The sequence below is a fragment of the Serinus canaria genome, chromosome 4A (genome assembly GCF_022539315.1).
Source record: "Serinus canaria isolate serCan28SL12 chromosome 4A, serCan2020, whole genome shotgun sequence".
Lineage (NCBI taxonomy): Eukaryota > Metazoa > Chordata > Aves > Passeriformes > Fringillidae > Serinus > Serinus canaria.
Window position 1 is genome coordinate 10,938,855 of NC_066318.1, and position 119,842 is coordinate 11,058,696.

General features: G+C 45.1%; 4 protein-coding genes across 10 annotated transcripts; 2 read left to right on the forward strand and 2 right to left on the reverse strand.

Annotated features, from left to right (window-relative positions):
- The first annotated feature begins 16,052 nt into the window (after positions 1–16,052).
- On the forward strand, positions 16,053–44,203 carry LOC103816381 (phosphatidylinositol-binding clathrin assembly protein). 3 transcript variants are annotated; one of them, XM_009090347.4, is made up of 21 exons: positions 16,057–16,575; positions 24,043–24,185; positions 25,377–25,452; positions 26,280–26,382; positions 26,574–26,667; positions 26,772–26,883; positions 27,919–28,025; positions 28,630–28,671; positions 32,123–32,208; positions 33,264–33,387; positions 34,040–34,176; positions 34,471–34,574; positions 35,433–35,579; positions 36,024–36,083; positions 36,204–36,314; positions 36,995–37,111; positions 37,228–37,258; positions 37,750–37,870; positions 39,916–39,972; positions 40,313–40,420; positions 40,976–44,203. In XM_009090347.4, exons 1-21 carry the CDS (start codon positions 16,443–16,445, stop codon positions 40,988–40,990), a joined length of 2,028 nt encoding a protein of 675 aa, XP_009088595.1. In that variant the 5' UTR covers positions 16,057–16,442; the 3' UTR covers positions 40,991–44,203. The 3 variants fall into 3 exon arrangements, with proteins under 3 accessions (XP_030084613.1, XP_009088595.1, XP_018769883.1); XM_030228753.2 differs by lacking the exon at positions 36,024–36,083 and having other exon boundaries at positions 16,053–16,575; XM_018914338.3 differs by lacking the exons at positions 35,433–35,579; positions 36,024–36,083 and having other exon boundaries at positions 16,060–16,575.
- A 1,991-nt stretch (positions 44,204–46,194) lies between these two features.
- Positions 46,195–55,652, forward strand: VBP1 (VHL binding protein 1). 3 transcript variants are annotated; one of them, XM_030228978.2, is made up of 6 exons: positions 46,195–46,353; positions 50,372–50,496; positions 51,063–51,129; positions 51,590–51,688; positions 53,405–53,543; positions 54,483–55,652. In XM_030228978.2, the coding sequence occupies exons 1-6, from the start codon at positions 46,228–46,230 to the stop codon at positions 54,551–54,553; spliced, it is 627 nt and encodes a 208-aa protein (XP_030084838.2). In that variant the 5' UTR covers positions 46,195–46,227; the 3' UTR covers positions 54,554–55,652. The 3 variants fall into 3 exon arrangements, with proteins under 3 accessions (XP_030084838.2, XP_018769884.1, XP_009088594.3); XM_018914339.3 differs by lacking the exon at positions 46,195–46,353 and adding an exon at positions 46,570–46,591; XM_009090346.4 differs by lacking the exon at positions 46,195–46,353 and adding an exon at positions 48,367–48,387.
- Positions 55,653–56,809: 1,157 nt separating this feature from the next.
- Positions 56,810–65,141, reverse strand: RAB39B (RAB39B, member RAS oncogene family). The gene is made up of 2 exons (XM_030228982.2): positions 64,448–65,141; positions 56,810–60,374 (listed from the first exon to the last, which is right to left on the reverse strand). Exons 1-2 carry the CDS (start codon positions 64,660–64,662, stop codon positions 59,948–59,950), a joined length of 642 nt encoding a protein of 213 aa, XP_030084842.1. The 5' UTR covers positions 64,663–65,141; the 3' UTR covers positions 56,810–59,947.
- An 8,553-nt stretch (positions 65,142–73,694) lies between these two features.
- LOC103816379 (synaptotagmin-like protein 2) lies at positions 73,695–107,942 on the reverse strand. Of its 3 annotated transcripts, XM_030228851.2 has the most exons (17): positions 107,831–107,942; positions 95,210–95,771; positions 92,757–92,908; positions 89,351–89,444; positions 88,198–88,288; positions 87,929–88,022; positions 86,202–87,299; positions 84,695–84,793; positions 82,688–82,779; positions 81,536–81,637; positions 79,525–79,694; positions 79,342–79,444; positions 78,542–78,703; positions 77,731–77,809; positions 77,097–77,196; positions 76,636–76,841; positions 73,706–75,581 (listed from the first exon to the last, which is right to left on the reverse strand). In XM_030228851.2, the coding sequence occupies exons 2-17, from the start codon at positions 95,308–95,310 to the stop codon at positions 75,436–75,438; spliced, it is 2,889 nt and encodes a 962-aa protein (XP_030084711.2). In that variant the 5' UTR covers positions 95,311–95,771; positions 107,831–107,942; the 3' UTR covers positions 73,706–75,435. The 3 variants fall into 3 exon arrangements, with proteins under 3 accessions (XP_018769880.1, XP_030084711.2, XP_009088593.3); XM_009090345.4 differs by lacking the exon at positions 107,831–107,942 and having other exon boundaries at positions 95,210–97,726; XM_018914335.3 differs by lacking the exons at positions 84,695–84,793; positions 86,202–87,299; positions 87,929–88,022; ... (3 more) ...; positions 95,210–95,771; positions 107,831–107,942 and adding an exon at positions 84,009–84,306 and having other exon boundaries at positions 73,695–75,581.
- Positions 107,943–119,842: the final 11,900 nt, after the last annotated feature.

The following is a 119,842-nucleotide window of genomic DNA, read 5'->3' on the forward strand; positions in this document are numbered from 1 at the left end:
GTTTGGAAATAGTTTATTTATTTCTTCAGGCGAGTGGCACTTTTGGTTCTGTATGCTTTGTAATCTGGCTGGAGACACAGCGAGGGGATGGAGGGAGGTGTAGTGCTTGGAGAGCCACTGATGGAAAGCTGACTGCTCAGCTCAAGACACACAGACACGTGTGGCTTAGATAAGCCCTCGTCTGCAGGCTTGATAGAAGGGAACTCCGTGACATTTTGTGTTTGGTCTTCAAGGGAGGGCAGGTCAGACAGATAAAGTCTGACTGATGTTTCACAGCTCTTCCATGTGCTCTGCCCAGCAGAAAGGGCAACAGCCCTTTCACCAGGGAGCACTTCCCAGAAAAGAGACCTCCCTCAACTGCCCCTCCTCCCAGAGCCTCGATGGAAACAACTGCATCAAAGCCACCATCAGCCCTGCCGCCATGGGGTGAGCCAGGAAGCGCTCAGACTTCTCACACCTCTGTGCAAAGTACCTCACTGACTGGATAATAATAACAACAACAACAATAATAATAAAAATGATGTGAAAAAACTGACAGCAAAAATGTCTGGGTATGTGAGCACTTGGCTCTATAGAAGCTGGCCTCTCTAGTTACATCTGTATTTTCAAACCACATTAAATACTTCCCTGAAGCAAAAAGCCACAGAGCAGCCAGCTAGGTGGCAAAAACAGGTTGTCTTCATGGGGTGTGAAAAACAAACCTCTCTAAAAAGGCAGTAATTCCCCATCACAGCATCACAGAATATACCTTGAGTTGGAAAAGACCCACAACAAACACTGAAGTCCAGCTCCAGGTCCTGCACAGCACAGCCCCAAGGATCACATCATGGGCTTGAGAGCATTGTCCAAACTCTTCTTGAGCTCTGGCAGGCTGAGTGCTGTGACCACTTCCTTACAGAGGCTGTTCCAGTGGGGTGAGGAACCTTTTTCTCAGATTCAGCCTCTCAGCCCTGCCCTTTTTTGTCTCTTCAACTCTTCTGGTTAAAGTGCAATTGCTTTGGTCTTTTTTAGGTAGAGCTCAGTAGAGCTTTTTTAGGTAGAAGCTCAGTAGAGCTTAGAAACAGGCATTCTTTCATAGTCCTTGGGCTCTGTATCAACTCAACACAACAGTGATGATATCTCATTTCTCTCCAGGAGAATTCCATGAGTTTTGGCAACAGAGCCATACTTTACTTCCAATTATTCGTGTGGCTTTTGCAGGACAGTGACATCCCCCAGGCCAGTGGCAGTAGCAGAAACAACACTGAATTTGTGGGGTCTTAGTTCTGCACTTTTGCTAGCAACTTATGCAGGCTTCACACTGTGTTTTGACAGGTCTTAAGATCTGCATTTCCCCATCAAACAGTATCCAAAGCTCCTCTTCAGTTGTTTAGGGCAGAGAGTGCAGAGGGACTCAGCTATCAGGTTATACATATTTATGGGAGCACACTGGGAGCCAGGGGTACCACATCCAGCACAAACAAAGGATGCACTGGCAGAGGCTCAGCCCATTCCCACCTGGGGAGCTGATCCCAGGCCCTGTTGTAATGCAGGAGTGAGCAGGGAGCAACCCAACCTTTCATTCACTGTCCTGTTTTGTTCTCCTTTGATTTTCTTTTCACATCTGATTTTAGCATAAGCTTATTGTTAAACAGCCCCAACATCCTGCTCTGACAGCTTTGGGAATCTTGGCATATCCATCACTGTGTAAAAGCCTGAAAAGCCCTTGCTCTCTGGTGGGCTCACACTGAGGGCCTTAAAGCTTGGAGCATTTTGAGGGGGTGTTTCCATGGCATGTGTTTGGGGTGGTTGTTGCAGTTCAGTTTTGCTCCTTCATTCAAAAATTCCATTCTTTGTCAGGAGCTCAGCTTCTTGGAGTTGCCTCTGACTATGCTGCTATCTTCACAGGGCTGGCTTTGCCACTGCTGCTGTCACTTCTTAGCAGAAAGGAAAAACCACAGACCCCTCCCATGAAGAATCCTTTCTATCACCTGCTCCAGGAGACTGTCACTCTGCCAGCATCTTGGTTTTTTCTGGGAAGCCACAGAGTGTTTGTAGAGTTACACAACAGTGAAAGGACAAGACATCAAATAGAGGCAGCACTGGCAGGTGTCTGCAAGCACTTGAGGAGGTGCCAGAAGGGAAATAGAGCTTTTTCCTTTAAATTTCCAGATCAAAATTCAGGACAAGCTTTAAATGCAACCTTTTATACAGCCTGAAACTGAGAATTCCTCTACAGAAAGACATGGAGGATTGAGCAACACAAGAATTCATTAAATCCCAGAGATCTCCATAAGCCTTCCATGTCTCTGTTTAGCATTAATGTGGAAGGAAGCAGCCAGGCTTATCAGGCAAAGGGAGACAAAGTTTACAGGAGGAGTTCTAGCGGGGCTTGTGTGCCGCCACTGCAGTGGCATCCAGCTGAGATCCCTGCCACCAGCCCCAGACTGACACCAAGCTGTTCCCCTTCACACCTGAGCTGCCTGAGGACATGCCCAGCCAGCATGGTGGCAGGCTGTGCCCAGGTGCAGGCAGCCCCAGGAGGGCTACAGGGACAGACTGACCCTCTCCTGCCTCCTGCTGCTGCTGCTTCCTCTGATGAGCAGCTTCACACCCACAGGGCTGTGCCCAGGCCCCTTGGGGCCCCAAAAATCCAGACGGAGAGATTTGCCCTTGGCCATAGGAGCAGGTGACTCAGTCATACCTCAGGGTATGTTCATTTAGACTATGAAGAATTTATTTTAAAGCACTGAGCAAGCCCAGTGTACTGACCGTGGCAAATGAAGTTCCCCCAAAATGGTCAGGGCTTTCCAGAAGAAAATTTATCTGGCTTTTGGTGTAAATTTCATGCATGAAGATGAGGCAGGCAGCAGGACAGCAAGGCAGGCTGTTTACAGTTCAAAACAATAGATGTCTTTTTAAAAGTGTTTTTAAAATAAAAAATAGAAGATTCATCATTTCTTTGGTTTAACTTCCTCCACAGTTAGTCAGAAATCATCAGGAAATGGCACCGAAGGAAATCCGTCCTGTTCTGCCTGCTCAGCACAAGGAATGTGCTCACCCCAGGACAGGGGCGGGGGGGCTCTGCCCTTCAGAGCTGAGCAATGCACCAGAGACAGCTCAGGAGGGAACTTGCATGGCATGTTAAGACAAAATGACAGGGAGAAAAAATAAAGATGGATTTCCACAATCAGCACAGCCAGAATCTGAGTTTTGCACCAAAATAAAATTTGGAATAGCCAGAAATGTCTTGACAATTCTTTTTTCCATGTTTATATAAAAAACCCAAAAAACACACAAAAACCCAAACAAACAAAAAAAAAAAAAAAAACCAAAAAAAAAACAAACCCCAGACAACCACAAACCACACACTTTACCATCCATACACCTCTTCAGACTTTTCTCTAAACAGCTCTGACTGTAAAATGATAGCTCCAGCATGGAGCCCATGCCTGGCTGTGGGAACAGCTCTGTGTGCCCACCAGCCTCCAGCATGGGGAGCTGGCTTTCACAGTGTAGGAGCCCTGTGCAAGCTCCTTTTGCTCTGTGGATCTAGAGGAAAACACACCCAGCTGCTTCCACCCTGGGGAAAAGTCTCAGTCTTGTACCTGGGGGAGGGAAACCCGCAGCCTCAGGAGGAGGCAGAAAAAATCACATTCCACCAGAAGCCTTGCCTACAAGTACTGTGCCTTAGCAGCTGGTGGGATGGGCTTTTGCAACAACCTTTTAACTCTCAATGGTCAGAAAATACTTAAAAATCAGATTTCTCTGGTAACTCTGACACTCGCACTGCAGCCAAGCAGAGCCCTCTGCCTGGAAAACATTGACACAAAGGCTTCCTGGTGCTGCAGAGTCAGTGTGAGATGGGATCAGTAACTCCAGCCCAGATTGAGCAACCTGTTTGTAAAATTGTGATCTGGCCACTTGACTGGGGAGATGATTGCTTCCCCTCCCCACCAACCCCCCCCCCCCCAGTACAAAGGGCCAAGGGCAGGGCAGGCAGGGGAATCCCAGTGAGGAAAGCTGCAAGGCACAGGGTGAGATAGTGCTGAGCAAAATGCAAACCCTACCCTGCTGTGCCCAATGCCTGCCTGCTGCTTCCACTGGGGGATTACAGCCCAGGAGACTCCAGTGCATTCAATCCCACTTTGGTGAGGGGTTGGCAGCAGCTTTAGGGTGGGCACAAGGTGTCCAAAGATGGCTGTGGCTACATGGGTGGGAACTCAGGGGAACAAAACTTCCACATCCCCAACCATCACCTTTTATTTTGGCTTGGAAAGCATGTAAATATCTGTCCTTCAAAAGGTCTAGAGAGAATCCTTATCTGCTGTTCATATCATGAGTGGCCTGATGGCCGTCACCCCAACAGCAGAGGGGAGGAAAAAAGGAGAATACTTTGGTGAAAGAAAGCACTTGGTGCTGGCAAGGACTTTCAGTAGTCATGGAATATACTTTGTGCTGTGATTGCTTTTTTTTTAATAGCCAGCCATGGTGATGAGCTTCCCCACTTTCTGCTTAAGCAATAGCCACCAGTGGTGGCTGAGATGGTTTTGGACTGTGGGAAGACAAATAATGTCAATAGCTGAGGGCCATTCCTCTTGCTCAACAGCTGAGGGCTGCCTGGGCATGTGCCAACCAAAATACAGCTGGTATGTAAATATGACCATAAATCAGTCATCTTCCTCCATAAATAGTAGACAGCCCAATGCCTGTTGAGCTCTCCTGCATCAGAGCAGGCTGCAGGACTAGGGCTGCCCTTGAGGAAGAACACCTTCTCCTCAAGGCTGAGAGAATCCTTGTCCTATCAGATGAAGTGAATTAAGAATAAGTGTGCTGAAACTTTGAAATCTTAGCTAAGTGATACACAGAATTGCTTGGGCATGTACAGTCCTTCAGACCTAAACCACTGACCAAGTTTGTGTCTATGTCTGGATACAGCTGCACACAGACTCCCCTGAGAAAGGAGTTCAGAATGCAAGGGGGCCTCCTGGAACCTTGTGTCTCAACAGGAGAGTCCCTGACACTCCTGGCTGACCTGTCCTCTCTGCAGTAAGTAGTCAAGCATACCTTGCCATGTTGCTGCTTCTCTCTTGCAGGTGAAGTGTGTCACTCCATCCGTGACACAAATCTCAGGAAGCATCACAAGGCAAAGCCAGAGGGGACAGAGCACCAGTGGATTTCTTTTAGCCAGTATCTCTCGTCCTTGCAGCCAAGACCTGGGGGTGCAGGTGAGCCCAAATCCAGCCTCTGCTGCTACCAAGGCAGAGAAGAGGAGCAGCTTCCACTGCTACCTGAAATGCCAATCTTCCATCTTAACTTGTGAATCCTTTCAGGGGGAAGTAGTCGATCTCAAGATGATGTTTGGAGTCATTTTCATGGAAATCTCCAAATACATGTTTCGCCTCAGTGCTGAAGATAGCACTTCTTAGGAAAATAAATAAAATGGTGCTACCACAGACCACATTTTGCTGCTGATGATACTGAAGTGGATCAAGTTCAGCTGTATTCCTCCTGCTCCCTGCACACCCACATGTGTCCACAGCACAGGGAAACAAGTCCAGGAGTAACTCCTAGAGCCTTGGGCAAAGTTGAGGGGAAATCTAGGACTGAGGCCCTCAAGTTAAAGGAATTCACCTGGATTATTTCTCATAAAAGGGCATTTTTCATTGACTGCTTGGTAACAAAATCAGTCAACATGCTGTTTTGGCTGATGTTAAATTGGCTGTAGAATCACAGCTACCCTTGCCTGTTCCCAGCCCCACGGTGTCCACTGCCAAGGTCCATGATGTCCAGTCTGCTTCTACTAAGGCTGAGCAACCCAACTTGGATTTACCAAAGCCAGAATTTCTGGTATGGGTTGTTGTTTGTGCCACCAAGTTAGACACAAAGGACAGAGCTCAAGGACATCCTTCAGGCAGGGCTCACTTCCTCCTCCCCATGTCTCAGGCTGTCAGACACCTTCCTTATGTGCTTCTTCTCCATTTCACAACCCATCTGAAAGACTCCCAGCCCTGAGGGGCTGCCAGTGGAACAGTACATGCTGGAACTAAAAAGCAAGCAGTCCTCTATCTGTATAAAAAATTTTTATCTCTATAATGTGTATCTATATATAGCTTGAGGACACATCTATGCACATAGTCTCAAGAAGCAGAAGACATCTGCCTGTTACACTGAGACACAGAGGCATGTGGGAGCTGGCCTGGAGCTGCACTGCTCCTGAGGGAAGACCAGAGTTTCCATTTCTGTGTCTGCCTGGCTGCCCAGTGCCTGCTCTGCCATGCCTGTGCACACCAAAACCTTGGAGGCCATGCCCACTCCAGCAGCTCCCTGTGCTGCCTGGGAAAGGGACAGGGAAATGCCAGTTTTCCCTGTCACCTCCCCCATGCAGAGCTGCCCAGGGGCAGTGTGACCACCACCAGCAGCTTGGGCTGTGATCAGGATGGTGCAAAACTCCAGCCATGGTGACTTCAGCTTTCAACTGTATTTATTACTATGGGAAATGTGCTCTCTCATGCTCTCAGTGTCATGTGGGTCTGAGCCCATGCTGTGGATCCTGGGGTCAGGATTTTAAGGGTTGGTTAAGACAAATAAGGTGCAGCCACCTGTAACAACTCTGCTCCTGATCAGGTCAGTGAGGGATGGCTACAGCCAGGTTCACTCCATGCTGTCTGTGAGATCCATTGCAATATTGGTCATATAGAAGTGGCCTTTACTGCAGAACTCAGATGGGACTGGTGACACCAACTCTGCAGCTCCTCAACACCAGCAGCGCCAGTGCTGCTGTCACAGGGTTCTGGCACACAGCAAGACAGAGGTGTGAGCCCTGCGTGAGCTGGAAAGGCCTTGGTACAAACATCTCCCCTCCAGTGTCTTGGGCTCCTTGTCCCAGGGAGATAACCAGCAGTATCAGGCTATGCCCAGCAGAGCAGGGTGCACCAGCCACGGGGTGGGAACCTGCCAACACCCAGAGCTGTGGGTGGAGGGGCCCCAAGCTGCACCATGGCAGTTCACTCCATGACAGTTTTGACTGCAAGAATCGTTGCAGTCTCTGGTTTTGTAATTTTTGCCATGTTCTACCTTCTGAAGCAGGCAGAAAACTGTCCATGTTAATGTAGATGCCTTTACCCTCTGGCATGGACACTTGTGTGGTTGCTGGATGGTTCCCCAGACACCCCATGGTGGGTGGTGTTCCTAGGCCAGACTCAGAGATATCCAAGCCCCAGGAACACCCATCACAGTTAATCCTGGTCAGATGTTGGCCCATTGCCCCCCACTCCAAACCCATGGCCTCCAGGGGTGGGTGACACCCTGGTGAAGGATGGCCCAGCTGGTGGTGTTTGCAATGAACACCCTCTCTGGCTGCCTCTGCAGCCCTCACAGCCCCAGGCCCTTCTCAGTTGCTGCCTGAAGAAGAAAGTGATGCCATTTCCTTCATGAGCTCAATTCACAGGTAGCCCTGCTGTGGCCATGCTGCCACTATCAGTTCTCAAGTGGGGTTTTGCTGCTCCACTCAAGCAGGGACACAGAAACTACCATCACCTTCTCTGGTGCACTTTCTGCTGGGGCAGAAAAAGACTCTTTCCATGACACTGCAGAGCCCAGTGCCTGTGACTGCATTGCCCTGTAACACCAACCCCACCACTGTGTGAGGAATGGAAGGCTCATCCATCAGCAAGATGCTGTGTGTGCTTGCATACTAAACCCCACACTTGCATTCATCAGAGGAAAACCTGTCAGAAGTGGCGATTGGTGAGGGGTTGCCAGTACTCCCTTTCCATTTTTGCTGATTAATTTTATACACAGAAGAAGAATTCTTGCAAAAAGCAAGACTGGGGTTGTGCTGTGATGTTTAAGGGTGTAGGGATGATGAAACCCAGGGGAAGAGGGGATGTTGTTGAATAGGCATGATGGTGTAGTTGGAAACCAAGCAAATGGCTTTTCAGCAAACAAATGTCTCTGTCACTGCCGGCACACTCTCAGCCTGCACAACCTTAACACTTCAAAATACAATAGGAGCCAAAGCAACTGATTGTAATGCAAAGACCATTTCACAGCTGTGAAAATAATAACAACGGGCAGCTAATAAACATTTTCATTTTAGCTGATCACAAAGAAAGGTAAAATAAACCCATGCTTGCCAAGAGCAAAGCACATGCACAGGCTTGTGCTCTTAACATGTCTGTGTTCCACACTTTGGAAATGTGCATGAAATTTGGCCACAGGGCTTTCAGCAGCAGCCAGAGGATCCTTGTGCCAGCTGCCTATGGAGCACAGGGCACTGTCCTGTGCACAGCATTCTTGTGCCCTGAAACTTGTCCAGCCCCTGATGTTTTTTTCCCTCCCAGGCAATGTGGTGGATAACAAAACTTCACCTCTCTAGCTAGCAATGTTACCTCATGAAACCAGCTATTTTATAGCTGATACTTGGTACATCCATTCTCACCTCTGGGATGATGATGGCTTATGTAAAAAGAAGGGAAGAGCACAGAAAGGAACGTGGTACTCTCTGCTTGGCTGACTTTCTAAAAATACCATGCTCAGCTCTCATCTGCACGCTCAGCACAGCAGCTTCTCCTGGCCCTGCCCAGCTGATGGGATCTGATTTTCAGCATTTTCCTGTAAGATCACACTCCATCCATCCTCTCCCCAGTAATTCTTGAGCCCACCTTATTTTCAAAGAAGTAAATGTCTTGCTTGCAAATTTTGTGAGAGCAGCTAATCAGGCTGAAAAAAACCAAAAGAGGCAAGAGAATTAATTAAACCCTGGGAAAAAAAAAACTTGATCAGGAGTCAGTGGCTATTAGACACCAGAAAATCCACTCTTCACTTAAGGTTTCTCTCTCATGTGGATTCACTGGTGCTTAGTAAAGCATGAACTACCATTTGAGTTTTTCCTGTGGTTAGAACATTTGCAGTGTGTGGCTTCTCTGATGTCTTTTAAGCAACCGAGTTGTGCTGCAGCCTTGGAGAACTCAGTCTGCCAGTCCCCAGCATAAACCCATCGAAAATTATCCCTTCATTCATTTATTAGTTCTGTGGCACATGGGGCTGCTTGTTGGATGTAGCATTTCCCACAGCACAGGCAAAAGGACAAGTGGCAAAGGCAGGTTGTGTACAGTGGGAGCCACTCCATCTGACAGTACTTGCTGCAACACCAGCTCAGGCTCCTTCCTCCACTGTGACCAGCCACTCATCTGTCTCTAGAGCCTCTCAGTTACCTCTGTGAACACCCCATTTTTGGTTAAATTCTTAGTGCTTGTGCTAAATTCTAAATTCAAATATCTTTATTTGGTTTATTTCAGTTTGTATTAAAAACATTAATCCCACATTCCAAAAAAATCATCTCTTGGAGAATTTCAAAACCACCGTGTTTCAGTGTCATTGACTTGGTGCTTCTTCTATCAGCAAGGTATTGCAAACAAGCATTTCAATTTCAAAATACTTGTAATTCTACTGCTTGCATCTAATTCTGTGTCTCCCTTTCAGGATCAGCTTTTCAGAGGCTTGTGAGCACTTAGTAACACAGCAAGATACCTTGATGGCATCTCACAAGTGCCTAAGCTCATTTGTCCAAGCCTTTTTCTGGTTTGTTCAGGGGATTTTTTTTGCAACTCTAGATAAAAGGTATGTGCTGACCTTATCTTCCATTTCACTGACACACTTAAGGAACTGAAATTGAAGATTTTCCTTTATAAGCATCTGCAGCTTTGTCCTTCTTTATTCCTGCTTAGCCAAATGTCTCGTTTTTATTGTTATTTTTTGTTCCCATTTATTTATTTGGTATGAAACTAATGCCTGATGGGCTGTAATTTCAAGGAGTGCTTTAAACTGATTTTAATACAAGATTGATTTCCATTGGCAGTGTTATATTTTTCTGGAGGCTGTGCTGCTAGCTCCTGCCTCTGTTGCCATGGCACAGCCCCCCCACACACACACACACAGATCCTTTTCCCCCAAGCCAGGTATGCTCCTTTTCCTTGGCAGGGATGGAAACATTGGGAATCTGCTTTGGTCCACAATTTGTATAATTTTATTAGGCTGATGATTTTAGCTTTCTTGCTTCTGCAGGTTTTATTTGGTCTATAGTTAAAATAATAAGTGTAAGGGTGGGGAATAGCTCTCCTGGTCCTGACCAAGGTTTCTCCAAGCTGCAATCTCTGAGGTTGCCAAAAAAGCTCCAGCACCTGCCTCATACCCTGTCTTATCACCATGAGTCCCCTCTCACCGACAGGCACCTGGAATGAACCCCAAGGTGATGGAAACAATGAATAAATACACTGGTCACCTGTCAACCCAAGCCCTCTGAAATGTTTGGAGCAGGGCAGCCATGCCATTTCCTCAGGTGAGAATTACACCTCCTTAAGTGTCTGCTAACACCAGCAGTGACTTCTGTATCAGAATTTCTCAGTGGACACACACACACAGACACACAGACACACAGACACACACACACATATATGGTTCTGGAAAATAAACGGTGTTTGTCCTGGGACAGACCCAAAGTCAAAACTGAGCCCTCCCCCTTTAACCAAGACTGATCTTCCAAGCCTAAACCTCAATCCTAAATTTGTATGAGACACCATACTCAGGTCCTGCTTTTCAAAACCCTTCTCATAAACCTACTCAGGAAGTAACAGACCAAACCTGGAATAATTATATTACACCAATTGCATCAAATTGTAGTATTTCTTTTGTTTTCCCTTTAAAAAAACATGGAATTTTTTAAACAGAGAAGTCAGGCAAAGGAGACTTCCATGAACCTTGGTCAATTGCTCAGTAGATGGAACCACAACAGCTTCTTCACCAAATAGAAACTCTTTCACAGGGAAGTACTTCAGAAATAAATCAGAAATCTTCTCAAATCTGTTGTTATTGACAGCCATACACCTGCAAAGAACACGAGGAGCCTAAGGGCAGGAACAGCAACCAGCTGCTGCAATGGAAGCCACAGGAGTTCTGCCTTTCTGCCTCCCAGCAATTTTTGCAACTGTGGCATAACTCCAGATTAGTTTTTCCTTCCCTTTCTTTCTTTTCCTCTTTCCTTTCTCTCTTCTCTATACAAAGCCAGCAATTTAAAAGTTCAAACTTCACCAGCCGTCAAGTTTGAGAGGCAGAAGTTGGAGATGGCTGGGAAGAGGAGAGACAGCTCCCAGTGCCAAGTCCTGCCCCAGTCTCTGCCCCTTGTCAGGGGCTGAATGGGAGGGATAGAGGAAGTGAGACCTTCTTCCCTCATGTGACAGGAGAGGTGACAACCAGTGTGTGGCTTTAGCACTCCTACACTGTTCAGCATAAATATCATGTCTGCAGGGTGCTTGGAAAAGGGGCTTAAAGGCCAGGGATTGTGTACAATTTTTGCATCTTGTGGGCTCCAAAACCAGCCCGGAGACAAACTTAGTCACTAGTCAGGGTCTCTTGAAGTGAGGTCCTGGAGGAAGGGCCTCATGATCTGATTTTCTTACATTTTGCAGATTTGCAAGGTTTGAATGAATCCAGCTATAGAGGGTCCCAGTTTTGGAGCTCGGTTTCTTATCAACATTTTACAACTCAGAGAGAGGGAAACAAAGGTCTTTAAAAGAGACTGGCAGAATATGGTACCCATAAATCCAAGTTGGACAACAGTGTGTGGAGTTTTTCCTGCCATGTCTCTGTTTAGGTAAGAATTAATTAACTAACATTGAAACTCCTTCTGGTATGAGGCTTTATAAATGATGCTGATGCCTTGTTTCTCTCCCAGAAACCTCCTCATCCAATTTTAACCACGCCTGACAGCAGTCAAGATTCCCAAAGCACTCTGCTTCGGCAAAGCTCATGGAAAACTGGGAGTCAAGAAGAACTCTTGGTGCCCCTGTATAGAGAAAGGCTGGGACAAGGATTGACTCATTGCTCATGACTGGAGTGCTGGATCAGAAAATCAGCCTCAAGCCCCATCTCAGCCCCCAGGAATCCCATCTCTGCTGCTGCCACGGTTTGTTTCCTTCCCTTGCAGGCAGTGTGGAATCGAGGTGTTTCTCAGACCCTTCAGTGCCTGAACTGTGAAAGAAGCAGCCCTGTTTAGAGCTCACTCCTCCATGCAGATGTCTTACTGACCACCAGGAAAAATGCTAATGTCAACATTTTAACTCTCCTGGGTTTAAACTGGGATTGAACAAGCCTGAATACATTTAGTTTTATAATTTCAGATCACAATCAAAGTATTAAAAAAAATAATTGAGTTGTGATTTTTATCTCAACTCTATCAGCAAAATAACAGCCTCCAGTAAGGTAGGTTGTGCTCTATTTTGGATTCAGTGCTACTGAGCAGATGGTATTTATTGACAAACCTGCTGCTAAACTGTTTGCATTCCCAGGGCTGTAGGTAGAGTCAGCCTGTAGCATGCTCACTACTCATTGGTAAAATACTCATTTCCCTGGAAAACCATCTGAGTCATTCAGCCATGGCAGAAGCCCAGAACCATCCACTCCCTCCACTATCCCCAAGCACTATTTATATGCATCCAAGCCTGGACCACATTTCCTGTCTGATGTATTCATTACCTGCCCTATAGTAAACAGAAGGCAGCAAAATGAATGAGATGTAAATTGTACATATAATTTCCACTTCTCATCTTTACTAAAATGAACTAAAGCATAGGTGCAGGAGAGTGGCATGAGCAAGGCTTTTTGCATTAGCCTGGGCAGACATCAGAGCCTGAAGGGCAGTTTCTTCCTCCAAGTCACAAGGGACAGGACAAGAGGAAATAGCCTCAAGTTGTACCAGAGGAGGTTCAGGTTTGATATATGGAAAAATTTCTTTACCAAAAAGGTTGTCAAGCATTGGAACAGGTTGCCCAGGGCAGTGGTGGAGGCACCATTCCTGGAGATATTTAAAAGCTGTGTAGATGTGGTACTTGGAGATATGGTTTGGTGGTGGCTGTGGCAATACTGGGTTAATGGCTGGACTTAATGATCTTAAAGGTCATTTCCAACCTAAATGATTCTGTGATTCTACCTGCAGCCATCTAGGGTGTGCATAGGATGGCCTGAAGCCAGAGCAAGTCAGTGCACTGACTGAAGAGGGACATTTGAACTCAGATTTGGGCCTGACCAGCACATGGAGTAAAGACAGAACCATGGCTAAAGGAAACACTCAACTCAGGCACTTTTATGTGGAATTTAGGCTTCCTGAAACAGAATAAAATAAGTGAGTCCCTGCTGGGGAAGGAGGTAGTACAGAATGGCTGCTGTGCTTCAGCTCACACCCTCCTTTATTGCAAAAGAACTTCCCTGTTTAGACAGGCCCAAAGAGATGTAGACATTTGTAATGTGTATTTAATCTTTCCATCTCTTCTTTTCTCACTGTTTTGATGTTCCCTCAGGCTTTGAAGATTCAAAATCACTTTTTCCTCAGAAACTACAAGCCTTAAAACAAAAATAAGGCAGCTGGAAATTGCCTGTTGCCAGTGAGACTGAAGAGGTTGTAGCTTTTCCCAGCACAGGAAATGTTCAATAATTTAGTATCAGTGACCATGTATTAATGCATTTCTGCCCTTAGGTCTATAGAAATCCTTCATTCACGACATTACACATCCCAGTTCATTCGCTAATATTTGTTCAGTGTTGTTTTGCTTTTCAATGGTATCAAAAGAGACATCTCTGCTGCTGACCCTGCTCACTTTTGTTGTTCTCTTTACATTTATTGGGTCTGGCTGGAATGGAGTTGATCTTCCCCACAGCAGCCCTCATAGGGTTGTGCTGTGTACTGGCATTCAATTTTAATTTTTTCCCCATCCCTCCAGTTGCATATACAGAAGGCCTCATGGTCAAGGAGGGACCTGACCATGGAGGCCATCACAGTGGTCATTCATGAATGTAAAACGTGCTGCAGTCAAGTTAAATCCCCCTGGCAGAGAGGGTTATGGCTGGGTTTTGATATGGCAGGTCCTGGCAATGTTCTGGACTGTGCTGGACACAGCCATGAAGATGGCAAGGTGAGCACTACATACTCACCACATTGGGAGCAACCACCAGGAATGAACTGGGCTGAAAAAGAGGGAGTTTCACAAGGCATTGAGTGACTGCAATGATGACACAAACCAAGCTGGTGATGGTGCCCAAGAACTTCACATGCTGCTTCTCCTGCCCTGAGCACCCATCTTGAAAGATGGGCTCAAATTATAGCCTGTTCTTATGAACATTTGGAGGAGTAGAAGAAACCCACAGAATGGGAGTGTCTGTTAAAGGACAGGGGATATTAGTTAATAAGAATGTATAAACCTTTGTGCTGGGTACAAAAATGGTTTAAGCATGGAGCATTAGTTGGTAAGAAGATTTTTCAGTAGTCCTTGCTCCCTGTCATGATCAATAAGGAATATGCTGAAGCACCTAAGAAACACCTTCTATATCACACAAATGTTATGAAAAGACAAAAGTTTTATGTACTAGTGAAATACACAGTACTGTAAGTGCAAGTGTTTCCTGCTTTAGTGCTTTTATACGTGTACTGCAATAGCAAATAGTTGGTGTTGTGGCAGTCTACCCACATATTTATGGTGTATTTCAGTTTAGGGATAATTTAAGCAATACAGTTTTAATCAGCACCCTAAAATATGAGTTGACTGTCAGAAGCTGCTAGATTTTTGTTTATAACACTCAAATTCAACTGCCTACTTTTTACTCTCCTTACTTTTTGTATTTTTACTTCAAAGTAAAAATAACTATTGCTGTGTTCTATCTTCTGTTTGTATGAGTGTTCACACTTATATTAGTGTACTATAAATGCAGAAGATAAAAAAAAACATTCCTCCGTGGAATGGCCTGGGAAATGTTTGCTCTGACTGAGCAGTAGTGATGCTGCATTCTTTTGTCACAGCTCTGGGTCTGGCTGGGATGGATTTCCCTCATGGCAGCCCTCACAGGGTTGTGCTGGTATCAGTAGCTGGAAAGGTTTTGAGAACCCACCAGTGGTTTGTTGTACTGCTTGTGAGTAGTGCTCCATGGCATCCAGGCTGGGGCTTCTTCTCTTCTCCCAAGCCACAAGTGACAGGACAAGAGCAATTAGCCTCCAGTTGTGCCAGGGAGGTTTAGATTGGATAGTATGAAATATTTCTTCACCAAAAGCGTTGTCAAGCCCAGGAGCAGGCTCCGCAGGACAGTGGTGGAGTCACCAGCCCCGGACAGGTAAATGCAGCACCACTTGGTGACAGGTTTTAGTGGCGGATTGGCAGTGCCAGGTTAAGGGTTTGACTCGATGAGCTCAGAGGTCTTTTCCAACCTAAATTCTTCTACAGCCCCTTGAAACAGGCTCGGCATGGGAAGTTGGGCTCTTTTTTTTTTTTTTTTTTTTTTTTTTCCTCCCCAGACGTTGCTTCTGAAATTAAAGTCCAGAAGAGAAAAGAAAACTCATCACCACAATAACTAGTGTAACCGCTTCTAGCAGGTGTCCCCGCCCATGGCAGGTAGGTGGAACTAGTCTGTCCCAGAGGTCCTTTCCACCCCAAACCATTGTGATCTGTGATGAAAATCTCATCTCGACCATTCCCCTCGGTCCCCGCTCCGCGCCGGTGCTTGTCCGGCCGCCCCTCGCCGTGAGGGCCCGGCCGGTCCCGCCTGTCATTCCCACCCACCCACAAACAAAGAGCCGGCGGGCAATTCCCTCAAAGGAGGCTGGAGCCCGCTGGGGAGCGGCCTCGTCTCCCACGCAGATAGTGACAGAACGAGAGATCATAGTCTCCAGCTGTACCAGGGAAGGTTTAGGTTGGGCATTAGCAGGAATTTCTTCACAGAAAAGGTGATTAGACACTGGAATAGGCTGCTCAGGGAGGTGGGGGAGTGACCGACCCTGAGGTGTTTAAGACTCAGTGCCCTGGTGTGGTTCACACGGTGGTGCTCGGTCACAGCCTGGGATCAAAGATCGCACAGGTCAATTTCATCCAAGCTCATTCTGTGATTTTCGGTGCCGGGGGCGGCGAGTCACGGAGCGCCTCGGTGCTGCGGGGGTGGGTCCCACCGCCCGCGGACACCTAAGGCCCGGCGTGGGGGGGGCGGCCTCGGCTCCTGCCCCGCTCCCGGCCCCGTTCCGCTCCTGCTCCTCTCCCGGCCCCGACCCAGCCGGGCCCCGGCCCCGCTCGGCAGCGGCGGGGCGGGAGCGGGGCGGGCGCGCGGTCACCTGACGCCGCGACCGCCGCCATTTTGTCTGTGAGCGTAATGTGAAAGGGAAAGCCGGGCGCACCCGCGGGCGGAGGCGGCAGCGCCGAGCCGTGCCGGGAGCCGAGCGATCACCGCCGCCGCTCCGTGGAGCAGCGGGAAGAGCCCCGGCGGCGGCGGCGGCCGACAGGAGCCGCTGAGGCGGAGCCCGGCGAGCGCTCCTGTCGGAGGGAGCCGCCGGCGCCCTTCCTCCGGGAGGCTGCGCTCCCCCCCGGCCGCGGGGGAGCCGCCGTCCCGGCCTTGCGGGGGGACGCGGCGGAGCCGCCGCCCGGGCCGCGGCGATGATGTCGGGACAGTCGATCACCGACCGCATCACGGCGGCGCAGCACAGCGTGACCGGCTCGGCCGTCGCCAAGGCTGTGTGCAAGGCGACGACCCACGAGGTGATGGGCCCCAAGAAGAAGCACCTGGACTGTGAGTAGGAGCCGGCCGGGGTGGGCCCGGAGTTGGAGCTCCGAGCTCGGGGCAGCCCGATTGCCACGGGCGGGGGAGAGGGGAGAGCCGGCCGCTTGCACCTGGAGCGGGGGTGTCGGGTAAATCTGGGTGGACCTGACTGGTGTGATTTCCAGAAGTTATTTTTCACGTGGAGGGAGCCAGGTTTGTAACACCCGGTCGCGCCCGGGGAGCAAAAATATTCCAACCTCATGTGCTGTTCCCTGTGAGAGCTACTTAGCTCTTGTGCTCTGGATACAGTGGTGCTCATTAGTCTGACACCTGGGGAAAAGGTGTGTTTACTGTTGCAAGGCAGAATTTAATATTTTTTAAAACACTGTTTAGTTCTTCCGTGCGTCCTGTAGACTACAGCTGCTTAAACATTTCGAACATTTCCCGAAATATCATAGTTTTCTGTTTTACAAATCGCGAAACGAGGTAAAAGATTAAAAGGGAAGGGCGTAGGTTGATCAGTGTGTCTCGTCTGGATGAGAGTATGTTGCAGTTAATACGTTTAAACTAAGTATGTTAAAACCTCTTTCTCTATACCAAAAAATGCAGAGAGTTACCCCTGAAATCTACAGAAGTGTCAGTGGTGTTGCTTCGCTTAAGTAACAGAGTAGCAATTGGAGTTCCTTTCTGATTGCTCAAAAGTGCACAAACCTTGTACGTTCTGTAGCATACCCGCTCTCCAGCTTGTAAAAGCGAAATAAGTGTGTGTATTTCCATTAAAGAGAGGAAAAAAGGCTTGAAGCCTTTTGTTGGTTTGTTCAAAGACAGGCGGGGTAGTTTTGCAGGATTCATGCAAGTTGATGGTACTAAAGGTGCTGCTGGTTTAGGCTCTCGGCAGAAGCGTTCTGTGTTATATTGTTTGAGGATGGTTGGGATGTGTGACCCTTTGACACTGGTCTGCTCATACTGGCTTGTGTGAGAGCTTTCAGTGTGGATCAAACAGTTAAAACCAGCCGAATATATATTCCATTTGTTACTGATCTGAATGGGTGGCGTCCAGCTACAGTAGTGAACATTGCAGCTATTGTGTTGAAATGAAAAGCCTTAAAACTGGGTAACTGACAATTTGTTTTCTAAAGATACCTTTTTAAAGTTACCTTATTTCTTCTGGTCTTGTGTTCTGCCTGTGGTACAAGTTCAATGAGGTAACCTTTGAGTCCAGAAATGGCAACATAACAGGAAGCCCGAAAGTGGTGGCAGCTTGCTCAATAGTTTGAAAGGTTCTGAATCCTAAAAAAGGTACTGTGTTGTTTGAAAATACTATTGAAATAATGTCATCAGCTGTAAGTCACCCTTACAAAATAAGAAAATGGAAACATGGAACAATTCTTAACTTGAGAATACCGTAAACTGAGAGTGCCTTTTGACTAACAAGTTCCTTTTGATCCCAGGCAGTTTAGAGCTGTCAGTCAGTCTCCTTACAGTCCCCTTCTATGCCACGTGAGTTCTGTATTCTGGTGTAATTCGTTTGCTCAGACTTTGGTCTAAGACAGACAAAAATCTTGTTGTCACTTGGTATCTGAAATAGAGGAATGCTTTGGTGGGATAGGGAAAAAAAGATGTGAAATATGGTACCTTAAATATGTCTGAAAGGGTTTAAAAATTCCCAGTGAACATGCTCCTGTCTTCATTGAGCCTACCCAGGCACTGCTTCTCAAACATCTGCAACCGTTTGGGTAGCACTTTTATTTTTTCACTTGTCCACAAGACTTACTTGTTTTAAATGTGAACAGGTAGATACTAAATACTGCAATCTCTGGGGAAAAAAAATCATACAGTATGTTTTTCCAAGATACAGTGCAAGTACTTCCTATTTAAGTACATTATGAAGGAAAACATAGCTTGGATTTAATGTAAAACTCTGGTGGTTGTACTCTGGTCACTACTTGTGTGTGTCATTCAAAATGCTACACCATCTGGTATTATTTGTAATTGCTGCTCAGGAAAAAGCTTTACCAGGAACAGTTTTTTGAGAGTTGCTGCAGTTGTATCAGGGATTGTGGAAGAGTATCAGTTTGTGCCCTCTGTTCAGTTTAATTCTTAAAATCCCCTTATTGCCAAGTTTCCTCAGCAAGAAAAACTGTGGTATTACATTATAGGTTTTTACAGAAAGGTGTTACATATGCAGTGTCTGTGAGTATTTAAGAGTCTTGTGGTTTGTCGGACTACTAACTGCTGAGTAGTATAGTCATATTTTACTTCAAGAGTGAAAAAACACCCACAAAAATCCACCCCAAAAACCTAAGCAATGACAATGGCCATACTTGGGGATTTACCTTTTAAAGTAGGTCATGGTGTCCTAAATAAGTAAACAGATCTATTTCTGTGGTATTTTGTAATATTTTCGGATAATATAAAATGTTCTCTAGAGGCTGATAGTGGAGCACCTGAGGGTCTTGTTTCTTCTTTCCTGGTGACAGTTCTGTCACTCCCTCAGCCTTCAGAGTCTGGGTTACAGCAGAGTGGGGCTGTTACACCTTTGGAGACAAACATCCTCTTGTCTAACCACTGAAGAATCACAAGAAAAAAGAATAAATTAGAGCTGTAGCCAAGCTGGTAACTGGCTGAGTAGACTTGTGTGTAAACCAAAACTTGGAAAAAACAAACCCCGAAGTTAATTGCAGCTTAAACTTTTAAATTAACACAGTAATGAAAAAACAGCTTCTGTTTAACTTGTATACAGCCCACTAAAGAAGCACAGGGGAGGGGAAAGTAGTTAATGTTGTTAATCAAAACTTAAAACTCCCATATGGATACAAGCTTTGGAAACCCAAGAAGTGGTAATTCTGGTACTGCCCATTCTTTCTTTTGGCAACTTGAGCTTTTGACTGTTGAGTGAATGCTGATGCAGCGTGGTTCTTGCAGAGATGTGAAAGTTGTGATACAGGACAAAGGCATTTTCTTGAACCCTTTACAGACCAGTGGCTGTCATTCATTTGAAGTTCTTTAGCAATTTGTGAAGTTTTTCAGTACAATTGAGGAATTTAACTTGAACAAAAAAAAAAAAGAGTTAATATTGTGGGAATCTATAAATGGGGGTTGTATATAGCTTTTCTTAAAACATTATGAGCTATCTGTCCTGTGTCCTTGTTTAGTGGGGGAGTGAGACAGAACAGCAGAATTGCTTTGCTTGTGGTAAAGTAACTCAAAATTCAGATTTAGCTGTTATTATATAACTGAAATTTCAAAATTGCTCTCAGACTTGCACTATAAGCAAACATGGGCAAAACAATGTTTGAAACAGTTAAGTGCTGTCTTTTAAGTCTTCCAGCAAAAATTGTTGCATTCCTTGGCTACATTGAGGAAGTTGGCTGAAGTGGCTCATTTTTGTAATGTGCCATCTATGATGCAACTTTCTAGAAGAAAATGTATTTTTTTAAGACTGCTGGGACTGAGGAAAATGGTCGTAATTCTTATATATGTCTTAAAGCAGCTTCAGCCCTGTGACAAAATGGAGGAAATACATGAATATTAAACTATTATGGTTGCCTTTATCTTATGTATTTACAGCTCTCTTGAGAGAGATTCCTGACTCAAGAAAAATATGGCTTTTCCTATTACTTAAAAGTTGAAAAGTATGTCAGTTTTTTCCTGAGAATTTTCCAAAAACCTGATATATATATATATATATATTTTATTTTGTTTTTAATATCTCGATTTATGCTGTTCTCTGAAGAGCTGTATAGCTTCACAGATGATGTGCCAGTATTTCAGATGAGTTGTGGGAAAGAGATACTAAGTACTCTTCTAGGCACTAAGATTCTCACAGCTTTTCCAGGCTGCTTGAAAACCCCTATGGTACTCTTCTGGTTTAAAGCTGTTAGATTTTTTATTTTATTTTCTTTTTTCTTTTTTTTTTTCCCCTATGTGATGTTAACATGTCTCTAAATTCCATTCTAGAAATAGTGCTGCAGTTTCGCTTGCAGTTGAAATGATTCCTCTGGGTAATTGGCAAAATGCTTTGAGTTGTGAAGTGTTTATATAAGTACTGCGATAAGAAAATGAGCATCACTCACCCTGTGCATTTCATTCCAGTTTTTGCTGCCAACATCCATGTTACTGTTGCCCAGCTGTCAGTCTCTCAGGTGCATGTGTTCCTTTCTACTTCCAGCTGTATGGGGATAATAGTCTCTTCCTTCTGTGCCACCAGTTGTAATAGATCCCTACAGTTGTCTCTGTGTAGATACTCCCATAGCAGGCTTAGAAGAATCATGTTAGAGAAATGACACTTGCATTTCTTTTTATGTATCTCAGTTGTAGGATTAAAATGTAATGTCAGCTTTATTTTTATTACTAGTTGTAAAATTATATATTTTTTTTAATTACCCCAAGTAGCCTTATTGAAGCTGCCTTAGTTTTAAACCTGGTCTTTTGCAACATGCTCTTAAGAAAGTCCAGTTTTGGTCTATAAAATGCACTGAAATTTTTTGCTTAGTTTAGTTTCAGAGACATTTTGTTTGTCTAAGCATGTGTTCTCTGATATTGGTAACTGAGACTTACCTGCTTGGCTATTGACGGCGGTTTGGAATCAAAGACCAGGCTGTGCTGAGTACCCCTGTAAAAATTGTCTTCAGGGCAGCCAGTGAGTGTTGTCCCTCAGCATGTCTCGAGTGCATGGGGTGCATGCTCACTCAGCCACAGCTTGAATTAGACTCCTAGTGGCCCTGCCTATGTGAGGTATTTAATTTTGGTTGCCTTTTGAAATGGACAGACACGAATCTTACACAGAACTATCCACACTTGAGAAGGAAACAATAACAAAAGAGCTTCTCAAATAGAGCAGAGCTCTGTCAGCTTCACTCTGTTACTGACACTTGACAGAAGAGATCTGCATGGCTTCCTGTAGAAGTAAACCTTTATTCTGGCATGAAGCAAAACTTGTTTTATGGATGTGGGGCTTAAGGAGAGCTCTCCAGTTAAATCACTGCATGCAGGTGCTAACAGTAGGATTCCTGTCACATTGTGCCCGAGCAGCACTGTGAGAACACTCAGTAGCAGTCACAGACATTAGAATGTGCAAAGGATCTCCCAGTGTTAGCATCATCTTGGTATCTGCTGGGAGACCTTAGCTTGAGGGAAGGTGACAGGACAGAAATCTTTGGGGGGCACTGGCAAAATACAAATGAAAATACCTTGGCTGGCGTGACTGGAGAGCAGCAAGATTTTGGGTTTTAACCTGGATCTTCCTTCTAATTTCATCTGTTATTTAATAAGCACATTTAATATTGAAAAATCTTCAGTGAAAAATTTAACTTGCATACTAATTATGTGAAGCAAAAGGACTTTGTGCTGAATTAATATCTTCGATAAGCTGTGTGGTCTTTGACCCCAGCAGATCAATGGAATTTCTTTAACTGTTACCTAGTTTTATAGGTATTGCTCTTGAAAGAGTTTGTGAGATTTTTGTTGGTTGGGTCTTTGTTGGTTGGTTAGTTTTTATAAACTGAGAGTAGAACTTTTAATAGTCCTGTAACATTTCTATGTGGGGTACAGACACATCAGCTGCTGCTCTTAGATACTGCTCTGTATTTTCCACATATTTCTGTAATACCTGATTATAAACTGATTGGATTTAGGAAGACTTAGTGTGTTTTGAGATAACTACTTAGAAATGTCTCAACAAGACCCTCATTCAATTGATGAGGCTGTTGCTTCATTATATGGGGCAATAATTACCTATAGTTTAGACTTCCAGGTTAAAGTAGTTACTAATTTGACTGAGCATCTGATGGTGATATAACCATGAGTAGGGAGCAGTAGCTAACAAGTTACTTGGGTTTTGAGAAAGATCACATTTGTAAATATTGAACTATTTGAATACTACTCAGCAATAGGGTTTTGATGTATAGCTTGCTTAAAGCTGCTTTCTGGTGCTCTTCTTTTTGTGTAGCTATTTCATCATTTTTGTGTGTTGCTAATAAGAGGGAAAGTTTTCATCCCAACTTCCATGTTTTGTATGTACTTGGAAATCTCTGACATCTGAATGAAATTAGTAACTTATTATAACTTGCGTTTTATAGCTTTTTACCTTGATGAGATACTAAAATTCTTTACTCTATTAAAATTACTCTGGTTATTAAACTATTTTAAACAGCAATTCTTAATCAAAGGACTTTGTCTTAATAAACTAATCTTTAGTTAAAATCCATCTGTAATATACTCTAGAAAGATATAAATTTTAACTGCAGTATTTCTGTGAAATATTTTGTCCTAAATTACCAATGTGTGAGCTCTAAGTTGACATTTAAAGTGCTTCTGATGACACAGTCTGTGCTGCAGCTAAGGCAGAGCAGTTGGCTCTTTCAGTGGTGCCAACACCTCAGAACTCTCAGCTGCTGCCTGGCTGCCCAGGCACCTGCCCTCCTTCAGGTCCTCATCCAGACAAGCTGCACAAAGAGTAGTGGGCTCTGCTACCAGTGGGCTGCTCACAGGCTCAGCTTAAATGAGAGGCCACAAAGGAAGCTTTTCAAACCAAATGTTTGTTTTACTGGCCTTGCCCAGTCCTTAGGGTGTACTTTGATCACACCTGAGCCAAATTTAGCACAGAGAGAGAATAAATGTCTGATGTGCATGTCTTGAGGGGTTTAGAGTAGTCCTGGATTCAGTTCTCTGTTCTTTCTCAGCAAATGCCTTCTTTAGCCTTCTCAGGAAGGAAGTGTTCTTCCCATGTGTGTGCTGGAGCCTGTCCTGGTTTTGTGCTAAATCTCAGGCAAAGTCTTGAACCTCTCTGTCTCTGACCTTTCAACTTAATGTTCTAGTACTGAGTTTATTGTCAAAGACACAAAGAGCTTTTTCGTATGAAAGCCCGAGACCTACCATGATCCATCACAAAATACTCAGTAAGGCTTGTGATCAGGTGTTTTTAAACTAAGTGGGAGGGTGGATAGATGCAAATTCTTGCTCTTAATTCTTACAAAAAAGAGGCATATTTTAGAGATTTGTAGCATCTCATTGCCATCATGCGTGAGTACTCAGGCCTAGGTGGGATGGGAGTAGCAGGGTTGTGCTGCCTGTTGATCTCATGAGGTTGGGATATCTCAGCTTTTTGTTACTTCTCAGATTTTCAATTTTTGGTTAGATGGAGTGGTCTCGGGCATTGAGCATCCAGAAGGTCACACATCCAGCCAGCTCACACTGGCCTTCAGAGACTAATTTGGGCCCCATTTTAATGAACAGGTTATTTATTGATGAGATATTGGGACTCCATCAAATTATTGAAATGCCTTTGGAGTTCATACTTGGAGTGTTTCAGTAAAAGGTAGTGAATCTGAGCAGGGAGAGTAAAGAAGCTCAATTATTTCTTAAACTACTGAAGTTAATGATTCCAAGACTTTGCCTGAGTTAATGTATTCTCAATGTAAAACCCACAGAATAACATGTTGATCCTCTGAGCATGCAATTCATTGTAATGCTTTGATTTTTTTTCCTTTAATTTAGATCTAATACAGTGCACAAATGAAATGAATGTGAATATTCCACAGTTGGCAGATACACTCTTTGAAAGAACTGCAAACAGTAGCTGGGTTGTAGTGTTCAAAGCTCTAATTACAACACACCACCTCATGATGTATGGAAATGAGGTAAGACATGATTTGTTCTCTTAAAGCCTACTAAACAGCTGTTAAAAAATTGTCTCAATCTGTAAAGCATTAGATGTGTACTTCAGTTTTTCAAAGATTTTGTTTTTCCTCTGCTGGTAGCGCTCAAGTATTTGTCCAGATGGAAAAAAAATATTCCTTCATTATTTCAATACCAAAATATATCAGTGTTTGCAGTTTACCTGCAGGTATCTGGGTTGGTTTGTGAGGGAATAATGAGTGACCTTTCTAGAATAAAGTCTTGAAAGACTTCTGATGAGCTTTACTTCATTAGGGTAGTGCTTATCAGTAAGAGCACAGCAGAAGAGTCTTGTTAGCACTCTGTAAATGTGCAGCCAACCTAATAACAGATAAGAAAGAGTACTTGGTAAAGGGGAGAGGAATATGGTGACTAGCATATTTGATCTTGCAAGACATCATCTAATGGGCTGACTCTTCATATGTTGTTGCTTCTAACATTCCTCCGAAGCACCCTTCTACTGTTTAATTCACTTAAATTATTTCGTCACTATTCATTAAAAGCTTCCTAGACAATAAAACGGAGTTAGAAATGTAGCCTCTCTTGCACAAGCCTTATGTTAAAAGCTAAACTTTGGTCAGGTGGCAGTCCTGAACCTGAGTGTGGTCATTGACCTAAGAAATGATTGTTCACCACTGGTAACACTGAAGTGACAATTCTTAGAAGTGCTTTTCAGCCATTAACCTGCTGTGAAAGCTTGGTGTTCCTCCTCTCTGCCAAGCTCTGTGAACTTGATTGAAGTGACCTGTAAAACATAGTGTGCTCTTCACACTGCAGCAGCTGTGCTATTTCAAACTTCATGAGCCTAAGTTATGCAAGTAGTATTTTTGTTTTGTGTTTTCCAGCTTGTCTGTTTTGAAGTACAAAGTTAACTAGGAAGCTTCCTCTAGGATTATTTGTATTTTATTCATGAGCAGTGATGTCTCTTTGTTTAGTTTAAATTTATATTTCTGCCAAATCAAGTTTTGGATGTCAGAGGCTTTGCTAATGAATATTTTCAGGTTTTCCCTAATTTTTTTTTCCCTTTTAACTAATTTCTATTGTACATAGAGGTTATTAGAAACAGTTACAAGGTAAGTGTAGTTTGCTTGTAATATGCTTCTATGTTTTGACTCTCACGACAATTACATTCTCCATTTTTTCTTCACCAACAGCGCTTTATCCAGTATCTTGCATCCCGGAACACTTTGTTCAACCTAAATAATTACCTGGACAAAAGTGCCATGCAGGGTAAGGATCTTTCACTGAAGGAGATAGCTCTACTCCTTTTTCTCTGTGATGGTGCATGAATTGGTGCACACTAGGAGCTAAATTACATTTAAATGGAAGGGTGTTTTGATTTTTATTGCATGAGACACCAAAGAATGTCCAGCCAAGAGTGTAGACACAGGTAAAGTGACATTCTGAGTTACCTAGGTGAGTACTAGAAATCTTCCTATAATGTGGCATTGCAAACACAGCTGTAAATTTTACAAAGTGAGCTCTTGATGCTCATTAGGATAAGCCTGATTAATTATCAGTACAATAGTAATTTTCTTGTTCTATTTTAAAGACTAAGAAGTAAATATTTACTGTTAAGGTGCATGGAATGGTAACTAAGATGTGCTGTATAAACAGGGAGAACTTCTTCAAATCTGATAAGTCCTTCAATTACTTGCTCGTGGTAGAAAGCATTTTTAGGTTTTTATGTGGGGTTTGAGAGATGGCAGATAAGTTACCAAACTCTTCAACATTTTACTAGGAATACATTTTTATTCTAATTTCAAGTACATTTTAACAATAACTGCTTGGTGCTTGCCTAATCTTTCATGCTCAGTTCTTGTCTAATATTGTATAGTGTTTAGGTGTTTATTATCATAATTTCACCAAACGCTTTCCTGATCTTAGCTCCTTGGGAAGAAACTAATGTCGCATCTCAAGATTCTGGAAAGTGCCTAGGAAGGACTTTTTATGCAAGCTGATGTAACATAGGCTAGTAGGAGAACAGTTCTTGAAAAGAACTGAAAAACTTCAGTTTTTCCTTCAAAATGTCTAACTTACAAATGCTCAACTTCTAGGCTATGATATGTCTACCTTCATTAGGCGATACAGCAGATACTTGAATGAAAAAGCACTTTCATATAGACTCGTAGCAGTTGACTTCACCAAAATGAAAAGAGGGTAAGACTGCTCTGCTACTTGTGTTTGACCCTTCCTGTTGCGGGGGATGGGACAAGGAGGGCCACAGTTGTTCTTGAGCTTGCCATAGAATGGTGCTCTTTTGGCCCTTTAAAGCAATGTTGCATTGTTGAAACAATACAATGTGTGCTGAGATCTCTGTATCTTGTAAATGTGTGTCCTTTACTCTGTAGGATAGATGGAGTGATGAGAACTATGAATCCTGAAAAGCTTCTGAAAACCCTTCCAATCATACAGAATCAGCTTGATGCACTCCTTGATTTTGATGTAAGTACTTTAAGCTCAGTGTTAAGTAACATTCTCTCACTTTGAAGTGAGTGTTTCATTATTTTGTTAAATACTAATTTACTTTCTCATTGCTTTCTACACAGGCAAATCCAAATGAACTAACAAATGGTGTTATAAATGCTGCCTTTATGCTCCTCTTTAAAGATTCCATTAGACTTTTTGCAGCATACAATGAGGGGATTATTAATCTTTTAGGTATGTGAGAATTTTTTTAGCTTTTGAATTTTGTGAAAGACATTGAGAAAAGTAAAGAACATAGATAATTTATGACTTCAATTTCTTAATAAATTTTCTCTGCTTTGTTGCTGTTAAATGAAGCCCGTCTTAGTTTTAGTGACCAGGAGCATAGGCTTACACATTCACTTCTACCTGGAAGAATGCATATTGAAACAGAAAGTGAAACGAGAGGGTGATTGGTGAGACTGAAACAAAAATGCCATGAAAGTGCAATGGATAACCTTTGCAATTGGACTGTAAAGGTTTGGTGAGATATGTGGTGTTTTGAGTATTTAATAAATTCACAGTATGGCTGAATTCTGTTTTCCCATTCTTTCTTTAAAGCTTGACTGGTCACCTTTGACTGGTACCTGAATCTGCCTGAGCTGATGAGATGAAATATAGTGGTTTTTTTCAAAGGGGGATAAGCTCATAGCATAGCCTTTTCGTTACTATTTAAGCAAATTTATGAATGAAGCCATCAGTTTGTTCTGTTAATCCATTAATTTTTACTCAATGCCATATTTGTAATTATATAGGACAAAACCATAAAAAGTAAAAGATGTGGTTGGTACTCCTTTTGGTAGGTCAGTTCAGCATACATAGCCATTTCAGTACCAAAATGTATTGATACAGGATGTAAAAGGTAAATAAATACCAGGAATATTTTCAAATTATAAAATAATTTGTCTTATTGCCAGCTTTTTGAAATAAAGCTGACTTTCTGAAAATATTCACCCTAATACCTAATTTAATGATTTGCACTGATTCACATCTATGTTTAATAAATTGATGCATTATAGTCTAACACACTGAAACAGGAAAATCAGTGGTTTTGTATTGACTGACTTATTATAATAAGGTTTCAGGTATTCCTATAAGCTTGAATACCTGAATAGCTTTGAGTTACTGCTGTCCTCTTACTGAAGCTTGTGTCAAAGTAACTTCTCTAATACTGTGTCAGCTTTTTGCTGGGGGAGGATATTTTCTTACAAGTTTTATTTGCATCCTCAGAAAGATATTTTGATATGAAGAAGAACCAGTGCAAAGAAGGCTTGGATATTTACAAAAAATTTCTAGCCAGAATGACCAAATTGTCAGAGTTCCTCAAAGTAGCAGAGGTAAATAAATCTTTGTATATGGAAAGGATATAATTTAGCTGTCTGTATTGGTACAAAATTAATATTCACAGAAACACCTTGAAACAGATTGTTTGCCTAACTTCACTATACAAGGAAGTTTTCTAGAGATTAGGTATTTTAAAGATTGTATATGCTTGTTAACATGGAGTGGGATTCTTGGATATCCTTTTTATTAGCCAGACCACATAGTAAACTTTCTGAAATATCATGATAAATTTTATGAATGCTCCAGAATGTATAAACTGATTATTACAGTCTACTTAAACATATTTATAGGACTCTCCTTTACTGTAAGTACTTAACAATTGATAACTAGTTCCAGTAAACAATGTGGCTGTTTCTAATGCTTCTGGCAGGCTTTTCTGCTCGACAGTTAGACTGGATGGAAAGCTGAGTTTGCCTTGAGATGCAGTTTAATGCATTTTTGTTTTCTAAGTTGTGTTCCTAGTGAAACTTGTAGCAGTTCAGAAAACTATGAATATCCCTTTTTAATATGTTAATTTCTATATAACACTGCTGGTTTTTATGTTGGTTGGCACTACATGTAGTAATGTACTTTTTTTTCCTTGTTTTGTAAACCCAGCAAGTTGGAATTGATCAGGGTGACATTCCAGATCTTACTCAGGTCAGTATACATTGCATATTGATTAACCCAGTTATTTTGTTCTTTGTGTTTTTAAAGGTTGGTATGTAGTATAGTAATCTTTCTTCTTGAGGCTGTATTCTCTTTCATGTATTTATATGTGGGAAATATGTATAGTAGCTTCTCACATGGATTAAATGTATTCTTACACTTTGCAGTTCTTAATGAAATATTTTGATTGTTTAAAGCAATAAAACCTGCAGAAAATAATATTGTTCAAGAACTTCTGGTTTTTATCACAGAGGATTCCATGATAAGTAAGCAGAAGTAACTTGCCATACCTAGAGGAAAGCCTTCTATTTCACTCTAATGTCTTCCAACATACTTAAAGATGACAGTGACCTGGTTCAGTCGAAAGTTCTTTCTGTCCCCTTAAATCTGAAGAATAAATTGGATGTTTCTATGTCAGCTCTTAATCCTGGCTTCTATTTTACTCAGTAGTACGAGGGAAACGTGCCATGCAGGTTGTGTGCTGCAAAACTCAGTCTGAAAGGTGGAAATCAGGAAAACACCTTCCACTGAGGATAAACTGAGGGGCAGAAGGGAGGTGAGAAAATACTTTGACCAGGTGAACAGGAAACCCTGGTAGTGCACAGAGGTCAACAAGGTTATTCTTTGTGAGTCCCTTCAGTTTACACAGGGGTGTTTTATTTCTCACCTAGGGCCAACCCAACAGAGCAGAGTGTTTCTCATTATTTCTGTAGCACAGAGTAACCTGCAGGGTGCAATAAACAGCCTGAGGAGACACTGTAGAAACTGCAGTGCCTTAGAGCTCGAGTACTGGAACTGCAGTGCCTTAGAGCTCGAGTTCTGGAGCTGGTGGAGTGTAGTCAGTGACAAACAATCTAATGTGTAATGTGTGAACAGTCACATCTAATCCTACACTAGCTTCTTGAAATTAAATTTCAGGGGCTAATCATGAAAAATATATCTAGTGTGAAGATTTGCCTAACCTTAATCAGTGTCTTTTTAATATGCAAATCAAACCTAAGCCACAAACTTCCATTGTCAGTGGTGTTCATTACTGCCTACAGTATGATTTCCATCTGAAATCATGCATGCTTCAAAGCACAGATCTCTTATACTTGCTCCCAGCATTTAATATTAATCACTTTAAGAACTTGCCTATGTGGTATGAAGGAAATATGACCAAAACCATCAGGGTAAGGGTAGGTAATGATTGAAAACAGTAGTTTGAAGTTTTCTGTTGCTCTTTGATCTTAGCATCTTGCTTTGTCTTTTGATTAGTACTGCGGTATTCAGCTGGGCGGTATTGTGCTAATCACATTATACTGAAGTCTGAAGTTATTTATACCTCACTGGGTTAGTGTGCACTTGTCCACTTAATTGGATCATTAAAAAGCTCTTGAAAGCAAGTGGGGTTTTTTATTTACTGGGAGTAGGGGTATTTAACTTCATTTTGCTGCTTTTGGTATCTGAAACTTTCAGTGAGAAAATACTTAATATCAACTGTGCCCACAGCATTTTATTTCTAATAGCTCAGCTGTTTTGTTGTAAGAGCACTTAGATGAGAAAAGCAATTCTGAGCTGGTGGTAGACCTCAGCATCCTGTGCATTTTGGCAATTTCAGTGCCACTATTAAACATTCCACTTAGACAGAAAATTTCATGGCATTTAATATGAGTTGAATAATTGTACATCCATTTAGTGTGACTTCAAAAGGATTTGCTGTAATTTCTTAATACTGCCACTTTTGCCTGTTTCTGCAAAGAAAATATTTTCCTTTTTAGGTGCCCTGTTTCACAGTGATGTTGCTTTCTGTTAATAGCTGTTCTTGTATTTCATGAACATAACTGGGTTTTTTCCCTCTGTATGGATGTTAGTCTTTTTGGGGGGTGGGGGATGGAAGTGAATCATGAAATACAGCCTTTCTCAAGTCAGTGACTGGATCAGCCCAGGTATAATTTCTGATATAAAACTATGCTGTTCTCTCCAAGTCTGATGTTTTGTTGAAGATCTGCAGTAGTGAGAAAGTTCAGAAGAGGTTACTGGATTGTTTGGTTTAGTTCTTGTGGTTGTGGGGGTTGTTCAGAGGGTTTTAAAAAAAGTAAGTACAGAATATGCTTTTACATACATATAAGTTTGAGTGGATTTAACAGGTAAAAAATAGGAGAAGTTTTCTGGAATTAGGGCATGGTCTCATGTTACTAAGACTTCTAAGTAGCTGTGCCATGCAATGCCCTTTGCAAGCTATTGTGTCTCCTGAAAGGTAAAAGTATGGGGAGGTTTGGTCTGATTGGGTTTTTTTTGTTTTGGTTTTTTACTTGGTTTTGTTCGTTTGATTTGGGGTTTTTTGTCCCTGATACTTTTCCAAAAGGTTATTTCAAAATGTCTCCCTTGGGATTTAGCTGTCTGGGTCGAACGCTGAATTTATTCATGACCTGGGGTGAGGTAACTACACTGTCTTAGCTTACCTTGCTCTACTTAAGAAATATATAAGCTCAGGTCTTCATTTTAAGACAAGCAGTTTTACAGGATTATTCTGATTGTCTTTTTTTTTTTTTTTTTTCATCTCTTAAATGATCTAGCTTAAATTTGCCTTCAGTGAAAGTGGGAAGGTAGAATTGTGCTCAGTAGTTCAAAGGGGAGCTTGCCTGCCAAACCCTTGTGTGAATAATATTTTCCTCTTTCCAGGAAATGCCTTGTTCTAGCTTTTGGTACAGAAGGGCTAGCAAGGGCAAGTTTATTTTTCCTCCAAACAATGCCTGTTAAATCTGTTCTACCTCCTGAAAGTTGGCAAGTGGTAAGAGAGGCTTAATGTCTCTGAAACCCTGCCAAGTGAGGAGGACTGAGCTGGCAAATAGATTTACATTGTAGAGGTACATTCCCTTCATCTAAATCTGCAGTAGGATTTATTTCACTTAGAGAAATTGAGTTGGTTTATTGTACAGTTACATGTTGAATAGCTACTCAATATGCAGTAGTGTCCTTGGGATCAGATTGGATTTGCTTCCCTGTTTTATCAAACCTAACATCCTGCTGTTGTCAGGTGTTTCTGCTGCAAGCCTTTGTAAATATTTGAATGGAGAGTGACTGGGTTTCTGTTGTTACTTGGGAAAATATATAAAAAATGCCAGGTCTTTGTCTGGGGACTTGTGTGACTTTAAGGGAGTAGTTATTCAGTTAATTCTAACATGGCAAATACTGTTGCCAAAACCAAGAATCTGACTTGCATGCACAGAAGCAGAGCCATTCTGGGGAATCCTTCCCTCCTGCCTCTGTGATCCCACTCCTTTTAAGGAACCACTATTGAGTAGATGGAATTTGGATGTGTAGGATGGCAGCAAAACCCAAAGGCACCATTACTGATGTGTGAGATTTTGTTTGTTTTCAGTTGGTGAGAAAACCAATCTGTGTACTAAACAATGATGTGTTGATATAAGCAGTGTTTTATAAATACTTTTAATTTTAGGCACCCAGCAGCTTGCTTGAGGCACTGGAACAGCATTTGGCTTCTGTGGAGGGAAAGAAAACAAAAGAAGGCTCTGCTGCCAGCAGGTGAGCACCCAATGAATTACAACAGTGCCCGTACTTTAGATTTGCCATTGTCATTCTAACAATTTTCAGGATTCAGTCATGTGCTATTTTTGATTTTTATTCACTTCTGAATTTATCTTGCTATAAATATAAATGAAACATCTAGTAATAGTCTGATAGCTTAGCCACATTTGAAATGTAGGTATGTCTGCCTGTGTCTCAGACTTCTGATTATGCTGTAATAAACCACTGAGACCTTGTATATTATTCCTTTTAGCTTGTACTTTTTTAAAGTCCTTTGACTTGTAACATTTATAACGTGTTTGGATTTCGATACTATTCTTACCCAAGATAGGATGGTATTTATCTGAATTATTATTATTTATATATTCATGGCCTACCTCTCTGACCATGAATTTATCTTGACCTTCTCATAAAAGTTCTTGAGCCCCTTCTCAAAATAGCCAATTTTGCTTAGATGTGTTGTGCTGAAAGAAATTGTGTTATTCTTTCTGTCAAGTACAGTATCAGTATGTATGAAAATATTTCTGACTGAATAATGAGAGATCTCTTTTGGCATTGACATTCTCCCACAGAAACTCGGTAAATATTGATAAATGTATCAGGCTGAGCTTTGTTTCAAATTTGCTGTCTTTCCCCTCAGATTATATTTTCAAAAATCAAAGGATTCACTGCCACAATATTCTGTTCATATGTATAATGCTGTGCTTTCTTTGCTGTTATATAGTGTACAAACAAGCTTTCTGTGCCTCTGACATTTGAATAACATTCCAGTCTAGTCTAGATAACTTTAAAGAGGAAAGACAACTGCTATGTTCCACATTTTCCAGTTCCTACCCGCTGAAACTCGGGGGAGTCACTCTGTGCACTTGTGCCTCTTTGTCACCAAACTGTTTTGGGATGTCTGCTCTTATGTACCAGAGAGTAAGGGGAGAAGTGACTGGGAAGGAGGATGACACACAACTAGATAAGGCATTTGATGATGAAACTGTAAGTGATGTATACCCAACCGTGCGTTTTTTAATAATAATTTTTTTAAATCTTTCTCTTTTTAGAGCCAGTGCCCTATCCAGTGCTGTTTCCACACTTGCCAATACAGGAATGTCATTCAGCCGGATGGATGAGAAAGAAAAGCAGCAGGCATTGGAGGAGGAACAAGTTAGACTGCAGGCACTTAAGGTAGGATGTTTTTATCAAGTTTTGTATTCAGAGATTTTTTTGTAAACTGATAAAATAGTGAATGGTGATGAAGCTTGCAAGGTCACTCAGTGTTGTATGTGAAGAGTGTGAGCTGTGTAAAGCATACACCTGTGCTTTGACCAGTGCTGTAAAAATGCAGTGAACATATCTAGAAGTAGTGAGGGATGTAAACCTGAAATTAATTTAAACAAGGCTGTTACATTGCTACATTATGGTTGGGTTGCATGTTGTCATACTGATTTCTAAACATCTGAATTGAACCATGAAGAGAACCACAAAGAAGGGAGATGAGTCTTCCTGAACAAAGGTCCATTGAGGTGTTTCTCTGAGTGACTGTGGAGGGAGCCTGGGATGTATAGCTTGACTAGAGGTGACTTACTTCTAGGCAGATATGGATTAAAAAATAACTATTTAAAACATCAAGTCTCACCTTGATTTTTACATGCTTTGTTAAAAAAAATACTCTTATCACTTATTTCAGTTATTTTTCTGGTTTTAGGACTTGACATAAGAAAAAGTGTTTTATTTATTAAGACCATAATTAAAATTTTCTTCTTTGAAAAGGTCTCCAGGACTGAAATGTTGATAAATTATTAAGACTAAAATGCCAACTGTGTCTCTCACCTTTCAGGAGCAGCGATTAAGAGAAATCTCTGTAGTATCAAATTCCACTTCCACATCAGCATCCCCAAGCACTTTATCAGGAAAAAGTGTGAATACCACTGTAGCTGTTGACCTCTTTGCTGCACCAGCACCCACAACAAATAGGTGAGAGATATTCTGATTTCCTAAAGAAACAAATTACTGCACTGATCTACAGCTCCACAATCAACTGCAAAACTGTGATCCTGGTTACCTCTCAGGTACCTTTTGCTGATGTTTTCTTGGTGTACCCACAATAATTTTGTCAGTAAGTGCTTAATTACCAGTTTGTTGTATTACTGTTGTTGATGGACTGCTAGCCAATAAGAGAAAATGAGATTGGTACGAGTGTTCATAAAAGCAAGACTACAATGCCTGTTACATACCTTTATATTTCTCTCTCTCTCATTTCTTATTCAGCATGCCCAACCTTTCTAGTGATCTTTTTGATCTTCAGCCTGCATTTGTTCCAACTGTGCAAAGTACTCCAGCTATATCAACATCAGCAAGCAATGCTTGGGGAGGTGAGCTCATACCTTGATTTGACTGTCTAAATGATAAGGGAATTCCTAGAATACAAGGTTCATATTTAATTGAATCCACATCTTAAACCTTAACTATTTTGCATCCAAACGTTTATAACAAAATATGAAATAAATAATCTGAAAATTCTGAGCAACTTCCTTGAACACATAGCATTAATGTTGATGGAACAAAGGAGTGGAACCGTTCGATAAAGGGGCCAGGGAGAAAAAATATGACTCAAGATCTAAGTTAGAAAACACTGGGAAGTAAAACCTAAGGAGGTGTAACTGAGAAGATCCTGGACTAGTGTTTCCATTTAATTAAGTAATATTTAATATACTTCTCATTTTAAAAGGGTTGGTAATTTCAGAGTTTTTCTAAAAAAGCTGTGGACCCCAATTTCTTCACCCATCCTTCCAAAGAATGGTCAGGCTAGATGTCAGAGAAGTGGCTTAAATGCCCAAAGAAGGCAGTGATAACACCATGGTAAATGTTAGTATTTTAATAGGTAGAATTGATATTCTTATATGCTATTAAAAAGGTAGATTATTGAAGCCAAAAATGTAGCATCTAACTTCTTTGTATATATTCTGTCATTCTCCCCCTCCCACCTTATGTCAATACTAGAATTATTTTCCCTAAACAGAGAGCTGTTAATTTTTAGTTTCAGATAATCTTTGTATCTAAAATTTGTATTTAGATAATATCTATCTAAAATTTGTATCTAACTTTGATCATTAGGTGGAATATTTACAATTTGACTTAGTCTAGAGATTCTCATATTCAATCATTTCAGTCTGTTTTTCTTTTCCATTATTTGTACTCTGTATTCTTTCCTTCACTTCTGCATCTGAAAGGTCCTTTCTCGTCTTCAAATGGTTGTGTTGGTTCTCCACCTCATCTGGACATCTTTGACATGAAGCCTGTTGAAGAAGCTGTAAAATCTGCCACCCCTTTCATCAATTCTTCTTTTTCCTCCAAACAAACAGTGGAACTGTTTAGTGGTAAAAAAAACAAACCCCATGTAATTTATTTGCAGCTGGAGGTGATAATGTTAATAATGTGGGCCATGTAATCTTTTTGTGATATGGGCCAATCTTCACTTTTTATTAACAAGTGAAAATGGTGCATTAATTTCAGGTGTAGTAAATTATATGTTTCCTTAAATGTTTATTTCTGTAGTTGAAATAAACTGTTATTTTGTTCTGCTTGCCCAGTCTAGATATCCTAGGACCTGCAGCTGATTTCTTTTAAACTGCAGCCTCCTTTCTCTTTTGTAATGAGGAATGCAGGAGTTTCTTGGCTTTTGAAATCTGTAAAATAAAAAAAAAAAAAACCTTTTTATATTAGTAAAATTTCCTAATTTTTAACTGCAGACTTAATTGTTGGGTTCCATCTTCCTTTTTCTCTTTAAAGCTGATCTTATTTTCTTCTCTCTTTTTGCAAAGATGACTTTAGTGGTCATAAACCAACATATGCTTCTGTGTATCATCCTGTGACTGTTGATGGTAATTTGATTTTTTTTTCTTTTTTTTTAAACTTCAAGTTTGTTTTAAACTTTGTGGTTTCACTAGAATGAGTGATATTACTTCATGATTGTATTTCATTACTCAACTTTTTTTTTTCAGGTTTTCCTCTTCATTCAGCTTCTCCAAGTACCACCTCTTCAACAATTAATGTGGACTTTGATGCTGTTTTTGGAGGAAAATCTACAGCACCAGAGTACAGGACTGCAAGTGGTAAAAACTGCCTTATGACTAATTTATACCCTACAGGCAAAAATTGCTTAACAATTTAGCATAATTGCTATTGCAGTTGGAAATTTATTAATGTAATATATTTGCACGGTGATTATGGACTGATAAGAGGCAATCAGTTCAGTTGTTAGTTATTTACTTTAAAATTAGCTTGGACTGATTTCATTCTCTGTGTAATAACTGTTTCCTCTCTCTCTCTGGGGGAACAAACTTTGAATGTGGCCCACTGGATTGTCCTAATGGGTAAGCTCATGTTCATTTTTCTTCTATGCTTTCTCTTGATGCATGGTGGTGATTTCCCTCTGATTCCATTCAGAGGCACAGCTCTTGCAGAAGTGCAGAACTGGTTGTGTGTGTTTCTTGAAGAATACCTGAGTTAGACTCTTTCTCTTCTGTGTAGCAAAATATTGTTGAAGTACAGTTAAAGATTCTTTTACATTAGTAGGTACAACACAGTATTCCATGAAAAGTAAGAAGTTAAACTATGCTTCTATCAAAGTCTTAAATACTTCCATCATATTGAACCTTCACATATAAATACTCAAATTAGTGGTCTATAAAGAAAATACCTCCCTGGCCTATAGATGTCATTTATTAAATGTGATGTAACCATTTTGTTAACAGTTGCTTTTATTTTCTTTGTTTAGGTTTTAACTTTCTAGATGATGTATTGCAACCCACAGTACCACCACAGAGTCAAAGAGCCACTGTAGCCAGCCAGCAAAGTGGAAAAATTTTAGCAAATGACCTTGATTCTTCACTTGCAAATCTAGTAGGAAGTAAGTGTCAAGCTTTTAAAATTTACTTTCCCATTTTTTACTAAAAGCAAAACAAGCTTTTTTTCCCTCCTAAATTAAAATGCTTAAGGATTTTGTCTCCTTCTTTTCCCCCACAGATCTTGGCTTTGGAGGAACTCCATCCAAAAAGTAAGTGCATGTATGTACTCTAGAATATTCTCATGTGACTGTTTGAAAGTCTCTGGCACGAACATGGCAAGGATCTCATCTCTTGAAACAATCCAAAATAGCTGAGAAGTTCATTGGAACAGTGTGTTTGTGATCAGTCAGCACAACGTGGCCAACCCTAACTTTTAGAGAAACTCACTTTAATTCGTTTTGCAATTGCTGTATTTATATTGAAGTATTTTTTATTTTTATGAAACACTATAAAAGTTACATCAAACTCCAGTTAGTCATTATATGCACAGTGCAGCACTGATAGTTCACCTTTAACACAAACAGAAGCCCCAGACTTCACACTTACTGGAGAAAAGATACAAAAGTAATTACTGAAATTGAGTGTTTCTTCATAGATTTCAGCTGTGTGCATGCATTTATGGATGTTTGGGTTTCCTGTCATGTTGTTTTACTCTAGCTGTTGCCTCTCCATGAAAACTAACACCATGGCTTCATTTTAGATCAGATATGCAGTGGTCTCAGCCTACAGAGAAAAAACTTACTGGTGGAACAAACTGGCAAGCAAAAACAAGCACATCAACCACGTGGACCCCAACTCCCTTACCCACTATTCCACACATGGTAATTTCTGTACTGTGAAATCACACTTCATTCTAGCAAATGTTGCTTCTCTGCTTGTGTAAATTTATAAAGAGCAGCAAAGGGATTTGATACAAGACTGGGGGTAGCAGGGAGTGCTTACAGGATCATAGGATCTTACTGAATGAGGTAGAGATTTAAGCATGCTTTATTTCCCCTCACTGAAAAACTTGTCCATTAAGGGCTTACTGCTCAAGTGAAAGGCAGATTACCTGTCTCAGTTCATAAATCCTTTCAGGATTGAAACAAATTATCCCAGTCCAGAAAAATTGCTGATGTGCATATTTGAGATGCTCCCACTCCCCCTCACAGGCAAATATGCACACAAAAATTCACTTCTAAGAATCCAGAGAATGTGTTTTAAGGGCAAAACTGCTGTTCCTTCCAATATTTCCTCCTCTTTCAGTTTTATCATGAAACTCTGCTGCAACCTCTGTAAGGCTCCTTAATAATGAGGTCAAGGAGCACTTTGGACTTCTGATAATGATTAACAGCAACTTTATATTTTTAACACAGTACAAAATGTTAAGTGTATCTTTTATAATAAGTTATTTAAAGGAAGAATTTTCATTTCTAGGAGGGGTATTTGTAGGCAACTGACTTTTCTATGATTTTAAAAGAGATTTTTCAACTTGTAGTCATAATATATACATAGAAATATGAATCAATTCTAAAATATAGCTCTTAGAGGGAAGTAGATGTTCATCTCAGTTACATAGACAACTAGGATAATTACCACATTTCCTGTGAATTTTGGACTCCTGTCTGACTTAATTTTGCAATAACTATAGTTTTGCCTCAAATGCATATTTTCCTTGTCTTCTGACTATGCTCACTTAGAATTATAGAAGTTGAATACAGCATTTAATCCAGTATTGGACTCAAAAATTAAACTAAAAGTTTGAGAGGGCACAGTTGTGTTGCACTTTTATGTGAGATTTTTTGAGACCATACAATCTCTTTATCCCCTCTAGGTGCTCTAGAATCTGTTGTTAGAGTGCTGATGCATTTTTATTTATGGAACATAGAGGGTACCTTAGTACCCGTTGATCACTGTGGATTTGAAGTTATTTCATGTGTTCATCAGGTCTAAGCATTTGACTGTTTTATGCCAGGTGTCTGGTCATGCATTTTCCTGGAACTCCCAGCAATTACTGATGTGAAGATCTAGCTCAGCTATGAGCCCCTTTAAAATGTGTGCCCCAGAACTGCAAAGGTCTCAGTGTCCTGGCTGGCCTCTGAGCTAACCCTCCAATTCATGAACCACTGCATCTTATCCCATAGCCAAGTGTTTCATCCAGCACCTGGGATTCAGTGTAATTAGCACAGCTTAACAAAGCATGGCCTTAGGAAGCACATGCATTGCTGGGCCTGTGAATGTAACCTGATATAAGGCTTCCAATGTTCTTCATTTTTCTCTTGTGATGTTGTGGTACGTGCTGACATCAGATGTTAGTATGTGGGCAACACCAGCCTGACTAAACATCTGTTGCTATTCGATTCCTAAGCCAAATGGTCACTGGCTTTCTTGGCTTTTTTTCCATGCCCTTCTCCAGTAATGGGAAGGGAGAAGGAGCATTGCATGCCATGCCCTCTAAGAGCTTCTCACACACATGCCTGTGCAAGCAATATGCTCAAATCTGACTAGGTATAGTAAAATTTCTAATTTTGCTGTAAATTGTACTAGTGGTAGCTTTCTAAGCTTGTTAAATTATGTTACTGTCCTTGCACTTTTTTTCCTCACACTTTAATGGTTTTAATAAATGAGCATATTAAAAACTGTTATGGTACTGGACTTGAAACCATCCCTTAGTTAGAATTTCCAGTATGAATACCTATTAAATAATTTTCTATCTTATCCTTTTGCTATGCCAGAATGGAGTACACTATCCTGCATATGTAAGTCAATTTCTTGTAAATACATTGGTTATTTTTAGTATTGAAAAATATGTGGTTTTCAAAGTTCTGTATATCTATTACTAAGTATGCATGAGTTTCCCTGAAATTTAAAATTTTCTTGTTTAAAGGTACCTGCTCCTATCACATACCCATTGACCACACCTCAAGTGCCTGTATATGGAATGGTAAGAAGCTTGATTTGTTTTGTATTCCTGAAAACTGAGTTGTCTCTACCAGTGGGTTTCGTGTCATGAATTATGATGTTCAAACCATCCTGCAAATTAAATATATTGGCAGTAGCGTGTGAAATCTGGTATGTTTCTCACACTGCATTGAAAGAGATGATTCTGAGGTTGATATAGTAGTGGTTTTTAAAAGCTTTGACTTTATTCTCTGTGTGTGTCTATATTTTTTTCTACTGTAATTCAAATGCAAAAAGATGTATGTTGTGGAAGTTTATTTTGAATTTTAGTTTAGTTTGAATTTTATATATTTGGTTTTGTGGGGTTTTTGTTTTTCTCACAGGTACCTCCTCAGGTTGGAGCTGCTCCTTTGATGGCACCCCAGACAATGATGTACACACAGCCTGGTCTAAGGCCAACAAATCCTTTTGCACCCGTTTCTGAAACTCAGGTGAACAGTGCTCTTTAATCTTGTTGGCACTGAAACTTCAGCCTTGGCAAACACAACCAAATCCTTCATGAAAGGCTGAAGGTGTATTTCTGCATATGAAAGTGAGGGGTTCCTCAAGGGCAGCAATTTTTTATGGTGAGGAGGCAAATTCAGATGATGGAATTGCAGGAAGCAAGGAAGAAAGTCAAAATCAGATCTTGGCTTCTCACTGTTTCAATATTAAGTAGACAGGAGTCGTGAAGATGTGTAGGTTTTAGTCTCCCTATGACATTAGCTGGATACTTGGTTTAGTCATGCTGACCAGAGCAGTGTCGGAAGCTCCTTCAAGGATCAGATGATCTGGGAGGGGAAAAGGCATGGACAAGAGATCATTCAAGCTGGAGAAACTGTACTCTTGTCATCCAAATAGGTCTTAATATTTGGGGTTTTTTCAAGTGTCAAAGTCTATAGACTTAACTTAAAAGTAACAAAGCAGCCAAATAGATTCTTTATTCTAAAACACTGGGAAAGCATTTGTTATGTAAGTGGCATTAATACTTAATCTTTGTTTCACAGATACAGTTTATGTAAAACCACCAAAGCAACAAGATGTGACAACAACCAAATACTGGTAAAAAAGAAAAGACTGAATTTCAATCTTTCCATGATGTATTCCTGAACAGGGCAACTGCTTATTCCCTGTATAATACAATATTATTTTGAACTGCAATGCTTTAGAGATTCTTGTTTATAACAGTCACTGCAGTGTGAAGTCATATTTGTTTCCTGATTTATTTTTTTTTAACTGCTCAGCAGAAGACTGTATTTTTATTGAGGTTGACTCAGAAGGTGCAAGCTGGATTACCATGTTCAAAATCAAGGAGAAGGTTACATGATTGCTCTACAACCTTCATCATCAGTGGATTACCTTAGGAATTGACTGAGAATGTCAAAGTTATTTATTTTATTCATAAATTCTGTGGCTGCTGTAACCAAGACACAATACAAAATCAAGCTGAGCAATAAAATTTTTATGTGCTCTAATAAATACTCTTGATAGAGCAATGCTTGCATTATCATAAGGCCAACATTGTGTGAAATCAGACAGCTTTTTCACATTAGAATAACTTATAGTAATTTGCAAACTTTATAATGTGAGTTTGAAATGCTGTGAATCATCAAGACACATGTTACACAGACATAGTAAAAATAATAAATTGCTCCATTGGTGTGTCAGTATTACAGGGCTAAGTAAAAAGAGCCAGCAGCCACAAGGCTGCAGGTCTGTGATGGAGTAGGGGAAATGAGTGTGTTCCAGAACAGCTCATGCAGCTCCAGCAGGTGCCAGCAGCTGCACTTCCACAGGTACCCTCTCTGCAGGTGGCACCTCCCACCAGGGGCTCAGGGGAGAGCAGCCTTGGGAGCCAGGGTCTGTCAGTGCCCCAAGCACAGCACACTGGAGCACTCTGAGAGCCTTTTGAGAACTGCAGTGGAGGCAAGAGAGCCAACTCTTCTTTCTAAAGTCCATTAGGTCAAAAAGACTCAAACCTTGCAATCGTGCTGACACTCGTCAACTGGCAACTATTTTGAAATTTGAAATCCAGCTGTAGAGAATAGCTTGTGCTTCTTTTTTGAAATAAGAACCTAGTTGTAAACCATATAAAAATAATTATTTTTAAATGTGTAAATACATGTAAACTTTTAGATAGTTGTTTCTTTCATGCTGCAGTAATCTTTTTCTTCTGTAGTAATTTCCAGGTAAAAATGCTACATTAAAAAATCCAGACTCTTTTTGAGAGGAAAATCTTTAAAATCAACTAATTTATGAAACATTGCTGTTCACAGTGGGTCAGATGTGTACTGACTTCTGGATCATATTTTGTACTTAAGAATCTTCCTCCAGAACTGAAATTGGCTATGAAAATGCCTTATCTTGTATTTTTCACTGTCTGATAAAAAGTGATAGCATTAAAAAAACCCATTAGTTATAATTAAGTAGATAGAAGTGGGAACCTTTTCTCCAGAAGTTTTGTGGCAAAATGCAATGAAAAGCTCTTCTGTAAAATTACTTGTAATAATGATTAATATTAAAGCTGAGTTTTCTATTGTTACAATCGACCTCCAGCATAGTATGTCCTTTATCTTTTGGGAGAGTCTGTAATTGCAGAAATATCTCACTCTCACTATAAATGCAGATAGGCCTGAGAATCTCATCAAACTCTCCTGTAGAGAACTTCTAAATTAAGCACATTCCTCAGAGTGAGAACAATAATTTTTCAAATGCTTAATTCTGTCCAAAGAGTGCAAAAGTAGTATTTCTTAACTCTATGGTAAATATTTTGCCCAGTGAATCAATACAAAAGAAACAAAGTAAAACTCCTCAACCCTTGAAATCTGTAACTGCTAATTTCCTGGAAAATGAAACCTTGCAGAAATTTAAAACTCAGTGTTCCTTGATGTATATTGATTTTGAAAGAATTTGGACCCAGTATATGGTAGTTTAATGTTCAAGTTTGAATTACAAAGGGCTTCAAGCTTTAATCCACCTTTATTGGGTTGAACAATTGTACAATTTTAAGCCAATGAGTTCTTCAGTGCCTATAGTTGCCCTCCACATGCTGAGGGAATAGATGCCATTTAGAATGGGTCGTTGTGTTGAGGGGACTGTTTATTTAAGAAATAGTGAATTCCATAGATTCATTCAGCAATCAAAAGTCTTGTGTTCAAATTAGTCCAAGTAGTTATAAATGTCTGGGCATTAATGGCAGAAGTGAGAGTGCTACAAGCAGGCAGTTCCTAGCACTGTAAGCTGTTAGGTCTCTTTCTTATACTGAGTTGTATAAGTAATAACACATTATTTTAATAAAATATGCAAATAAATGCCTGGCAAGGAGTATATGTTATAATTTTATTTCAGAGCATTTTGAATATCTGGAATATACCTGGCTCAGAAATGGATTTAGTACTGGATAATAGCTTGCACTACTTCTGATTTGCTCTGGATCTTTTAATGGTTCTTTTGGTCTGCTTTCTTGTAGCAAAGCTGTCTGATACCAACTTATAAGTATTAAAAAAGGAGAAACAGCCACAAAGTATGTTTTAAGACCTTTGTAACCTACCTTCTTTTGTTGCTTTGAAATGCAGCTTACGGCTTGATCTTTGTGAAGCAAAGATTGCTTTGTACCTTCTCTCTGCACACAAGTGCACAGGACTGGGCTTTGCTCACCTCTTCCTTGTGCATGTATTGGAACAGAGTATGGCAGAGTATGTGTTTAAATAGCATACATGAGAATTGAAAACCAAGGACTTAGGATGCTGTCAAGGCTTTTATGGCTATTCTCCACAAAAAAAACCCACTTAGAACACCAGGGTTGTTCTTGAGGGTGACTGTACCAGCCTGCAGAAACTGCAAACAGTAGTTGTGAGGAGTGAAGAGAGATGTATATAAATGTGATTTTCCTTCCAACTCATTGGATCAGAATCATGTTCCGAAAACTTCAGGAAGCTGATGACTAAGATCTCTCTCCATGTTTGTCTGAACAAGGAGGAAGACTTTGATTTGTGCTGTACACTTTGCATTATTGTACTTTAGTGGGTCGCTTGAGCCTCACTGTTGGGACCTGGTGCTGCTACAGGCAGGCTGTCATGGAACATGCCATAGGATGGCTTCTGAGGGACTTTGGAAAGGTGGATTGTGTGAGGCCTCTTGGACTTGAACATGTACCTCTCTAAATAACTGGGGTTTCCTAATGTTCTCTAGATATAGTTTGACTTTGCCTCTAAGAAGTTACTGATTTTTTTTTTTTAATAAATTTTGGACATGTGTACTAGAAAAATCTGTTCTGTGCACAGTGGTGGAATATTTGTAGGTAAAATAACAAATGGACTTTTGTTTAAGAAAAAAACAAAACCAACAGCAAAAACCACACATACAAAAGTAACAACAGAACTTCTGACTACAAGATTGAATACAGGGTCTATCTATCCCCAGCCGGATATTTTGATGTGTGGCAGGGATGGGGGGGAGGTTACAATTTAGAATAGTATGCACTGTGGATCGGTGCTTAATTTGTACATAAAAAGGAGAACTTTGTTTGGGGTAGTTTGTATTATAAGGATAACATCTAAAGGCACTGTATCAGTCATTTATTTCCATTGAAAAGATTCTATTTTTGAGCAATGGAAACTGTACATGTTATCATTTATACATTACTGATAGCTAGGATTATAGAAAACCTGTTGCTATTACTCTGAAGATGTATCTGACTTGTCATTGATTTGTACATTGCTGCATCACTACTTTATGCAGATTCTCATGATCATCTATTTAAAGAGATTGTAGTAACTGGTACAGTTACAACAGGAATTGTAACGTCAAATCTTTCAGATGTGTATCCTTGTGATTAAGCTTAATCCTTTACCAAATGTTTGGCTGGAATCTCATCTTGGAGCAATGACAAAATAGGTGCTGGAACAGATTTCCCTCACCCCAACCCACATTTTATTTATTTAATAGGTCTTGTTTTGTATGTTATGTTTTCTCCCATAACAGGTTTGTGCCTTTTATTGGATATTTATTTAAAAGGAGCTATGATAATTTAGGTTGCTTCTTTTCAGATGTATTCTTGTACAGATGTTCCTTTCTGTGAGTTCCTTCATTTTATAAGAATACAGAATGTGTGGAAAATATACTAGCCACAAACTGGAAAAAAAAATCTAAGGATTTATGTTCTATGATTTTTTAAAAAAATAAGCCTAAGCACAAGACTGGCTGTGTTGATGTTTTAATTGTGGAACTTCACGATTTGTTAATATGCAAATTGTTCATTTTTTAAAAAACTGCTCATATCCACATATTTGATGAAACAGGTTTTGGAAAAAAATAAACTTTGGCATATGCAAGGCATGTGTATATGTAATCATTTTTTGTGTTCTCAGGCTTATGGCTTTCCAGAATGCCTGTAAGCCATGGCTGAATTAGGGTGTTTCATTGGTTTGTTCCATCTGTTTACATTGGAGAAGAGAAGGCTCCGGGGACACTGTCAGCCTTGGCTGAGTTTGCCTAGAGCTGGGTTCATTCCCCAGCCATCATCATTCCAGCAGTGTGGAGGGCCTGCGACAGGGTAAGGACAGGGGGGTGCTGCAGGTGCTCCTTCTTTCTACATCCAAACACTCTGTTTTTCATAGTATTTTGTTTCTTTAAGCTTCAGAGATCTGTTTTCGCTTGTGAGCTTGGACTACTTCGTAGTTGATTCGTGTTGGTCTCCGTCTCAGTGCTGAGGCGCCGGGCAGCAGCGATGAGCTGCGGGCTCCGGGGGCTCGGCCTGGCGCGGCCGGAGCGGCCGGGATGCAGCGAGCCGGCTGCGAGGGCACGGGCCGGGGAGCAGCCTGTGCGTGTGAATGCAGAGCAGGCATTACCGGTGGTCCTTTAGAAATGGTTATTGCAGACTGTTAAAGGCAGAGCAAACAGGAGCAATATGTGGCTTGTCATCTGCACTGTGGCAGAGGCAGAGCAGCCGCGTGTAGAAATAAGGGCGCTTCCGCCGCAGGCAGAAGCAGAGGGTGGGACAGGCGGCATCTCCGTCCCGTCCTTCCCGGGACACGGCAGGCAAGGCGCTCACAGTTCCGGCCACCCCAGGCAGGCCCCGCTGCCGGAACCTTCCCTTTCAGAGAGGAGCTGCCCCTTCCTGCCGGAGCCTTCCCTTTCACAGCGGAGCCGCCCCTTCCTGCCGGAGCCCTCCCTTCCTGTCCCGCCTCCTCCTCCTGGCCAATGGGCGGTGCCCGCGGCTGCCACTGCCCCGCCTGGCGCCCCGCTCGGCGCTGACGCGATGACGCCGTGTGGCGCACGCCGCGCATGCACCGTCCGTTCCCAAATGGCGGCGGCCGGAGGCAGCGAGGCGGCGGCGGCGGGCGGGAAGCGCGGCCCGCTCGGCATCCCCGAGGCGGCGTTCGTGGTAAGCGGGGCCAGCGAGTGCGGCTGGGCAGCCTGGGGCGGGGTTCCTGGGGAAGGGTCCGGGCAGTGGAGCTGGGCATCCCCGAGGCGGCGTTCACGGGGAGCGGGGCCGAGGGGTGGGGGCTGTGCTCCGCCAGCCGCGCCCGGCCCCCGTGAGGCGGCACCTCGGCGGGCGGGCGGTACCCGGGGGCGCGGGTGGCCGAGGCCCTGCACGGCCTCAGTCCTTGGCCTTTTCCCGGGTGAGTTGCCCTGTTTCCATCCCGAGCTGGCGCGTTACCGTACAGGAAGCGCAGCTGCCCGCGCTCAGCAATATCGCGTTATTGCACTGCCAGGCTCGGCAGTGAGCAGCGTGTGGGGAGAGCCCTCCGGCACGCACTGGGCGGGGCGCGCCTTCCCGCTCCTGCTGCATGGGTAACGTGCCGTGCTTCCAGCGCCTTTCCGTCCATCTTCGTCTCTTAATCAAGTTCTACACTGCTGAGAAGATTCACTTTTCAGGAGCGCCTGTGTGTTCTTGAAAACCAGCAAATGTATATCTTTGGAAAACAGGCCGAACTTGTTTATTCAGCTTTGAAAACTGATGTACCGAGGGTTTGATGATTCCTGTGAGGGGTTGAAAGCAGGAATCAGTGACTGATGCAGTGGCATTACCTCACAATCATCTGTTGTCCACTTTCAGCTGTGAGCTCACTCTTGGTACACAGTCTTGATTGCTGTTTTATTTCCTTTGAACTATCGATCACAGTGGCTGTACCTGGCTGCCTTGGGGATCTTGGGAAGTGTTGGATGTCTGCCCCATCTGATACAACTGCTTTTATAGAGATAAATTTGTTTGACTTGCATTTTGGATTTTCTAGATGCAGTGCTTGTACTGCTGATTTGTCTTGTCTGGGCATAGGACCTGACCAGACAGGTGCAGTGCATTTACTTCCAGTGATCCAGTTCCTCCTTTTCCTTTAAGGTTTTTTAACAATAATTAGGATCTGGCAAATCCTTAGTGGGCTGGAAAACCATTGCAAGATGAAAATGAAAGGGAAGGGCCAGCTGCCCTGTGAGACCTCACTGATCCTTACAGAGGGGAACTTGTGGTCTGTGCTGACTCAGTCAAGGTGGCCACCCTGGCAGGAGGCAGGACATAAACAGCCTCAGCAAACACTTTAAGGGCATCTGTCACATCCCTCATGCCATGCTGGTGGCTGCCTTTGTTTGGTTCCATGTGGTTTCCTTGCAGTACCTGTGTCTGAAGTATCTTGTGTGCTGTGTCACACAGCTCCAAGAGTACTGGGGCTGTGCCTAAGTCCTGTGCTTCTCTTCAGTTCTTCAAAACCTTGTGGATCTTCCTAATCTCTGGATCTGAACATCCAGAGATTCCTAATTCTCAGTTTTGAGAGATGCTCTGATCAAATACAGGTGTGTCTGCTGAAGAGATCTTGGATGGTGATCATAGAGTACTTGGATGTAGATGTTGAAATAGACTTTCTTTTATTCAAAATAAGCCTGCACTGAGGAGTTGTAATGGTATTCTGCTCTGCAGAGTGCAAATACTACTGTCTTGAGGGTAGGTTTTACTAGAGCCTTTTTATTTCAGAAAATAGGTTTCTATTTCAAAAACATTTAAAGACTTGCTGATCTCTTGCTTGGAATTTTTCCCCCCACATGCTGCATGGGCAGTCTTACTGTGAATCTTGTCTTCAGAGATGTTTCCTGTAAGGGTCTTGGTTCAGTAGAGGCTCCTCACACAATTTATAGCTCTTGTCTTCTCTGAGGCAGTTGTTCTGTACACTCCTGTCCCTCTCCAGGTTTCAAGTGAGGTTGAGCACTCAGAGTAAGTCGTGTTGATACACGGGGTTTTACTGGATAACAGACTCTCAAAACAGAAGTTTCAGCTGTGGTGGTTTTGATCTTTTGCCCAGATATTTCCAAATGAAATGCCTTCTTTGTTCTGCCTTCTTCAGCAGGTGTGAGGATGCAGGTCTGCAGTAGGTGTCTCTTGTCATGTTCTCTGCACATGCTCCCAGGTGATGAAGCTCTCTGCAGAGTGAGTGCCTGCAGCTCTTTATTTGGGTCATCACTCAGAAGAGAACCCTAGGGACACGTGGGAATGTGCTATCCTACTGCACTTCAGGGCTTCTGCAGAGCATTCCTGTGCCTTGGCTTGAGGTTTGCAAAATGATGCTTTGCCAGTGAATTCTCTTCCCTAAAAAGATAAAGATGAGTTTTGGCAGGTCCTTGCAGAACCTGTAAGTGTTGTAAAAATTCTGCAGTGGAGGTGCTGTGGAATACACCACAAAGTGGGGATCCTAATGGCTTTGGCAGCCAGCTCTGCCTCAGAGCTATTCTGGTCAAGCTTAAAAACGTGACTGTGCCTCAGCCTTGCAGATGGGGAGGTGGGACAAGAGCCTGACTAGGCTTGGAAGCCCCAGCTGGAAAAATCCCCTGGGGATAAATCTAAGCTCACCTGGAGCTGGGACACTGTAGTGGAAGGAGATCACCAGTATGTAGGGGGCCTGGATTTACTTCTGGATTTACTTCTCAGCATCTGTGTTTCAGGAGGATGTGGATTGTGTCCTGTCCGTGTGCACAGACAGATGGGGGCTGAGGCAGAGCTGGGTGCCTGGCAGGGTGTGGGGCAGCTGCTGCCTACCTGCTTTTGCTCTCTGCCCTTGGTGGCTTAAACAAGCTGAGCTGCTTCCACAAGAGGGAGTTTCATTTCACACTATCCTCAGGCCTCATTTCGACAACACTTTCCCAAACCTAATCCTTGTTTTCTTTGTTGAAGGCTTCTCTGGGAGCCTTATCCAGAGGCAGGAGTGCTTCCTGGGCTGTGAGGTAGCTCAAGGCATTTTCAGGCATTCTGAGGTGTGGTCTCTTGAGTTTGGATCTACCACCTGGAGAGTGCTGCCTGTGTAGGTTGTGGAATTCATGGTCTGCTACAGATTTCCTTTATGATAAGAAGGGCAAGGACTTCTTACCAGATTCAGTAATTTCCTAGTGAGTTTCTTTAGCCAAGAGAGTTAAGTCATTATAATGAGGGGGAGCAGCTCCATCTCTGATATCGCTTTAGTAACATATTACAGTCTTTTTCTGGTGCGAAACTTCTGGAATGGAGACGCCAAGTTCAGAAGGAGGAGCTGAAGAGGCCTGTGGTAGGGCTTCCATCACATTTTACTGAGCTTTGTAGACAAGGGCAGAATTACCTCAGTGGGGCATTGGGATCATCTGGAATTATGTGTGTACATGGTGGTGAGGCCAGAAACACATGGTTGATCCCTGGCCTGATGTACCTCTCAGCAGCTGGGAACACTGGCCCCCAGCAGATGAGCTGCTTCCTGGGGTTCTGAAGGAGGCGCATGCCAAGGTTGACATCCTTGCCCACTCGGGCCTTTCTTCTCTGGCAGCTTTTCCTGCCAGTCCAGTGGCTCTCACTGTCAGTTGATGGTAGGACTGGCTGGAGTTGTTCTCTGGAGGTTTCTGTGGCTTCCTGCTAACTATAGAAGGAGCTTTTGAAACCAGGCTGTTCACTTCCATGGTGCTTGTCTGAGCAGATACCTCAGTTTTCCTACCTTTGCATCTTTTTCTGCCACAACATGCTCGATCAGGCTCTTTTCCTTCATCAGTTTTATCCAAAATAGTTCATAATCTGGTTAGCCACAGAGAAGCATTATCCCTGCTTTACAGGTAGGAAACCGAGGTTTAGCCATGCCCCATGGACACCCACCCCTGTAAGGTGGCACTTGACATCAGCCAGGACTGAAAGCACCACTAACCATGTCCTGACAAATATGGTTATGAAGTAATTCTTGCACCTATCACTTAGTTCTCTACAAAAAAATAGCAGGGAGGGCGAAATGAAGAGATGACTAAAAAAAGAAACAAAATGCTTTTGTACTCCAGTCCAGAAAAAAAGTTTGTTTACATTTCAAACCCCCTCTAGATGTAACTGTAGTAAGATGATAGCATGTCTGTGTCTAGGATTTCCATAAAACTCTTCTAACACTGAGGGTTTCTTTCTCCCCTTAAAGGAAGATGTAGATTCTTTTATGAAACAGCCTGGAAATGAGACAGCAGATGTAGTTCTTAAGAAGTTGGATGAGCAGTATCAGAAGTATAAATTTCTGGAACTTAATCTTGCTCAAAAGAAAAGGAGGTAAGTTGTAATTTTTGCTGATTTGGGAAATGTTTAGCACAGTTCTGGTTTTTTTTAAATAATAAGTCTAGTGGCCTGGAAGGTCTGTCAGGGAGAGCAGTGCCCTCAGTTCTGGAGAGCTTTTGCTTGAACAGTGCAGAGTTCTGTGGCTCTCACTGTCAGAATACTCCATGAACCTCAGAAGAAACACAGGTTTTGTTTTACCTGCAGTGGTTTTGTCCTCTATTTCTGCTGAGGTTTCCCTGTCCTCTGAGGGATTACAGATATTTGGAATGTACTGTTTTAGTGAAAGGGGGTCTGTTACTGTTACTGTGTGTTGTTCCATGTGAAAGCTGAGTGGATTGCTGTGCTTCCAAAGCCAGCCAGCCTGGGTGTTGTGAGGGGCAGGTGAAGCTGGAGCTGAGCTGCCTTTACATGCCATGTCTTTCAAACCTGCTTTTGTAAGCTGGAAAAAGCTGTTAACAAGTTTTAAAATGGAGGGTGGACTGTATAATAAAACTGATCACTTGTTTAGGAAACTTTGTGTCTCTGTAAAATAATAAATTATGACTGTTATTAATTCACAGGCTAAAAAGTCAGATTCCTGAAATTAAACAGACATTAGAAATTTTAAAACACATGCAGAAGAAAAAGGTAAATTATTTTGAATATCTAATGAGTATGAGAAAAGCTAACTACCTTTCCACCCTAACAGAACACATTGCAAGAAATGTTTTGGAGAGCACACTTAATATGCCTTTATAAATAACAGAATTATTTTTAAAGGTATGTAGTACTTTTTGAAAGCTAGTTCAAAAACAGTTAATATTTGTAATGCAAACTTCATTTTTAATAGTGTATAGATTGCAGCTAAGCTTTGACTTCATCTCCATTCTTTATAGAGATTTTTGTATTGTTTTTAAATATACCTTTTAAAAATGTATTATTCTTAGAGCTCTAACTTTAGTGTTGAAGTAAAGTTACGTAGAATTCCACACAAGTTAATACTGTATCAATGGCAGAAAACAGAAAAGTGTGCTCTTTATTCTAAGTTTTGTGTCTTTAACATATTTCCAGTGAAAATAACAATTGTAAATTTATCATTTGTCTTAAGGATTCCACACATCCAATGGAAACCAGATTTTTATTGGCAGATAATCTCTACTGCAAAGCTTCAGTTCCTCCTACAGATAAAGTTTGTTTGTGGTTGGGGGTAAGTAAAATGGAACTTTCTCTGAAACTGTTTCAATAACTTATAAAAGGCTTGTGAAAGAGAGTTTTGGTTGCTGTCTCCCCTGGTTGGAGTGGACATGATTCTGTTGATGGGTGCATGGTGGTGCTGCACCATGGCAGCAGAGCACATCTAACCAGGTAACTTCAGTGTGTTAGTGAAGATTTCTTGTTCCATTTTATTTGGTTCCTGAACAGTAAGACTGCAGAGAATTGTCTTTTTGCAGGGTTGTTCTTTCCAAAAACTTGTTTGTGTTTCCCTTACCATTTCTGTCACTTTTTGGTTCAAATTAATGGCATTGCCTGGCATGGGAATGTGCCCAGCAAAATAACTTAGTTTGGCAAGTAGCTTCCCATCTTCTCCATGTTATTTGTATTCAGCATCTTGCTTTCCCTTTTCATGCACTTTTTTAGGGAAAGATGGGATTTCTGTTGCTCACAGGTATCTGCCAGCATTTAGAGTGGACTTTGCACTGAAGCCTGCTGGGATCAGCATTCACAGCCCAGATTCCTAAGTACTTAAGCACTATCAGGTTGGAGCATTTCGTATTTAGAGGCTTCATTATATGGGGAGATTAACCTGCTTATGCTTATTTTGAGACTTTTAAATCATGGATATTCCTAAATCCCAGTGTTGGCTGCCAAACAAAACCTCTTGGTTAGGACAGAAACACTGCTGACACATGAACCATCCAAACTAATTGGACAGTTGCTCCCAACCTTTCCCACTTCTATCATAAAAAGAAAAAACTTTTTTGATAGCTGTTACTGTTAGGAAGCTGCTTCAGAATTCATAAACACTGACTTTCATGGAGCATCCCAGGTTTATTTTCTAACAGAACATCAGAGAAGGTTCATCTTACTGACAGTTCAGACTGAAAAGCTGCAACGAAATGCCACACACAGTTAATTTTATTTAGGTGTTCTTGGCCTTCTGCCTTTCTCCTGCTTGTTGCCTACACTCTGTGTTGGGCTGTGTGTGTCACTGTTACTGGGGATGTCTGTCCTTCACTTGCTTTAAAGAACAGCTTATGCAGTTCTGGCAGCTCAGTGTAGCCTTCTGTGGGATCCTGTCAGTCACAGACTGGCTCCATTCAGGGCACAGTTCTTGAATAGGACAAAGCTTCATTGGTGCATTTTCACCTGATACTGTTCTTTTATCTTGTCCTGTGGTAGCTTATTACTGAAACAACCACGTCTGAATTAAAAACCATCACCACACCCCTATCAGAGAGGACTTTTATACCTGTTGTATCTCTACCTGTAGTAGCTCTTGTGCCAGCTGATTGTCAGTGTTCCACACAGAGTCTGAGGTTCATCTGAATGAATCCAACAAAAACTGTTTCTAGAGTTGTGTGGCACCTGAAAGGTGATGCTAAGAAATGTAAGGTCTCTCACTTTTCAGATATGGTGAGGATGAGATGCTAATACCTGAAAGGCTGAATGTGATCCACAGGGGAAGAAATCCCTTCTTGCTTAGCTATAGGAAGAGAGCTTAACTTTAAGTCACTAGGGAGATCTATTACTCAGTTACTGAAGGGGTGGAGGCCTCAAGTTGCCTGTCCTGAATCTTGTCTTAGCCTGTCAGGACAGTCTGTTGTTAACCGAATTAGTTTTGAACAACAGCCTAAAATACACTTGGTGAGGCTTAGTCCTTACAATGCAAGATTAAAAGCTTTTATCAATCTTTCTTTTTCAGGCCAATGTGATGCTTGAATATGATATTGATGAAGCTCAGGCTCTGTTAGAGAAGAATTTGTCAACAGCCACAAAAAACCTCGATCTTCTAGAGGAAGACCTGGATTTTCTCAGAGATCAGTTCACCACTACAGAAGTCAGTATCCTTTTCATTCATGGAGGGGAGGAGATGTATCTGAAAGCCAACATCCATGTAACAACCAACTTTCTGATGTGTTTTTGTCTTAGACTGGCTGCCTCAAAATTCTGTAGCACCTGTGAACTTAACTGTCCTAGCAATGTAATGGAATATTATGTTGGTAGGGCTAAGTTGGAGGTTGGTGTGTGAGAGGTAACAAAACTTGTGAGTATGTCCTCATGAAATCTAGTGCAGTGGTTGCAATCCAAACTGACTGGAGAGTCAGTTGGAAGGTTGGGTTGGTGCCCAGGTGACCACCTTAAAGCACAGTGACCTTCCTCTAGGGCATGTGAACATTGTTCTTTGTTGCCCATCACAGCCTTTGCAGCTGCCTCCAAGCAGCACAAGCCCTGCTGCAGCAAGCAAGGGGCTGGCTTGGGCTGTGCTCAGTATTTTTAAAATTTCTTTATACTTTCATGAACCACCTCCTGGGTGTGTGGGGTTGTTCTTTATGCTTTCTAGTTAAAAACTATTTTAATGAGTGTAGCCATGAACTGAAGTATTAGATTTAGTTTAATGAAGGCACAACTGCTTGTTCTTTCAAGTTGATACTTGAGCTGTCTTAGTGCAGCAGGAGTTTGGGATGCCTGAAAGAGGCAAATACAGCTGATATGGGCAGCTTGACTGAAATCAGCAAAGAGTTAGACAAAACTAAAACTGTGTTTCTCTGCAATATCTTTTTGGAGGTTTTTTAAGTAATGATGTAAATACTGCAGTTACCAACAGTTACCAGTGCTGAAGCTCTGCACCAAGTCAGCCCTTTCATGAAATGGTTTCTGTACTGACTGTTGTAACTTAAGTGGCCAACTCTGTAAACTGCTCTTTCTCCTTTTTTAAAAATCTTTTTGTTTCTCTTTTCTGATAGCATGAGAAAGCTGTTTCCTTAATTCCACACCCTCAGATATGGCTAGAGTTTATAATTGGGACGTAAAGAGAAGAAACAAGCAAGACCCATCCAAAAACAAAGCATAGTTTTTCCAATTTTAAATGTGGTTTCAATTTCCAAGTATTTTTTATTTAAACACCCCCAAACCTCATTCAGGACTGAGTTACTTTCAGCATTTCAGTAAATGGTAAAATATATAAAAACTGATGGTGAGCACCATTTTATTTATTTGTAAACTCAAAATTTGGTTTCATGCATGCTTCATGAAATGAATTATTTGAAAAGGCACCACACAGTCCAGCAAAGGATGTAGTATTTTGACCAGACCAATCCATCATAAATAATTTCTGTTTGAAAAGCTGAGGGGCATGTATGAAATGGAGCCTGACATGTTCACAGGCTAAGGCAATGCAGGGTTTTGTTTTTTCATCTCTGTACAGCTGATGGAGTTGACTTTGACTCGGGCTGGGAAGATGTGCAGCTGTAATGTTCTAGGAAACAACAAAAATAGAGTGGAATCTTGGGTTTTGTTTCAGTCAGTTAATGGCAGCACCAGCCTGCAGGCATTCCTGAGCATCCACTTTGGACAAACTTGTAACTCTGGGTTAGCTGACTGCCTGTCACCGAGCTCTCAGCACTTCACAGGCAGCGGTTTGTGATTTGTCCTCTGAGCAGTGGGAAAGGAGTGAGCAGCACAGGGCATGTCAGGCCTGCAGGCCTCACCCCTTGTTTTCATACATGTGCCCACGTTGGTTATTTCAGGGAAGGCATTGAACAAGGACCCAAGATCCCCCAGCTTGTGAGAGCCTCCCATTTCCAGCCCCTTGGCCCAGATGTCCAGTCCAAATGTCTGAACACAGCCTCCCCGGTGGGAAACTTGGGTTAGGTCAGGATGGCTGACTGGAACATGACCTCTGCTGGTACAGTTGGAGTATTTTTTGGTCCTTACGAAGCCTTGCGAGATTGTTGCCTCTTACCTTTGCAGTTTCTTTCTAAAATGAGATGCTCAGTGGTGATGTCAGTGGCTAATAATCACATTCTGTGACTGAGAGTACAGGTTTCACTGCAAAATAAATGCAAATGTTAACTGTTCAATCTTCATGTAAGAAACAATATACCTGTAAATTTTTTTGTACTTTTATTTCATGATATTAAAATAGTAAAACTAAACAGTTGTGGCAAACAGCTGTTTTTGTGCATTTTTCTTTGTGTGAAAGTCATGAATGTGATGTGTGATCTTCTATGTTTCCCTCCTGTAACTTGGCGTGGGGGGTGAAAAATTCCATGGAAGCAACAGAGTGAAAAGTGTGGCTGCTGGATGCTGATGTGAATGAAGGGGGACTGTGAGTCAGCACATCTGAATTGGTGACTGAAAGCAAGTGATTTACCAGCACTGTGCCTGTCAAAAAGCAAGCTGCAGGGAAGGGCAGAGAGCAGGTAAACCCTTAGCACTGGTCAGCAGTAAGTGCCTGGGCTCATCTCTTCCTTCCCCAGGGCAGTGCTGTTGTTTCAGTGTCTGTGGCTGCAGCACAGGAACGTGGAGCCCTGCTGTGTTTTCCAACAGGTGTGTGCCACAGCAGCAGGATGTGGCACTGGTCAGGCTGCAGGCTGCTGCTCTCCAGTTTCTTTTTCTAGCATTAGCAATGATGGAAAGGCAGCTGCACACACAGCCTGATTTCTCTCACAGTTTTTTCTTCAGTTTGGATTAATGAGATCCCAACAGGCTGTGCTCCTCCCCCCCCACCCCGGCTGGTCCTAAGGCAGCAATTGCCTGCCTTTGTTGTGCACAACGAAACGACCAGTTAAGCATTTTTGCACAGCAAAAGCAGAACCGAGCAACATCTGCGCCTATGCCCCTGCCAGGAAGCTGCTGCCTCGTGTCAGAGAGGACAGGGTGACAGCCTTGGAGCTGAAATGGCTCCTGTGTTCAAAGGGCTCTGGTTCCTGGGGAATGGGAGGTGGCTGTGGCCATCATAACTCAGGGTTTGGCGTCTGTGTGTTTGATCTGAGGTAAAAAAAATACCCAGAACTCCCAGATGAGCTCCATCACTAATCCTTGCCTGGGTCTGCTCTGCCCTTTGCTGTTGCCACCAGACCTGCAGAGGCCTCCTGGAGGGGCCAAAGCTGTGGTGGCTGCTCTCTCAGAGGAGCCGGTCTGGCTTTTCTCAGCAAGGCAGAGGACAGGCTCTGCAGAGTGAGCAGGTTCTGTCCAGTGGCTGTGAGGCAGTGCCTGGGAATAGTGGAATTCCAGCCCTGGCTGGAATACCGAGCAGGGACAGGGAGCAGGGAACACACTAAGAGAGAATGGGCAGGGGGAAGGGAAAAAAAACAAAACACCAAAGTTTCTTTACAAGTTTTGAATTTCACATTATCACGTAGTAACCATTTTGCTAAATACAAGCATATTTTCAGTCACATACAGACAGCTAAATACAGCATTATTTTCACATTTCGTTACAGTGCATAACAAAGCGAGGACAGTGTAAAGTATGCTTTTATTCTGGAGGTTCTGAGCAAGTTCAGTTTAACATGCAGATTGTTTTTAACAAGTGGTAGACACCACAGAAAGTTAGCTTTTGCTTTTTTTTCCCCCTTTTTGCCCTAGAGTATAAGAGCTCCTGACCTTTAGCCTGTGAGAGGTATCACCTTCTGATTTCTCAAAGTCCCTCTAAGTCAAAGCATTAAAACCAGTTGTTATAAAAGAATTCTTAGCATATCCAATAAGTTCTTCATCTTAGAAAAAACATTCCAAATTTTGTACAGATGAATCTACATTTCCTATCTTTTAATAAGCTGTCTAGAAAATGCAAGGAATTAGAAAAAGATGTAGATAATGATTTCTCTATCATTTAATATAACAATTTATTAACTCTAAATAGTTAAGACCATGTACATTTTCTTCTGTACTGTTCCTCTTTAGAATTACAACACTTCTGTATTTAAATTGAAGATTTACTCTGAAGGCCAGAATGCACTTACTGGCTTAGGCTTTCTGGAATTTCTCCCTGGGAGCAGTAATGGGGAATGTCCAAAACCCATTAAATGAAATATTGTCTGTCTCATGAAAAGTGATCTTTCCCCTCTGGCCAGGCTCTCACACAGGGAAGTACGGAATTTGACTATTGCTAAAATGTCTGATCCAACTCCTCACTGCCCCTTATGTCACACTCTGGCTCTGTGGCCCTGGGGGCTCAGCCAGACACCCCCAGACACACCTAGTGTCCAGCTGGCCCCTGAAAAGCTGAAGCAGCTGCTAGGTGGACTTTCCATCCAGGGAACAAAGCAACTGACCCTTTGGTACTGTCTGTCCCTGCCTTGGTGAAATGCAACTGACTGAGCTGGTCTGAGCAAACCCCTCACTCTGCCCTGGCAGCTGTCCAGTTCCTGGAGTGCTCCCTGCACCCACCTCTGCTCACCCAGAAACAGATTTTATAAAGGGCATACTTTTCTTTTTCTTTTTAATCTTCAGGGCACTCAACTCAACCACAAGTGCCTGGCATTCAGTGGCCTTTCAGCACGAGCTGTTGGATGCACTCACAGCCTATTCCAGCAGTGACAAGCTCACCAAGAAGCAGCAGCCCACTGCCACCCCCCTTCCTGGCATTTGCTCCCTGTGCCCTCTCAGCAGGTGCAGCACTACTGCTCCCCTGCAGAGCCCAGGAACTGAAATTGTTCCTAGAACACCAAAAACAAAAGTGTTCAGGGCTTGGGTTGCTGGGTTGGGCTTGCTGTGGGTTTGGGTTTTTTTTTCCCAGCTTCACTATGGAAACCACAGGTTATTTCTTAATACAGACCTGCCCATGTACTGCTGCAAACTGTGAGAATGGGTTCAGAAGGAGAAACAGTCTGAACTCAACAGCAATCAACACCTGTACTTCTGTGGACAGGGCAGATTAAAAAGCTGGAACAAATATTTTTCTGTACTCAGAGGCCAAAAATAAACACTCGATGCTTCCTGTGGCTTTTACCTAATCCCCCATCTTGCCCATTGCAGTTTGGTATATAAAGCTTTCAAACACAAGTAAAAAAGTCACTATGGTTTTGTTTGCTCACTTTCAATAGGCTGAAGTTCCCTAATTTGCTACAGGAGCACAGTCACCCCATTGCACTTCAAAAGCTTGGGTTAAAATTTGGCAGAAGCAAAGCTTTTAAGTGGTGAATGGCATTCCCAGAAAACATCCACCTACATACAGCTTTTGTGACATGGCTGCCATCCCATGATGGCCAGCCTGAGATGGATCCTCTTTTGTCAAACTAAAACATGGAGGAAAACAAATTTTACTCTTGAGTGTGTCTTGAGGCTTTCCTTCCCACCTGCTCAGACACTCCTGCTGTGTGTTCCACCTTCCCAGTGCCAGTTCTCTTCCACAGAGGCCAAGACAGAAAATGACACTTTAACAGCAGAAAGTACTGATGGAAGTTGTTGCTTTCGATGCTATTTAATTTCTTTAAGAGCTAATCTCACCTTTTAGGATGTCTGATGCACCTGAGTTAAGCTTTTCAAGTTTTTTATTTTGTTGGGTTTCTTTTTCCTCTCCTTCCTTTCCATTCCTCCTTGTGACCTGGCTGGTAAGGTCAGCACAGTGCTGTTAGTGAGACAGAAATGGTGTGTCCCACCTGGCTGCAACACCCCAGCCTTAAGACATAACACCTGAGGACATGGTTCTCTCTTTATGCTCTTGATCACTTAATTCTGCTGGAAAGACTGAACTTGGGGTACTTTCAAGGTACTCACCCAGGCACTAAATGAGTAAAATTGCATTTGAATAATCTCTACTGCAGCAAGAGTTGCCACTTAGAGTCTTGGTTCAGCACAGCAAGAAAAACACTGTTAAGGGAGGAATAATTTAAACTTTAATTACCGATCAAATAAGTACTGTTTTCCTCTTTCCCCACAAAATATTCTTTGCTATCGAACTAGGTTCAAGAACATAAGAAAGAAAACTCAGAAGTGTGCATACCATGTCAGTAAACTTCTCCTGTGGAACTGACCTTATGAGGAAATGGTATCTGTGCTGCTTTTAGACCTTCCTGGAAAGAAATAGCTGACACAAACCAAAATGTCCTCCTGCTTTCTCTCTGTCTGCCTGTTTGTCATACGACTCGTTATCCATCCTGTGGCTCCAAAAGCCAGCAGGGAGCTATGGGTTTAGTTAAAAGAGAACACGTACAGTACCCTGGCATGTACCAGCCCATTCAGCTCTGTATACCCTCTCCTGTGTTGTGCAGCCCCTCCTTTCTGCTTCCTGCCTCCTTACAACATCCACATGCACCCTCACTCACTCTCCTTCAGGTTTTCAGCCCCCAGGTCTGAAAGGTTATTTGGAACAGAACATTTCTTTCCAGGGTCTGTCCTGGTGTCCAAAACAACGTGGGAGGCTGTTCACAACGGGAGCGTGGCTCTCCCTTCTGTCACTTAGTTCACTTAGTAAAGAACGTTTGGTTAGTAGAGTTCATCACCACGGCCTCCCTAGAGGAGCTCAGCACAAGCACCTTCTATCTGATTTCACCACTTCTTCTGAGGAGTGCACTACGTTCGGGACAAAGCCGCTCTTTACCCCTTCCCATCCCTCCTGGATTGAAATGTCCCCCCTTTTCACCAGCTCGTAAATATCCCGGGTCAGGTCGGTGAAGGCCTTCTCCACGTTGATGGCGTCGCGGGCCGAGGTCTCGATGTACTTCATGCCGTAGGCGGCCGCCAGCTTCTCTGCCTCGTGCCGGGTCACCTGCCGCTGCGTGTCCAGGTCACACTTGTGACCCACCAGAACAAAGACGATCTGGTAGGGCTGCACGTGCACCTTGGTCTCCTCCAGCCACTCGTGGACGTTCTGGAAAGACCTGCGGTTTGTAATGTCAAAGAGGAGGAGTCCTCCGACCGAGTTCCTGTAGTAGGCTCTGGTGATGGACCTGCAAGCCAAGGAGCCACAGCAGGGTTAACTTACAGCTCTCTGAACACATGGCCTTTAGGAAAGCAGCACTGCCTCCACCCTGCCTACCCTGCAGAGTACAGGGCAAGAGAAGGCCATTCAGGCAACGCCTTCAAACTTCCAGCTTGTGCTCTGTAGAGCTTGTCATTTAAAAGGAAATCTTATTTTGACCTAAAGATTTCACACTTGGGTAACTGCCCCACTGATTATGGCTCTCTTCAAAATGCCCCCCACCACTTTTTTCCCTCAAGGATTTCTGTATGCCCCTGTCTGTTGAGTCCCACCCCTCACCATGTCGGTTCCATGCACACCTCACCTAACCCACGGGTTTAAAAGCACTGTGACAAAGCAAAGGATTCAGCTGGAACCAAACACCCCCTCTCTGACAGCCACATAAAAGCAGGAGGTCAGAGATCTGGAAAGGCTGACCATGGGGTTGTAGCTCCCCTCCCAGAGCCCTGGGATAGAGACATCCACCCATCCCTACGGTTTCCTCCTCTACACAACTGGATGAAAGTGACATTGCAGTGACAGGACACTGTTACTGTTCAAGAAACAGCAAAATAACACAAGGAGAATCTGCACTAACACTGGTCATGTTCCTGCCAAATACTGGCATTAAGTAGTCACCAAAAAGACCCTGGAACTGCAGGATGGAAAATGAAGTACATTTCCCACAGTTCTTCTGAGCCAGGCCAGTCAAGGCAGCCAGAAGCAGCACAGGGAATCAGCAAACTCGGGGCAATGGAGCCAAGTTGAGGCCATGGGGCTAAGCAGAGCTACAGTTCAGTGACTGCTACACAAGGGGAAACCAAGAAGCTGATGAACAGTGGTGTTTCTGCAAGTCATGGATTTGCTCTAAATCCAGAAGCAACGATCAATTTCAGTCCCTGGAGAAATTTACACTCAAGCCTGAACTTTTCTTGCTGGAGTAATACAAGCACGGCTGCATTTTTACCTTAGAACAATCTTTTTTTGGCTATGCAAGACCATTGTTAGGTGCCATTTGATCCTGTAGTGTATGTATCTGTCAAAATTACCCCAAAAAAGGACGAACTAGAGTTTTCAAGAATTGTTTTATCAATAAACATACAGTGATTGGTAAAAATTCACAGACAAAACCAAAGAAAGCCAGTAGCAGGGGAAAAAACAGAGTTGGCAATATTTGGATAATTTCTCCTCTCCAACTGTTTGGCTTAGGGACAATAGTCACTCTGCACATTTGGCACTGAGGGAATTAGATCTGCCTTTTGCTATCTGGCCAGCTGCAAACAGATATGGGCACTCTGAATTCACCCCCACACTGTCACAGACATTTCTGCTTCTCCCTTGTGTTCTGTGCCATCAGCCCTGGCTCCTCCTGCCAGCAACAACAATGCCTCAGGTACTTCTGAAAGACATGATGGGATCTAAGCTGAATGCTGCTTCAAGGTAAAATCAGGTGAAGGTCTCAGTGCCTTTTCTTAAAGCCTTTTCCACAACTATTTCCCTCTGCAGGAGGCAAAGCATATTGCCTTCATGCTGCACATCCCTCCCCAATTCCCTTCGGAGGTTTGTACCTTCCCTCCTCCTGCCACACACACACTGACCAGAGCAGAACAGGGACTTGCAGCTACTTTGGCCAAGTTTTAACACACAGACAATGTCTCTGGCTGGGAGCTGTCCCCTGTCTGTACCCATGGTGGCACTCCTGCAGCCAGAGCACACTCCTGCTTGTTTGAGTATTCCCCTCTCAGCCAAGGCAGAGCTGCTGGCTGGAAGGAAACAGCTCTTCTGGAGGTGGTGGGACACAGCTCCAGGGAGAGAGGGCTGCACAGGCTTTTGCTTTTGCTAGCATTACACAACATCACGTTTCTGACAAGGAAACAGCAGTATCTGAGCAACAAGAGATGGGCAAAACCTGCTGGATCTGGCAAGAATTGGACCCTGCTCTTCTACAGCTCCAAAGCAGCCTCAACACTGCCCCAAGCAGCATGCTCTGGGGCCTGGTCTGGCAAAATAGAGTGGCACATGTTTAACTGCAATTTAAGCCTTGACTGCACAGAAATTGCTACTAATTTATGGAGAGTGAAAGAGCTCACAACAGGGAGTCGGGAAGAGCAGAATTGTAACACAGCTGCTGCTCAGAGAATGCCAAGGTGTTTTCAAAATAACTACAGTGGTTTTGTCCTCGTGGGGCAGCTGTTAAACTATGTAAAGCAGACTGGAAATGCTCAAATCTGAAAATGGGGAGCTCATTCTTACAGATTTCCCTCTTCAAAAATTCCCTGTGCTTGACACGTGACAAAAAAGGTTTCAGGTTTCTGGAGAGTACCTGCTCCATTGTGCTTCTTGCCTATGACAAGTCCAAGTGGCTTTGGCTTATTCCAGTAACAGCTAATTCTTGTCTCTGTCCAAGAAACATCCCTTGTAGGAGGAGCCCAGGTGTTGTCTTCATGGGGCACAATTTGTCACACAGGGCTAAGAGCAATTTAAAAGGGATAAACACAAACCAGATTTTACCTTATATTTTTTTGCACATTTCAGAGTGCACCATAAAGGCCCCTGGTTTTGCTCCAGCTTTTCACATTGTGAATTCAAGTCTGCACTTTGGCAAGGGCATTTCAAAGTTGCACAGTGGGTTTTTTTTACTGTCACTGACCATTCCTGCCCCTTGCACCCTTCCTGCCTTTGCAGGCTGCTGCCCAGGGCAGCAGTGCAGCTGCCCTTGCTCTGAAGGTCACCAGCTCATCATGCTGACACCCTGAGTGCCAGGCTGGGTCAGCCCCAGCCCCGAGGGCAAGCAGCCTCCAGGGCCCCGGATTTCTTGATGTGCAAAGGAAAGGAAATTGAAGCCATCCAAGAGCTCTTGCTCTTCACAGCAATGGCAGAACAAGGCACAGCACTCAGGTGTGTTTTCTACAGACCTCAGCCAGAGAGCCAAAGCTGGAAGCTGATGCAACTGCAAGCTAAAGCACCTCCTCTCTCAGCAGAATAAAGCAGCAGCTCCTTGCCTGCAGGGCATCAAGGCAGCAGAGGAAAATCCTGTCAGTGGATAAGGACCAACTACTGCACATCCTGGGCCAGACGCCAGTGCCAAAGATGCGAGGGAAGGTGGTGAGAGGGGTGGGGTAGGGGAGTTTTCATCTACTGAATGAAACCGAAACATTCCTCAGGCGAGTCATTACAGCACAGAAGTAGAAGCTCTGCGATGCTGCACAGAGATGGGGAACACAGGAAGTGATCCCAAGGGAGCAGGATGGAGGAGCGGATCAGGGTTAAAGACACATGACAAACACAGACAAGCAGGAGGCCAGGAGCTGCAGGTACACTCACACACCTTCAAAATGAGCAATGTGAGCAGCCTGTCTGAGCCCTTCTTTGGCTGGGGTCGAACCTCCAGGGCTGCTGTTTTTCCCACACAGTCCTGCGGGAAACTTGGCATGGTCCCACATGCTGCCTTTATTTTACTTCATCGAGACTTGGTTACTGTTGCTTAAGTTCCCAAATTGTGTGTGCCCATGCAGCGCTCGGCGTGGCACTCTCCAGAAAGCACCTGTCATCCCTGCACAGCCACAGCCAAAGGTTTGTCCCGACCTTTCTCTGTCCTACGGAGAGCTGAGCTCTGCTGTCACAGCAGAGCACCAAAACGCATATTCCACTGCGTTCCGCGTAGTGTTCGCTTGGGAAACATCCTGGCCACTGCCTCCGCACCGGGGGGAAGCAGGCGCTTTCCCTGCCAGCTGCACCCGCTGATGCAAGGACACCTCCAGGCTGGTAAAGCGCGGACCCAGCGCTGCCTCGGGCCTCGTATCCCTCCCCAGCGGCAGCGGGGCCGCCCCTCGACATCCCCACCTGCACATCCTGCACACCTGCCTGCGGCCGTTTGGGGTGGACACGGGTCCACCCCAAACGGGATGGGGGGAAGGATGCGGGGGAGGATGGGGGGCACAAAAGGTGCCAATTTGACTCTTCTTTGTCTCGTTTCCCCACGCCTCACCCGTTGGAGGGCCCCCCGCCCAAGCCGGGGCCGGGCCCGCCGCCCCCGGCCCCGCGCCGCGCCGCGGGTCTCACCGGAACCGCTCCTGCCCGGCCGTGTCCCAGATCTGCAGCTTGATCCTCTTGCCAGGCTCGATCTCCACCAGCCTGGAGAAGAAATCCACGCCCACGGTGGGGTCGGAGATCTGGGCGAAGCGCCCCTCGGTGAAGCGGCGGATGAGGCAGGACTTGCCCACGGTGGAGTCGCCGATGACGATCAGGCGGAACTGGTACAGCCAGATCGCCTCCATCCTGCCGCCGCCGGCCCTCAGCGCCCGCCCGCCGCCGCGCCGCCCATGCCCGGCCCGCGGGCCCGGGGGCGGCCGCGGCCGCGCCGCTCAGGCGGGGCCCATGGCGGGACCTGCGCGGCTGCCGCGGGCCCGTCACCACCGCAGCATCCCGCCGAGCCCCCGCCTAGCCCCCGCCGCCTCCGCGCTGCGCCCAAGGCGGGCCCGGGGGGCGGCGGCGCTGCTTTCGCGGCCCCGGAGCCGCCGAACCGGAGCTGGAGCCCGGCCCGAGTCCCTGCCCCGCTGCCGCGGAACCGCGCTCGCCCCGCCGCTCCCTGCCGGAGCCGGGATGGAGATGCGGGATGCGGGATGCAGGGTGCGGGATGGGAATGCGGGATGGGGTGCGAGGTGCGGGATGCGGGATGGAGGTGCGGGCTGCGGGATGGGGTGCGGGCTGCGGGCTGCAGGCGCGGCCGGCGCGGGTGCCGGTGATGCAATGGCGGCCGCGGTACCGCACTGCCGGGAGGAGCCGCCAGCCCCGGAACGCGGCGGTGCGGGAGCCGGGCGGGGCGGGGCGGGGCGGGACCGTGCGGGGCGGCGGGGGCGGCCGGGGAGCCCTGGCCGAGGGGACCGGAGGGAGCCCCGGCCCCGGGAGAAGCTGTGCAGTGCCCTTGGCGGGGAGAGCTCATCTTCCTCAGTGCTCCGCCGAGGGAACGGGGAGTCGAGCGAGGTGCGCAACACCTTTCTGTGTTTTAAACCCGAGACTCATTTCTGGAGAGATTCAGGCTCCTCGCTACTGCACTGGGGCTCTGTTCCCTTTGCAATCTCCCTGAGGAGCCAAGTGCTCTTGGCACTTCTGGAGAGCCTCTGCACCGCCCCAGGGTCAGCGGCACCGCACCAGCCTGGAGAGGGACAGTGGGAACAGGAGGCGTCCTGCTCACGAAACCAAACAAGTACACATGCTCACACATACCTGTGTGTCTGTTTATGTATATATATAGTGTGTGTGCAAATGCGATGTGTGTACAGTCTCAAAAATTAGGAATTACGGACATGAAATACCCAGCGACTTAAATACCACAGGTCTTAAATCCATTTCCCGCACTTTGCTGGAGTGGTTCCGGGCTCGGCTGGCTGAAATGCGGTGTCAGGAGCCCGAGCAGCCGTGAGCATCAGACAGTGCAGGCACAGACCCCTCGGACTGCCCGTCCCAGTTCTGCCAGCCTGCCCCACACCGGGAGTGCCACAGCACACAGCCGCTCTCCTCTGGCTCCATGGGATATGGCTGAGTTTGAGCACCTACTGTTAAATCTCTTGCCAGAGCAGAGTTTTGATCTCTGGAAGGGAAAATTGACATGTATATTATTAAAAACAGTGAGTAAAATGTCTGTATTCAGTTGGACGCAGAAAGGAGAAATATTGACACTTTTTAAAAAATTAGTAATAGGTGGTGGGTTTTTTAAAAATAAAGATGGTTTCTGATTTAAAAGCTCCTCCTTCATGACCACTAGTGAAATAAATGCATTGAGAGTGGCTGTAATATTCATTAGGTCCTCAGAAAAAGGACATTTATATAGGTATGAGACAGTTAACCACCATGTAAATTGTACTAGGACATTACAGAGACCATTTCAAGTCTTGAAGAATAAATGGCAAGGAACTTTTTCAATATTCTTTGAAATATAATCTATTTATTAAAAAATAACAACCCCAAAAGATCCTACTTTAACGTACCTCAGAACAGGAAAGAAAATTGATGAAGCAATCTACACAGCAACAGCAACAGCACAACAGAAAAATATTAAACCTATAAATCCGAGTTAGTGGTACATTAACCAGTGACTCATTGCCAGTGAGGCTTTGTGGGGATCTGGTACACTTTACAGAATGATTTCTGAGTACTCCATGCCCATTAGTTGAAGCCCACAACCAATTGTGGTTTCTCTTCCCTGTTTTTCTCTCCTCCCCATGTGCTCACACAGAGTTGCTCGGTTCCCTTTCTTCCACAGGTCTGGCCGTGCTCAGGCAGGCACAGGGCACTCAGTAGCCCCTCTGAGTCACCCACCAGCATCTCCAGGGGCAGCTCAAGGCCCACTGACATTTCCTGGCGTGACCTTTGACAAGGAGCTGCAGAGCACTGTAAGTGCTGAGGAGAGCACCAAGGTGCCCAGCAGATCCTGTCGTAGCTGGAGGAACTCCTGAAGCATCAGGTACTTGTCTTCCCCAGCAAATCCACTCACAGGACCCCGTGCTGCAGATGTGATGTTCATCCTCTGTGAACACGTGCATGAAGATGAACACCCACTGCCTGTCTGGGCAGCCACGGCATTAATTAGCAGCAATGAGAAGGTGGGAGCAAATGAGATCCTGGGAGAGAGAGCCTGTGTTCTGGGGCTGGTTTGGAAAATGGAAAATCTGGTGTCTGAGAGACAGTAACCCAGATCTGGTGCGAAATGAGGTTTGTTGGCTGGGGTCAGGCAGGTGCTGGTGATTCACCATGAGAGTGTGAGCACTGGTGGCAGCACTGGGAGCAGCCCCGTGGGCTGATGGCAGCTCAGGACTGGAGACAGCCCTTCAGTGCTCCTCCCCGTGGCCCTGGGGGAAATTCCAGAGACTCCCTTTCCCCTCAGAGCTGGCAGTGCTGGGGAGAGCTGCCTGAGAACCACCTGAGCACAGGTGAGGGCAGGGCTGACCCCAGGGCTCTCCCACCTGCTGGCAGCACCTGTGGGACCCCACGAGCAGGTCCAGTCCAGCAGCCAGCACCACACTGGGAAGCCAAGGGCAGCTCTGGTGTAGGCAGTGCTGGCCTACACCCTGTGCTGGCTACAGCAAACGTGGGTGACAGCCCTGCCCAAGGGCTCTGTGCACACTCGGTGACAAACATCCACACATCAGCCACTGCAGCAAGTATTCCTTATTTAGTACATTTATCTGAAGGCATAAAAGCTGAGACAAAATGAGGCAAAGGCTGGAGAATGACTTTGTGCTCTCTGTAATCTCCATGATATTCACTCCCTTTTGGTGTTAGATGATGAAGCCCTGAGCAGATACTGGGGCTCTTTGCAAGCCCTGTTCCTCAGGTTGGTGGGTGGTTGCTGTGCAGGAACTCCCCCTTAGGCCTGGCCCCTGCCCCTGCAGACCCTGTGGCTGGGGTGGGATGGTCTGGAAGCAGACAGCTCCTCTTAGGCAGGAACTCTGCTGTGAGAAACACAACAGAGAAGGTGCTGGGCCGTGGTCAGGGATGTCTCAGAGCCAGACACCCTCCTGGACCCAGCACTGCAATTCACAAAGGTGCTTCACAGAATGGTTTGGGTTGGAAGGGAACCTCAGCTCCAAACACCTGCCATGTGCAGGGCCACTTTCCACTAGACCAGGCTGCTCAAAGGCCCATCCAGCCTGGCCTTGCTTGGATTCCCTCTGAATAGATTGTATTCCCTCTAGGCAGTCTGGTGTTCAGCTGCAGCTTAGCTTTTCTCTCAAAGCAGTGCCCTTTGCAGGGCAGCTGGAGGCTGAAGCCATCTCCAAGCCCAAGGCTGCACTACAAGGAGCAGAGTGCATCAGCACTGCACACACCATGCAATTTTAATGCCCTTTCAGTTTCCAAGGATACAAAAAACAATCAATCAGCCACAATCCCTTGCTGCAGGTCTGGAGCTCTGCGAGGCAGCCTGTGTCTGTGCCCCAGCCTGGGACAGTGCAGTGATCACATCACACTGGTGAGCTGGAGCTCCACATCCACACTCTGCCATCCCTGGCCCTGCCAGGTGTTACATCCCAGCCACATGCACAGTGGAGCTGCTCACTGCTGCAGAGACAAACTCCACCCCAGCAGAGCCCTGAGTCCCTCCAAAACGGGCCAGAGACTGAAAACAGTCACAAGCTACACACCAGGGTGATGGGAGCGCTGAGAGCAGGGCTGGGAACCACACAGAGCAAACAATTTATTAGCTAGTTCTAAAAACCAGCTCTGTTAAATTAGGCCTGTCCAGATGTGACATGGAGACAGATTACACTGATGACAGGGATGTGATTGCACCCATGACCTATGGCTGCTGTAAAACCCAGGACAGAGGGAAGGTATTAAGTGTTTATTAGTGTTTATTATTTATACCATGCCCACAGTTTGTCAGGGTGGTGCAGACAAGCGTTAAGGCAAGGGCACCACACGGTGCTCTGGAACTGACAGCCCAGCTGACAGAGGCACTGGGAGCATAATTTAGGACTTTGTGATGAGGTGACAGCCTTACAGCCTCCAGCAGCAGTAGCAGGAGGAGAGAGCAGGCAGGGCTGGGTGCCAGGAGGAAGGTGGTGTAGCTCCTGTCCCTCCTTGGCTTTTGTGCCTTTTGGAGAGGTGGAGTTCTCTGGCAGACTGGCAGCCTCTGTCCCCAGGAAACTTGTCTGTCCTCCCTCCCCAAATACTCCCGTCAGCAAAATGCCTCTGGTGCACAAGGGAGCCAGCAATGCCCACAAGGCAGCTCCAGGCATGCTGGCTGGGGCTCCAGGGGGGGCATCCTGCAGAGCTACATCCTGCACTGGCTCCCCAGTGTCACACTGGAATCAAAACTAAAGCAGTAAAGCAGACACAGGCTTGATAAAGAGAGTCCTGGCTGAGTGATGCTGGCTGTTCCATTAACAGGCCCCCATCAATAGAGGAACCCATTACCTAAATGGCTCTCTTGCACTTGGTGCCCAGGCTCCTTCAGTACCCAGCTGAGAGAGGCAGGAACATCTTGAGAGCTATTTATCCCACTCAGCCTGATGGGAAGAGCCATCCTCCACCAGCACTTCTCTCTCCCTTGGCCACAGAGGAACAAAGGGCCAGCACAGAGTAGCTTCAGACAGCTTCAGCTGCCCCATCCCTGAGCTGGAGGCTCTGCCTCCTCACAAGGAGCTGAACATGGCACAGAGACAGCTGCAAATCCAGCCAGGATCCATGACAGTGGGAGAAGTGAGAGAGAGGCAAACGCTGAGAAACTTCAGAAATAACCAGAGAATCCTCTTGAGTTAGCAGCAGTGGTCCAGGGCAGTGTTAGCAGTTGCTCTGCAGCCAGAATGGTCAGGGGAGATTGAGCTCTCATACGGTGTCACCCACTTGATGTCACCTGTACAGAGGACGAGGTTGTCCCCACATCCCTGCAGGTGGCAGAGCCACCCTCAGCACCCATGACACAGCCTCTAGCCCCATCAGCAGGCACGTACAAGCAACTCAGCTGGGCTTTTTAAAGAGACATAAAACATTTGCAAAATGTTTCCCTGTGACAATAGATTAAACAGCAGCTCCTTACCACGGGAGGGCTCACTCCAGATGCAGCTCCAGGTGTCTTATTTCAGATTACAATCACATTAGAATGGCCATGGGCTGGCTGATCCAAAAGGGGCCTCCCGTCAAGAGATCATTATATCTGCCTGAGCCTGCCTGAATCCTAGCACAGATCCTCCTCTGGGAATATTATGTCCTTGTAGCTCTTCCTCCCAGGAAGGGAACAGGATCTGCTTAGAGCAAATAGAAGCCATTACAATCAGGATAAATTAGTAATGGTGGGTGGGAGAGAGAGAGGAGGGAAGGGAACGAAGTTATTGTGATTTTTCTTGCTATAAAGTGGGTGTCTGAGCTACTTATATTGCCAGAAAACAGCTCCCTGGCTTCCCCTCCAGTCCAGAGTTCAGACTGCTTGCTCACAGCTCAAGAGCTACTGTGGATTGTTAACAACCACTGTAATGGCATTAGGGGTTGTTAGATGCATGAAATCTGATTTCTGTTCCTGCTGGTAGTGTCTGTGGTTCAGCAGCTGCACCGGCTGGTGTGCAGAGGAAAGGAACACACACGAGCAGCCTGTTCAGCACCTTCCATCACACCCTGCCACCCCTGGTACGGGTTAGTTCTGGGGGTCTTTAAGGTGCTGCAGGGTGTAGGACTTGTGGCTCTGTGGTGTTGAATAGTTTCCATTCTGTAATATACAGGATGCCAAGTAACTCAGTAAGTCCTGACAGCAGTGCTGGGAAAAAAAAGGAAAACTGACCCACAGAAATCCTCCATGCACAGGATTCCTTCCTTTCCTCCTAAAGCAGGGCTGGTTTAGCTCGTTTGGGTCCACACCAGAGGCTGAATTGCCACAGCCCAGAGACAAGTTCAACCATAATATATTTTTACAATATTTTAAAAAGCAGGTATCTGGCTGCTTAAGGGAACACATATTTCAGGTCACTTGCAGAGCAGTGACTGAACATCAGCCCCTTTCCAGCAGGAATATTTACTGGAGCCCTCAGGCATGAACCTGCTGAGACCAGCCAACCTGGCAAGCTCAGCCCCTGCTCCTGTTTGTGTTTTCCCACTCCTTCTGGGATGCTGCTGCCTGCTGACAGCTTCACCCTTCATTCAGACTTTACTATCTGACATGAGGCATTTAAGCTGAGTGAATGGGAAATTAATGCAAAACGAAAAAGAGCCTGGGCTGGGGCTATCAGACTCCTGCAGGGCTCCTGAAGGAGACATATCCAGCTCTCCATCATTCCCAGCCCTTCCCCAGAAGAAAGAGATCTCATATAAAACATGTATAGTTATTTTTCCATGGGTCTTCTGGAGACTGATGCTCAGTTTTTGCACCTTCAACCAACCAACCTGTTCAGAGGGTGAAGGTGGAGTGAAGGGTGAAGGTGGCAAACACCCCAAAATTGGGAATGGCCACTCTGGAGTTGCCCACTGTTGCTCAAACCTCATTTCTCCAAAGGAGCCATCTCCTGCTCAGGAGCTGGTCCTGCTGTCTCCAAACTCTCTGAGTCCTCCTGCAGCCCCACAAACCTCACCCTGTCAAAGCTGCTCCTTCTGGCAGAGCCACCAGCTCCAGGAACCTCCCAAAATGCACCCCTGGGGAGCAGTGGTTGCTCCTGCTGACCTCGTGGGAAGGAATTTCTCCAGTGTGGAGATCTCTCAGTGGATCTTGTGCAGCAGCGATGCTGTTGGGAGCTCCAGGAACACAGACCAAAATCTGGGCACTGATTTTGGGCACTGATTTTGCAAGGGCCTTCACAGTGAGCTTCCCAATTTCTGCTGAAAACCTCTGTGACAGTGCCTAGAGGGACATCTGCTCCCAGGCACCCCCTCCAACACCCGAGGGCTGCAAAATGAGCAGGTGGAAAAGAAAAGGGATTGAGCCATGAAAAATCTTCAGGTACAAACCAGACAACTAAAACAAAAAATCCAACCTGGTGCTGAATGCACTCATGCTTAGTTATCAGGATCAGAAATGTATTTATTCAGTTTTTTATATACCAGTCTATTTGATAAATTTTTTGACTAAACAAGCCTGCAAAAATGCAGCATTTTTTAATTTTAACAGATCACCTTATTACAAGGGTTTATTAAGCCAGCATTTTTTTTTATCTCCAAATCTCTACAGTACTTCAATTTATTCCTGTCTTGGTGAAGAATAAAGCTAGGCAAATATTTAGTAATGGATAATTAATTCAGCCACTTCTTTCCATCTCTGCTGAAACACTCATTCAAGATTCAACAATTCTTTCTTTCCCTTCTTTAGTTAGCTTCTAAACTATTTTCAATAGTTTCTGATATTGTAATTATTTCTATTACATATTGAATGGCCGTAGGCCACATATTTTATTTGCCTGATAAAGCAGAAATACTTTCTAGAATTTTGATTTTTCTCCATTTTCTTTTAATCCTGGAAGATTTCCAATAAAAAGTTACATAAATCAGACATAACCTAGAAGAGAGCACATTGGCTCACAAATGCAGAACCCTCATGGAAAGCAGCTGCCAGCTCTCCTGTGGGTGCTGAGTTTTGTGTTTGACATTAAAAGGATGGCACTGCACTCCCTGGGGTCTCTTCTGTGTCCAGCCCAGGGGCCACCTCAGCTCCCACTGCTGGCACTGCACCTCCCTGTGCAGGGAAAGGAGGGACACAAACCACATCCTCTGCCAGCACAGCGTCTCTCTTTGCATGTAGCTTTGCTTGACCCTTCTGCAATGAACCAGTAAATACAGTCAGAAAACTTTCCATTTTTTTTCTTTTATTTTCACCAGCTACAGCCCCATTCTTGTGCCAGCAGCACACACTTACAGGCCAGAGTCTCTGTGAGGTTCAGCATTCACAGAGAACAAATGTCAGCATCATAAACCACAAGCAAACAGGCCATTACCCTTACACCCACAAGATCCTCTGCTCCTCCACAGGACACTGGCAATAAATGTGCCTTAAGTCATTTTATGATAAAGTGCTTTCTGTGCAGTAAGTGAAACAGAGAGCATAGCAAATTTTACTGCCCCAGAATCAACTGTGTGACAAAAGTGTGTGTGGTTTGGCAGTGTAATCTTTTACTCTGATTAACTATTAAGTGCCAAAGAAAGCTTCTTAAGTTAATCAGGGCTTAATTTAAATAAACAAGCCAGCAAAAGATTAACAAAAAAATCCTCAATGGAATCTGAATACAGAAATAGTCCACAAAGTCCCGTGCCAAGTTCATAAAAGTAACTCTGCTGGGATGAACTGGCCCACTGACCCCCTTTTTGTCCCCTCCTGGCACCAGCAATGAAAAATCTGTTAATTTCCTGATGAACCAACACAACCATTTCCAGCCCCATTGATGCAACCAGCACTCCTGGCAGCATTGCCATGCAGTAATGCTGATGAGGAGGAGGAGGTGGGTTCACTCTGCTGTCATGATGGAGAGGAATCAGCTGAACCCACCAGGAAGAGACCTGGACCTGAGACAGAGCCCCTGGTGCTACCAACCACTTTTCCAGCCCCGGCAGAAAGTCTGTCCCCAGGAATATCCCTGGGACAGGGAAGCACCGGGAGGAAAGCAGCAGTCCTGTAACTTCACTGCAGCAAGCCACCCCCCTGCTGTGTGCACATCACTTCCAGCTGAACCCCCCACCCCTGCCACCAGGGCTCCTCACAGCTGGTCAGGTACACTGATGGATAAATATTCACATCTTCAGCACCTAAGGTAAGGACCATATTGTTTTTAAACTCTCAACTTAGGCCCAGTATTGTTATTTTATCCCACAAAGGTAATAAATGACCAAATCCTGGTAAACAAAACATGTCAGGCTGGATTCCCTGCAAAGTATTTTTGGGCTGATGTTAACAGATCTGTCAGCTCCTTCATTAGACAGTCACTGCTTAATTCTGTTGCTCTATGGACTCTCTCCTAGTGCTTTTATTACTGTGTCTGGTGCATTTCCAATTATTGTCTTTTTCCAACTGCAAAACCACTTTAATTCTTTCTTTTTTCCCATGAAAGCTGATTATATCCCAAATGTTTCCATTTAAATAAAAAGTCTTATTACTCTAAGCGTACATTTTTCCATTAATTTATTTACAACCATCTTTGCTAAGCTGAAAATTCACAGCAGGCTTGAGTTAAATAAAATCAATCCATTAAAGAAGAATATCAAAATAATCAGAGAGCCAAAATCTTAAGTAGGATAGTTATAAAAATTATTTCTTCATGACATTTCACTTGCCCTTTGGCAAAAATGCCTCATTTTGACATAACAAAATTTAACACCTCTTTTGTTTTTTTGTCATTTGGAGCACAGTGAAAATAGGTACAAGACAACCAGCTGATGACAAAAGAAAAACATTCTATTTAATCACAGTATGTACATCCAAAATAGAAATTACAAAGCTGCAATTCAAAATGTATTCACAACACCACTCCACCACGGTCCCTGTGCCGGATGCAAAGATTTCTTTGCAAGCTACTGGCAAAAGGGAAATTCCAGCCACTGACAACTCACTAACAGGCATCAGGTGAAGGGAAGAGGAGAAGGGCAGCAGGGGATGCAGATGCAGGAGACCCCAGGAAACTGCACTCCCTGCACATTCTCTCACTCCCTCCCTAGCTCCCAGTATCTCCTGTGCCCAGGGTGGCTGTGACCTTTCCCCCCTGACCCCTGATGCCAGGCCAGTGTGACACTGTCTCCCACCTCATCAGTTCATATTGAAATGTTCTGCACACGAGGCATTGCAAAGGCCCCTTAGCAGTGTAACCATATTCTACATTTGGGCAAACATTTTGGTTTATATTGCACTCAAACTCTCATTTCACAAAGAGACCTTCCTGAGGTCTCTGAGGAAGCCTGTGGGAAAGCCAGGAAAATAGTCCCAAAATCCCACTATCTCTCAGAGCATCCCTGCACAAAGAAATTAATGTATCAAATTCCTCATTGTCATCCTCCTCAGGTTTCTTCATTTTCTGCTGCAAATAGTCCTCTCTTTCTTTAGATGCACCTTGGAAGTCAATTTCCCTCATGTTAAAGAGGTGTTATCACGGGTGACAAATGCAAAGCTCCCATTCTCAAACTGTGCTGGTGATTTGGAGCAATTGTACACCAAGTACAAAGTGTACCCCTTGCAGGGAGTATGAATAATACCATGCTGCTGCTTCAGTACAACTACAACTCTGCATGGAAGAAAAATGGCACAAGAAATGGGGGGAAAAAAAAAGTATCAAAGTATCCATATCTCCTTTTCCTTCTGCCAATGTTCCCAGAGCTTAATGGAATTAAAATATACTGAATACATAAATGATTAAACAAAAAGGCAAATTAAGTTTCTTCTTGGTTAAAATCCTGCATGGCATCAGTTTGGCATGGTCCATGTCCTCTGTGGGTGGATTAGTACTGAACATTAACACCTCCAAGGTGATGCCCATTAACTGCCTCATTACCCTGACACTTGCAGCCCTGTGGATGGTCTCTTTCACCCCGGTGCAGGAAGTTTCCTCATTCCTAATGAGCACACTGGGCATTTCCATGGCACCAACAATGGGTTATTTCAGCTTTTTCCTCCCTGCCAGCGAGCGCAGTGGCAGCAATCCCTCGATCCATTCATTGGCAGCCAACATCATCTCCTGCCAAAAGGCCACCTCCTCCTGAGTGGAGTCCATCCAGTCCACAGAGATGCCATAGCTCAAACCTGAAAAGAATGAGAAACTTTGGGAGCTACACAAAGAGTCCCCACTGCATGCAAAAACACTCAATGGGATGTAACTGCTGCAGGCAATGTCTCAACATAAAAGCTGCTGACTCCCCCTCAGCAAGCTGCACCCTGAGCAGCTCCTGTTTTCTTGCAAATGCCCATTCTGCACCAGAGTTCAGAATGAAGTCACTGCAAAAGCCATAAAATGCAAGAACCCTAAACTTAACCTGCCAAGGAAAACAATATTGGGCTCAAGCCCTTCCTGCATCTTTTTGAATGGTAAGAAAAGTCTTAAAGACTTGGTTTTCCTCTTAAAAGATTTCCTTGTGGACAAGGTAGAGTATTCATCAAAATTCTCGTTTCAGTTCTATAGGAATCAAACATACCATAGCAGAAAAGTGTGTACATCCATTCCAATGGAACCAAAACTTTAGGTGTCAATTATTTGTCAGTGAGAGAGAAGTCTAAATTTAGATCACATCTTGGTATTTTTGTGTCTTATTCTTGTTACCCCTTCCCTCTGGAGAGCTCACAACCCACTGGTGACATTAGAGGTGGAAAACAGAGAACATACAGGCAAGTCCAACAGCCTCAGTGCACCTGCCAGGCAGAGCTGCCAGCTACCATGAGCCTTGTCCCCCAGGGAACACTCATCCTCGATTGCAACACTGTGAGATGTCTCAGAGAGCACCTCAAGGAGGGACAGGCCCCAGGTGGTGCTGTCCCGTGGGACATTCCAGTCCCTCCCTGAGCACTCTTCCCTGAGGAGCACCAATACAATGTTGGTTTCTCAGCCCGTTCTCCTGTAACTGCAGGAAAACCTCTTGAGTTTTGGCAGATCTCAGATCTGATGTTGGCAGAAAATGTGGGAACAGAGGGCTGTTACCATGGCAGCAGGGCCCCCTCCATCCATGGCACAGTGCAGGTACCAGTTACTGAGACACCCATCCCTGGCTTCTCTCCAAGGCAAAATACTCTGTAACTTCCCACTTTACCTTGTACCTCAGCACTACAGGAACAGTTTTGAGTTAAGACAAAGGAAAATACTGACCTGTCCCAAGGCCCAGCCTGATTCCTCCAAGGAAATGGTTGGTAAGCTTCTCATGATCCCACACAGTGAGTTCAACACAGGCATCCTTCAGATCCTCCGTGTGGAAGCCATCATACACAATGGTGTGATTGAAAACAGGGTTTGTGTCTCTCTTTATGACTCGGGTCTTTTGGTAGCTCTTCTTACTGGTGTCTGGAAGCACATAGCTTTGGGAGGAGAAAACACACAGCATGAAGCACTGAACATTGACCAAGAGCTTTATCACAGCAAGGATTTTCCAACCTTTCCTACAGGTGAAAAACAAGGGCAATTCTCCCCTACACTACTCCCAGTGCAACACAAAGGCTTTCCAGTATGGAGGCAGAGCTTGGTGAGCCTGAGAACAGAGCAGGAAGCGCAGCCTTTGGGGAAGCACAGCCCAGAGCAGGAGCAGAGGAGCAGCCCCGTGCTCAGGCACTCACCACTTCACAAAGGAGTCAACTCCAGACGGACGCAACTGCAGCAGGTCCTTGACGTCTTTGACCCAAATGTGAACTTCACCAGAGGGAGGATTCCTGGGCCCTGCAGTTTATGAGAAGAGAAAAGCTGTCATGCCAGCCAGAGCCACAGCTCAGAATGACAGGGCTCCTCTCCAGGCACCTGTGGGACCCACATGGTTCCTGTGTGCTCACTGCCCCTCCCTGGGTGTCTCAGCACTGCAGCCAGCTCCATCACTGCTGCAGCTGCAGAGGCTCCTGACACAACCTGCCAGGGCTGTATCAGACAGGAAAAGAGATGGAGCTGCTGAGCCAAAGCAACCTTGTGCCTGCCCCACAGTAACATGGGCTCTGTGCTGCTCCTACCTCATCACAGCACCCTACAGTGCCCACAACTCATAAGCTGGAGGTGGTTGAGCCCTTCCTCTCTCCCCAGTAAATCCAGCTGTGGAAATCAGATGCAAGGCTGCAGGCAGTGCTGTCAAACACTGCCTGTGTGCTGATCTCTAAGACCTTGCTCTGATGAGATTGCTCTTTAAGCAGCCCCTAAGCAGATGAGGCATTGCAAGCTGTGTGTTTGCACTGGGGCAGTAGCCCTTAATGCATGAACCACACTCACCTAGGCTTCCAGGGGGGACGTACTTAATGGACAAACTCATCACTCCTCGATGATCCACACCATTAACAGCAGAAAGGCTCTGAAATGGAAAGGGTTGTGACTGACTTAATGGAGGATTGTGGAAACACAGCAAGGCAAAAAGCTTCTGACTTCAGTGGAGGAGCACAAATGGACAAACTGATTTTCCATGGCTGGAGCAGTCCATTCTTAGGGCAGGTCATTTCTCTGTGGGTTTGTTCTCAAACTCAGCCTCTCAGAAGCAAAAGCCTGAGGATTCAGAGCGCAAGGTTGCCCTTCCAGACATGCCCAGCTGGATATAATTAAGCATCTTGGTTCTGGAAAATAAATGTCCTCTATTTACTTAAAAGGGACCTCATATCAGACCTGTGAATCCAGAAGCATGCAGGAAGCTGTACAGGCTTTACAAACAGTGGCAAACTGAATATTTACCTCTCAAAGCACATCAGCTGCTTCACCTAGAACTCTGCTGCTTTTAATACTTTAAGACTCCGCTTTTTTTTAAAGTTTTCATGTGAGTGGAGAGAATGGCGAAGTCATGCCAAAGTTGCTGTGATTAGTGTCAGGTTGCATTTATGACAGTGTCCCTGCAGATCAGTCACCAAACAGACCTGGGAAGGCCATTGTTCTGAGCACTGAGCTGCACTGAGGTGCCCTGGGGGTGTTCCCTAGTGCAGTTCACATTGTCCTGCTCCACCCAAAGACCTCAGAGGAGTCAGGAAGGACTACTGCCACTCTCAAGGCTTCAGGACTACTGCCACCCTCAAAGCAGGACTGCAGCTGAGACACTCACCCGGGGCTTCAGCGGGTACCAGTTGAGTTTCCTGTTGCTCCAGTCCCAGCTGGCCAAGTCTATTTCAATCTCTCCCAAAAAACTGTTACGTCCCAATGGATCATTGTGCCAAACAGAGAGATTTAATTTTTGGATCAGCAATACCATTTTCTCTATTTTATACTAGAAGAAGAAAGAGAAGTCAGGTTGCTCAAACTTTTTCTTCTGTTTCTTTCACAAACAGAAATAAATCACTCAAAAGTTGAATAAGCTCTGAGACACTTGAACCCACCCCACACATATGCACTACCAATTGACTGGCTTCAGTCTGAACATCTCTTTTTTTGTCCTGTAGCAACACTACTACCCTGACAAAGCTTTTCTGCTGAGCACAGGGAAACCTGGCATTCCATTAATCACAGGGCAAAACCAATATTCTTTCAAGAATTATTGACACAGGCCTGGCTGTTGTTAAATAATCCTCTATGCTTTGATGAGTATGATGACATAATGCAGACCTTTCTTACCAGTCCTGTGCCTTGTGACTGCATGCCAGGGAAGGGGGAGGACAAACACCCCTTGCTCTAACTGCAGGACCCTATTGCATCCAAAGATCTGTGGTTTTGGCAGAGAAATCTTGGGTGCCACACAGATGGGTGCAAAGGAACCTTGAACATCCCAGGCCTCTCTTCCTGAGAGAGCAGTGCAGTGCTGGCAGGAGGCAGGCAAAGAATCTGGCCAAGAAGGCAGGATCTTTCCAGACCTGCCTGACAGAGGTGCCTACTCCAACAGAGGTTTTCAGAGGGTGTGCTTGTTCTTACCCGTAACACCTCATTGTAAATGGGGTTCACTGTCCTCTTCTTCACTGACGTTTTCCTCTTACCCATCCTGGCTTTGTCTGGGAGCAGGTAAGTTTTAACATACCTAGAAAACAAACTCCAGTTGGATAGTGCCCCATAAAAGTCCTCCAGAAGACAGAATTCAGGCACTAAAAGCTCACTCACGGGTCAGTTCTGCCTTTCCTCTCATCCACTACAGCCAAGCCCTTGCACTGGGACACGTGCACCTGGAACTCCCGGTTCTTCTCGTCATAGTCCAGAGCAAATTCCACGGTTCCTTGGGCATCCACACTCCCAAAGTCACCACTGTAGACACTGAGCACACTGCCACTCACCTGCCAGGGGGAAGAGCAAGGTCAGTGCCACTGGAACAGGCACAGTCTGACTCAGTTTGGGACAAAGATGAGAGTCTGAGAAATGCATTCCCAGAGAAAAAACTCGGGTGTTCCTGCCCTTGTGCAGTGTGGGGCTCTTGGCACAGAGAGGGTCCACAGCTGTGGCTGCTCTCAAGCAAGCCAGGGCTGGGGAACCCCTATAAGGCTCTCACAAGGATGTGCTATCCTAGACCAGGACTTAGAAGCACTGAAGCCTCAAGAAATACAGAAGATTTTTCACTCCTAAATCCCAAAACTTTGGGAAATGGACACAGATATTCCTGGGGGACCACACATGTCTCTTCCCTATGCTTACAGAACAAATAACTGATATCGTGACTCAATCTTATCTTTAAGAAAGAAAGATATTGAGAGAACTTGAACTGTGTTATAAGAACTTGTTATTTCAGGTAGATATAGTCACACAATTGTCAATCCAGTTATAAAACAGGCTAATAAGAACCCCATCAGACTAGAAATGCAGGAAGAACTATTCCTACATTGTTGCTTACCCACAATGGTCACGGGGCAGCACAAAACAGATACAACCCTGTTCTGAAGAGCCACTGCCCCAGCAGACAGCCTGTGCTTGCCCCAAAGGCACAGGAACATCAGGTTTCCCCAGATACAAACTGGAGCTAGGCACCCAGGAGTTATTTGCTTTCCCAGAAAAAACTGCAATTTGCCTAGACAACTTGGGCTTCTTTTTTCAGGTCTTTGCCTTTCACTGACAGAAAGTCACGAAGCACAAGCCAAGCTCAGCCACAGAAAGCGGAGATAATTTTCTCTTGCACCAATCACTCATGGTTCCTGACAGGATATCATAAAAGCTAATGCTGTTTACAAAGCAAACCATTAACCCTCTTGGCACCTCTCTGTGGTACCGTCATGAACATTTATCAAAAAACCCTCCTGGTAATTAACCCAATTCTTCTCTGTCTTTCCTGACTTATTTTGGTTCTGAATTTTATTATAACCTCCAAAAACCTGCTGAACATCTCCAGTCAGTCCTTGGAGCTGCATTTACCATCCCATCAGGATACCCACCCTAGCTGAGAATCCTGAATGAGATTTTCAAGAATATTTGCATGACCTGGACTCATTTTCAGCTCCCAGATGCTCCAAATTAGGTGAAGATCTCATGTGCCCCAAAGTTTTTAACATATTTATCTACATTCATGACCTCTCCCTACCAGCTTTGCTTCACATATATTCTGTAAATCTCAAATATACTCCTTGGAGAAATCTATAACAGCAACACAGCAAATTCAAGCACTTTTAAACAGCTCCCTCCCCAAATATTGTCTCTAAGGAGTCTTTTAAAAACACTCAACTAAACACATTCAGCTTTTTTCAGCTTTCTTTAGAAGCTGAAGCTCCAAAACATGCTTTTGCTGTCCAACTCTGAGTTCCCTCTTATCTGCTGATAAAGGATGAGCTTGCAGAGGGTACTCATCTGCAGTCCTGAACCACAAACATGCCCCTTAACAGTTGTGTGCCTCATTTCCCCACCTAGAAACCCCTTCCCCACCTTCTGCACCACCAGGACCAGAGCACCCACCCCTGGCAGTGGGGGCTGTCGCTTACAGGGAATTTCACCAGCCATGACTCAGTGGGTCTCTATTTTGAGGTGGCACCTGCATTTAACCTGAGGCAGTAATAAATCACCCCTGTTCCTTTACCAATGCACCCTGCAGAAAGCAGCAGCTGCTCTGGAGGCCCCACCAGCAGCAGCAGCCTATCTGCAGCATCCCTGCATCCAGCCGAGGAGCCTGGGCAGAGCCGCCGCGCTCGGGACCTACCGAGGAGACAGAAGCCATGTCAGAGGAGTGGCTGCCAGTGCTGGGGGACTTCTTGTGCCTGCCCAGCTGGAAGCTGAGCTCCGAGGCCGTGTCTGACTCCGTCTGCTCAGAAAACAAGAAGCATCTTTAAGCTGTGCCGAAGGAGCGCTTTGCAACGCTGGAGAGAGAAAGGAACTGCTCAGCAGAGTGCCATCAGCAGAGATCAGGTTAGGAGAGCTGGAGGAGAGTGCAGGGAGCCTCCCCAGGGCATCCCCTCCAAGCAGCGCTGAACGTCATCACTCACTGCCTCCAAGCAGAGCTGCATGCCCCGCCTGGGCTCTGGGAAAGGGCACACAGCAGCGTGGCTTGGCACACAGGGCAGCATCCTCCAGGATGGAACAGCTGCTCTGGCTACTGGGGGCTTTTCTCTTAAGGCATTTCTCATGTGGGAGTTCCAGCTGTGGGTTTCTCTGGGTCTGGCTTGAAGGCATTGAGATGGCAGTCCGTGTTGGGACTCAGGTGTTTATTATTTCTTACCAGTAAAACAGTCTCACTACTGTGAGTTGGGCAGCTTTTCTTTAGAAGGCACAAAATGGCTAACTATGTCTTGTTCCAAGGTCTTTTAAGACTAAACTATCCAATTAAGAACTGACACCTGGATTATTTTCCCTTTTAACCCAATAACTGATCCCAAAGAGCTGCAATGCAGACTTTTCTGCACAATTACAAATTGCCACCCAAACCCAAGAAGAAGGAGGAAGAAGAGCCATGAAGAAGAAGCCCAGGATGACACCCTGTGCTCTCCATCTTGCTTCCATCCACAACATACTAAAAATCCCTAAACTTAAATTTCTCACCAAATGATACACCTATAGTACTCTCTATAAAATCTATTTCACACTTTTGTGGATTCTAGTCTATCTTGAAGTCTGGGAAACTTTCTCCATGAATGAGGGCCAAAGTCAGTGCTCCCCTGGGGGTCAGGGCACCCCAGAGCAGACAGAGAAATATTCCCCGTGCCCTGGGTTTCCACATTCTCATTTATTCATGACATAACCAAGGCATGCTCTAAAGCAAGTGCTGTTGGTCTCCAGGAGAAACATTCTCATGACACCAGGGGCCATTCAGGGGATGCTGTGAACACTATTTCAGCCATTTCTGGCATCAACCCACCTCAGACAGCAGGAGGGGAGAGGATCTGCTCAGTTCTTTGACTCTTTCAGGTTCAAGAAATTGATGTGGTATCAAATGAGGTTTATTGTATGCTGCAGGTACAAGAAAAAGGCATCAAGATAGCTTGTCAGAATCAGGAAATTATAAGTCACACTTTTATTAAAGGGCACAAGGAAGGAGGAAAAGTCTGTGGAAGACACTGGAGCACTACTTGCTCTGTCTGTGTCACCTGTCATTGAAGCTGATCCTCCCCAAGACAAAAACTGCTAATTAACATCCTGAAGCATTTTCAGCGATTTTCATTCACTGTGTGGGAGTGTGGAACTCCCTCTAGTGGCTCATCTAATTCCCTCATCGGCACAAGGACGTGGAGGTCGCCTGCTTTGGGTAGACTGAACTTACACCAACACCACCCAAATCTGCCTCCTTGGCAAATCATGTTCACATTTTTGCTCATAGCACACTGCCCTGTAGAAAAGAGCACTAAAATATTTATACCCACGATTTCCCCAGTGCATACACCTCTCAAATACTCTGCTAGACACAGAGGTGGACAATAGCCAGATTATCCAAAAGAAAAAAGTCAGAAAGTTTCCTATCAATAGAAATATGGTTACTGCACTGCTTAAATGTCTAAATAAAACTTATTTTTTGTATCTTTATCTTCTTCCAATAACTCTCTTGAAGATGACTTTCTCCATCCCAGAAGGATTTGTTTTGGAAAGATGCATGTCCATGAACATGCATATTCATATACACACTGGTTTGCCATTTTAGGCATGATGATACATTGCTCAAAATGCCCAAGAGATTCTTGATTTACCATTCATTTGATATTTACTATTTTTATTTCCAACCTTGAATAAATAATAGCATCCACAGACTACTTGCTATACTGCAAACATGAAGCTGTACCTCTGATACAGGAGGGTTTCCAAGGATGAGCTTTGGGGTTCAGTGTCCCTGGGTGATGTTATGATGCTTGTATCCCCATTTGTGTGTTCTGTTTATGCTGGATAATTATGTTTTGTCCCAAATTTGCCCTAAATCAGGACACTCCAGATAAGGGGAAGCTGCAGTCTTGGTTGGCTTGGTGGAGAGCAGTCCCTGGACAGCAACGTGGGGCCTGGAGGTTTGAGCCAGCGTGCCCTGTGATACATCGGGCACCCCATGATGGGCAGTGCTTGGCACAAGGTGCCAGCCAGGGTGGGCACAGCCACAGGGCTGTGCAGTGGGACCTGCCAGCAAGCTGCCTCCCTCCCATGACCAGCCTTGGACTCAAACTGGCTCAATCAAAGCCTCTAAGTGGCTTTACTTTTACCTTTCCTTGGCCATTGCCTTCTTCTCATTTCAGTCCTGGCAGCCTTGGCCTCCCCCTTCCCTTTGAGGCAAGCTCTCAGCTGTCTCTTTGGGCTTGCCAATCCTTCTGGGGATTGTCATTGGCTTTCTTGGGCACAGAGGCTGCTGCTGCCTTCCCTCAGGTCCTTTCCATGGCTGCAGCTGGCTTGGGCTTCCTCAGGCAGGCTGCTGCTTCCTTGGTTGCCTTCTCCTCAGCTTCTCTGGGTTTCTCAGGGAGAGACTGTCACCATAAAACATGTCCCAGCTGGCAGCTGGGGACATCAGTCCAGCCACGGGCTCTGCTCTGGGTGAGGGGAGAGGCCTCATGAGCAGGAGTCACAGGTGACAGCAACTCTGGCACCTCAGATCAACCCCCAGGCTGCCAGCAGATCCCACAGCCTCGTGCAGGAACAGGAGAGATGAGCACAAGCTTCTTGCCAACCCTTGGAAGCCCTTGTGGTTTTGCTGAAGTAACAAACCATCAATCTAGCTGTAATTTCCTGGCTCTGAATTTAATTTTAGGCAGTATCAACGCTCTAATTTGATGATGAAACAATATGTCATTTTCCTAGCCTGGGACATGCACAGAAGCATGGTGATGAAAAACTGGCATAATATATCACCTTCAGCAAATGTAAACCAAAAAGAAGAAAGAAAGATGTTACTCACTCTCTGTGGTTGTGTAAATGTTCACCATGCTCTTTGCAAGATTAATGCTATTTGCTCGGGCCAGTGCCTGAGCAGCAGGAGAATGATCCCCATCTTCCTCTGGAATACACAAAAAGCCAAATCAACATGGTAAATAAATAAATAAACACAAATGGGCAGTGCATCAACAAGCCTGTGTGTGTGTCTGTGTGTGTGTGTCTGTGTCTGTGTGTGCCTCCCCTGGCCCCTCTGCCTCGAGCACACTGCAGTCACACTGCACAGGGCTGCTTCCCAATCATCCAGGTGCTCTGATGTCTCTCCTGAGAAAACCTCTTCACACTGGGTCAGGAAATGCAAATACTGGATTAACCCAGCCCCCAAGACAGACCAACTCTCATGAAGAGCTTTCAGAGAAACAGAACCATCTGCTAATATCATCCTGAAATGAAAGAGTTAATATAGGAAAAAGCCCTGAGAAATGCTAGAATGACTGAGTCTATAAATGGTTGGACTTAATGATCTTAAATGTCTTTCACAACCCAAAATATTCCATAAAGAAAATATTTGCAATGACCTGAAGTGCAACTCAGAATTTTCATAGGAATGTCACGTGAGGTAGGAAATAAGCCAAGAAGTGACACAATTAAAAAATAAAAATCAGATGAGTCTGTGGAAAATCCTCTCAAACAGGTCTTATCCAGGTACATGAGGACAGAAAACTCGGGAAAAGAAGGGAAGATGCTCTCTCTTCGTAGGTCTGCTTGGAAGAGAGCAGAGCTGTGGGTAATCAGAGCCCAAATGTAAAGTGAGTGGCAAATAACAATAGCGTTTTCTCATAGTAATGGTCACTACAAGAGCCCATCAAACCCAGAGGAAGAGCTGCTAAAGTGTTGATATTATTGACACTACCATGGCTGAGAACATGGTATCAGAACCCAGGAAGAACAGACTCCTTGTTCAGTCCACTTTGCTTAAAGTTTAATATCAAAGTTCACTTGTGCATTCAAAAAAGACACAAAATGTCATTTAGGCACTGACAGCCAGTGGCTATATCAAGGTACTCTAAGAGCCAGTGTATTTATTAAACGCTTTGCTTCACATTTTATTTCTTCTATTTGTGTTAGACTTATCTCTTCTACCACAAAGAATTCTTCCAGTCCCACATTTGAAGAAAATACAATCTTGCCAGATTATATGAAATAAAATGAGTTCCTGTGGTGTGTTGTAGGCAGTGGAGGGCTGTCCCAAGGTGAGCTGCTTGCAGGTAAGGCCCAGGGGCTGGGAGAGGGGAGGAAAGCAAGGGAACATGGCACTGTCCCCTTCTGCACTCGCACTAGGCTACACAAGATTTGTTTCCAGAGCTCTTTGTGGAACACATTCCCCACAAGCTAATTCTGCACAAACTGCAATATAGGATAAATGGGCAGATGAAGAAAATGTGCAAAATGCAGAAGGGTAAGGGAAGAAAACGCGCTTAGGGATGGCTCTGTGTTTGGATTTCACAGGGTGCAGTCACAGCCCTCAGTACCTGAGTAAACAGCTGAGTCTGTTCCCTGAACAGCTTCTCTCTCTCCAGATGGCTCACGGGCTGTTGGCTGGGCTGAAGACTTGCACATTTTTTCCTCAGGTAGCTCTCCATTTATTTCCATGCGGTCTTGAGTGCCCAAATCAGACATTTCCTCTTTCTCATCCTCACTTTCCCCATCTGTGGGCACAGGCTCGATCAGTATCTGCACCCTGCTCGCCGGGGACCTCCCTGTGGGCTTGCGCTCTGCTGCCACGACCAGCTCCTCCTGCACGGGCACCCCTGGCCCCAGCGTGCTGCCAGACACATCCTTGGTGGGCGACTCGAGCTGCATGGAAGGTGCTCTCACTGGCAGCCTGGATTTCTTGGAGCAGTGCTGCACCACCTTCTCTTCCTCTGGCATCAGCAGCTTCCCGTTGCTTTCTCCCAGCGAGTCATTTCTTGTAACCAGGCCCCCTTTGCTCTTGGCACAGGCGGATGTGGGAGCGACAGAAACGGAGCCCTTCCCTGCTGGGGCAGCATAGCTGGGCTCTTCCTCGCTGGAAGACAAGGTTATAGTCCTTTTGTAGGGGCTCCTTGTTTTGCTGAAGGCACCGGGCTGCCCTTCAGCCCCCTGGCCTGGCCCGGGCTGCAGGGAGAGCGAGCGGCACAGCCTGAGCTGCCGAGCGTCCGCCCCCGCCCCGCCCGGCTCTGCCCCCGGGCCTGCTCCCTTCTCCCAAAAGTTCTTCAGGTTCCTGAAGTGCTCGCGGTCCAGGCCGGTCTCCTCCTCCCTGTTACTCATGGATGAGATGGTGTAGTTCACTCCCTGCTTGCCGGCCCGGCTGCTCTCCCCTTCTGCGGGCAGTGCTCTGGGGCTCGCCGCTGCCTCCTCCTTGGCAAGGCTGTTCTCTGCTGGCCCCGTGTGATTCACAGCCTGCTCACCCCTGGGCAAGGTTCTGCTTGCTTTCTTCTTAACCGGTATTTTGCTGGGAGGATAAGTTTCCTCGGCTGGAGTTTTTGGCCCCTCTGTGGCTCCATCAGCAGCTTCTCCTCCAGCTGCAGAGCTGGGCTGGGGCACAGCATCCCCTGAAAGCCTGGTGGGCACTGGAGGTACTCCATGACCTACAACAACAACAAATGCTCAGAGCCTGTCCCACTGCATCACATCCCATCTCCCTGGAAGGTCTGGGCTGCAATTTCTCAAAGAGAACACAGGGGGAATTTTCAGAAATCATCAATATATTCCTAGCTCTTTTCCATATTCAAACTCTAGAAAGCTCCCTTCCATCTGAAGAAAGCCCTGAAAACCCCAGCCCTTCTCCCTGCAACAGGGCACAGAGAAAATCCACAGAGCTCTACGCTGTTGCTGCGAGTTGTGGATTTGTTTGCAGGTGCCCTTTCAATTTGACAGCTTCCCTGCAGGCTATTTGCTATGTTCCAAACCTACACTATACAGTCAGTGCTGGAAAGGGAGGGTAAGTCCCCTTCTGGATTAAAGAGCTGAGAGCCAAGCACTCAGTTCAATACGTACTGAGAGCCTGGAGAAGTTTCATCAGAAGAAGTTTCATCAGATTGCTTTCTGCCTTGGTCCCTGCTGCCCTGCCTGCAATTCACAAAGTGTTGGCAGCCCATTCTTAGATGCCAAGGCACTCTTTGTTATTTATTTGTACACACACTGAAAAGCATGTGGTCTCTTGGTGTTTGATGTTGAGTAACAAAAGCACCAATAGCTCACAGAACAAAAATCTTACCTTTTCCAGACAAATGAAAGCTGTTTGTTTCAGTCACAATTGGACTTGTTCCTGTGTCACTCTCTGAGGAAGAGACATCATGTATGCTGGATCTCTGAAGAGAAAACAAATCTTATCAGTGTATAAATACTGGCAAGACTGGAAAAAATGTGTTTTATTTGAGCAGAGACACCAGGGCAGGCAGCTTGTGGAGCCCCTGTCAGCAGGTACAGACTGTGTGCAGCTCCAAGGAGTAACAAAACAAAGTGCAGAGGCTGTGCCTGTACTACCTTGTATGATGCAGATAAATGGACAGGAAGTCTTGGCTTCGGTTTTGGCAAAATTTTCTGCTCTGTGGTTTCAAGAGTAGGTGTACTGGATCTGTGGGAGAGGAGAAATGCCTGAACAAGGAGGTCTGTGGTAATGATGTGCTTGTTTGGGTGCTCAGGCAGTCTTCAACATCACCTCAGTTCTGCTCAGATGCAGAACTTGCTCAGTAAAAACAATGTGTGTCAACTACGAGGTTTATTCACTTTCCCCTTCTGGGAAGTGTCAGAAGAGCCCAAGGGCCACGCAGAAAGGAGAGACATTTCTATGCTATGGTCCAGGAAGGAACAGGCCACACCTTGCTTAAGACTGAATGACAAAAACAAAGCTAGCTTTTCAGGATTTAACCAACCTCCTGCAAAGAGCCCAGTGGGTGTTGTGGCAGTAAAGCAGGAGTACCTAGGGCCTGTTGCCTCTGGATCCTTCATTAAACAACACCCACTAATCAGCTGCAAGAGGTTCCCAAGTGTTGTCAAGGCCCAAAATTAATATTTAACTGGAGCAACTGCCACCTGTGGACAATGATTCCTCATTCTGCTGACAAAAAAAGGCAAATAAGATGGGAACAGCAATACATGAATATGTGAATATTTTAAAAGCTTCTCCGTAGTCCATGGATATTGAGTGAGGTCACTGACTTGCTCACTGGAGTGCTTTTAATAAATGTTTCTGCTCAGTCAGCACAACGTGAAATCCTACCAAGCCTTGATGGAGAGTGCTGAGCCCTGGACACAAAGGTTGGCACCAGCAGGAAATGAGCAGTTTCCTCAAACCATTCATTTTGTTAGTGTTGCTCCATAGCAAAAATTAAACAAATAAAACCATAATTACTTTGAAAAACTAACCAGCACATCCTGGCATTAGAGACAGCTTCCATTTTACTGGTCCCTTATGAAATCATGCAGGAAAAGACCTTTGTGGGATAAGCACATTAGCACTTGATTATTAGGGATGGATTGATATTCTGACAAGTCCTAGAAGAAGGACTTAAAAAATACCCTATAGAACTTATTACTTATAGAGTCTTGGAAACTCAGTTAGAGACCAGGATTTAATGGGTAGCATTCAATTCTCATTAGAAGTAAGAGCAGCAGCCTGAGGACTGCACAGAGTTACCTTCCCTCTCCTGCATCAGCAATGTCCTCAGGAAAGGCAGGAACTGGGGCAGCTTTGCTTTCCAGACTTGTCTGGATGTGCCTCTTGTCCTCATCTGTAATACAACAAAAACACCTGAGAAATGACATTTCATTAAACTTGCCATGTTTGGCGTGCTTTGTTTGGGGCAAGAAAAGGCTTTGCCCAGTGAAAAAGAGTCCCACCAGCACAATCCCTGGGGGTTTAGGAGGAGAGGGTTTTTAGGGGTTTTCAGGGGTTTTCAGGGGTTCTACCTGCTCTCCCCAGGGATGGGGAGGTCCCAGGGCAGCAAAGGCACTTCCAGACCCCACAGGTCCAAGAGAACGAAGCTGACCACTGCCCAACTTGTGCCAGGAGCTGTCACATCACTGGAAACCTCCACAGGATGCTGCCACTGACTGTCAATAAAGTTAATCTGTTCCAGGATTTAAATTCAGCCATTTCCTGTTTTGACTCAGGTCATCCGATCTTGGCAAACAAAGGAGGAGGCCAATAGAGTTAATGAGGAGATCCCTGTTATTTTTACTGGCACAAGGCCCAGCCATATCTTGTGAGCTCCCAAAGACCCCAAATTAAAAACAATAGAGGATGGTGACTTTTATAGCAGACCTCAGGGTATAATGCTGCATTAGATATTTTGCTAGCAAATTGGTTTTCTTGCTACTGCAAAACCAAAAGGATTAAACTCTCAAACAGAAAATAAAAAGTAAGCTTAGTCTGGTCAAGATCTGCACGTATTTATTCATGCAGCTTGGTCTATTTTAAAGAGAAAATCTACCTATTACAAGAACTCCCAAACCATTTTAGGATATATTTCACTAAACAGTTCAATAGAAAAACAAGTTCAGATGATTGAGAAGTAACATTAAACAGTATAGCCTTGCTTGTTATGGTTGGAAAACCACACGAGGCCCAACAGTCCCATGGTGAGAAGGCTCAAGACTCAACAGTGCCTGGTGGTGCCATCCAGCACAGTCAGCCTGCAAGTCACAGCAGCATCCAAAGATTCACTCTCCCTTGCCTGTGCATTCCTATGGAGAAAATGCTGCATTCCCAATCCTCTGCCCTCCCAGCACCTGCCCTGGGGTCAGGAACAGAGCAGGCACTGCCCAGAGCTGTGGGCATTAGGACTGCACATCTGGCACACAGGGGGCAGCTGGGGGTTTCCAGAGCAGGGGAAGTCAGGGAGCTGCTCCTGCTGAAAAACAAGAGTCTGGCTGTGTAGGAATGAGCCAGTTTTAGAGAGAATGTCTTTGAGAGAGGGACTGTTCTGCCCATGCCCACACTGATGTGCACAAAGCATCACTGAACATTGTTTTAGGAGAGAGAACCCATGGCTGGTGGCACATGCTGGCCATGGCACGTGTGGGCACAGCAGGGCACACTGAGGAGATTTATTGATACAGTGAGCCACATCCTCCTCCTCTGCCTCAGACCTGGGGAGGGAGCTGCCAGCAGGTAGCTGTGCTAGAAGTAAAGGAGCCAAACACAGAGCCCCCACACTTTCCCTTTGCCTGTCATGGTTGAAAAGACCTTGACAACCAAAGACTGCATTAATTTCTCATCCCACTTGCGAAGGCTCTGTGTTGTACTTGCTCTTCACTGACACTTCCCCCTCAGACAGAGCTCCTCATTCCTGGCTGGCAGAGGCAACAGGAAGTTTCACTCCCACCCATCCAAATCCCTGCCCTAAAAATGGCTCAGCCCCTGCCACAGCTACACCTGGCTCCTGTCACCACAAACAGTTCAGTACATTACAATCCACCAAGACAAGCAGTATGCCTTTGCTAACTTTAGGATGAGACAATATAAGAAGCAAATTCCAGCAGAAATCAGAAGTGGCCTGACCAGTTTAACTTGCCCATAGATGCATTTTTTTACATGTGTATAAAATTGGCAGGCACTCCTGCTGTAACAATTTTACTCATTTCCTACCCCTCTAAAACAAAGACTCTTAGTGCCTGGGACATGGATAACTGCATCAGGGCTCACTTGCCACAGCAGGTGGATAAAATGATCTCTCTTGTAGGTGATTTTTAGCCCTCAAGAATTGCACATAAGCACAAGGAGAAGTTATCACCAAATTCAGCCATCTGTGCTGCTCTGCAGGCTGTCATTTAAATATAGGATATCTGTTTGATAGATCTGTATTACTGCCCATGACTAGTGCTTTCTACTACAATCAATCCCAACTGTGAAAACCCTCAGGGATCCCCACAACCCTCCCTTCTGAAGGTTAAACCCTCCTCCAGAAAAGATCCCTGGGAATTTTCCTTTGCAAGCACAAATTTTCACCCCTCCTGAGCCCACTTACCTTGCAAAGGGAATGCCAGCAATTATCTCTGTGGGGCTTTTCCATGAAGGAATCTTTTCATTTCACTCCCTAACACAGAGTTAAGTCTAAAGACTCAAATCAGGAGTTATGAACACCGATTTGACTAAATGAACACACACCCCTTCATCACCTTGATAGACAGCAGGGATCTTTTTTCCTTCCCCTTGATCTTTCCAGGGGAAGGAAAAAAGGTGTCAATAAGGCAAGCAAAGGCCCTTATCTCATCTAAGGTGAATATATTAGCTGCAGAATCTTGATGCACAACCAGTGATGTAAAATGGCAGTGGAAAAAGTAACAGGAATAAAGTCACATGTTATACCTGTGCTTCATCAAAATTAGTCTGAGAATACAAATAGAGGAAAAAGGGAAGAAAAATAAGTTGAAAAAGGAATAAAGGCTAAATCTAGACATAACTATATTAAATAACATTTGATTCTTCCTTCTTCAAACAGCATTAGTCAAGCAATGCACGTGCAGTGATTCTGGCATAATACTGCTGCATTAGTAAGGATATTATTTTATATAGGACCTGAGACATGGCAGGAGGAGAGAGGACCCTCTCCCTTTGCAGAAATGTGACTGAGCTCCCCACTCCAGAGGCTGTGAGACCAGCTCCTGGCAGCCCACTTCAGGAACTGGGGGATGTGTTTGACCCACACATGTCAGCTTGATGCCAGAAACTGTCCTGCATCATCCCTTTCTCTTTTTACTTCTGTGCTAAGAAATGACACCAATGAGCTCTAGTAAACAGAAATTTGGGGGAATAAAAGAAAAAAAAAAGAAAGAAAAGAAAAGCTGAAGTGGGGAAAAGGCATTCACTGTACCTGGCTTTTGCCTTGGTTCTCAGCCACACTGTAATTTTTTCTTTGGGCCCTGATTTTGATAACAAGGGATGTTTTTCTGGTACTGAAAACTCAGATGAGAATCCCCTTATCACAACACAGGGACTGGTTGTCAACAGACTGCCAGTACAGGGAGAGTCCCACCCTGGACCAATTTTTTCTGGTCCATCAGTTTGTTTTGGTAAGATGTGCACTAACATACTCACTCACTTTCTAGCTTTCCCTTTTTCCTTCTGATGGATGCCCGAAGGAGATCCGGCCCTGCCAAGTCTTCCTGGAACCGTTTTGCCTTCACTTCTGAAAACCATTCACCTGTCACAAACTTCTTCTTCTTTTCATCTGTGATGGAGCCTTGAATCCTCCTGAAAGGCAGGGCAAGCATTTCACCAAACAGATCTTCCAAGTTTCCACTTCCCCTGAGCTACCTTTGTCATATTTCCATGGGTTCACCTGCCTGACTCTATGGAGGATCCAGAGATTATTCTCTGCAATCACTAGGGCCAAACCAGCACTAGAACAGCAGGAATAAACACCTGATTTACTCTTTATCCAAAATGGTAACAGCCCTTTGTAAACACAGGCTTTCACCTCTTCCAAATTTCACAAATCCAAATCACTCACCAGGCAAGGAGATTTGTCCACCTGCTCGGCTGCCCTGGGGGTTAAGGAAGGGGTGGGGCTGTTTGTCTGTCTTGCACTCCTGCATTTTATTCGTTTCTTAATCTGTTTATGGCAAAACCTTTTGGATCAAATTTGCTGCAGTCCACAGAAACAAATAATGATATTTAGGGAAGGAACCTGTCCCTGCAGCCTTCTCCCTGGACACTGCTCCTCTCCCTGTTCCCCCTGCCATGCCTCTTTTGGCACCTGCACAGTTAGATCTCCCTCCTAAGCAGGGCTTCTCCTACTGTTCCTCTCTTGGGCACACCCAGGGCTGGTTTTTGGCACCTAAACCTGGCAGTGCTCTGTACTCTAACTCACCATGGCTTGCTGAATTAGCTGCCTTTCAGCTGGCACAGCTCACCTCAGTTCAGGGTTCCTGTGAAACCTGGGAGGCCAGGGGGAGCTCCCTCCTCAGCCCAGCTCTCAGCAGGGAAAGGGGGCAAACCCCCAGGTAACCCTGGAGCTTTGAAGGGTCACATTTGGCTGCCTAAAGGCCAGGAGGGAGCGGGGATAACTGGGCTCAAGCCTCTGCAGGCCATGCTGGGGACTCAACAGAAGCTACCATCTAGTCCAGGGCTGCACTCCCTCCATGAGGGTCTCAAGGTGCTGGGCCAGAGGAAATAGTTATTTTAAAATCTTTATTTTAATATTATTAAAATAATAATTTAATCCATTTTTAAAGATTGTTTTAATAATTATTAAAGTTATTTTAAAAATTATGAAGTTATTTTAATCTTGCTGGCAGCAGATCAAAGAAATGCCATTGATTTCATTTTGCCCGGCAGGCAGGCTGTGTTGAAACCAAACCTGTCTTACTGCAGGCAGCCGAACTGACAGCAAGGGGCTCTGGAGCCCTAATTCACTTCACTCCCAAATCAAAGCCTCCTGTGCAATAGCTTTCAAAGAGAAGTGAAACAAAACCAAAATAATCCAAACCTCAATTTCAGAGGGAAAATTTACTCCATTTCAGAAACAAACAAACAAAACCCAAAATAAATAAAAACAAGCCTTTTTGAAATTGTTTCAACAATTCAGAGAGGAGAGGAGAGGCAAGAAGAGCATGCAGACACATACACCCCAAGTCCAGGCTTTGGCTTCCAGCTGTTTCCCCAGCCCTCACCTCCAAGCAGAGGCCAGGGCACACAGGCTCCCAGGAGCCTGCAGCAAAGCTTCCTGCTCCCTCTGCAAGCCTTGAGCAGCCTTTCTAGATGGGGATTACTCTTTTTCTGGCTCAACAGCAAATGGAAGACTCGCATCCTCAGCTGGGGTGAACTGGCACAGTGCCACCCACACCCACTGGGTTACTAATTTCTTGCCATGGAGAATTCAGTGCCAGCTCCCTGAGCCCGGTGCACACTGTCAGCCCAGGTGGTCTGATGGCTGCCATTTAAAAACAGCAGCAACAAGCAATCTTGATCCACCAGAGCTGAGCTCCAGCATGGCCACTGGCAGAGGAGCTGGACTGAGCCAGAACCCATGGCTCTGGAACAGCTCCCTGCAAACCTCTGGGAGATCATGTAGCCTCTAATCACCCCACTCTGTGAGACAGATGGTGCACACACACCCACCTCAAAAAGCAATGGGGCAACATGAAAGCAGTGAAGGGGATGTAAAATCTCATTTTGTAAAATCTCATTTTAAAACACACTATGGCCTTTTTGTGCTACCAGGTGAGTAAAACAAGGCAGCAGCTACTCCCCTGCTCAGACCTCTGCCACTAAGAAATCAGCATCTTCCCCCACCCAGCAGGAAAGGGGTGAATGCCCTTGGCATCTCTGAGGGCTGATGATTAACTCAAAAGGAGAATCCCCTCCTGCAAGGAGAGGACAGCAGCAACAGAAGGATGGCTGAGAAAGACAAGGTACACTGAAAAGATTTATCAGGACCTGAGCAAAAGGGACAGCACTGCTGCAACCTGCACACACACACATGCTCCTCTCTCAGAGAAGTGAAAAGTCTTCCCCAAGGGAAGCTCACCTCCTGCCATGGCACACTCTCACCTGATGCGATCCCCATCCTTCTTCTTCAGCTCTGCATCTCTCTGCAGAACCTTCATCAGCTTTTCATACTCCTCCTCGGTCAGGAAGCTCAAGTCCAGCATCTTCCCTGCTGTGTTCTTCAGTTCCTCAGATGGCTCAAGGGGACACAGAGCAGGCACTAATCCAGCCCAGGCTGCCACGGGGCCATGGGCAGCCCCTCACTCACAGCCCCCCTGGTGCTGAGCAAGACGCGGCTGCAGAGGAAGGAGTCACCACAGCCTGGTTGGGTGGAACTCACCCTAGCACCTGGACTCGCACTTCCAGGCTCTGGGCAGGCACAGCTCTCTGCACTGCATGCCCTCCCCTGCCAGGAAAATTCTCTCAGCAAAATCAGGCTCCTTTGCTTTCCTTCAGGCACAGCTGCAGCGATCCGGGTGCCGGCGCCAGTCGCAGAGGGGAGCGGGGGAAGGAGCGAGCTCCTGCCTCAGTAGGCACGAAAGCTCCTCTCACCCACAGCAAGCCCAGCTCCTCTGGCATGCACTCTCCTCAGCAGGCAAGGCTGCTCTGTGCAGTTCAAGCATCCCTGCAAAGAAACAGCCCTGAGATGCCTCTCAGATAAGCGTGACATATGGTAAGTGAATGTGTACATTGGGGGTTTTTATTTGTTCTCCAGCACAAGTTCCAAAACAAGCTGCCCTACTTTCCTCCCCTTCCTAGAGCTCCTCACGTGGTATTAACCCAACCAAGACGATGTTTTATTTCAGCCCTTTCCAACTAACAGATAAACAGTTGACTCAACATGCTACAAACAAAATATGTATATAAATTACCTTGCTTGCTTTGTACCTCCTTTCTTCTTATCCTCACTTCTTTATGTCCTAAATGAGACCAAGGATAAGCAGCCAACCTTTGTAAAGCAATCAGAAGATGGCAGAACAACAACCTGCAGGTATTTCTGCTGCATGTTATGCTATCAAATACCAGGGGGTGCTCATTTTCTAATATGAGAGCTCTTTGCTTTATGCTGCACTGATATTTGCTATTCAAACACTACTGGTGCAGATCACTTTGTGTTTCAAAAGACAGCAAAAATGGCCAGAGGCTGCAGGGTGTGGAGGAAAGGTAAAACAAGCACTGCCTTGCCACTTTATTCCTTTTCCTCTCTCCTGGCCAACTTGAGGGCAGTGAGACCCACCTTGGAGGGAGGATAGTTCTGCTCCTGTCCATGTAGGCAGTTTCTACCTCACTCAGTTTTTCCACTGTCTGCAAACCTTTCAAGTGTTTGTGGGTTCCACGATACTTTGTTATTTCTTCCAAAGCCACAGCCTTGGGAGGCAGATCATTAAAAATCAATAAACCCCATCTTTCATGGCAAACATGATCTGAAGGTCATCAGGCCCCTTCCCTAACCTCAAAGCTTGTGTCACCCTTAGTTCCTAATCTGTGCCTTTGAGGATGCCAACCTCAGCCCTTTCAGGCCACCTATTTCAGTGCTTTGCTGTCAGCAAGAAACTTCTTCCATTTGCTACCTGACTGACACCAGCTGGCACAGGAATTATCCCTTTGCAGCCATCTTCCCTGGGCTGGACACCTCAGCCTCCGTGTTAACCAACCACAGCTCCTTCAGATCCCTCAAAGCTGGCCTTATCATCATTTTTGTCACTCCTTTGGACTGTACATGGTGCACCTCTTTCATCAAGGGACCCATCCAAAGCTGAGAACCAGTGCTTCAGCTGAACCTTGCTCATCATTTGACATCATTTCACAGACTTGCCTTATTTTACAGATGATAAACTCACAAAAGTTTGTGCTTTTTGCAATGGTGTAACAACATGTTAAAAGAACAGGCATCTGACCATAATGTTTACAAATAAAGACCACAGAACACTGCAGGAAAAAGCTAATAAAAGCAATGGTATTGTCATAAAAACTGTTGGTTTTCTTTTGTAAAAAATTGCTGGAGGAAAGGAAACAGCATTTCCTACTCCTTTAAGGCAAGAATGGCTGTGCTTGTCACACTACAATATAGCTTTTTTCATGTGAGAAACTGTCCATACCACTCTAAATAGTTTAAACAGAAACAATAATAAAAAAACCCTGGTGAATCTCTACTGTTTAAACCTACATTTCATCCAGCTTGTTATGGCTCTTCCATGCTTAGTTCCATCTACTCCTCTCTGGCTCTCAGGCACATTCCTGCTTCTACAAAGACATTCACAGAATTTTCTGGGACAGATTTTATTTTTGAAAAGGTATCTAGGGACACATCACAGTATTTGCTTCTTGAGAACTTTTATTTATTTTTAACAAACCCCATGACATGTGGGCTGAAACTACTTCAGAAAATATTTTCAGAGAAGACTCATATTTATTCATCAGTATGGCAGTCAATTAAAAATAAAGGCTACATCTTGGGGAAAAGGCTACTTCTTTGTAAAGAGCCTTTTATTTTCCTTTCCCATGAAAATGTTTTCTCTCGCTGAAATAGCTGCATTAGAAGGAAAAGGTTAACAGAAACCACGAGCCAACTCCTTTTGTTTTATATAGTTAAAAATCAAACCACTTGATGCACGTGCTGTGGGAAAGGGAGCAGCTCCAGGAGCTGCTCCAGGAGCTGGAGGTTTTGCTGGAAGTGTCAGGAGCTGCAGAGCTGCTGGCCCAGCCCTGCAGGAATTAACAAGCCTGGGGAATGATCTCCATCTGCAGCATGGCCACAGGGCTGTCCCTGCCCCACTGAGCCTGGGCAGGCTCTGATGGGTTCCCCATGCCTGCCCTGGGCAGTGCAGAGGCTCCACAGGAGCTCCATGAACCACTGAGGTGCAGAGCACCAGGGGAGAGTGTGCAAACACTCACTGGGGCTCCAAGTGCAAGAGATGAAGGACAAGAAGGAGCTGACAGGTACAGAACATTTTCAGGGAGGCACAGTGCTCAGTGCCAGCCATCACCCAGAGCTTCATCCCTGAGGCAGCTCACACTCCTGCTGCAGCACCACACAGCTGGGGTCTGCTCTGTTGGATTGCACACAATCCTCTCCCCTGCAAAGCCCTTTTAATGGACAGTTTGGACACCACTGGGGTGATGTAGTACAAACACCTAAGTCAGCAGGAAAGCCAGGACCCATACAGATAAAAACAATTTCTGCATGTCCTGCCCAGCCCTGGCCTTGCCATCTCTGCAAGCAGCCAGGAAGGAAAACACAAAAGCCTTGCAGCTCTGTGGGGCAATGAAAGGAGTCACTGCACAGAGCTGGGGCAGATTTTACCCCAGACTGAGGCTTCTTCAGTACAAGCACTTTATTTAGCTCACTGATGTAAGCTGGCTGGGGACAAACTGTGACATGCACAAAGAAAGTTGCACTTTCCTTCCATCTCATTGGGGGGAGATCCCTCCTAGGGTTAGGATTACTCTCTGGTGACAGGAGCAAAATGGAGAATCATAAAAAAGTGAATTGTTTGTATCCAGATAGGCAACTTCTTCTCAAGGCCTGTGGCCCACCATGCAGAACAAATCTGGGCTGCCCTCAGGTCCTGCACCACCACAACAACCCAACACAAGGGATCCTGACATCCCACAGCAAAGCAGATGGGTCAAAACGGTCCTGGCCACAGATGTGAGTAGAGAACCACACTGGATGTGCAAAGGACCTTCACTCCTCTGCCTGCCTTTCTGGGGAAGAGAACATCACCAAGATCAACTCACATGCCCAGCCCTGTTGACAAATGCTGGGTGTGGAGGGGGAGTGGAGACAAGCAGCGGCAGGACCCATCATGTCCTGCATCTCCTACTGTGACAGCTTCTGATTTCTGGTGGCCACCTCCCCAAGGAGCAGCCAATGCTGCAGTCTCCAGAAAAGATCTGTGCTGGTGCATGGTACTGCCACCAAACACAGAGCCCAGGCTGCTGGAGATGTGAGGAGTGCCCTGGCATGGGTACATTTCACCTCCCAGCAGACTCTCAGAGCAGGGAAGGCCACACACAGCTGGGCTGAAGGTCCCTGTACTGCTCCAGCTGATCTTCAGCACAGGCTAAGAGCTTACAGCAGAGCCATCCTGTGCTCCAACTTCTCTAAGGCACCAGGCAGGGATGCCTTGACAGGAGCACTGTCCCTGCATTTCACAGCTTTTCCATTTACCCTCTGAACTCACATTAATTTCAAGCATTTGCAATATCCCCAATGCCCCACAGCCCCACATTTTAAACACAAAAGTACTCATCCTTGATTTGCTTTGACCTGCCACTTGCTTGTTTCATTTTATATCCTCGAGTGTTTTATTAGAAAACCCAGTAAGGATCCCTGTGCAGTCACTGCTCCATTCTGCAGACCTGTGTCACAGCCATGGCTCCTCCTTACACACAAAGGAAGTTTCTTGTTTGCTCATCCCAGGTGTTACTCAGGGAGCTTTGCTCATTGCTCACACCCTTCTCAGGCCCAAAGTTTACTCCAGAACTGCTTGGCAGTGTTCAGCTGCAAGAAGGCTCTTTCCAAGAGCTGCAGCCCTGGGGATATCCTGGGTGGGACTGGTTTTGCAGTGCCAGCTGTAAGGCATGCCCAGCTGGGAGGGACAGGCAATGCCAGCCTGCACACAGGGCACAGCAAATGCCCCTGACAAGCCTTCAGAGAGGAGAGCTCTGATCTCCTGCAGAAAAGCTAAGAAAGTTACTAACAAAAGTGCTGGAGAAGGCTGTTGTTCCAGAAGCTGTTTGGGTTTTTTAAAGTAACTCTCTTCCAAATAGTTTGATCAGATAAAAATTAAAAGCTTGCTTGGCCTGGCAGGTGTGAAACATCCCCTTTCCAAAAGGCAGATGCTGAAGGGGCTGACACCTTCTTTGTGCTGCATTTTCATTTTATTTCTGGGAGGTTTAACTGAGCTCAGACCTATGGTAATGGTCTCCATAACTAAAGCATGAAGTGCTCAGATACCCAGTACAGCTCAGAGCCCTTGCTGACATCTACCTACAGACACAAATTATTTGTAGGCCATCTGCAGGGCACTCCAATCCTGGTTCTGATTTCTCAGCATGCACCTCTCCTTCAAATTGCTGCACATCTTCCTCAGCACTGGGATGTGCACAGATTAATAATATACACCACAGGCCAAGGAGATTTTATTGGCTGCCACTGAGTGGCATGTAAAGGGAGAGGAGGAATTTAGGAACTGTAACCTGACAGATTGGTAGTCAAGACCCCATTCCATCAGACAGAGCCCAGGCTGATCACAGGACCATCTAGACCCATCACCCTTCAGACCTGGAGCTGCACATAGGTCCATGTAATAAAGATATGAAAACCTCCTAACACAAAGCAGAACAAAACCTGGAACAGATAATACTGATCTCACAAGACTATTCATAGCCCAGTGAAAACAGCAGCTAGCTGAAAAGGCTGCTGTACATGCCTCTTAATCACACATCATGTCACAATGTAAGGAAATACCCTTCTTTTGCTCTACAATGTGTGGACACTTCCCAGTACCCTCATTAGTCAAGACAGCCCTTGCAGGGCAGGTCAGATCCAAGAGCAGCATTGTACTAAGAATGATGGATGTGCTCCTGGCAGCCACAGTCACCCTGCAGCTCCCAGCATGTGCTGTAGCTAACAGCACCAGAAAGATTTAGTGCCAACACTGCCATACCTAGAGAGTCCATGGTCAGCCTGTGCCTCTCTCTGTCTCATGCTGGACAGTCCAGCCCCACTCTTCCTCCCATCTGATTGCTTCTGCAATCAGTGAAATATGCAGAGGCATTGCCATCATTCTTTTACTTTTATTTTACTATTATTTTATTTTTATTATCAGGCAAAACACTGACAGCCATTGTAATTCTCACTGCCATAATACTTTAGTTTTTAATGGATGTCCTTTGCCAGCAGAGAAAAAAATAAAAAGCAAACTGTAGGATGGTCTTTCTCTTTGTGAGGGATGGGCTGAAAACCAGCATAAACCCTCCTGTCTGTAGGGCTGTCTGTCTGTCCCTGCCTGGTGCTGCAGTGCAGAGGGAGCTGTGATCCTTGTTTGTGCCCTGGATTTGTGCCCAGAGCTGGCTGCAGCTGGCACTGGCCACTGTCCCCAAGGCAAGGGGCAGTCCCAGCCCAGGGATGGGGCAGCTGCAGCTGCAGCAGCCAGTAGTGAGCCCCACTTTAGCCTGTGGCAGCTCAACTGATCCAAGTGCTCCCATTTACATACAGACAAGCCCCAAGGTGCAAAAATATAGATGGGGAAGGTGTTGCACAAGCTTACAACCACTGCTCCTAGAGAGTGGAATTGCTGGCAAGTAGGACAGTGCTCCTAAGGCAGCCTAGGGCTGTCCCAGGGAGAAGGCACATGGCTGAGCAGCAGACACCCCTGTCCATTCTGGCCACACTCACAGCACCAACCCTCCTTCTCTTTCTCTGTGCTCACATCTCCCCTCCCACTGTAATGAAATGAATATAGAAAATATCTGCCTTTTCTTTAGCTGTTGTGAAACTCCACAGCATCATGAGAGCTCTTCCAGGGTGCATTATTTTCTCCTAATTTGCAATAAACCACTTGCAGCTCTGAACTGTCTGCTCCTCTGCTGACTAAGAACAGCTGTGAACTACAAGAACAGAGAATATATTTAATTGCTTTCTGAAAAGTTATTCCACTAAAAATGTGTCACTGCAATGATATTTTGTCTGACTTGTTGCAAAGAAGTGAGAGCGAGACCTACAGCTCCTAAAACCCTCCTAAGCAGCTAAGTCATATACAAATGGCCTTCAGGTGAGAGAGAGCTGATAAGATAAAGAATAACTTCAAACAAAGCAGGCAGCTGTAGTCTCCCAGAGCAGTCCACATCTAAACACATCTGTTACCATCACACAGGAAATGTCAAGGCCAAGTTCTGGCAGTGCCAGGCACAAATGCCAGAATTGCTCAAGCTCAACTGCTCACAGACTTTACACATGTTTTTCTCTATTCAGTGAGGGCTGTGCATGACAGAGTGCCATTCCCACCTCAGACAGAAAGATGAGCAGCTCATGTTGCTAATAACCCCCACTGAGGGCAGCTTTGGCAGGCCCTGAGCTAGAAGAGAGCAGCTCTGACCCCAGAGATGGCTCTCCCCTCCAGTGTGCATCCCAGAACAAAAAACTGCTGCTCAGTTCATTCTGAGCACAGCCCTGGGTGGTTTCTCTCAGATCAAGTCATTGTTCCCCATCACACTTTCCAATAATGTCCAGCATGATGGAGAATCTCTGCTGTTTTATTAAAATCTCTTCCCTCCCCTTAGGCAGCTTTAGTGAAGGATGTCCATTGATCAGGAATGGCCCTGAGATGGCACAGAGGAATTGCAGGAATTCATCAGAACAAGCAGGTCTCTAGCCCAGCCCCTCAGGAGCAGCCAGCAGAAGATATTTTAGAACAACAATACAATGCTAAGCCAAAAAAATGAGCCAACTCCCCTGTTCAGTGCCTGTGAGGAATGCTTAACTGAGGAAATGGGTGAATTCTGCCTCTTTGCACTCAGCCTCAGAAATCCCTTGGCTTCCAAAGAACATCCCAGACCCAGGACATTACAGAAGGGTCAGTTAAGGATGCATAAGGATTTCTCCTCCCCTCTATATTTCCACCCAATGCAATGTAACCACCACATGAATAATTATCTCCACTGAACTCTACTCATCTCCTCCTAACAAGGAACTGCATGGCTGGAATTTGCATTGCACACAATTTACTTCCTTTTAGCCATTTTTAATTAAATGAACCATCCTTTGGTTACCACCTAGGGTAAACAAAAGACTGAGCTTCTCAGTCTTAATCATGATTTCCTAGAACCAACATTGCCAAAATAAAAACACCCATCAGAGGAGAAGTCTGACTCAGACTCCTTAAGGTCAACAAGCCCTTTAATGGGTAATAAACTGATAATGCAATGCTATAGTCTAAATATTTGAGAGTTCTGTTTATTTCATAGGTGGGAACTATTTGCAGAGCTTGCAGGATGTAGTTCATTGTAATTCTGCAGATTGCCAGACACAAATAAACAAGCACAGCCACCTGGGACACCAAGAAATCCCTCAATATCCCAGGGAACAGGGGTGGCTGGATCTCCAGAGAGGATGCCAGTACCTCAGAGACTTTGCTCTGTCCCCTGCCAGACACACTGTGCCTCCATTCACTCCCAGCACAGACATTCCTCTCCCAAAAGCTTTGGTGGAGGTGAGGGGGAAGCCTCCCACACCTCCACTAAATGGCTTTGTGGTAGGGGCAGGGGCTTGTGCTGAGCTTTGCTCTAAATCTGCGTTTATGTCCTCAAGAGAATGAGTTCTACAAGGCTTTGCATTCCCTAGCTATTAGTTTGTAACAGCCCCTCGCCCCCACAGCTGAGCTTAGGGCATCTCATGGGTGTTGTGCTGTGCTTCTGCCACACTGACATTCCCATCAGAGAACCTCCTGATGTCCAGGCTTCCCTCTCAGCCAAGGGAGAACAGACTTGCTATGTCACCTTTAAAAATTCAGCTGTCCTGCTAGCAGGGTTTCTAGATGCCACCTGGTATGATGGGTGCTCCTAAAAGCATCTTCTCAGCTGTTACACTGGAAAAGGTAAGGCCAATTAAATGTATGGTATCTAAAGCTGAGCAGTTAACAGCTTAAAGCTAGGACACTGCAGTAATTAGATTAATCACCTCCCTGGCCTCCTTGGTCACTCACTCATCCTCAGAACCCAGATATTTTCAATATGAAAAATGGGAGGTGGAAGATAAGTGTTGGCTGAGTTCAAACAAAGAAACTGCAGAAATGGAAGATAAAGAAAAAAGCAACCACCCTTGAGAGCTTCTGTCTATTATTTTTGACCCAGAAAAATATTTGCTGACCTCAACTGTGCTTTCTTCCAAGCATAATTTCTCCATGTTTGCCTGCAGTGGTGACATGTCTTAAATTGCTTTCCTGACCCTGCTTGTTATGCCCCAATAACTGTGAGCTTGCAACACCTACCCTGGTCAGGAGCCCTCCAGATCAGAAGACATTTCATTAAAAAAAAAAACAATGCTAAAACCACCTCGTTTTGTAACATGGTGAAGTTAGAAATATGCAGGGCCCAGTTCCTTTGTACTCCTGTGCCTGCTGAGCTCAAGGCATGAGGCGTGGTGATAAATCCCAAGGGACAGCAGTGCTGTTTGTTTAGGAAACTTTGCATACTGAGGGATCCTTCCTTCTGGTCACTGGATATTTTTAAGCCTCAGCCACGCCTGGATGATTCTGAAATACCTTCATTCCAGTTCTGAGTTAACTGTAAAACAGCAGGGTGCATCACATTGTTTGAGATATCTGGCAGGTGTAATTCCCTCCAACATCCAGGAAAAGGAGTTTTAGAAACACTCTTAGGAAATAATCACCCAACCTGGAGCTTCTAGTTATTAATGCCAAAACAAAAAGGGTCTGCATCCAGAGGCTGGGATCACCTTCCCCATGATGGAAGGGGAGAAAAATGATGCCCAAGGTCTGTGTCTGATCTGCCACATCATCTGATTTCACACACCTTGTTCCATGAGAAAACAAATTCATACATGGGAATACTTCTTTTAAAACTGGCCACTTTCCTTCCAGAAATAATGCAGCTTTCCAATGCAAAGACAGGCTCAGTCATTAATTCACCCACTGCAGCCATGTCTGTGCCCTAGGAGCAGGATGACCTGAGGAGCACAGGAGGCCCTGGCAGCACTCATTGCTCACAAGAAGGAAGAAGGCACCTGCTGCCACTGCCTGTCCCCTGCAGTGCTTACAGGTAGGTGAAGGTTTAAATCTGCCCAGTGAAGGGTGACATCCAACACCCACAGCCATGAGGAGGCTAATACTACCAGAGATGGGTAGTCTCAATTCACAAGGAGATTAAAAGTGAGTCAGATTCACTAATTTCAACACCAAACCACAGTTCTCATAGCAGGTTCTCTCTTGTGGACAAAGTTGCAGTAGGTTAATTAGCTACAAGCACAGCTATAAACAATGTGCTTAAACTAGCACAAATCTGCATGTAGACATGGCTTGTCATTTAGTTCAGCTTAACATAAAAAATTTAGACAAACTTGAGTGAGGAGTCCAAATGCAGATTGCACTGATTTAATTAAATCACTAAAAATAAAATCAGCATCAGCTGATCATCTGGTACCACTTCTGTGCACAGACAAGGTGCTTCTTCCATCTGTGCAGCTCCACGAATACTTAGCGAGTCTTGAAGGAAGGTGGAGAAAACAGACTTTTTGGATAAAAATAATAATCTTTTTATTTATAAAAATAAAGGTCATCCAAACTGTTGAACATTGTAGTTTTATGTCTAGGTGCTTAAGCTGAATAAGATTGGGAGCTTTTATATGAGCAGTGACGACTCTAATTCTGCCCAGACACAACTGTGTGATGATGCTGTTGTGTAAAATGCACATTATGCTGCAGAGGGTAAGATGCCTGCCCAGGGAGACTCCACTGGTGACTCTGCTTTGTGGTGTCAGCCCTGGGAGTGCAGGTCTGCAAGAAGGGAACAGCTGGGGCTGAAGCTCCAGAAGCCATGGAGGCTCAGCCAAGCAGCCACCCAGAGCAGTTCCCAGCAGCATCCTCCCTGGGTGAGTTTCTAATCCCATCTGTTTTGGCTCTCCAAGATTAACTTTAACATTACGTTTAACTTGCAAAAAAAAAAAAAAAAAAGTAACTTGGTTTTGAATCAAGCGTCACTAACAAGCCCTTATTTTTCTCAGGCTCTGACGCCTGTTTACAGCCCAGGACAGCCTTGCACTCCTTTCAACTTTGTTGCAAACATGTATCATTGCTTTGTTTTTCTCCCCCCAACACACACACTCCCCTGCTACATCTCTGAGTGCAGATAACAATATTGATTTCAATGCAATCAAAGTGAGCCTCATGTACAATGAACACTTTGTCCCACGTTGTGCCACACTGTGGCAAGGGCTGCCCCTTTCCCAGGGATGGAGGCCCATTAAAGGGATACAATTTATGAGTTCAGGAGGGAAAAAAAACAAGTTGCACTTCAATTACAGAATTGTGCAGGAGAGCAGAAACTTGGGTCACCACGTGGAGTTTCTCAGATATTCTGCCAAAGGTGGAACAGGGAGGGAGGTAAAGGAATTGGCAGCCCTCAGAACCAGCTAACTGCTGCCTGCTGACACCCTCACTCACAGAATTTCCACAGGCACAGGTCAGTAGATCTGCACTGTCTGACCATGCCCTGTGGTCTGCCCCAGGCCAGAGACGCAGGGGCCTAGAATGGTTTACAGCATCACTGGAGAGAATAAACTGCAAACTATTTTATGTGAAAATGACTCAGTGCCAAAGCAATCCAAGAAAGGCATAAGGACCAAACAGGCCATGGGTTACCATGGCTTATACAAAAGCACTGATCACACTGAGAGATGGCTGCAAAGGGAGCAGAAATTAATAGATGCTGTTTTTATTGCCATGACAAGCATTTACAACAATGAAGCATGAACATGGAAGTAAATAAAACCAGGATGGAGGGGGAGATTAGGAAAATACAGACAAAACAGCAGAAGTCACAGGGAAGTGACACATCACATTCCGGGTTTTTACGAGTTACTTAGAATACAAAGTGGGGAAGTAGTAATAAAAAGTACACTATAAATCATCAAAAGTACCCCTTATTTTCTAGGACTTTCCTTTTTTGTAAGTTTTTTATGTCAGATATTCTCTACAGGGAAAGTTGTGGATGCCCCGTCCCTGGAAGTATCCAAGGCCAGGCTGGATGGGGCTTGAGCAAGCTGGTCTAGAGTAAGGTGTACCTGCCCATGGCAGGGGGGTTGGAATGAGATGATCTTCCAACCCAAACTATTCTGATTCTATGATCTCTCCTCTGAAAACCAACAGCTGCCTCACCAACTTAATTTTAAAAATGGGACAAAAAACACTCTGTGACTAACTTCAAAAGGCTTTGATAACACAATTCATCAATGCAAGATAAGATACACTCTGATTTGACAGCCCAAAGTCCCGGCCCGGTGCAAGGGAATGATGCCCCGTGCCAAGGCAGGGCCCCGGCAGCCCGGTGGGTGGAACCAGCACCAAGCCGTGCAGTGCCGGGCTGGGAAAGGCCCGGCCAGCTCCGTGCGCGGGGCTGCCGCTGTGCCGGGCGCCGTCCCGACCCCGAGCGCTGCCGCGGAGCACACGGGCACCTGTAAGCCGTGTCCCCGCCAGCACTGCCGCCCCGCCACGGGCACCGAGGCTGTCCCCGTGTCCTGCCCGCTGTCCTGCCCGGCAGCTGCTCCGTGCAGCACCACCCCGCACTCCCACCCGCTGCCGGGCCATGCGTGCCCAGCGCACGGTGCCGCCGAGGCAAGAAGGGAAGGGGACACTGGAAGGGAAGTCCCGGACCCCCCGGGGACCCGCGGCTCGGCTGGCCGGAGCGGGGGGCAGGGGGGAGCGGCACCTCCGCCCGCTCCCAGCGCCGACCGGCCGGCGGGCGAGCTCGGCAGGCACCGGTGTGTTCCGGCGGCGGCTGTGCCCGGCACAAGGACACGGACACAGACACGGACACGGACACGGACACGGACACGGACACGGACACGGAGCGCTCGCACCGAGCCCGGCCCGGGGCTGCGCTCCCGCCCCCCCCCCGCACACCGGGGCTGTGCCCGTCACGGCGGAGCCCCGCAGCCCTTACCTGCCCTCGGCGGCGCGGGGCGGGAGCGGGGCTATGCCGGGGCGGAGCTGTCCATCCCGAATCGGGACTGTCCATCCCGAATCGGGACTACCCACCCCGGGGAGGGGCTGTCCATCCCGGCCGGGGCCGTGCCCATCCCGGGGCGGGGCTATCCATCGCGGGATCGGGGCTATCCATCCCTAGGGCGGGATCGGGGTTGTCCATGCCGGGGCCATGCCCATCCCGGGGCGGGGCTATCCATCGCGGGATCGGGGCTATCCATCCCTAGGGCGGGATCGGGGTTGTCCATGCCGGGGCCATGCCCATCCCGGGGCGGGGCTATCCATCGCGGGATCGGGGCTATCCATCCCTAGGGCGGGATCGGGGTTGTCCATGCCGGGGCCATGCCCAACCCGGGGCGGCTGCAGACAGAAAACACGGGCCGGAGTAGGGGCGGGGGTCCGGCCGGTCAGCGGCACCTGCGAGGGGCTGGAGGCAGCCTGGGTTGGGGATCATTTCAGTCTTGCCAAATACTGTTATTGTACATTAATACAAAGTAATTAGTTCCACCCTTGTCTCAGCCAGGGCAGGACCCGCCGTGGAAAGGCAGGGTGTTAGGAGAGGTGTAAGGTGTTAGAAGAGCAGACTTCAGTTACTGGGTGTTCGGAGGGGAGGTGTAGGCAGCAAGGCACCCCCAGGGCTCGGAGCAGCCCCGCAGCCGGAGCAGGCAGAGCAGCCGCCCTATGTCCCTTCGGCATGACAAAGCTGCCTCCTTGTGAAACAAAACCTGTTCCTCTCCCTCGGTCTGTGCCTGGGGACAGGAGGGAGTGAAGAGGGATGCTGGGGACCGAGCGTTATGCCAGTGTTCAACTTCGGCAGGTAAGCAAGAGTGAACCCGCCCAGCCCCTGTTCTAACCCGAACCAGCAAAAATTTAAGCTTCAAACTGGGATTTGAAGGTATATTTCCAGCAATTCCAGTTTATTGGGATTTCTACTCCCTTCTGTTTACCTCGGTAACTCTATCCAGACCTGTGACGCTGCCCGCGAGGTGCCTCCGCGGCTCCCTCGCACCAGGGGCTGCTCCCAAGAAGGCACAGTAATGGATACATTAATAAATTTTAGATGGGGAGGAAAAATCAGGAGGCTTCAGGAGGCTCTAGAGGGGCTTGACAGCTGGCTTGCAAGCAAAGCTGAGTAATAGAAGAAATAAAAATTGATGATTTTCGAGTGTATCCATGGCAAGGAAGAAGATAAAGCCGTCAGCATGGGAACATATTAGAAAAGATACATGTAAGCTAGATTACGTGCATAAGTAAACATGTATAGGTGCCTTATTAAATTCCTGTAAAACTTTTACCAATTATATTAACACTAATTGCTTTACACCCATAAATATAAGTTATTGTGATGTAGTTAATGACTTAAGATCACACTTTCTTAAGAGTATATAAACTAGAGAACACACAAAATAAAATCTTTTTCTTCTTAGACCGTGATCCCGTGTGTGTATGTCACTCCGACCTAAGGGTGACAGGAGACCTGGGGAATGTGCCAGCCTGCTCATTCCCCAGGGGCAGTTTCCAAGTGCCAGGGCCACGCTGGGAGGAAAGCAGCGCATCCCTGAAAGGATGCAACTCCCAGGGCACAGGACTCAGCTGCTGGCTGTCCCTGCTGTCCCACCCGCCGCAGACACGGCAGCTCCCCCAGTTTTCATCTTCTACAGCAGAGAAAGCAAAACGAGTCACACTTTGATATCAGCAAGAGTTTGAATTTCTGGCTGCTGGACAGTCAATGCTTCTGCATCCAGTGGAGGCAGGAACAAGAGCTTAGTGTAGGGTTCATTTCTGGCCACCCCTGCTCAGTGCTAGACAAAAACGTGACTTGGGAGTGAGTAAATACAGTCACATGGGGACTTTACCAGCAGCCTGTAAAATCAGGGAAGAAATGCATTTTATTACCACAGCCTGTGCCTCCCATGCTCTTCTCACATTTCAGTCTTTTCATATCTTCAGGAGAACAGCTGGCAGAAATCATGTAAAACACTTAAATAGTAGGCAGAGATGGGGAAAAAAATTGGGTTTACTTGCTGATTTCTATTTAGGCTTTCATAGTTCATATCCTAAAATGAACTGCTGATTCAAGTCTAAGACTTAGGCTATTAAGTTTAAAGCATCAGGACATCTTCTGAGTCTGAGAGATGCTGATTGCTGCCTGCCCCTATGTCATTGATTATTATGACCTTTCTCTTCCAGAACAACTGCTCTGTGTACTGATGCCCTGCTTCCTGGAAAGTAGCTGGACATTGTCTGCTGATGGGAAGTAGAAAATAAATGTTTTGTTTTGCTTTACTTCCATGTGCATCCTTTCCTTTTGCTTTATTAAACTGCCTGTATCTTGACCCATGGGTTTTTTCCATCTTATTTTCCTCCACCCCATCTTGTCCTGCTGAGGAAGGCAGTGATAGAGCACCTTGCTGAACACCTGGCATCCAGCCAAGGCAAACCCACCTCCAAAACGTTTGTCCATTCCTATTCCCATCACAGTGATAAGCCCCTCAAAACCCACATTTTTTTCAGAGTAAAATGTGGGACTCCCCTTTAGATGTGATGAACTTCTAGTTCAGATGAACAATCCTTTTGTTGTCTCACCTAAGCTGGGATCCCTGCAAGTACAGCCACAGCACAACCCATTGTTCTAAGGATTTTCTTTCTATGCTGTCCTTTTTCTTAACTCAAGTCCCATTAAGCCTAGAGTGTTTGCAGTATTTTTAGCTGTGACTTTCAAAAGGCTGCCAAAATATAGCAGAAAAGTACATATCAGTGTGATTAATGCTCTCAGTGTTTCTTCATGATTTGGCCTCCTTTAGAGGATCTAAATGTGGAAGCATGACAAAATCACCAACAACTATTTCAGTGGGGGTTTTCAATGAAATTTTTGCAACCCCAAAATTTCCTCCCCAGCTACCTGACTGCAGTGCTAAAATTACTAAAAGCACCAAGGGAAGAACATGGTGCTTTGGAGATGCCATTTTTACTTACCACTGTTGTACCACAAAAATATTTTACTGAGAACAAACTGCTTCTCAGTTTTGTTTACTGGGTGTTAAAATTTTGATTTACAGCTGGCCAGAATAAAGAACAGATAAAATCCCCACTCCACTAGGACAAATGCTCTACCAGCAAGCCATAAACATTAATACAGACTCCAAAAGAGGAAAAAAAACCCTGATAAATATGTGTATGAGCAGGATCCTACTTCTACCTGCAGGAACTGGGCATCTAGGACTGGATAGGAGCAGAATAGCAACATATCTCTTTAGACACATCCTTTGCAATCCTGCTGTATGTCTTCCTTGGTTAGAGATGGTGAGTCATGTTACAGCCAAAATTCAGCAAGTAAAATTCAGTGCATATCAAGTGACACTACATGGAAGTCCTCCAGTTTAAACCAGCTAAGAAGTTGGCCTTGTTTTATTTGGCACTGTGGACTTCAATTTTTACTGATGAAAAGGTGAGAGGTTCTAACCAAAAACTGAGGCTCTGTGTCCTTCCTGCTGTAAAGTATAAATCTCTATTGGTTGGCAGCAAGAACTATATTTTTTACACCATCTTGCTCAGCAGTGCAAGATGATTTTTTTTCTTTTAATGTAATAAGAGCTTTAAAAGAGAAATTGGCTCATGTTTCAGGGAGATTTCTGAGAGACTTACAAATCACGTAGCCCAAGTGGTGGGAAAGAGGTTTTTAATTGCTTACAGCAAAACCAACAGTTTTTGTAGGGCCATGTTCATCCCAGCTAGCAGTGACAGAGTGGGATGCAAAGTGCACACAGCCACCCAGGGCTCAAGCATCACCAGGAGCTTGAGCCTGCACCAGGGACAGGGCAAGGTCCAGACTATTCTCTGTAGTGAGTAGAGATGGTTACTAAAGGTGAGGTTTCCCTGCAGAAAAGAGAAACACAGGCACCTGCAGAAAAGCAGAATCCTTCAGGAAAACACACCTACAGGCCTGAGACCTCCAGCCATATCTCAAGACTGGTATTGATCAGTGTTCATAAAGGAAATGGGAGAATTTCCACATGCATGAGATAAACCAGCATGAGTTGGTTTTTTACTGCTCTGTTGCAATACATTTATTTCTGGCCAGAGTGACACCAGCACAGAAAAGGAAATACCACACAGTGGCTCATACCACCACTGTCACTCCAGGTTTGCTGTGCTGAGTAATAATATATAAAGTATTAAATGTAAACAATTCATTTGCAACACTGAGCTGTACCAATACCTCTTTTTGGGCTAATTTTGGTGCTAAAAATTGAGATGGCCAAGGAGGAAACACTTGAGTTAATATTTAAAATGAGGAGTTGGGCTAGATACATGGCAAAAAGCATCCTGAGAAATCTGGTCTCTGCCTTCCAACAAAAACAGTAATCCAGTTTACAGCAGAAGACAACATGGAGCAGAAAGTGACTTATCAAAGGCAGAAAATTAACAAAGTTTTACCATTTTCAGACCAAAGTGCTGTTGATGATTAAGTGACACTGCCTGACATCCCTTCACACACTGCTCCATCCCTGCCCTCTGGAGGCCCTGCATGCTCCCTTTTTGTCAGCAGGAAGCCCTGAGAGAGACATGTTTGCTGCTAACTGGCTGTAAAATTACCCTGTGTTGTAAGAGGAAACAATAGTCTCTCCTGTTGGGAACACATCCTGGCATTCCTTTAAAACAAGCAAACAATAAATCTTCTCTCATGTAGAGGTTTCTTTGAAATATTAATGTTTGCTGCCCCTCTTACCGTCCAAATCACATTTAAGAAGTGGATTTCTCTTTGGTTCTGACAGGATGTCCTAAGTAAAGACTAGACTGCTGCACAGTACCACACAAGGAAAGGTAGCACAGAGAAATGCTGCTGGCAAGACACAAAAACAGAAGTAGATTTTTCTCTGCTTAATGAGAATATTTGCAGTTAGGTTACTGAGCACACTCCAGTGAATAAAAGTGAAGGATAAAATTACCTCCAGTGGCACAACCTTCCCACAGCTGCAGTTTCACCAGCAGCACTACACAGCCTGTTGCACTGCATTATGAGAAAGCTTGGACCAGCAGGAGAGCCAGCCTTCCCAACCCACCCTCCAACCCCTAGGGTAAGCAGAGGCTGGATTTGTTCATGGATCTGTCATGTAAAATAGCAAATCTAAACAGAAATGGTGTTTAGCAATATGAACCCATGCTCTGCTCCAGCACAAGAGTCAGCACATAAGCATTTCAAGTCTACTTGTCACAATCAACACTGCACCTAGGCAGCTTTGGAATTTCTTTTCTGAACTAAAAGTCCACATTTCCCAGTTATTTTTGAAGTACTATAAGCACCCATCTTGAGAGAACTGAACTGCCTGACATCAGTGTGAGAACTCCACTCAAATGGGTTTCAAAACTGCTTACATAGGCATAATTTTGAAGGACAAAATGCATTTGGTATCTAGTGCCTTAACAAGCAGTCAAAGCAGAAAGGACAATTCTTGAGAATAATTCTTTTAAAAGGAACCTTAGTTTGAAGATGATTTCTCATTATGAAATGCCAGAATGTTTTTCCCTGACCCCTTAGAGCAGGAGCCCTTCCTTTCCTCCCTGGTTCCAATCACCCAAGCAAGGCTGAAGCACTCACCTGAGCTCATTCCCATCTCAAAAGGGTCCAAGGAGGTTTTAAGCTACTAATGTACATAAAGCTTTTGTATTGAAAAAAAGGCTGTCAAAATTGGCTGTTTACTTAACATGCCTGGAACAAACCAGGACTCTGCCAGACTTTTATGTTATTAAAGCATGAAAAAAGATGCCTAACTGCATTATGCTGGTATTTACTTAGAGGAAGTGTTGCTTTTGCTGTATTTGACCTGAGGGACTACTGAACAAGATGAGTGTGGCTTACAGGAATAAGATCACAAAAATAGCATTTTCTAAGGAAACAGGAAAGATTTGCTGATGTTCTTTGGAAGTACAAATTAAGTTGCTGCTTGAGGGATAACATATAAAAGGTATTTAAAAACTGTCACATGGATTTGTGCTCAATCTCAACAAAAAAAGTCTTTTTCAATTGTCAATTTCAATTGTATTGAACTCCCACACCATTTGATTATCTATTTGTTCAGTTCATGTCCTAAAACAGGAAACATTTGTTAAAAATGCAAGCACCATATGAATGGTATTTGAACTGCAAAAGAGATTATGTTGTTCAAACAAACTTTTTTCTAGAATTTAGCAACTGTCAACTATGTTATTATTAATACAATGTTGAAGTAGAAATACCAGGAAGCAGCACTGCCCTATTTGGCTTAAAAGTCCAAACTGCAAGAAGCTGCTAATAGTTTTTAATCCTTTATAATGACTACATATTCAAGGTCACTGTGTGCTTCAGTAGGGTTGTACTTTTTTAAAAATAAAAATTATGTAAGCCATTGATTTGCTTTCTGATTTTTGCTCTTTAAGTGTATACTTGGAACTATTTTAATATGTTTTTCCTTGCAATCCACAGGACAGAAGCATTTCCTTAATGAAAGAGCAAATAAAACTGATCTTTTATGTCATTATTCACCACCACCATGCCTAGAGATAGAAAGGTAGGGGAAACCATTAATATTGCATGGGTCATGATAAATTTGATAGTCCTGGTGTACCTTAGGTCAGTGTCTCCCATCTATGACATATTTTAATGATGGAACACAGAGGCTAACCAGCAACTCTCTGCAGCAATATACTCAGTGGTGCCATCCTCGTGGCCAGGCTCAGCCCTGCTCCCACAGCTGTGCTCGTGGATGGCTCCAGTGCTGCAGGAATCTCACTGACACCATGGGATCAAATCAAGGCAGCAAACCACCCTTTGGAGGGTCAGGGGCTTCCTGTCCCAGGAAGACGCTCTAATTACATGTAATTACTGCTAGAAGGTACAACCACTCTAATCTATCTGCCACAGGTCAGTTGTCATCTGGGGTGTGACCTGGCTCCCAAAATCCCAGTGAACAAAGCCAGCTTTTTCTAGCTGTGACTGCACAGGCTGTGACTGTCACAATGTCAACCCGAACAGTCCCAGCTGGATATGTGATGTTAACCTGCAGAATGAAAAGGAGCAAAATGAAAAGCTGATGCTAATTAAATACCATCACATCAGTGGTGCTGATAGATAAGTCCCTGAACTGGATTTTAAGCTGTTCTTTCTTTCTGTGGGCTGTCTGCTTATAGAATTGGAAGCTTTTCAGTATTTCATACAGGCTCTGAGAACATATCCCTTATTGAACATTATAGAAAAGGCCACCCAGTAGGAGTTTTATATCATCTCTGGCACAGAATCAGTACTCAGTGCTTGGGAAGGAAAAGAGCAAAGAAAGATCCCAACTGCATTTCTGATAATTTTACAAAGCCATTTCATCCTTTGGGAAAGCCTGTACAAGCCCGTGGCTTTTTGCCTTTCCCTTGTGAGAGCGGGAGCTACAGAGCAGTTTATAGACCGAGATGGATGCAGCCAGGGGAATGTCCTGCAGGTCAGGGGCAGGAGGAGCCGGGCCTGCGAGGGGAGGCTGCTGCAGCTCGGGGTGCCCCTGGCACGGCGGGGATCGAGGGGCACCGCCCCGGGCTCCGCACCACCGCCCGCCTGGCATGGGCACGGCTGGCAGTGACACGGAGCAGGGACATGGGCACGGCCGGCAGTGACACGGAGCAGGGACATGGGCACGGCCGGCAGTGACACGGAGCGGGGACACGGGCACAGCTGGCAGTGTGACTCGGAGCAGGGACACGGGCACAGCTGGCAGTGTGACACGGAGCGGGGACACGGGCACGGCCGGCAGTGACACGGAGCAGGGACATGGGCACGGCTGGCAGTGACACGGAGCGGGGACATGGGCACGGCTGGCAGTGAGACTCGGAGCAGGGACACGGGCACGGCTGGCAGTGACACGGAGCAGGGACATGGGCACGGCCGGCAGTGACACGGAGCGGGGACACGGGCACAGTCGGCAGTGTGACGCGGAGCAGGGACATGGGCACGGCTGGCAGTGAGACGGAGCAGGGACACGGGCACAGCTGGCAGTGTGACTAGGAACAGGGACACGGGAACAGTCGGCAGTGACACGGAGCGGGGACACGGGCACGGCTGGCAGTGACACGGAGCGGGGACATGGGCACGGCTGGCAGTGACACGGAGCTGGGACACGGGCACCCGCGGCTCCGCAGGACACGGGGCCGGGCTGCGGGACACGGCTGTGTGCAGGGTGCCAGCACCGCCACCGGGCCGGGTTTGCACTGCTGCCAGCCCCTGGTGCCCCGGGGGAAGGCGGGACAGGGATGTCGCTGTGCCCGCCTGGGCTGCCCCGCGGCTTTCGGTAGCTGGTTTGAATCAAATTGCCGTGTACAATTGGATTAGACAGTTGTTTTTCAAAGGTTACACCCTACATTCTATTAAGATTCATAGGTTTTTCAGATGACTCCATCTGAGCTATTGCTTTCCCAGCTGCTCCCACGATGTGCAGGCTGCTGACAGTTTCATTTTCCATCACTTCCCTACACTTTGCAAACTCAGGGCCCACTCGATCACCGAAGGATAACAAGTGCTTCCAAAGGGTTTGAACAGCAGCGTGTGACAAAGCAGTCGGGCTACAGGATCTGAGTCCCCATCAGTTGGTGAATAACTTTGGCTGCCTGTCACAAGCAAGTCAGAGACAGGATAAAACAAGTGCTTAGGGTTATCTCCTGGTCTCCTGCACTGTTTTGTATTCAGGATTGCTGATCCTCTGCTCCACAACTTCGTCACATCATCGTGTTGCCATACTCAGTGTAATGAAGATAATTAAGAAAAGTCTAATGAGATTATTAGCAAAGCAGGGAAGGAAGCATTTTATCATTCTTCCTGGGAATTAAAACCAACTAAACAAGTAACTTTCTCCTGGAAAACTCCTGGGAATCAAAAGGAAAAGTCTCATGAAGCCAGGCACCAAGGAAGTAGCAGCTCCTGGTTCACTCCACGTTAGCTTGCTCACCCTAACATGCTGCAGGATTTCCAAAGCCCTGCCCAGCTTCTGGGAACCCAGAGCTTCCCAAGGAAAATGCCCCATCAGACAGCAGGGGCCAGTGCCAGAGCAGTCTGGGAAGCTGGCTGCCAGCAGGCAGAGCCAGGCTCTGCTGCCACCAGGGACCCCATGGCATTTCTGCAGGGAGAAGGGCAAAACCAGCTGTACAATCATTAATTAATAACTAATGGCATATACAAATATTATTTTGCCTCCCCAAGAAAGAGGCCACACGGTCCCACTAAATTCAGGCTCCTTCAGAGGGCAGCTGGGTTGCAGAGCCTGGATGCAGAAACAGCTTCTCAGTTCCCTCCAGGGGCCAGTTATGTGAATTAAAATGAAAGGGATTCACAGCCAGGTCAAACTCAGGCAGGTAAAGCAATGCTCAGACACAGAGGCTGCTTTAGGCTCTCTTCTAAACTAGGGTGTGCCAAAACCAAAGAGATTTGTAGCAATACATGGAGTAGGGAGCAGCTGAGGTCAGCACTGAGTTCAAGAATTTCCTTGAAACAGTGAGAATTTAAAAACAGACTATTTTTTAAAATAAAGAATGAGATCACCTTGTAGTCATTTGACAGCATGAATTGTTGTGTTTGAAAGCACAAACACATCCTTTTAACATCAATGCACCTGAACCCTCCAATTCAGAGACAGCAGGAGCAGGTGGAAAGCCTAGAGTTCAGCCCAATTGCATCAATTTTATGCCAGGTTTAATATGGCAGTGACCCTAAAACTACATTATCATACCTGTTAAGGCAAGCAGCCACCATATAAATAATGCAGTTCCATGCACTCTTAAGCTGAAAACATTTTTTATTTTAGACAAGGACAACAAATGCTGCCAAACCCAAAGAACAAAACCACTTAGTAGTTTCTAAAATTGTTAATCTGTGAAAATGCAAACAATTATTAGAAAAGAAGACCTTTCCCTCTGATAAGGTTGATAGACAGTTTAATCCCCAGACCCTCTGTGTGAATTTTCCTTATTTTCCTTTTTAGTTGTTGTGTTTGTTTGTTTGTTGCTTTGGTTTTGTTTGTTTTTATTTGATTAGCTTCAATTGTGAAACTACATGAAAAAGAGAAAGGTCAAAAGAAAAAAGATATAAGGAGAATTAATCATATGCAGGGAAAAGGTTATGCAGTCAATGAAAATCCAAGGGAACAGCAATGGTACAAAGGCAGAACCATTTTACTGTGATTTACCACACAGGGGAGAGCTTGCTTTGGCTTTGACACCTGAGCCAGAGAGCAGAAAGGGATTCTCTGATGGTGGAAAGTCATTCTTGATGTTAGAAAGTCATTCTTTCTCCTGCATCCATCAGGGCACTGGTGGTGCTCAGCTGCCCTGCACACAAGGTATTTCAGTTCAGCATGTGTAACCATCCCCTGCTTCTGCAACAAAACTCCCTCCAGCACTTCCATCATCCTGGCCCAGCACAATCCAAGGCAGCCTGATCCCAGGGCATGTGGATGCTCCACCAGCATCCCCAGGAGGTCAGGGCAGCTTCATGAGCAGCTGTTTCTCTGCTTTTCATTTTTTCCTCAGCTCAGAAGGTCGGGAAGATCAGAGGAGTGTTCCTGTCAACCCAAACAGCCTGAGCCAGATCCACAAATGTGTCCAGATGCTGACATTCCCATCCATTTCCCTTAGAACTTGGTGACTAAATACACACTGCTGTGGGTACAGTTCTATTCCAAGGTGTTGCACACAAACAAATCCTTTTGACTGCAGCAGGCATCAGTTTCCCAAAGTGATACAGGATAAGAAAACTTCCTCCATGGCCTGTGTCTGCCAGAGAGGCTGGATCTGCTCCCCACCCTGCCTCTGTGGAGGCCAGAGCAGTGCACAGGCAGGCAGAGGCACTGGGAGCATCCTCTGTGCCAGGACAGGAGCACTGGGTGGCTGCTTCATCTCACTTCAGTGCTTGTTCTTCTTTTTCCCCCCCCTAGAAAGAGGAAAGCTTGTTGGACAAGGATTTTGCTCTAGGAAACTCTGGCTTTTGAATGGCTAAAAGGAAAATAAACCTTCTTTCTAGTGAGAAAAGGAACATTTTAAAAAAACCATTTTAGACCCCTTACAAGGAAATGGAATTGTGTTTTTTGATAAGAAACTGATAATTTTATATTTGTTAATATTCATCTGGGGATTGAATACAGAGGGTTAGGTATATTTCTGACCAAGTTACTTTGAAGTGACAAGCCATGGGGCTCTCCTCAGAGGAGTTTATATTTTTGTTACCTTACAGACTTTCACTCTCTGAAAATTAAAAATATTATTATGAATAATATTAAAATATTATTAAGAATATTATTAATATATGAACTCACTGTTATTATTAAAAATAACAGTGAGTTCATTAATTAGCTTTTAGGCTGCAAACACTCCACAAAAACTTACAAATGTTTCTTAAACCACAAACAGGGCTGTGCAATAAGCAAGCAAACCGTACTGTGCATTTGAAAATCAACCTAATGATGGATTTGGAGTCTTAAAGCAACTCTTTCACTGCACTTGTTGGAATCTTTAATTACACACTTCTCCTCATCCTCAGCCGTCAGCTGTGATACTGAACTAGAGAGCTTTATAAATCCTTGGGTTAAACTGGGTTTAGTGTCACCACACAATTACAGATTTAGCTTATTTCAGGAAGGCAGAGCAGCTGGAACACTGCTGAGCTTTGTCAAGCAAAACATGGAATTCTGCAGCAAGTTTTTTAAATTAGGTTTCAGGCCAACAGAAGCAACTCCTAAATATCCTGGCAGTGCTTTGTCTGGGTGATGCTGCCTTGCTTGGGGTTTGCCTCTGGGCTTCATTTTTTAATGACTGACACTTCTATTTAGAGAGTGAATACATGGGAGCTGCTTGGAAAGGGAACATTTCTGAATACATTTCAATGTACACAGGCTTGACTCACAAAGTCTGTTAACACACAGCTCCTGGTAGTGGCCCCTTCCATTTTATCTCGAGATAGGAGCCTTTC

Bases quoted from the DNA above. Each gene is read 5' to 3' on its own strand.
- LOC103816381 (XM_009090347.4), top strand. From the start codon at position 16,443: ATGATGTCGGGACAGTCGATCACCGACCGCATCACGGCGGCGCAGCAC. The intron at 25,453-26,279 runs GTAAGGATCTTT...CTCAACTTCTAG, and splicing joins GGACAAAAGTGCCATGCAGG to GCTATGATATGTCTACCTTC. The intron at 28,026-28,629 runs GTAAATAAATCT...TTGTAAACCCAG, and splicing joins AGTTCCTCAAAGTAGCAGAG to CAAGTTGGAATTGATCAGGG.
- VBP1 (XM_030228978.2), top strand. From the start codon at position 46,228: ATGACGCCGTGTGGCGCACGCCGCGCATGCACCGTCCGTTCCCAAATG. The intron at 46,354-50,371 runs GTAAGCGGGGCC...CTCCCCTTAAAG, and splicing joins TCCCCGAGGCGGCGTTCGTG to GAAGATGTAGATTCTTTTAT. The intron at 53,544-54,482 runs GTATCCTTTTCA...CCACACCCTCAG, and splicing joins GTTCACCACTACAGAAGTCA to ATATGGCTAGAGTTTATAAT.
- RAB39B (XM_030228982.2), bottom strand. From the start codon at position 64,662: ATGGAGGCGATCTGGCTGTACCAGTTCCGCCTGATCGTCATCGGCGAC. The intron at 60,375-64,447 runs GTGAGACCCGCG...CTTGGCTTGCAG, and splicing joins GCCGGGCAGGAGCGGTTCCG to GTCCATCACCAGAGCCTACT.
- LOC103816379 (XM_030228851.2), bottom strand. From the start codon at position 95,310: ATGCTGGACTTGAGCTTCCTGACCGAGGAGGAGTATGAAAAGCTGATG. The intron at 87,300-87,928 runs GTAAGATTTTTG...TTGTTGTTGTAG, and splicing joins CTTTCATTTGTCTGGAAAAG to GTCATGGAGTACCTCCAGTG. The intron at 79,695-81,535 runs GTAGGTCCCGAG...TCCCCCTGGCAG, and splicing joins ACATGGCTTCTGTCTCCTCG to GTGAGTGGCAGTGTGCTCAG.